At 43.9% G+C, this 144179-nt stretch overlaps 1 protein-coding gene across 5 annotated transcripts; it reads right to left on the bottom strand.

Annotated features, from left to right (window-relative positions):
• Positions 1–51610: 51610 nt before the first annotated feature.
• On the bottom strand, positions 51611–124422 carry KLHL3 (kelch like family member 3). 5 transcript variants are annotated; one of them, XM_038414876.2, is made up of 15 exons: positions 124170–124422; positions 113496–113615; positions 110433–110539; positions 102546–102667; positions 90152–90314; positions 85198–85307; positions 78777–78893; positions 77065–77214; positions 71087–71204; positions 70153–70350; positions 68007–68108; positions 64080–64208; positions 58935–59075; positions 58590–58733; positions 51611–58275 (listed from the first exon to the last, which is right to left on the bottom strand). In XM_038414876.2, exons 1-15 carry the CDS (start codon positions 124181–124183, stop codon positions 58247–58249), a joined length of 1764 nt encoding a protein of 587 aa, XP_038270804.1. In that variant the 5' UTR covers positions 124184–124422; the 3' UTR covers positions 51611–58246. The 5 variants fall into 5 exon arrangements, with proteins under 5 accessions (XP_038270804.1, XP_043346474.1, XP_038270805.1 ...); XM_043490539.1 differs by lacking the exon at positions 124170–124422 and adding an exon at positions 118622–119156; XM_038414877.2 differs by lacking the exon at positions 113496–113615 and having other exon boundaries at positions 124170–124349.
• Between the last annotated feature and the right edge of the window lie 19757 nt (positions 124423–144179).

Here is a 144179-nt window from a genome sequence, read left to right as displayed (position 1 = left end):
AAGCTTGAAAAAGATGTGGGGGTCTTAGAGGATAATCAGCTGAACAGGAGCTCAGGGATGCTGTGGCCAAAAGGGCTAATGAGATCTATGGATTCATAAACAGGGAAAACTCCAGTAAGAGTAAAGAGATTATTTTACCTCTGTATTTGGCACTGGTGTTACTGCTGATGAAATATTGTGTCCAGTTCCAGTGTCCATAATTCAAGAAGGATGTCGATAAATTGGAGAAGGTTAGAGAAGAGTGATTAAAGGATTAGAAAAACATGCCTTAAAGTCATAGGCTGAAGGAGCTCCCGGGAGCTCACAGATCATGGTGGATTCTCGATCACTGACAAAAGTTGGGTGTTTGTCTAAAAGAAATGCTCTAGCAATTATTTTGGGGAAGTTCTGTGGCCTGTGTTATACAAGAGGTTAGACAAGATGATCACAATGATTTCTTCTGGCCTTGGAATCTATGAATACATGCAATTTGTGAAGGGTGAACAGGTCCTTCATCAATTCACTGAGAGCACTGAACAGTTACGGAGTGCAGTGATGACCAAAAAACATCTTTTCTGGATATTTTACATTAGAACTCAACATGAAATACTAGGAAAGTAGTAAATTATAACCCTGTTAACCAAAAATAGGATAGCCTGGATCTCGGTCCCTGGGAGAGGGGTGGATGCAGGAAGAATCTCTGGAAGACACAAAAAAAAGAACAAGAAAGTTATTAAATTTTACCAGAACTGACAAGAAAGTTGAAAATAGATATTTTAGCTTTTGGTATTATTTGTCAAGAGACAAATGTATCAAATTGTCTTTTGTTCTAGCTAATAAATGTTCTTTTCATAAGCAGAAAATATAAAAACAAATTTTATGCACGCATAAATGTACACGCATATTTGTGCACATCCAAACTGAGGTACCCAAACTCCCCAATCATATATATGTCAGAGTCTACAAACAAACACACATACACACACCTACCTACCTCAAGTGATGCATGTGTAGGAGGTTATTTGTGCACATAAGCTGGAGCTGTGTGTAAACCTCACACCTCCTGGGTGTGGTGCTCTGTCCCTCTTTAGTGGCACCGAGACCATTTAGACATTAATGAGTCTGCTACAACCTTAGCTAAGAGCCACGGGGCTTTTAGCTCATGCAGTACAGGCTCATACATTTAGCTCCAGAGGTCCCAGGTTCAATTCTGCTCACCAGCGACCAGGATCTGTCAGCGTTATATGTGCACTTACACAAAAACTGGCCAGTAGTAGGAGTATTTTGTTGTAGTGTAGTAAATACTGCAAGCTTTGTCCTGCTCCCATATAAGTCAATCAGACTTTTGCCATTGATTTCAATAGGGGTCAGGGTGTACATTTTTAATACAGATGGCCTCACTTGCAGTATCTCATTAAGGCCCCGATACTACAAAATACTGCATGCATTGAACTCCACTCAGGCAGATATTTGTATTCTTAAATATGATGAATGACGTTGGCACTAACATCGCCTTATAAGTACCAATATCCGCTTATGTCTGTGTCTCTACACAGGAATGTCTATGATTAGCGTGTTCAGGAGATCACAGGTCCCAGAAAGTTGAGCACAATTAAAACCCCTGATAATGTGAGGCACCAACCATCTTAATTAGACTTCCCACCGAGAGTGGACAGTTTAAATAAAACAGGATAACCATGCCCAGCATTTAAAGACCTTAAAATATGACAACACTGCAGTTGGCTACTGTGACTCCTGCTATCAGCAAATGCTTGCATGATCCTTATATACATAGTGAAGATAGGATCCATGGTACTGTACAGGCAGCTGGTGGGTTCATAGCCCCAGTTGCCTTTGGACAGCAAGCACACTTGTGTGCATGTGAATGTCCGCATGTGCACACACAGGCACAATCATGTTTCTTTGTGTGTCCCATCTTACTCTTCAAAACTTAATTCAAATAATTTCAGTGCCTCTTTTTTGTTGCATCTTGTCTTACTAATTGGCACTTAAACCACTTGGAATAAAGCAAGCCATTAATATTACTGACCCATTTGTCTCTTTATTTACCTATCCTTCTTGGGAGCATGCAATTAAGGCAAAATTAATTGTTCAAAAAAGGGAACATGCTGTAACTTGAATCTGTAGTTCCCCTTTGAAAATGTTCCACTAGGTTTATTATGGTCTGTGTGTTCTCTTTACATTTTCCATTAATGAAAACGATTTCTTGATTATAGTGGTGGAACTGGTAGCAGTGAGCTACATTTACATCAAGATGTGTCTGTGTTCATTTTAAAAAAGGCACAGTTCATTAGAAATGGACCCAGCTGAATAAACCAGTGGGCAAGGTATGTAGGCTTTTTTATTTTACTTTATGTTAACGCTGGTGAAATGGAACAAGTGCACCTCAGGGATACATTTCCATAACCAGACAAGCAGACAGGTGAAGAAATTTGATTTGCTATAAAAAGCTCATAACTGCTGAACAATCTTAAAGTCTCAGTAGAAAGAGTTGTCTACACTGCAGAGTGTATTCCCCTTTCAAAGATTTCACATTATACATCGCAGTTTCTTTCTCCAGCATTTCATATCTTACAGATGACAGGCCTGCTTTAAAACACAGCTGCTGGCAGGAGGCCAGGGCAGCCCATATTTCACTTAAAGGCTCTCTGGTGCACAAAAGAGGATGCTTGGGAGTAACATGAATCATTGATTCAATCTTATTGATTGGTACATAGGAAGAATAGGCCACCTTACTTCTATAAAGTATATTTAATCACTAGAGATGCTGTAGTTTAACTGTCAAACACACACGCACCTGAAGTGCCTGTAGGTAGAAGGAAGCAGCCCTTTTATACCAACTCCTGATACATGTATGGGCTGCCTACACTGCAGCCACAACACATTCAAGAGATCCAGTGATGACCCGCTAGTGCTTTGCCCCAGTTACCACACAGTTTTAGTAAGCAATATAGATGAGACTTGACTACATCCCTGAACCAGGTAACAGCCTTTACCACATCCAGGTACATCCATGTTTTAGCCTGGTTATGGAACATAGCTAAGGCCCTGTCTGCGCTACATATTGCATCCATTCTACCACTGGGCCAGACAACAAAGACATTTCTTAAACTAGTTAATATCAACGGAGAGGAAAGAAATTACGCTTAGTAAATTAGAATGTATATAATTTATCTTTCTAGCTGGATTATTTGATGAGTTAGGCTGAAGGAGAAGATCAATATTTTGAAATTTGGGTACATAGAGTCAGGAACCTGACTACATATTTAGAACCCTAAACATGTGGCATGATTTTGACTTCAATGAATTTTGGGTGCTTGACACCTCTGAAAACAGGCCAATCTACCCATTCTGTGTTGTGTGGAAGCAGACATTAGCTTTCACTGCAATTGCACCAAAAGTTATCCCAAGTTAGTGAGACCTTTATGCTCAGATACAAGTATCACAGTTCAGGGCAATGCACCTGTATAACCCCTTGTGGTCCACTAAGGGCACCCACTATAGGCTCCAAGCTCTTTGGCTGTCACCTCTCTCTCCCTCCTGACCACAGGTACTATGGTTACCAAGTTCATACCTATGTCAGATTCAGAACCAGCACAACCATAACTAGTTCACTCTTTCCTGTATACAGCTTGGGCCTTTGATTTTGGTGTCATTTAATAGGGAATCAGCAGACCAGGGCCCATTCCTCAGGCTGGGGGGTTGCATACCTTCAGGTAGGGAATTTGCATTCAAGTGTCCCTAGAATTCCCAAGGGAGCCCGCTTAATACTTTCTGTTCTGGGAGTCCATTCTTCTCTGGCACATCATTTAATATCGTCCTTTGAACCACCAGTCTCACATCTGTCACATCTGCCCAGATAGGGTTGCCAGGCATCTGGTTTTAGACCGGAATGCCTGATTGAAAAGGTACCCTGGGGCAGCTCCAGTCAGCACCGCTGACTGGGCTGTTAAAAGTCTGGTCAATGGTACAGAGGAGTTAAGGCAGGCTCCTTACCCACCCTGGCTCTGCATGGCTCCTGGAAGCGGCCGGCATGTCCAGCTCCTAGGTGCAGGGGTGGCCAGGGAGGCTCGAGTGCCGGCTTTGCAGCTCCCATTGGCTGGGAAACACAGCCAATGGGAGCTGCGGGGACGGCACCTGCAGATGGGGGCAGTGCATGGAGCCGCCTGGCCCCGCCTCCACCTAGGAGTTGGAGAGGGGACATGCCTGATGCTTTTGGGAGCTGCCCAAGGCAAGCGCTCCCCAGACCCCACATGCCTCACCCCCTCCTACACCACAATCCCCTACCCCAGCCCTGAGCCCCCTCCCACACCAAAACTCCCTCCCAGAACCCACACCCCCTCCCATGCCCCAACCCCCTGCCTAGAGCCCCCTCCTGCACCCCAAACCCCTCATCCCCAGCCCCACCCCAGATCCTGCACTCCCAGCCAGAGCCCTCACTCCACTCCATCTCCACCCTCAGCCCCAGCCCTGAGTCCACTCCCATACCCTGAACCCCTCATTTCTAGCTCCATCCCGGAGCCTGCACCCTGAATCAGAGCCTTCACCCCCTCCTGCACTCCAACCCCTTGCCCCAGTCCGGTGAAAATGAGCTAGAGTGGGGGAGAGTGAGCAACAGAGGGAGGGAGGATGGAGTAAGCAGGGGTGGGGCCTCAGGGAAGGGGCAGGGTAGGGGGCAAGGCAAGAGTGTTTGGTTTTCTACAGGCCAAAAGTTGGCAACCCTTGCCCAGAGAGGTTACATACTATTCAGGCCTATGATAAGCAAAAAACCATACATTCAATACAATGCACCCCAAAGATACTTAAACTTAATAAGGTCTCCCAAGGATATGCAGGAAATTGCTATATCTGTCACAGTGAGCACCCAGTGGAGAAGTACTTTGAGAATTTCCAGTTTAGTAACTGTAGAATATCCCACATCACTGGCAAATGCCTCTCTCTTCTCCAACATAGGTTTTCTCCTGCACTGGGGATGCAAGACATTGTTCCACCTTAGCCATACAAAGAGAAATTCATATCAACTATTTTAGTCATATTTTCTTGGGATTGAGCTTTCATATTTATTTCCCTTTGCTGGACCCTCTGGAAGCATAGAGGAGAAGAAAAGTGAGGGTCAGATTTTGATTCTTCAGTTAAATTGAGTTGCAGTGCAGATATTTTGATAAGAATAAAGTAATGGCTCAATATCATTGAAAACAAAAGACACCCACTAAGAAGAAACAGTGACAATGATAAGTTGTGCAAAATCCACACCAGAAACAATATAATCTGACAGGCCTCTTCCAAAAACACTTCAGAAGCAGCTTTATCACTTACTGAATGTAACTGGTTAAAGTCTACACACTTCGTGTTTGCTAAACAAGCAGCTCAGTGTTCTGCTCCCGTCAGGGCTCAACTTCTCAAATAGGAAGTGACAAGGCACAAGTAAGAGTTATGACATGGGAACATACAGAATGCTCCGTCACTACTAATTAGGGATTGTTCAGATACAGAGAACTGCCTACTTCCCTTAGGTCAAGGAGGGTCAGCATTGTTCTCTTGGTAACTTCAGTGAAAAACATGTTTTGCCACTTTAAAATCTGACATTACTAATCATTGGAATCCATAAATCTGAGCTTTCCAGGCCTGTGGGACTGCTCCAAGCTTAATTAGGTTTTGGTTCACAAAATGAATCAGCATCTGTTGCCTGTTCTGTGCACACTACAAATCCAAAGGGACCACCCTAGCCTCACTAAATGTTCTGCTTTTACAAAAAACAAAAACTTTATCAAGCCTAGAGTGGTCCTGTTGGCTCAGAGGCCTCTGAGACTTGAGCTGCGTTGTGGGGACTAGCAGCAGATAGAGATGCAGGAGGAAAGGCAGCTCACTGTGCTGAGGTAAGGGATAACTTCAGTGACCTGGCAGGAGGCCGAATAGCATTGGAGAGGTCATGCAGCCACCTAGAATGCTTTTGGATCAAATTTTCAAATTCAGTTTAGTGGATTAAGATCCCATGTCCCATTTTCAAAAGAGATTTATTTTCAGATTTTTAAAGGTTAAAATCATTTTTAAAATATCAAGAAGTTAGAATCTTGTATTGCATGATCATAATTTGAAGTTAAGAAACTAAACTGAGAAGTAGCTGCACTTTAGGGATCTCTTGTCAGAGAGAAGTTAGGCACCGAAATCAGTGGGAGCTAGGAGCCTAAATATCTTTGAGGATCCAAGTTTTAGTCTTGGACTTAGGTTCCTCAGTGCCTAACTTGCTTTTGAAAATGGGACTTAGGGGATTTGGAAAATATTGCCCTTCGTCTATTAGTTTTATTTCATTTAACCAGTCTCAGGTTAATTTTAACCCAGAATAAGGGGGAAATCCCAATAATAATAATCACTGAAAAAATCGCTGAACATTAAAAAAATAACATTAAAGTCGAGACATAAAAATATTTCCAAGCATCTATCCGCTCCTTGTTTTAATGGCGTTCCAAAGGCAAAAGTAGTAAGCTGTACAAAGAACCTTCATGACTAGTATCAAAAAGTCTCCCTATTAGATCATGAAGTTTCTCCTCTTCATCATCAATTAACAGCCAAAAATTTAACAGCAATTTCACATAATCAGTATTGCCTTCTGCAAAATCAGTTGCTAGTGCAGTATTAATAGAGTAGGAGGTCTTTGTCCTTGCAGTGTGGCCCCAACATGTGTGCAGTTTTACGTCCAATGAACCTGAGTTAGTTTCTAGCATGATCCGAGTCCAAAACAGGCACTCTGATCTCTGGAATAAAACCAGCTAATTTTATTCCGCCCAGGAAAGGTGCTTCAAGATATGATCAGTCTCGTGGCAAATACTGTGATAAAACTGCCTGTGTTAATCTTACATCTATCATCTTGTCCATGTTATGCTTCTCTAGTATAGCACTTCACATCACAGAACCTCTATCAACCTCTAAAATGCAATTACTTCTCTGGTTGGTTGCTTTACTGCAAATTATGATCACACAATTCAAAATTCTAATTTCAAGAGCTATCTTCCTTTTCGAGATGGGACAAATCGTAATCTACTATCTAACCCCCTTTGAATTTCAGCAGTTTTGCTTCAGAGCCCAATTTGCTTCCTCTGGCTAGTTTCAGTTTAGATCCAAAAACTGTGTGGTGCCTATTTCTAGCTTATTTAGGTGACGGGGGGGCAGCTTATAATATTTTGCACCACGGAATCAGGACAACCCCTGGCTTTGATTCACCATTAAATATGGATCCAAATACTGGCTCCTCATCCCACGTATCTTTGTTCCTTTTATGGAGCACTGCAGTGCTCTGTGCACATGTTTTAGTTCAACAGCAACACTATCAACCTTGTTGTCCAGGCACACTTCTCAGATGCTGTGCAGTCACATGTTCCTCCATAGGCCTTCTGTTAAGATCCTATTCATTGCCATAGGCCTGACTGATCAACCCTGTCTGTAAAACACTTTCATCGCTCAAAGCAGATCCACTACAAAGTACTAAGTTCAGTCAGTTTTAATTTAAACAAAAAAGCTGGAGAGAGAGAGAGAGAGAGAGAAATATTTTTAGCAAAATTACTAGAGTCAAAAAACTGAATACTAAAAGAGGTTACCATCAAAATCTATCCTGATTCACACCATGTGCAACCCTGACGATCTTTTCAGAAGTTAATTCACAGAGAATGTTTCTGGATACATGGTGTTGTCACGTGGTAATATAGGTTCTGCACACAGGGCAAAATTATGCTCTGATTTACCCTCGGATGTGTATAAACTGTATTGGCAAATGAAGTACTGTACATCTGGAAAGATGTTCCAGGTAAGCACATTCTGGTTGCTTCTGAACCTGACTAGGCAGGAGAGTTGTGTAGCTCTGTTCTGGAACTGGGTATAGAGCATAGATGTTTGGGCTCAATCCCTACCCTTCATTAATTCCACCTGTAAAAAATAAAACATGAAAGACGTAAGAATGGACATATTGGGTCATCTAGACCAACATCCTGTCTTCCAACAGCTGCCAGTGCCAGATGCTTCAAAGGGAATGAACAGAACAGGGGAATCATTAAGTGATCCATCCTCTGTCTTCCAGTCCCAGCATCTAGCAGTGAGAGGTTTAGGGACACCCAGAGCATGGGATTGCATCCCTGACCATCTTGGCTAACAGCCATTGATAGACCTATCCTCTATGAAAAAATCTAATTCTTTTAACCCATGCATCCGACGACGTGGGTATTCACCCACAGAAGCTTATTCTTCAATACATCTGTTAGTCTATAAGGTGCCACAGGACTCTTTGCCTCTTTTAACTCAGTTATACTTTTGGCCTTCACAACATCCCCTGGCAATGAGTTCCACAGATTGATGGCGTGAAGAAGTATATTTGTTTTAAACCGGATGCCTTTTGATTTCATTGGGTGACCCCTAGTTCTTGTATTATGTGAAGGGATAAATAACGCTTCCTGATTCACTTTCTCCACCCCAGTCACAATTTTATAGACTTCTGTCATATTCCCCCTTCATCATCTCTTTTGCAAGCTGAACAGCCCCAGTCTTTTCAATCTCTCCTCCAAGGGAAGCTTTGAGCTTTTCCATCCCCTTAATCATTTTTTTTGCACCTTTTCCATTTCTCATATCTCTTTGTTGAGATGGGGCGATGAGAACTGCATGTGGTCTTCAAGGTGTGGGTGTACTATGGATTTATAAAGTGGCACTATGATATTTACTGTCTTATTAGCTATCCCTTTCCTAATGGTTCCTAAGGTTGTTAGCTTTTTTGACTACCACTGCACAATACGGGGACTTTTTTAGAGAACTACCCACAATGACTCCCAGATCTCTTTCTTGAGTGGTAACAGCTAATTTAGACCCCATCATTTTGTATGTATAATTGGGATTGTGTTTTTCAGTGTGCCTTACTTTGCATTTATCTACATTGAATTTCTTCTGCCATTTTGTTTCCCTTTTCTGTATCTTTTTCCATTTCAGAACAGATTTTTCTAGATCAAATTTTCTATATCCAAGAGAAACAGTTGGATATGGGAAAAAAGTTGAGATATAAATTGGCACAATCGTCACTGTTGGGGAGAGCAGGCCGTTACTTCCTTTCAATTCCAGCACTACTGTCCAAGATTTCAGCCGAGTTTCAATTGCTCACGTTTTATGTTGCGCATTTGAAAGAGATGACAGTACACAGTACTGTGTTTTGATATTTCAGCAGTTTAAGCATGAATGTCCTTGGCTACTCAGAAAGCAGCAATTGTATTCAAAATGGGAAAGTGCAATCTTGATTAAAAGCAATAAGAAAGAATGGTGGCTAGCTATAGTGGCACACTTAATTGGAAGATGCTTTTGGTTTTTGAAAAGAAGAATGTTGCCATTAAAAGAAAAAAAAACCCTTTGTACTAAAACAAAATTATGCTGACGCACACAGCATTCACTTCCAAAGTTCCAGGATAGCGCTTCTGCAAAAAATAAAGTAAAAACTGCCGAATTCTGTGTTTAAAATAGATACAACACTGCCATGAATGCAAAGCAGTTGGAAGTATTGCTATCCTATGGTAGGCTCTGGTGTCCTGCAGGTATTCTGTCAAAGGCTTTGATGTCTAAAAATCTTGGGTTTGCAATTATATCAACTTCTTTTTGATTTTCACTATCTCCTTTCTTAAAAGGTAGAAGGAACAAATATGTACAATAGAAAGATTAAGGCTTGAAAAGAAAAAGGGCTTGAACTTGAAAGAGTAAAAGTGGTTAAGTGCACACAGAAGGTGTCAACTCTCAGGGCCTGAGAGGCTTGGAGAGATTACATAATGATTCGCTGTGTACAAATGATGAGAAAAGTTTAAGTGGAGAATGAAAGGTTAAGACAAATAATAGGACTGTTTTCGGTACATTTAAAACAAAGGGGTGGTCATAAGAGTTGTCGAGTCTCTCTGAGATTGAAGGAGAAACTCACAGACAGAAGAGGTATTGGTTAAACTGTGACAGAGATGGCAATTTCCTGCAATATCTGTGGGAGCTCTTACAGTAAGAAGTTTGCCTATCATTGCGGGCCAGGGATTGTATGCAATTCCATGGGGGGAGAGTAATCACAGCCCTCCAGGAACTAAAAACAGTAGAGAGTGATTAGGAAAATTCATTCAGGTTGTAACACCTTCAGAGATGTTCCACATCCTGGAGAGTTCCTGGGGAGGCTCACCTATACTATTTCAAATTTGATTCTCCAGAGGCCAACAGAGAACAAAAGGTCTTTGGGATAAATAGTTTAAACTCAGTCTGTAGGCAGGTATACCCTGTCACCTCTTGGGGGAGGAAGGGGGCGTTATGGCCCCCTGGCTGACTCCAAATAACCTCTGGCAGTGTGATCTAATGGCCAGAGTCTAGGGTTACCATACATCCGTATTTTCCTGGACACGTCTGGCTTTTTGGTTCTTAAATCGCCATCTCAGAGGAATTTTTAAATATCTAAAAACATCTGGGATTTTGCCATTATTATTTTTCCCCAAAGAAGAGTTGATCATTCAAGAAAAAGAGTGAATGTCAATCACTCCAGAGAGTGCCCACTCCCCCCCCCACTTGTGCCATGAAACGGCTCTTTCGTGCAGCTGCGGGAGAGGAGGGGGAATGCGGTGCACTCAGGGGAGGAGGTGGGGCCAGGGTGGGGACTTTGGGGAAGGGGTTGGAATGGGGTCAGGGAAGGGGTGGAGAAAAGGTGGAGTTGGGGCAGGACTGGGGGGAGCGCGAGCAAATACCCGCGCTGTGGAGTGTCCTCTTTTTGAATGTTCAAATATGGTAAGCCTATCAGAGTCAATAGGACTACCCTTCAATGAGGGGCAATATGGCTCAGTGGCCAGAGTCAGTAGGGCTGCCCTTAGCTTCAGGCAGTATGGCCTAGTGATCAGAATCAATTAGGTTGCCCTTACACATGGGGCAGTGTGGCCTAGCGGCCAGATTCAATAGGGTGGCTCTTATAAGCTGGGTGGTATGGTCTAGTGGCCAGAGTCAGTGGGGTTGCCCCTATGTGTAGGGCAGTATGGCTTAACAGCCCAAGAAGGGTGGGCTCCCACCCAGGGCTGAGCTGGGCCCTATCAGTGGTGAGCATATCCGCCACTGGGTCAGTGGGGATCCTTCCAAAACACACTGAGATCTATGTCTGGTTCCCCTGGGCTACTTCCTACCCTTTCTTCCCACTCTGTAGTCCGCAGGTCCTCTGGGTCTCCAGGGTAGTTGACAGGTGAAGATCCTGATGACTCCTCCTCCTCACTGGCTTCCACAGCCAGCTGGGTATTTGCTTGGGTCTTGGCATGGCTGGCCTCTGTGGTCTGGGGCTCCAACCACTGTAGTGGAGAAGCACGGGGACTATGCCCCCCCCGCATGAGTCCCACAGGGGCCAGAGTGTGGCATGGAGAAGACAGGACCATGGCCCCAGGTACCTCTACACTGGCCTGCGGAGAGGAACAGGTACGCTTTTCAGAACAGGCTGCACCAATCCAAATTATGGTCCACTCTGCACAGTGCTCCTGCAATGCAGGCTGCTCAAGAACTGTGCTGAGTCTGGCAAAATTCCTCCTCAATCTTCATTCTCGGTCCATGCAGCTTCACACCACTCCTTCCTCAGGCAAAGGCCTGTAAAGCACAGCTCCACAGAGAGCTAGTGACAGAACCAAGGTGTCCTATCTCCCTGCCCCCCATTTTAACCATTAAACCTTCTGTCGAGATCCAGCCCTGAGTAACTCTACTGCTTGCATGCTCCAGATGTACACCGGTGCATCTAAGGACAGAATTTAGGTCAGTGCTCCCTTGTCATTCATATTGCTAGATGTTACCTGTGACAGCTGCAGTTTGGGCTGGAGGATAATGACTTGGAGAAAGTCACAAAGATCTCTATTAGGGCTGGTTTTATTCACGTTTTGTGTCAGTGGTCTGGAAAAAGAACAATATAGCAAGGTGATAAAGAACGGATAATGACACAAACTGCAGGGGCAAATCATTGTCAACTTAAAAGGCAATGGCAATAGAATTTCAGAATGACTTGGACAGGGCAGGAGTGGGCCGACAAATGATTTATGCAGCTCACTGGGAAGAAATGAAAGGTAATGAATTAGTGCTAGGATGGCTGTCATGGGACAGTTTAGCAAAAGTCTGGGGGTGAAAGGGGCAGAAGTCATGAGAGGCAGTTTTCAAAAATAAAGTCACGGTCATAGCTTTGTAGACAAATAAAATTAGGGTTTACTCCACTCTTCGTGCAATCCAGTGACCACAGGGTGAAATTCACCCCAGCACAGAATCCACACGAAGTCCTATGCACCATTTAAGCCTTTAATGTGGGTTCAGATACCACCATGCTGGTAAGCATTGTATAAATACACAGATTAGATGAAAGTATAGACCCTTTGACCCTCTGAACTGGAGAGATTCTCACCCATAGTGAAGAGTTGTGAATGTAGTAGTTTCTGTACTACAGCAGACCATTAGACCATCTAGTCTGATACTTCAGAGGAAGATAACGCCCTCCTGTAATTCACCTGCTCAGTTAGCAATGCAAACAGGTTTAGAAGTTTATCAGGGTCTGCCGGACAAAAGTCACTGAGAAGGCAGGATATGAATGTTACAAAGAGTGGGTATGTTTTGGAGAAGCCAGACTGAGCCCTGATCCAGCTCTTCACATTTAAGAACAAAAAGTCTTTCCTTCCTGCCCCCCCCCAGCTCTCTAACAGTATTAACTGCTGCAGTGGCTCATTAAGTCAAACAAAGTGGGTTTTTTTTTAAAGGGGCTAGATAATTTCATGAATAATACCAGATCCAATCCTGGAAGCCCTCAGTCCCTGAAACTCCCATTGACTTCAGTGGGAGTTCTTTGTGTGAAGAGCATGCAAGATCAAGCGCCACAGTTATGGTTATAACCACTTATAAAGCACTTTATGCTCTGGGGCATAAATTGATAGCTGCAAGGGGGGCTGGAAAGATCTTGTACTTTATTGGATAATTGGCTGGAGGGTCAGGATTGCTTTCCTCTGGGGCATTATGCATTTGCTATCGCTGAAGTCCAGATATTGTGCTTGATGGGGCTGGGGGAAGTTTCACCGTCCCATGCTCCCAACCGTTTATACTATGCACACAATGCCATTGTTTTTTTTTAAATCATGGATTCGATGACTTCCATGAAAACAGTAGGAGGAGGCCATTAGCAGTGAGGTTAGGGACAACTGGCATATAAAACAATAGTCCTTCGGTGGCCACACATTAAAAAACACAGAACAAAAGAGGAATGTGTGAGTAATGCTTGATAAGGCTCTACATTCCTTGGCATGGTGAATAATCCTGTGGTGCTAGGAGTTAAATTCTCCGAGTGAGACATTTTTGATAACTGGCAACCGTCATCAAACTCACTTGTGCTTAGGAGTCCCGAGAAGCAAATCAAAACACAAAACCTGAAGACATCAATTGTTAACAGAAGCCAACATTTTAGTCCTACATATGGAAACAGACATTTTGGAATATTGTACAAAGCTTTAGCCACCTAATAAAATATCATAAAAATAGAGTAATTGTGATGGGGTGGCTGCCCACCACTGGCAGAAAAGAGGTTAAAAGCAGCTTAGGGAGGCTGAGCAGAAGGCAGCGAATCAGCGAAGGGAGCAGCCAATCAAGGCCAAGCAGGCCTTATATAAAAAGGGAACTGCAGGGCAGAGAAAAGCAGTTCTCTGCTGGGAGCCCAGGGAAGGAGGACTGTCTCTGGATGGCTAAGAGAACTGCCAGCACCCTGGACAGAGCAGTGCTGCGAGCAGGAACCAGGGGAGGGAGAGAGAGCTCCTGGCTGGCTACTGGGTTTGCAGAGGTCCTGAGGCAAGGGCAAGGAGGATGCTGGAGCCATGAGGAAGTGGCCAGACAATTTTCTGTAGTAACCACAAAGGGAAGTGGCTGAACAGAGGACTACAGGTCTCCCAGAAGGCTGGGCACAGGGTGTAGGTGTAGCACAGCTGCGGTCCTTGGAGAGATGTGGGTCCTAGAGCAGAAGTGACAGCAAAGAGGCGCCAGAGTGGTGAGCACATTCCATTACTGTATTATACAGGATTTCAAGAATCTTCTTTATCCAGAAAGTTACAGGAGACATGTCTGTCTGCAGCCTCTGGGAAGAGGAGACGAAGAGGCATATAGCATTCTGAAATTACTAGAAGATGCTACAAAAGAAACTGAATTTATGTCAGATCTAAGCAAGATAGGTACGTTACTTAGATTAATGAGTCACTAAAGGAATTGGAGTGGTTTTTATTTTAAAGGAATTCGAGACAATATCAGGCCAAAAGGGAGTTTTACCTGATTAAGAAAAAAACATGTAAGGACTACAAGATTTTAGTCATTGGGGATAAAATACCCAGGACTTCAATAAAACCGATTAGAATAAAGATCTGTAGAAACAAATTAGAGAAGAATTAGAAGTATATGATATGCAAGCGTTAGCTCACAGGAAAAGCAGTGGACCCATATAGACTCTTTCCTAGCCCTCTTGCATCCTAAATCTGTCTTTATCCCAAATAGACAAACAACTGACCGTTAACATACAGGCAAAATTGTGTTCATTCAACTAATATTGCAATCAGCAGCCATCCTCTACTAATATTTGGTAAGTGGTAATTTTATGCAATAAAAATAAACTCATCGAAAATATAATTTTATAAGAGAAATGTGTGGCTAATACCCATTTTGTACTCATTTGTTATTATTTTAAAAACAGTTTTTGTTTCACATTGATTCTCCTTTCCAACCGGGGGTTTTATTGGAATCCTTCCAATTGGTGCTGCTACTGCATACTGATGCCATCTTGTGGTGGAAAAGTTGAGGCACAGAACAAGTCAGTCTTTATAAAGGTTTCAGAGTAGCAGCCGTGTTAGTCTGTATTCGCAAAAAGAAAAGGAGTACTTGTGGCACCTTAGAGACTAACAAATTTATAAAAATTTATAAAAAGTCTTTATAAAGAAATTCATCCTTTGAGTGTGGCTTGACTAACCCTGAGTCAAGAAAGTCGGGCAGATCATACTCCAAATCTGTGTCTTTATTTCAACCTCTCCGCAGCCTTCAGAGTTGTCTTCCCACCAAATATGTAGTAGTTCTTCATGACCTTTGGACTTAGTAGAAGTGCAATCTTTTGAAGACTCAAAGCGTGTGAAGACTTAACAGCTGATGAACCAAATGCACCCAAATTATTTCCTTGAATGCCTCAGCAAGAATTCCAGAGACAGCTGGACTTCAATTACAAAGTCATCCTCTCCATTTTCAACACCATCTTCCCTGCTACAAACCTCGACTTTCCTCCCTCCCTGAGTCTCACCCCTACACACTAATTGCTTATCAGCATCCTTCAATGTCTTACTCCAGCCCTCTCCCACTCACTCGTTACTTTTGCTCTTTGCCCAGGATCTCAACTTCTTCAAGGGGAAACATGGCTTCTCTCCTCCCTTCTCTCTTTCCTCTTTTATACCAGTCACTGACCCCAAGATCTCACCTGCTTCCAGCCACTCCACCACTTCACAGCTGCTGAACTCATTCACTTCCTTCATGTTCAGCCTCTCCCCGCCCCTTTGGCTGCTTCCTCACTGCATATGAATAGGTGCTAGTATCCCCATCCTCAAAAAATTGACTCAGTCTCTCCAGCTAGTGTCCCATCCCCCTCCTTCTCTTCAACTCTATGCCCACTGAACAGTCTTAGCTACAGCTGCAGTCTCTGCTTCTACTCAATCCTGGATTCATGCCAGTCTAGCTTCTGCTCTTGCTACACTGGTGAAACCACTCTCACCAAACGCTTTAGTGACTTCTTCCTGGCCAAAATTCAGGCCTGTGCTTCATCCTCCATGACCTCTCTATGGCCTTTGGTACTGCTGATTTCCTTCTCAACATCTTGTCCTCCCTAGACATCTGTACCATTGTCTTTCCTGATTCTCCTCCTGCCTTTCTGATCTCTCCTTTGACATTTTCTCCTCATGCCCTCTTCCCCTTCCTGTTGAAATCCCACAGGGATCTTTTCTTTGCCCCCCTCTTCCTCTTCCTCCCATAACCACATGCTCAATTAATCTAATTACCTCTATCCTGATGACTCATGGATCTGCTTCTCCACACCTCACGTGTCTTCTTCATTTTAGCCCCCCGTTTCTGACTGTCTTGTTCACTCTGAGTAGCTTGCCATCAGTATGGCAGAGGAGATGGATGCATGTAGTTTTGGGACACCTGAAAGACTGGACCCTTACTATGTATGGCAATAGATATGGAACATTTCATCACAAAAGGCTGGACTTTGGCTTTTATGCTACTGTCATGAGTAGGAGTCATGCTGGAGCTATGTCATCGGATCCATGATGCACCAGCCCCACGCTGTTGGCCATCATGGGCTTAGGAACCCTGTCCCGATCCCCTTTTTGTCATCTTGTTCCTCATGGGGAATTGAAGTGGGGAATTGAAGCAAGCAGTCCCCCACATGAGCGGCACGGGCAGTGGAAAATTGTCTCAGAGAATGCCCTGCCCGGAGACGTAACAGAGTATCAATACAGACAAAAATATCACCCCCAAAGGTAAAGACAGAGAGCTAGATTATGGTAGCACTTCATAGATTGAGATGGTTGGTACATATAGTCCACTGTGTATGGTGCTTTTTCACTCCTATAGTCCTTCCCATCAGAAGATCTCAAACACTTTCCAAACATAACTACCCTCCCAAACCCTGCATATCCCTGTTTATAGAGCTCAGGAAACCAAAAGCACTACCAACATCAACTGCTAACAACCAAACCCAGAAATGACACTAGAAGAATGAGGACAGAAACCCAGATGCAGCTGGGAAGTTGCTTCACCAACTTTACATTTATGCTTAAAGGGACCTTCCAGGAAACCATGTGTGAACATAAGAGTGTTATGTTTATAGTGATGCTCTGGCTCCTCAAAAGTCTTGGAATTATCTCTGGTGTAGCCTGAAATTTATATTTAGTCCCTCATAACAGGCCAAGTTAGCTATTTATCTACCTTCTAATAACAGCAACATAGTGCCAGGCACACAAGAGAGAGAGAAACCCCTGTGAACACATAAGAAAGCAATTCCATCGATTGATCTGACAGATGAAGGAACTTGAGTTTCAAGTCTTGCCTATTAATGAAGTGCACCCAAGAGCAGGGAGAGTGTGCATAGAACAAAATGATATTGCTGATTCACTGTCAGCAGAAACCTCCCTAGCTTGACTAAAATCTGCACATAGCTAATAACCATCAGCAGCATGGCATCTCCTATTTGGGCTCCTACTCAGCTCTTGCGACTATTGCCTCATTCACAGGGGAGATGAGTGGCAAAAACTCCTCTACTGTGGCACACCCCTGAACTGCTTGCTGCTGCAGCTTGCGGAAGTGCCAGACTTCGAGGAGAACAAACCCTAGGAACAGGATCTCCCTGCTTTATAAAAGAAAGAAAGAAAGAAAGACAACCCCATCGGATAATATTTTATTCACTGAAATTTAAATTGTCAGTATTTTATTAAAAGCTTTGGGATGTGTTTTATAGCACGTAAGGGTAAGAGTATCATTGTGCAAATCTCAGTCTTATAGTTGTAGCCTCACTCGAAATACTTCATAAGTCTCCAGGCATAGCACTCATCTCACTCACTTACACCTTCATTATCATATGACTCATTAATCTTACAGTCTTCCTTGTTAAGACAGTGCTTGGCTAGCGGCAATATTTATTGCTAGTATTGGCTAGCGGCATCAGAACGTTAGCAATCTCTTGTATGCTCTGTTTAAGAATTCGGGTCATAATGTTCCACCAAAAGTATCTAGAAGTCAAAATATAATTTTAACTCTTTTTAAAACCATTGATACATGATGGTAATTTTATGTGTTTCATTAAAATGTAATTCCTGTGTACTCCGAGCATTATGAATTGGAGTCTTCATTAGTAAATCATTCAAAGACAAGAACCAGGGTTATAAAAAAAAAGGATATATTCTGAATTCATAATAAATATTAAGAAGAATCTCCAATAATATCACTCACCTGAGAACTTGCACCTGACACAGTCACATTTAGGCAGACTCAAAATAATGGCAACTGTTAGACAATCTGAATATGTGTCTTGGAATCTAGGTGAACAGTTATTTGGCATTTGTTATCCCACACCTTATTCATATTCTCTGAGTGCAATGACCTAAAGCTTGATTAGATGATGGCACACAAATCATTGTACAGGTATAGTCTTTGCTTCAAGATGAAGGGAATGCCAGCAAAGTCATAAAATTCATGTTATCTTGGCTGCTGATCCTGCAGCAACACTAGGCTCATTCCAACGACCCTAGAACCCTCTTACACAGAAATCATTTCTTCCACATTCATTCTGAACCTAACTGGAACTGCAAATTGCACATTGTAGTACCCTGAAGCCACTTTTCTGCTCCCCCAATGCTGGAGCCACTGAGGAATAAAACAGCTTCCAGCCTAACTTTGAGCAGCCTAACTACTGCTCTAAATTACACTGGCTACAGTGATTCTGTAAGGAACTGCTCGGATGTCCGCAGTTTAAAGCCACCTTTGTAAAATCCTCAACTAAGCTGCACTGTACACTCCTTGGCTGCAGTGAAGGGTCTGAGCCAATATATTTTATTGGTGTCTTGAAGAGGTACAAGCCCACTGTTGGTGCTTAGCAAAAAAAATGGTTACCTACCTTTCGTAACTGTTGTTCTTTGAGATGTGTTGCTCATGTCCATTCCATTCTAGGTGCGTGTATGCCCACATGTGCTGTCTTTGCCTAAGTGGTATCCATAGAGATGGCTGTGGTGCCCTCTGGAGTGCCGCGCTCATGCCACAGTATATCAGGCGCCACCGTCACTACACCCTCTCACTACCTTCTTGCCGACAACTTCGACAGAGGGGAAGGAGGGCGGGTAATGGGATGGACATGAGCAACACATCTCGAAGAACAACAGTTATGAAAGGTAGGTAACTGTTTTTTCTTCGAGTGCTTGCTTACGTCAATTCTATTGTAGGTGACTCAAGCAGAATCTTTGGAGGTGGGCTCAGATTTACAGTTTGCAGATTGGAGCACTGCTCTGTCGAAGCTAGTGTCACCTCGAGCTTGCTGGGTCTGCACAAAGTGTGACGGATGACCAGGTTGCAGCCCGACAAATTTCTTGAATCGGTACCCGAGTGTGGAAGGCTGCCGAGGAAGCCTGCACCCTAGTTGAGTGAGCTGTCACGACAGCTGGCGGGGGCACCTTTGCCAGCTCGTAGCAGTCGCAGATGCAGGCCATGATCCAGGCCACGCGTCTCTGGGCGGACACTGCACAACCTTTCAACCTGTTTCCATGTTTCTGGAAATATGGAAACATGGAAATAAGCATCCTTCAAGTCGAGAGCAGTGTACAGGATCCAGGGAAGGAATAACAGAAGCCAGGGAAACCATGCAGAACCTCAACTTCTTGAGAGACTTCTTGAGGTGACACAGGTCTAAGATGTGTCTTAGGCCCACTTTGGCCTTCGGGATTAGAAAATAACAGGAGTAGAATGTCCATGCATGTCCCAAGGAACCTCCTCCTCCACTGCCCCTAGGCACAGGAGCTCTTTGACCTCCTGAACAATGAGTGGCTCATGAGAGGTGTCCCCGAAGAGGGATTGGGAAGAGGGGGGAAAGGAGGAGCAGCCATGAACTGTAGGTTATAGCCCCGGGATACTATATCCAGGACCCAGCGGTCCAAGGTTACCCTTCACCAGGCTGAGCAGAAAAAGTGAAGGCGATCCAGGAAGGGGTGGGAGGACCTGGGGAACTGATTGGGCCTTGCTCCTGGGCGCACCGTCAAAACGCATGCTTCTGGCCCCTGTGGTGTTTAGAGGGCCCAGGCTGTGTAGGTAAGTGGGAATAAGAGGAGTGATGCCAGCTGAAGCTACTGTCCCTTCTTCTTGGCATCCCCGCCAAGGTTCTGTAAGGTCTTGGCGGCGGGGGTGGCCGGAAGGGCTTCTGAGCAGGCTGCGGTGTATGTGTGCCCAATGAACGAAGAGTGGCCTTTGTATCCTTGACCCCATGCAGCGTGGCCTCCATCTGCTCAGAGAAGAGACCAACCCCATCGAATGGGAGGTCTTGGATTGAAGTCTGCATCTCCTGCGAGAGGCCCGCCATTTGTAGCCACGAGCTACGCCTCATGACCAGCACTGACATGACTAACAGAGCCGCAGAGTCCACCGCATCCCAGCCCATTTGTAGGGAGCACCTGACCGCCACGGTGCCTTCCTCAACCAGAGTGCTGAACTCCTGGGCTAACCCCTGTAGGAAGGACTCCTGGAAATTGTGGAGGGAATCCCACAAATTAAAGTTGTACCTGCCCAGGAGGGCCTGGTGGTTTGCCACCCGGAATTGTAGACTGGCGGTCGAATACATTTTTCTGGCCTCTTTATTCTTGGGAGTAGAAGAGGAATGGAGCTGTTTGTCCTTTTCGTTGGCTGCAGAGACAACCAATGAGCCTGGGAGTGAGTGTGTGTATAAATACTCAAACCCTTTAGCCGGGACAAAGTATTTTTTCCTCTGCCCTCTTGGAAGTGGGAGGGACAGACACAGGAGTATGCCAGAGGACCTTGTCAATCTTTAAGACCCCTTTGTGGACTGGCAAGGCGAGGTGAGCCAGAGTGGAAGCGGAAAGGACGTTGAACAAAGAGTCAGTCCGCTCGGCCATCTCCTCCACCTCTAAGCCCAGATTATCCACCACTCTCCAGAGTAGAACCTGATACTCCTTGAAGTCATCAGGTGGGCTAGCTCTTGAAGGGCCTGCCACTGCCTCATCTGGGGACAACGAGGATGACTGGGTTACTGGAAGAGGATCTGTGACTTCTCCTCCTCCGGGGAGGGAGGTTTCGGGATGAGTAATGCTTCCTCAACCCTGGCCTCTGAGCGATCAGCATGCACCGAGGCCAGTGACATTGGTATCATTGGTGCTGCTAGTGCATCCAGTGCCATATGGGTCGCTGGTGCCATCTGCTGTTGCTCCGAGGCGGCCGCTGAAGATCTCTGGGAAGGGGGCATAGCCATGACCAGCACTCCCCACGAGCCCCAGTAAGGCCACTGGACTGGCCACTGTCCTTGGTGCCACTGCTGCGATGTCGTAGCCGATGCGGTGTTGGGACCCCAATCACGCTGGTGGGATCTGGGCAAGGAGCTAAAGCGGGCCTCCAGGGATTTGCGACACATGGGTGGGGAGTGCGGTTTCATCACATAGGATCGACAGTGCTCCGCTACCCACCCACCCACCCCAGAGGCCGCAGCAGCTGGCTTGCACTCCTGGGGAGTCTTTGCCACTTCCTGTTGCCCCTGCTGCACCAGCAGAGGTCTCTGCTCCCTTTGCACCGGGGAGGCCTGGACACGTGTCAATGGGGGCTTTGGTCCCAAACCGCTCCCTTGACTTGGTGACTGACCTTTCAAGGGGCTCAGAGTTTCAGCTGGAGAGGTGTGCACTCGTGGCTCCAGGGTGGCCGGGCAGGCCGAACCAGGTCCCTTGCCCAAAGGCCCTTGGGCCTTTTTGCTGATGCTGGGGAGCTGTGTGTACGCGCCTCCTTCTTAGGGACTGGGGAAATCGATTGGTGCTGGGTGGAGCACTACGCACCGATGCTGAGGTACTCGCTGACTCCTGGTGGGAGGGCTCGGACACCGGGCGAAGGGCTGACTCCACAAGAAGGGCTCGGAGTCTAATATCCCACTTCTTTCCGAGTTCATAGCCAAAAGTTCTTACAGATACGGCACTTCTCCTTGACGCGCGATTTGCCTAAGCACTTGAGACAGCTGCCATGGGAACCACTAACAGGCACCGGCCTGTTACAGTCAGTGCAAGGTTTGAACCCAGGGGACCGAGGCATGCCCTGCCTGGGGCAAAGTCCCGCTGGGGCCTTTATTAACTAACTACAGTTATCTAACTAGAAAAAACAATTAAAACTATTTCCAAAGCCTTAAAGATGAAGAGCTCTTAATGAGGCAGGAGCAACCACTAATCACTTGTGAAGCAAAGGAGAGAGGCACTCTGACTAACCACCATGGGCAGTAAGAAGGAACTGAGAGGGTGTAGGGATGGTGGCGCCTGATATACCATGCCATGAGCACGGCACTCCAGAGGGCGCCACGGCCGTCCCTACAGTTACCGCTAAGGTAAAAGTCTCCGATGACCGTGCACATGGGCGCGCGTGCACTTACAACAGAATCGACATGAGCAAGGACTCAAAAAAGAATAATACTTAGTAACAAGAATTTGTTAATTATGATTAGCAACAAGCCTAGTGGGACATGATCTACAGACTTCTTCTGTATAATTACTTTTACAACTTGCTGTCTTATCAGGCCAGATTCTAATATTCTTGGGGGGCAGTACTTTACTCCTCGAGGAGTCCCGCTGCTGTTCAACATGAACAAGGTGGGCAGAATCTGGCCATAAGACCACACAGCTGGGTCAGTTTCTCAGAAAGCTGGAACTCAGTCACCTTTTCCTCATCACAGATGCTTTTACTGAATTCCTGCATGGCAAACCATGCACAGCTGACACAGACGTTCAAAAATAATGAAAGCGGGGGCAGAGCTAGTTTCTATATATTTTTTTAATTTATAGAAAGAAATCTACAGAGTTTTAACCTTGGTCTATGTATACTGTAAGCTTTTTTAAAAATGCCCAAAGACAGTGGGAATAGGCAGACCTACGCAACGCAATAAGAAATAGCAAATTAATTCAATCAGTGGTTCTCAGCCTTTTCCATAGCACAACTTCCTTTTCCATGCTGTGAGGGACCACCCAGGGGCCACATTCCCATTTAGCAATATGGGGATATCAAGATGGGAGTGACTCCCTGACACCTGTTTGAAAACCCACTGGGGTTCTTGACCGTCAGGCTCCAAATCCCAGAATGAAATTACCCAACTAGTGGTGTTCACATCACACTACCCATCTGCTAAGCCAGGGCAGTTAATGATCCTACCAGCAGACTGAATTCGGTGATGAATCCTGGTCATGTGCCACCTCAGACACGTTGCACGTATGCTAAGATTACATTGTGCCAATGTAGATGGGATAATGGGACTAGATGGACCCTGGGTCTGATCTGGTTCAGTGATTCCTAAGGTATAGGCCACCTACAGTTGAAATTAGAGACAGTATTCTCCTCAGTTCCTTCCCTGTGCTATTATTTATGTGCATATATTGTTCCTGTCCTTTGCTTTCTGCCTTTGGAACCCAATCCAAATCCCCACTGAAATTAATAGAAAGACTTCAGCAAATTTTAATGGCAGCTGAACTGTGGGGCCCCTAAATAGCTGCAATGATCCATACAAGACTGAATTTTGGTGAACATTTGTGGCTGAAATGTTCCCTCTCTAGTAGGATTTGTAGAACAGTTCATAAAGGCTTTGGGATCCCATCATAATGAAAGGTGCTACATAAATGCAATATATTATTAAATAATATCTGCACCTGTGTGGTATATATAATCTCACCTTAGCAGAATAATACTTTAGAAAACTGTATTCTAGCTGGAGGGGTAGCAACCATTATAGCTAAGGTTGCATAATGGTTTCCATTTTAAACCCCCTGCTTTCAATCACGCAGAACTTTCTGCCACTTGCACATTTTGGCTGATATTTTTAGGCCTGTTCTCTGACTGAAGGTAGATTTTGAATGAAGGGAGTCCAGCTATTATGAATACAAGAAGAGTGATGGGGGAGGGAAATTTTCTTACTATAACAAAAAAATCCTTAAGGCCTAACCAGCTGAGAACAGAAAGCAGACATTGGGCATAGAAACAGCCCCATTTGAGAAAAAGCATCTCTGAGTTTTCCTATAAAGTTGGATTTAGACTTGACTGACTTAGTGACCCTTTAAAAATGGCATGTTGTTCATGCTGTGTCTTTTTTTTTTTTCTTTTTGCTAAGTCCATCAAGTGCACATCTAAGGATGGTTGCACCACTCAAAGCAATGACCACTAATCTGTATAGCAAAACCATACTGAAGAGTCTCACAGACTGGGGCAAGGGGGTCTGTCGGTGCCCGTGGCTCAATCCCTGCCAGTCTTTTAAAGCGGGAATGGTGATACAACTAGGCTCCACTGTAAAGGAGGATTTTGTAAGACTCAGTAGGTAAGAATGTTACTTAATTGATTACAGAAAATAGGTGGGGGTGAGGGGGTTAAGCAGTGAATACCAAAAATTAATATTTGTTTTACATCACCAAGTTATTTTTAGGTAATAGATGCTACACTGAAGCTTGCTGATGAAGCAAATTTTAGTCAAGATGCGGAGACTGGTGTCACTTCACCTTGAGGTGAGATACTGCACTAAAGGCTTGGCGTGAAAAAAGCTGAAATATTCCCGCTGCCACACTATGAATATGACAAGCAAAGGAGAGAAATTAAATAAAGGCATGCAGATACCACTTGGCCTATTTAATGGGGACCCTGGAGCTCTGTGTTCCTAATGCCTGTATAGCTTATGTTCTGCACATCTTTTATGTACTTTCAAGCCCCAGACAGCTTCTTGCAACAGGATAAATTTATCCTAAATTAGACTGGCAGACAGGATTATTTTTAAAGGTCATATGCTACTATTTCTGCCTGAGTGTTCTGGTCATGACTGACAATTGCTTTTAAGTGGCAGCTGACAGGCATTGAACTGAAGAGGAGCAGGATATTAGTGATGCGTGAACTGCCCCAATGGTTGAGGGAGGAACTGCTGAGTGAGCCTGTGTCCATATGGGGATATCTCCATAAGCACAGGTTTCAGAGTAGCAGCCGTGTTAGTCTGTATTCGCAAAAAGAAAAGGAGTACTTGTGGCACCTTAGAGACTAACAAATTTATTAGAGCATAAGCTTTCGTGAGCTACAGCTCACTTCATCGGATGCATTTGGTGGAAAAAACAGAGGAGAGATTTATATACACACACACAGAGAACATGAAACAATGGGTTTATCATACACACTGTAAGGAGAGTGATCACTTAAGATAAGCCATCACCAACAGCAGGGGGGGAAAGGAGGAAAACCTTCCATGGTGACAAGCAGGTAGGCTAATTCCAGCAGTTAACAAGAATATCAGAGGAACAGTGGGGGGTGGGGTGGGGGGGAGAAATACCATGGGGAAATAGTTTTACTTTGTGTAATGACTCATCCATTCCCAGTCTCTATTCAAGCCTAAGTTAATTGTATCCAGTTTGCAAATTAATTCCAATTCAGCAGTCTCTCGTTGGAGTCTGTTTTTGAAGCTTTTTTGTTGAAGGATAGCCACTCTTAGGTCTGTGATCGAGTGACCAGAGAGATTGAAGTGTTCTCCAACTGGTTTTTGAATGTTATAATTCTTGACGTCTGATTTGTGTCCATTCATTCTTTTACGTAGAGACTGTCCAGTTTGGCCAATGTACATGGCAGAGGGGCATTGCTGGCACATGATGGCATATATCACATTGGTAGATGCGCAGGTGAATGACCCTCTGATAGTGTGGCTGATGTGATTAGGCCCTATGATGGTATCCCCTGAATAGATATGTGGACAGAGTTAGCAACGGGCTTTGTTGCAAGGATAGGTTCCTGGGTTAGTGGTTCTGTTGTGTGGTGTGTGGTTGCTGGTGAGTATTTGCTTCAGATTGGGGGGCTGTCTGTAAGCAAGGACTGGTCTATCTCCCAAGATCTGAGAGAGCGATGGCTCGTCCTTCAGGATAGGTTGTAGATCCTTGATGATGCGTTGGAGAGGTTTTAGTTGGGGGCTGAAGGTGATGGCTAGTGGCGTTCTGTTATTTTCTTTGTTGGGCCTGTCCTGTAGTAGGTGACTTCTGGGTACTCTTCTGGCTCTGTCAATCTGTTTCTTCACTTCAGCAGGTGGGTATTGTAGTTGTAGGAATGCATGATAGAGATCTTGTAGGTGTTTGTCTCTGTCTGAGGGGTTGGAGCAAATGTGGTTATATCGTAACGCTTGGCTGTAGACAATGGATCGAGTGGTATGATCTGGATGAAAGCTAGAGGCATGTAGGTAGGAATAGCGGTCAGTAGGTTTCCGATATAGGGTGGTGTTTATGTGACCATCGCTTATTAGCACCGGGGTGTCCAGGAAGTGGATCTCTTGTGTGGACTGGTCCAGGCTGAGGTTGATGGTGGGATGGAAATTGTTGAAATCATGGTGGAATTCCTCAAGAGCTTCTTTTCCATGGGTCCAGATGATGAAGATGTCATCAATGTAGCGCAAGTAGAGTAGGGGCATTAGGGGACGAGAACTGAGGAAGCGTTGTTCTAAGTCAGCCATAAAAATGTTGGCATACTGTGGGGCCATGCGGGTACCCATCGCAGTTCCGCTGATTTGAAGGTATACATTGTCACCAAATGTGAAATAGTTATGGGTCAGGACAAAGTCACAAAGTTCTGCCACCAGGTTAGCCGTGACAGTATCGGGGATACTGTTCCTGACGGCTTGTAGTCCATCTTTGTGTGGAATGTTGGTGTAGAGGGCTTCTACATCCATAGTGGCTAGGATGGTGTTTTTAGGAAGATCACCAATGGACTGTAGTTTCCTCCATAAGCAGCGAGAGACAACTTCATGCTCCCATCTTATAGCCAGACAGATGCATTCCGCCCATCATTAACAATTTATTTGCTGCCCTATCATTATTCGTTATTTTAAAATGCCACAGGTGCACATAGACAATGCTCATATAAACAGACAAGATCCTGACTCAAAGACCTTACAGTCTAAAGACTTGATCCCAAAGCCATTGAACTCAATTGGAGTCTCTCCATTGATTTTAATGAGCTTTGGATCAAGCTTTAAACCCTGATTTCGGATATTATTATTATTCTCATTGACATCAATGGGAGCTCTGCACAAGTATCCGAGGTCAGAATTTGTCCCTAACTTGGGGTACTAAAGTCCATGGGAGTTTTGTCGTTGATTTCAATGGGCGTAAGAACAGGCTCAAAGTGAACAATAGTGTGAAAATAAATATATTGAACTCTTTCTTTAGTGATCACTTAGGGGCCAGCAAGAACATGTCAGCTGATTAGAGACGGGCTCACTAAAGGCTAAGGGGCTGATCCTCAGCTGTTAAATTGTCATAATGCCATTGAAATCATAATTGGACTGGAAACTTTGGAAATTCTTTAAAGTGGTCACATAATAAAAGGCATTACTTAGCAGGAGTGGTCATTCGTGCAGACATGATTGTATATTACAATGGCTTATGCTTTATAAAAGAAGGTATCATGTTGAAAGTTTAACGGTAGTGAGATCACTAAAGAGTACAACACAAGGTGGGATTTTACCCAAATAGTCTCATGAACCTGCCCATCGATGGATGAGGAAATGTGTGGGATCGTGAAAAATGACTTTTTTGAATGACTCATGTTCACGACAATAAAACTGAGATTTACCAGGAAGTTGCATAGATCAAGAATATTTTTGTCAAAATATCTGTCTGCTTAAAAGTGTACAAGCAGCATGTTTCTGAACATAAAATGCATCCATTAAGGGTACTGACAAAATAGGCAAAAATGAAGACTGTCTAAAGTGGTAATGAAATACCTTTATGAATCTAAGCAACCAATCAGACAAGAATCATATTGAGGATTAGCTCCAAACAGCTGGAAACACAATAAAACCATTATTTTATTTTTGGACTTAGATTGAATAGAAGGAAAACTTTTTAGTCTCTTTTTCTTTGAGGTTCTGCCTTAACTTTTAATTTTAAAAAATGCAGAAATTGATCATTTATGAAATTGAAGAATTAAATATATCTTAAAGTAAAATATTTGAATTATCAGACCCCAAGAGTACCAAAAATACACAACATTTAAAGGGCCAGTGCCAAAAAGCTTAGGGCCCTGATTTTTCCTTGTTATTTATATATTTATTTTAGGCTAGTTTCTGCTGGTCTCTCTCACGTTGGAATGAATGGGTCAACTCAAGGAGAAAGGTACTACACAACAAAGGAAAGAGTGGCAGAATCTGGTCCTGATTTATTTATGTGACAGAGTTAAATGAACCAGAGGTCTTAAAAATCTAAGAATGATCAGCTCCCGAAAAGCTACATTAAGATGTGTTTCATTTTGTACATCTTCTGAAAAGCTGTTTAAAAAACATGAGATGTGGTGTCAAGCTTGTGTGTAAGTTTGAATCTCATCTCCATAAGCTAACAGTAGCATTTCTATTTCTTCTAAAGATTAAAAAGATGGGGACTGTTCAGCTTGGAAAAGAGGCAACTGAGGGGAGACACGATACAGGTCTATAAAATCATGAATGGTGAGAGAACATGAATAAGGAAGTGTTACTTACCCCTTCACATAACACATGAACCAGGGGTTGCCCAATGAAATTAATAGGCAGCAGGTTTAAAACAAACACAAGGACATACTTCTTCACACAACGCAGAGTCAACTTGTGGAATTCGTTGCCAGGAGATGATATGAAGGCCAAAAGTATAAACTGGGATCAAAAAGAATTAGATTTATTCATGGAGGATAGGTCCACCAATGGCTATTAGCCAAGATGGTCAGGGATACAACCCCATGCTCTGGGTGTCCCTAAAGCTCTGACTTCTAGAAGCTGGAACTAGACAATAGTTGATCACTTGTTAAAGTGCCCCCATTCACTCCTTCTGAAGCATCTGGCACCAGCCACTGTCAGAAGACAGGATACTGGACTAGATTGACCATTACCTATGAACATAAGAATGACCATACTGGGTCAGAGCAATTACCCCCTTCCTGGGATATGCCTGATTTTATATTACACGGGTAGAATATCTGGGTACTAACAACGTTTTGAGCCTTCTTTCAATATGCATGCATTTCCAAAAGATGAAGCAAAGCTGGAGGTAGAATGAGACAAATAAGTAGTTTAGCATGAACTTCATCTATGTTTTTTTCTCTTTGATGAAACTAGAAATTAATTGGGACAGGATTACAGAATATGCAGTATCAAACCATCATGTCCATTGTCCTTCCGCATTTCTAATGGTTAACTACATTGAATCACTGAGATCTACCACCATCCGCTAATGCCACAAAATAATTTTAAACTGTGTTTCTATTAGATTCAAAGCTGCTGAACCATTTTTCCACATTCTAGAATCCCATCCACTTACCTAATCCGCCTATAACACCATCCCCATTCTCTCTCTCTAAATCATGCTAAAACCCCCGTTTCAGTTTCTTGTAAAATCAACATTTCCAAAGCACTGTGTGTATTACCAGCAATATGTAGCTTAACCAGTGCCAATGGGCAAACTTCAATTTTTATTATAATAAAAGGAAACCTTAGGAGATCATTGTAGCAGGAGACCACCCAAAAACTCAGATAACGCAGGGCACAATGAATGAACAAACAAACAAAAGTAGAATCATTGGGATTCAGTGGGATTATTTTAAAAAACTAAGACCCCACACCTGTGGTCTATGAGGTTATCATTATCACTCTAGTACAAATCTGAGTTTCACCAATTACTTTATACCGGGCTCCCTCTCTCAGCTATTCTGTTGCCTTTTTTAAAAAAATTGTTTCACACAAAGAAAAATTCTGTCTAGATTAAGACATCATGGCTTTATAAGTGAGGAGTATATTATATTCATCTGTTGCTCATAAATTCATTCATGGTTGTTGACTGTATATTTTTTGTGCGATAACACCAGGTCAATTACATGTTTTGTTTCTAACTAACTATGTTAATTTCCCCATAGTGGTAATAGGATGGTGCAGACCTGCACTGCCTCCAAGGAAGCTCCAGGTTTCACAGTGAGTGCTCTATCCAAGGTTCTTCCAGTCCCTTGTTCTTCCTGCATCAGGCATCCCTTGATGCAATTCTGCCAGTGGGAGGATGATGTCATTTATGCTAAATAATGCTCAGTACTTGCTGCAGGTCCTCCAGAGACTTGAGCCTGCAAGGGTCAATGGGACCTGTGGGCACTCAGCACCTTGAAGGATTGGGGCCTAATAATTTGTGGACTTCATCTTTTCTTAATTATTGGGGATTTTTTCAACCTTTATACATCTATTCATAAGATCAAAACAATTTAAAAAGTGGGTATGAACTCCTAAGCTACACTATTTGATGTTCATCCTCAAAGTTGGGCAAAGAATATTACGCAGTCTAGAGTACTTGAGAAGCTAAATGGTACTGCTGAGTCATAATCTTGCTCCCAGCAACAGAGACTGTTTCTAGGAAATAAGGTTTGGAATAAAATGGCATGAAATAATGACTGCATTTGTTCTTACTCAGTAGATCCAGGCAGGTTCTCAAGAGATCCAATTTCCAGTATCCTGGGAGAGACCCACCATCAGAACATAGGAAACCCAGATGTAAATGCCTTTAATGCAGAGCAAAGAGGAACGGGTACTAAAATCAACTGTTGTCTGCTGCTTAATCATCAGTCTTTTGAGTGCCCCGCCCCAGGCACTTACTGGGTCCCGTCATTTGTCAAGTCTATAATAATGCACTAACAGTTGAGTGAAAAGCATACAGGGCACCCGGAGGCCACAGGAGCGCTGCCGCCTTGGAGGTACAGGGGCACTGTAGGGGTCATACAAACATTCAAACTGAAACACCATTTTGTTATATGTGGCTGAAGACAACTTATTCCAGTATTCAGGGTTGTAGGAGCTCTGCTGTCACCGAATTTTCAATTCCTCACCATCTGTACCTGAAGAACAATACTCTGGGCAAGATTCAGCGCTGCGTGCTGGATGGGATGCAGGAGGCCATGTTGTGGCTAGAATCTGAAAGACAGAAATCAGCCAGAATTTCTCCTGGGGATTCTCTGGGTTTTCATTCTGGAGAGAGAGAGAGCGTGAGCAAGCAAGTGAGCTAACCCTCTTGGGAGGCTAAAACAGTACCTCCTCCAATCATTCACCCCACCAAACCTTTTTTGGGGACAAAAATGGAGCAATGACTATACTCTCAAGGGGATACTGTCCAGCCCCCATGGCAGGGAATATCTTGCACCTTCCCAGCCTCCTTGCATGATCATACAGGGTATGTCTAAACACACGGTTGAGTAGAATTCAAGTGAGCAGACCCTGGGTTTGTTAACCTAAGGCTTGAGCATCTACACTCATGACTAACCCCAGATTAGGATTGTTGAACTCTGGGCCACAACCTGGGGCTCCAGTGTCTACACTGCATTATGCGGGCACAAGTCCAACCACCCATATCCCAAGCTACCTAGTTCCCTCCCAAAATGAAGCCGCTCTAGCCCTTTGTTTATGGTGCAGTGCAGGGAAACTTGACTGTCCACCAAACTTGCCTGTCCAGAGAACAAAAAATTGGCCCATAGGATTGTGGAACACTTTTGGTGGACTCCCAGAGCACGAGTCTAATGGGGCTGTGTCTATGCTGCAAAGCAATAGGGCTTGAATCCTGGGTCCCAGCTTGACTCAGGCTCAGACCATCCTCACACTCGAGATACCGGCACCGTAGGCCTGAGCCCTGGGTTAGTGCAATCTGTGTGTAGACGGAAGGAGGGGGGGCTAGGTGTGAGCCCGAGTTCAAACCCTGGGTTTACACTGTAGTGTAGACATATCCACAGAGACCAACCACAAGCTGACATTGTATTTAAGTATCGTATTGTATTGACATTGTATTTAAGCCACTGAGTCCCTCATAATCTATTTCTCATTGCTCTCATTGAGTGAGTCAGACACGGAGGCACTAATTACAGAGTGCTTAACAATTACAAATAGGCCAAAGCCACAGAATGGGATCTGGATGTGAACTTTCTTAAAGGTTGGTGTGTTTGGATCCCAGGATTTAGTTTGGCCCATGATACATGTAGGAATCCGCTGCAAAGTGCTGTCCTGAATCTAAATTTCTCCAGAGTTTGGAGGTGTTTGAATCCAAGATTCTGGTTCAGGCCCATCTTTGTTTACAATATTCAGGCAAGTTAGTAAACAACAAATCAAGCTATCCTAGAAATAAGCAATGCAAAAATCTTGAGATGTGTTTCAAAACAACCCGAGTCGCTGCCTAAGGAACACATGGTAAAGGGGTTCACTGAATAGGGGCTAAGTGCATGGAGGCACAGGGTGGTATTTAGACCAACTGCTTTTAAGAATTTGCTGCTGCTCTTTGGCTGCAGAGTGCCAAAGGAACTAACATCCAACCTCTCATGGCCTCCGTTCTCTGTAAGTGCTTCAGTTTTGACTTTGAACAGCTTGTTTGAGCACTGTATGCATTTTACAGTTTCTTTCTGGTCACTCACAATGGCTTACTTTGATCTCTGAGCTTGTGGGTACGTTGGGTCTAATCAAGAAGTCAGACATATGGTCAGACATATCCCTTCCACACTGAGCCCCGTATTAGGCGTTGAGGTTGAATTTAGCAGCGTTAAATCAATTTAACCCTGCACCCGTCCACATGATGAAGCCCCTTTTTTTTTTTTTTTTTTTTGACTTAAAGGGCTCTTAAAATAGATTTCTTTACTCCACCCCCGACGAGGAGATTAGCGCTGAAATCGGTTTTGCTGGGTCCAATTTGGGGTACTGTGGATGCAATTAGATGGTATTGGCCTCCGGGAGCTATCCCAGAGTGCTCCATTGTGACCGCTCTGGACAGCACTCTCAACTCAGATGCACTGACCAGGTAGACAGGAAAAGGCCCACGAACTTTTGAATTTCAATTTTTTGTTTGGCCAGTGTGGCAAGCTGCAGATGACCATGCAGAGCTCATCAGCAGAGGTGACCATGATGGAGTCCCAGAATTTCAAAAGAGCTCCAGCATGGACCGAACGGGAGATACGGGATCTGATCGCTGTATGGGGAGATTTCAGAGTAGCAGCCGTGTTAGTCTGTATTTGCAAAAAGAAAAGGAGTACTTGTGGCACCTTAGAGACTAACAAATTTATTAGAGCATAAGCTTTCGTGAGCTGTAGCTCATAAGCTCACGAAAGCTTATGCTCTAATAAATTTGTTAGTCTCTAAGGTGCCACAAGTACTCCTTTTCTTTTTGTATGGGGAGAGGAATCCATGCTATCAGAACTCCGTTTCAGTTTTCGAAATGCCAAAACATTTGTGAAAATTTCCCAGGGCATGAAGGACAAAGGCCATAACAGGGACCCGAAGCAGTGCCGCGTGAAACTTAAGGAGCTGAGGCAAGCCTACCAGAAAACCAGAGAGGCGAACGGCTGCTCCGGGTAAGAGCCCCAAACTTGCCGCTTCTATGATGAGCTGCATGCCATTTTAGGGGGTTCAGCCACCTCTACCCCAGCTGTGTTGTTTGACTCCTTCAATGGAGATGGAGGCAACATGGAAGCAGGTTTTGGGGACGAGGAAGACGACGACGATGAGGTTGTAGATAGCTCACAGCAAACAAGCGGAGAAACCAGTTTTCCCGACAGCCAGGAACTGTTTCTCACCCTGGATCTGGAGCCAGTACCCCCCAAACCCACCCAAGGCTGCCTCCCAGACACGCCAGGCGGAGATGGGACCTCTGGTGAGTGTACCTTTTAAAATACTATACAAGGTTTAAAAGCCAGCGTGTTTAATGATTAATTTGCCCTGGCATTCGTGGCTCTCCTGGATATACTCCCAAAGCCTTTGCAAAAGGTTTCTCATGAGGGCAGCCTTATTCCATCCACCATGGTAGGACACTTTATCACTCCAGGCCAGTAACACGTACTCGGTAATCATTGTAGAACAAAGCATTGCAGTGTATGTTTGCTGGTGTTCAAACATCATCCATTCTTTATCTCTCTGTGTTATCCTCAGGAGAGTGATATCATTCATGGTCACCTGGTTGAAATAGGGTGCTTTTCTTAAGGGGACATTCAGAGGTTGCCGTTCCTGCTGGGCTGTTTGCCTATGGCTGAACAGAAATGTTCCCCACTGTTAGCCACGTGGTGGGGGGAGGCAAAATGCGACCTTGTAACGAAAGCACATGTGCTATGTATGTAATGTTAACAGCAAGGTTTAAAGTGAAAGAGTGTACTCATTGTTCTATAAAATGTGTCTTTTTAAATACCACTGTCCCTTTTTTTTTCCCTTCACCAGCTGCATGTGTTTCAAGGATCACAGGATCTTCTCCTTCCCAGAGGCTAGCGAAGATTAGAAGACGAAAAAAACGCACTCACAATGAAATGTTCTCCAACCTCATGCTGTCCTCCCACACTGACAAGAGCACAGACGAATGTGTGGAGGCAGACAATGTCAGAGTGCAGGAAGCACAAAATGACCAGGAGGAAAAGTGGCGGGCTGAAGCTGAAAGGTGGAGGCAGCGTGATGAGAGGAGGCAGGATTCAATGCTGAGGCTGCTGGAGGATCAAACTAATATGCTCCAGCGTATGGTTGAGCTACAGGAGAGGCAGCAGGAGCACAGACCACCGCTACAGCCCCTATGTAACCAATCTCCCTCCTCCCCAAGTTCCATAGCCTCCTCACCCAGACGCCCAAGAACGTGGTGGGGGGGCCTCCGGCCACCCAGCCACTCCACCCCAGAGGATTGTCCAAATAACAGAAGGCTGGCATTCAATAAGTTTTAAAGTTTTCAACTTTTAAAGTGCTGTGTGGCCTTGTCCTTCCCTCCTCCACCACCCCTCCTGGGCTACCTTGGTAATTATCCTCCTATTTGTGTGATGAATTAATAAAGAATGCATGAATGTGAAGCAACAATGACTTTATTGCCTCTGCAAGCGGTGATCGAAGGGAGGTGGGGAGGGTGGTTAGCTTACAGGGAAGTAGAGTGAACCAAGGGGCGGGGGGTTTCATCAAGGAGAAAAACAGAACTTTCACACCGTAGCCTGGCCAGTCATGAAACTGGTTTTCAAAGTTTCTCTGATGCGCACTGCACCCTCCTGTGCTCTTCTAACCGCCCTGGTGTCTGGCTGTGCGTAACCAGCAGCCAGATGATTTGCCTCAACCTCCCTCCCCGCCATAAACATCTCCCCCTTACTCTCACAGATATTGTGGAGTGCACAGCAAACAGTAATAACAGTGGGAATATTGGTTTCGCTGAGGTCTAACCGAGTCAGTAAACTGCGCCAGCGTGCTTTTAAACGTCCAAATGCACATTCTAGCACCGTTCTGCACTTGCTCAGCCTGTAGTTGAACAGCTCCTGACTACTCTCCAGGCTACCTATGTATGGCTTCATGAGCCATGGCATTAAGGGGTAGGCTGGGTCCCCAAGGAAAACTGTAGGCATTTCAACATCCCCAACGGTTATTTTCTGGTCTGGGACAAAAGTCCCTTCCTGCAGCTTTTGAAACAGACCAGAGTTCCTGAAGATGTGAGCGTCATGTACCTTTCCCGGACATCCCACGTTGATGTTGGTGAAAAGTCCCTTGTGATCCACCAGTGCTTGCAGCACTAATTGAAAAGTACCCCTTGCGGTTTATGTACTTGCTGGCTTGGTGTTCCAGTGCCAAGATAGGGATATGGGTTCCGTCTATGCAGCAAAGCCATCTACTATGACCTGCACATTTCCCAGGGTCACTACCCTGGATATCAGCAGATCTTTGATTGCGTTGGCTACTTGCATCACAGCAGCCCCCACAGTAGATTTGCCCACTCCAAATTGATTCCTGACTGACCAGTAGCTGTCTGGCGTTGCAAGCTTCCACAGGGCTATTGCCACTCGCTTCTCAACTGTGAGAGCTGCTCTCATCTTGGTATTCTTGTGCCTCAGGGCAGGGGAAAGCAAGTCACAAAGTTCCATGAAAGAGCCCTTATGCATGCAAAAGTTTCACAGCCACTGAGATTCATCCCAGACCTGCAAGACTATGCGGTGCTTAGCACGGACCAGTCTGTGCTTGTTTCCTGGGCCCAGAATCGGCGTTCCACTGCATGAGCCTGCCCCATTAGCACCACGATGCCCACATTGCCAGGGCCCATGCTTTGAGAGAAGTCTGTGTCCACGTCCTCATCACTCTCATCACTGTGCTGACGTTGCCTACTCGTCCGGTTCTGGTGCTGCATATTACTGCTGGATAATGCATGTGGTGTTTAATGTGCTCCTAATTGCCAAAGTGATCTGAGCGGGCTCAATGCTTGCCGTGGTATGGCGTCTGCACAGAAAAAAGGTGTGGAATGATTGTCTGCTGTTGCCCTGACGGAGGAAGGGGTGACTGACGACATGGCTTACAGGGTTGGCTTACAGGGAATTAAAATCAACAAAGGGGGTGGCTTTGCGAGAAACTGAATGGCTGCCTCAAGGATAGAACTCAAAACCTCAAGGATAGAACTCAAAACTGGGTTTAGCAGGCCGTTGATTTCACAGAGGGAGGGCGGGAGGAGAAAATGAATACAAAACAATCTGGTCTATTTCTTGTTTTGAGCCACTACATCTATCTTTATACATCTTGCTGGCAGCAGACTGTGCAGTACGACCACTAGCCATCGTCACCTCCTGGGTGCTCGGCAGAAGACGGTGCAGTATGACTGCTGGCCATCATCTTCTGCTGGTTGCAGATTAAAAGACAGTGCACTGCCGGTAGGACTCAATTGCCATGAGACGAAACAAGGGAAATGACCTGGCTGAGTCACTCCCATATTTGCCCAGGCACCCGGTTAAAAGGACTACGTCGACGATAGCTACCAGTCATACTGCACTGTCTGCTGCCAAAAGGCAATAAACTGCCGCTGTGTAACAATGCAGTACCACATTTGCCAGCACCCAGGAGACATACGGTAACGGTTAGCTGAGCGGACTCCATGTTTGCTGTGGTATGGCGTCTGCATAGGTAACTCAAGAAAAAAGGCGTAAAATGATTGTCTGCCCTTGCTTTTATGGAGGGAGAGAGGGAACGGGGGCCTGACGATATGTACCCAGAACCACCCGCGACAATGTTTTAGCCCCATCAGGCACTGGGATTTCTACCCAGAATTCAAATGGGCGGTGGAGACTGCGGGAACTGTGGGATAGTTACCCACAGTGCAAAGCTCCGGAAGTCGACGGTTGCCTCGGTACTGTGGACACAGTTCGCTGACTACATGCACTTAGACCATTTGTGTGGGGACACACACACTGGACTGTATAAAAATGCTTTCTACAAAACCGACTTCTATAAATTCGACCTAATTTCGTAGTGTAGACATACCCTCAGTCTCCTAGATCTAATTACCTCTGTTCTAACCATGTCTGAGTGAGTCCAACTTGCACACCGAGCAGCTGGAAGATGGTGCGGGAAAGCCTGAGCTGAAGTACCTACCTCCCTACTTTATATGCAAAAGATAGTGCTAATGCACATATTTATTATTTCCCTTTGCCACAAAGAGAAAAGCCAAGTCACAATTCATGTGTTTTCAAAGACTAGGGTAATATTTTGATGCAGACACATTATATTGTGGATGAATTCCACCAACCAGCTTTCATTTACTTGGCTGTGCTGACCTCCAGAGTCAGGCATTCTGCATGGCACATCCTAAAGGAGAATCCATCATCTTATACCACTGACAGGTTTCAAAGTAGTAGCCGTGTTAGTCTGTATTCGCAAAAAGAAAAGGAGGACTTGTGGCACCGTAGAGACTAACAAATTTATTTGAGCATAAGCTTTCATGAGCTACAGCTCACTTCATCGGATGCATTCAGTCATCCTGAATGCATCCGAGGAAGTGAGTTGTAGCTCATGAAAGCTTATGCTCAAATAAATTTGTTAGTCTCTAAGGTGCCACAAGTATTCCTTTTCTTCTTAGTACCACTGCTACTCATTCAAGAGAGATTTTCACTGGAGTGGTTGTTAAGGCAGTGTTGAAGTGACTGCATTCTGACGGAGCGACACGGAGAACACATTTATCCACGTTTGACTCAAACTGCTACATAGACAAGCAATTGCAGAATTAATTAGATAAGAAACACTACCTGGGCATTACAAAGAAAAGCATGTGCAGCAACACATGGGAAATTGGATTATAAACCCTAATCATATGCCCGACAGAGCGTCATCTGAATTGATACACAACAAAAGCTGCAGGGCCAAAGATATCCATACTCCACATGGAGATGGAACGTGTGAAAACTGCATTCCCAAGTCTAAAAGAACAGCAGAACCATGGCTAGTCATGCAAACTGTGTGGGAGTGACAACCCTACACACCTGTCTGTGCAGCAGGAAGGGAGTCGCTACTATTGTTTTTATCTTAGTTTTGCACACAAAGGGTTTTCTGTTCTCATGTTTCTGGATTAAGGTGTAGTTCGGCATACTGCCGAGAGCATTATGAAAGATATACCATAAAACACACAGACGTGCAATGCTACTAAATTAATATTACTTGGATGTGGGGGGGAGGGGGGCTCTGGGGGCGTGTACACACCCACGCACACACCCTTCAGTGGTGTTAGAAAATACATAGAGCTGGATGTTGACATTAGGCACAACCATGAGCAAGGGGGTGGTGTGTAGGCCTGGATTAACCCAGTGCACTTGCACAGGGCCTCCATCTCAGAGTAGCCCTGCTCGTCTGCACTGCAATGGGACAAACCTGTGTGGAGCTGTCCTCCCCATGTGCTAGCTTACACCACTCACTCACTCGGTCATTGCTATGTGAGTGCGGGGCAGGCGAAGGGAGAAAGTGCAGCCATGGGGTGGCTGGGATCGGGAGGAGCTACCCAAGCCTGGGACAAGAGCACAGTGCTGAGCAAAGGGGTCGCCAGGATGGTCCCAGGGATGGTGGGTGAGGAAAGGGGGGCAAGTTATTGGTGGGTTCAGGGGTGAGGAGTGTTGGATGCTGTGGGGTGAGGGGATGGGGTGTGGGGGGGATGTTGTGGGGTGGAGTGAGTTGCAGAGAGCTGTTGGGGTGAGTGACGAACAGTGCTGTGGCCTGGAGGACTGTGTTGAACAGGGTGGACATCAAGGCTGCTCGGAGGTAGGGAAGTCTGTCAGGATAAGTGGTGGGGGGTGGAGAGTTGTTGGGGTATATGGGGGAGAGAGGAGTACTTGGGGGGTCCATGTGGGGTGGGAGAACTTTGCTGAGCAGCCCCCGTTCATGCAGTGCAAGCCTGGCAGCAGCTGGAGCATAGGCAGAGCGCGGTCACAGTGGACACCCCTCTGTCGTGACAGAGTGGGCAGCAGGACCAAATCTAAGCAAAAGAGGTGGGGCAATTCCCATAGTGCACCTGGCCCCAAAATTCTTTAATCTGGCTGTCATGGTACATAAACAGCACCAACCCAGGAGTCAGTGTGGTTCAGAGACACATTCCCTTCCCTCCTTAATCTGGGGATGGCGCTAAACTGCTGACCTCTATCAAAAACCAACGACAAACAAATTGTACTGGCTGACAATTGGGGGGAGGGGGGGAGAAGGTGGCTTGAGACAATTCTTTGCCCCTTCATTATCTCTCCCATCCACTCTCTACTTACCTGCTCCTGGAAGGCGAGGGGATAGATAACAGCCCCTACTTATTCCAACACAGTCAGTTACAAGGTCCACCTGGCCTGCAGAGAGGTGTAGCAGGCAGCCAGAGAGTGATTCCCCCATCATCCCCTCGGGTTTGTCGCTCCCACATGAAATGATACTAGTTCATCACTTCGGTATTGCTAATCCATGGGGACCAAAAACCTGTGTTATTTTCTCCACAACACTCACTCTCTTTTTCAATAGTCAAAATAAAATCCAATTCCCCAGGCGTCCTGTCACTTTTTATCTCATCATGATATTCTAGCGCATTTCAACAGTTTTCACTTTTCCATTTCTCTCTCTCTTTCTCTCTCTCCACTCAGCTAAATGCAGTACAAATCAGTGGGGGCGCGTTTCATATTTACTTCCCCCTACGCCATTTTAAGCAAACTTAGGAAAAATCTAATTATGAGTCTTCATTCCAGGAGGACAATTTAAATATGGATCCCGAACCCAACACATCATAAAAATAGCAACCTCCAGACTTTCCTACCCACATGCCCTGTAATGTTAGTTTGTATTGAAGGATTTTTAGTTTGGGTAAAACTAAAACAACTGAAAATGCCCATTAGCATGCATGTACACATATGCACAGGTACACTTTATCTTAGGGCACACAGGATGGCACAGAGGATTGCCACTGGGATATCCATTCTTTCGCACCCAGGTGGCCTGTTGGAATCCTCTCCCCTCTTTCACACTCCTGATCTCTTTCCTCCACACCTCCCTTACCTTGTGCCATGCCACATTGCCTCTTCCCCTTGCTCCCAATTCTTCTGTGGCATTGTGCTCTCCCCAGTCTTCTCTCTCTCTCTGCCACACCTCTATTCTCCTGCCAGCTTCCCTGCTTCTCTTATAGGCTCTCCTCCTCTGCTCACAGGAGGGCACCTCTGCCTCCCTTGATGTCTCTCTCTCATTCCTCCATCTCATGTGTGCTCTCACCGCTGGGGGGGCATCCCCACCTTGCACTGTTCTCTCAGTCCTCCTCCATTCCATCCCCGGGAGACTCCCCTTGCTCCATAATCTGATGGGAGGCTGCATTAGCTGCCATTGCCAGCTAAGGGAACATGTGCCCATGCTGATCATACCCTTCCCTGTTTGGTGGTACTCTTATGGCTCGGGCCTGTGGTGCTTTTGTCCATCACCCCTGCAGCTGGCCCTGGATATTCTGATATCCCTGCCTCTAGGGAATTTCCTGGTTGATGCTTTTTAAAGATAGCGCCGATAGCTTATCTTATATGCATATCCTCTCTCATAACAGGTGTTACTGTAGTTCATAAACCGGTGTGACACCTACTCAAGACAGGAGCAGCAGATGCCTGTTTGATGTTCCGACAACTGCTGCTATTCATCTCTTTATGGTGCTCTTAGGATGACAAATGAGAACGTGCTGTAGAAGCTGTGGACCACCCCCTCTTGAACACACTCCATGCTACACATAAGGTGTCACTCATTATCCTTGGTGCACCAAGTGGTTTTCCTTCAACAGTCAGTACGATCAGAGCTAAGCACATGGGGCCACTTTCATCCCGTGTCGGACCATTCGAGCCTGGAGCATGTTTCCAGTAAGTTTTGTGCATGGCTGCATCATCCAGCACAGAACGATTGCCAGGGTGATGTTCTAATTTCTATGGTCTACTTGTCATGCTAGGAATTGGATATGAATGAGATAGATGAAGTCCAGTGGTAGTCACCTTTCTCAGAACACCAAGCAGGGGTCACTTCTTTCCACTTCCTTCTGGCAGCATTCATATGTGAATGGTTTATGAATCACAGCCACCACAGACATGAAGCATTAAATAAACTTCCTGTATTATTATTATTAATCATTATTCTTCTTCTTACTGCACCTTAAATCAACCATTAGATGCGAGTTAATGAAGGGGCTCCCAGACAGCAGGAGGGAGGAGGAGGAGAGTATAGCTATAGAATCACATACTCATTTGGTTTAGGTAATTAGATGGTTAGAGACACAAATACCCAGAGATCACAACTCAACTGTGCGTGAAAAATACATGCACAGTTGTTGCAGGTTCCAATTATGACCACAAGAGGGAAGCTGCCGCCTTGAAAACTTACCTCCAAAAATGTCTCGATGCTTCCAGAATATGGATCTATTCTGATTTTTCTTATTTTATTGCAGTTTAAACATGGCCTGTGTTAAATCTATTCTTCTAAAAAGTAATTCATGAGGAGTTAATGGGAGATTCCAAGATAAGACAGTAAAGCTGTGACAGACAGTGCATTTCTGGGCAATTAGAGTGTCTCGCCCAGTTATACTGAAATGAAGAGTTGCACAATATTCACAGACTGCATGACTTAGAACGGTCAGCGCTCCAGCACTTGAAACATTTACTCATGGGAAAAGGCAGGTGCTCTCAGAGCCCAGAACACAGGAAGGGGGGCCCCTTATTCATCACTGTGAAAAGGAAGGTGCTTTATGTGTTGCTTAGGGAGAAAGGGATGGGGAAATATGCTAGGGTGACAGCTGGGGGGGAAGCGACAAGCAGGTTCACCTAAAACCTGCTTCCTGCTGCCAAACATTGCCCTGCATCCCTTCCAAAGCCCCCAGATACTAATCACTTCCCCCCACAGCCCTGCCTCAGGATGCTCCCAACCCCTCAGCCTAACCTGCAGGACCCTCCCACGCCCTCCCCTGTACCCCTCAGCCTAACCTGCAGGACCCTCCCACACCCTCCTCGACAAGTCCCATCTAACCTTCATGCCCTACCACAACTAAAGGCCTCCCACCCACTTCTGTATTTCCCCTATTACACTGTTGAGAAAAGAGTCTTGATTTTTCTGTCCCTACCATCAGGCTAGTACCCTCTCGTCCTTCAAAACCCACTGCTGTTGTGACACCCCCAGATAACCAGCCGTCATTTCAAGAGGTAGACTGAGGGCAGACTACTGAGGTACCTCCTTACTTATTTACTGAGGTCAGTACAAACATTTATTTTTATATATTTTAGGGACTGTGTCTCTAGCAACATATGAATCACCGCAATAGTTCAGGTTCCTGGTCCATCTAGTCCACTAGCCTGTCTCCATCCATGGCCAGCAAGAGATGATTTAAACAACAATGCACAAAAGCCCTCAGTGGAAACCAATGGAATAATCTGCCCTCTGGGAAGGCCTCTTCCTAACCACCATTAATTAGAGACTGGTGTTAAAGCATCAAGTTTTAAAACCCTTTCAAAACTTTTTTCCTGGCATTTACGGTTATAACTCTGGATAGTCTTGTTATCCATACACATGCGCACTCAGAATTTTTCAAGATTTTTCACCTCAACCACATCCTGTGGCAAGGAGTTCCACAGTTCAGTCATGCAGTTTCCCTATCTGTAAAATGGGGATAATGACACTAACCTCCTTTGTGAAGTGCTTTGAGATCTACAGCTAAAAAGTGCTATGTAAGAAATAGGTATTAATTTTTATCATATTGTGTGTGTGGGAAAACCCATAATTTACTTTATTTATAAGATTGTTTCCCACTCCCCTACCCTTTATATATTGCTTGTCTTCCTATAGTATAAAGCTCGTAGGGATAAGGACCATGTCTATCTATAGACGTGTATAGTGCCTAGCACAATGGTTTGAGCCTTCTGGGTGCCAGTTCAGTATAAATAGTAGCAATAATGAGAATGCAGCAGGTTAGTGTGGGATGCAGCTTCATAAAGGGTTTATCAGTCCCTATGAGATACCGTGAAATTCTGAGGTGTAAAGTTGCCCCAGAAAGGTGCCGACATGACAGGCATAGGAGGCTGTCTCTGGCACTGGAAATTTTCTTAATGTTCAGAATAAGGGAACTAATTGTAGAGGAAGACAAAAGAACACACATCCCTACCCACGGTGGTTTACTGGGTAATTGCAGGCCTCTAATGGTTTCTATTGATTCTATTTGAGTGCTCAGGGTGTAATGCACTGTACAGTCCCATCACTGAATGCACACGTGTTTGCACTGCCCAGTGCCTGTAAAGGGACAATATATTACCTAGTTGCTGCACATCGGGACAAAGCTGCCTAGCAGCAGCCCAAAGAGCCAGGCCAGGCATTAAGAAGAGGAATCCCAGGTGCAATGGCTAAACACAGCTCCCAGAGGTGTGGGGAAGGGAATGCGTTTTGGAGCACCTTCTCCAGTTCGACCCTGCCCACCCATGTTTCACCCTCGCTCATATGCAGGCTGCTATCACCAGAGATCTCTCACACACAGCAGGCTCTGCATAATGCACAACATCTACACACCCCCTGTCCCCAATACCTCTGTTTTACCAAGCTTCGCTGCCAGGGGGACCCCCTTAAGTATAAAAACAAACACTGGAAGCTACCTGACTAGAACTATATAGCCTGAAATAATCAGCCCCAAGAGGATGATAGAACTAATCCATTGAACATCACTAACCATGATCTCCCACCTTTAACCACCCCGAACACACCCTCCACACCAACCCCCAACTGAAAGCCAAAGACAAAAGATGAGATTTCCCCATCGTAGGCAGCCGTGGTAACTGCCACAGTGGTTCTCATGCCAGAAGACTATCCCCTCTCAAACCACTCCCAGTGATATCAGCCATATCTACTTGGAAACACAAGGCACCAGTCCTGTATCTGGGCCAAGGGGGGTGCATTTTAGATTTAGTTGCAGTGACTTGAAAGAAACACCTTGTATTGCTAGAAAAGGCTTTTTCTTTTTTCCACCCTCTCTGGCTCTTTTTGTTCTTCGAGCCTGATGGAGACCCTCCTCTCTAGTCTCATCTTGAACACAAGATCTTTTTGATATTAAAAGCTGTTTTCACCATCTCTTATGAAAGGTCCATTTTAGGTTTTACATCATTCATTCTTCTACTCCTTTGCCATGGTAAAATCAGAGCCGGGCTGATTTTTTTTTGGGAAAGCTTGTAGAAAGTTTGGGATTTTTTTTGCCCACCCTTTCAAACTTAAAGAATCCTTAGTTTTATTACTATTATTGGGCATATTCAGTGGCAACTTAGGGCAGTGGTTCTCAAACTTTTGTACTGGTGACCCTTTCCACATAGCAAGCCTCTGATTGCAACCCCCATAATAAATGAAAAACACTTTTTTATATATTTAACACCATTATAAATGCTGGAGGCAAAGCAGGGTTTGGTGTGGAGGCTGACAACTCACGACCCCCCAGGTTATAACTGCGTAACCCCCTAAGGGGCCCAACCCCTGTTTGAGAACCCCTGAACTAGGGTTTCCAACCATGGGTCAGGACCTGAATGTGCTAGACACAGATTGCTTAGATTGTGATCTCTTCTTTGTTCTAAGAAACAGTTAATCAATATCAGATTTATTAATTATTATAGACAGTCCCTGCCCTAAAGAGATTACAAACTAAATAATCTTTGTCCACCCTTATCATGCAATAAAGAGACTTAAAATAATTCTTTAAACTCCAAACCAAACTGACTTGTTTTACATAAAGATATATGTTCAGGAGGAGCTATAGGTCCCTCCAGGCACCCTGCTGCAGAAATGAACTTCAACTGTCTCTTCGCATTAGCTTATAGTTTGCACTACCTTATAAGGCTACCTTCACAACAAAATGGCTAGAAATATTCTTATAAAAACATAATAAAAGCTGAGATTCTCCTTTTCAGTTCTAGTTTCCCAAACCAAGGTGGGAGATGAGTCACACATTTTGCCTTTGCAGCCCAAGTATAATACTGAACAGCATTAGTTACATACGCTGGAATTTTCCAAGACATCGAATGAAGCAATCACACCATCAAAGCAGGTGTGGTATCATGTGTCTCTACTGGAACTAAAATGAAGCCAAAATAAAGAACCCCATGCCAATGAAAAGGTCATCTTCAAAATATATACAGGAAACATTTCAAACACATTGCAAATATTTTCAAAAGGAAGCAGCTACCAATTCTCAAACAAAATGTGTGTGCAGGGCACTGGATTGCCAAGCTGCTCCCAAACCAGCAGGAATCTCTCCATTCTTGGGGATCTTTATGCAGCTGTAAGAACTTCCTGAATACTTTCCTGCCTATGAAAAGAAAAATGTAGCTAGCACTTTCCTGTCCTATCAATAATGTACTTTTTTTTTTACCATTACCACGTCACAGAATTTCTTCTGTGCACATTCTAACAAAAAGATACCATTCCTACTTAATTGGCTATTTGCCCCCTCATTTAAAAAAAAAAAAAAAAAAAAAAAAAACCACCCAGAAATTTGGGAAGAGCCATGTAAATGTCTCAAGAAGTTGTTTTTCAGCATGTTTCCTCATTCAGTGCACAAGATAGACAGGGCTCACGTAATGAGCAGCTATTCAATATTGTGTTTTATTCTCATTTTTCAGTAAGTGGCTCCAGGCCTTATTAAAGCTAATGTTAAAAAAAATACAGGGTTAAGAAAAGTGTCTGTACATCTGGGTATAGTGCTTAGATTATCCACAAATACAAAGTTTGTTTTTAAAAGTCGTAAGATACATATAGTGCATAATCAGCAATAACCCAAATTAAGGTGAATAAATTTAACAATACAGTTTATATATTAGCATCCAAGTATTCCGGTACATCATTCATGAGAAGTTATACAGACGGTTGTGGAAAGCAAATATAGCAATGAGTGTACACTATTCAACCCCTCTTCTGAAGACGAAATCATTCATTTTCTCATGGGATTTCCATGGGGCATCACTATAGCATCTTAGTATTTTACAAACAGTACTGAATGAATTTTCACAACACTTCTGTGGAATATGTGGGGGGAGGTATGAGCCCCATTTTATAGATGGGAAAACGAGGCAGAGAGATTAAATTCCAAACAGTCCGCAAATTTTAGGTGCGCAGTTTGAGATGCCTAGGACCTAATTTTTCAGAGTGGTGAGGATTATGTCACATTTTATACTATCACAGCACTGCTCCCACTGACTTCATTTGCAACTGTGACTTCTGAAAATCAGACCCAGGATTTCAAGTTGGGCACCCAGAAAATGAGGAACATGCAGCTAGTGATCCAGTGAGCAGCGTGGTTAACTAACTCGCTCAGCATCACACAGGAAGTCTGTGGCACAGGCCAGGATAGAATCCAGTTCTCCACGACAGTATTCCACTGCCTTAACCAGGAGACAATCTTCTCTCTTCCTACAATCCCTGTTCTCCTTCACTACATCTTCCAACTTCTGCAGCAAAGGAGACAGGGGCACCTTAGTTATGGCATTTTCTAACTTCTACGTGCTGAAGTTTACAACTTTAGCATTCTTTCAGTGTCACTTTTTTAAAGTAATATACAGCTTGACGGAGATTTTCAAAGTTAGCTACGGGTCTGGCAATGGGAGTCTGCTCATTGACTTCATATGACTCAACCCCAATAGCACACAGGACTCTGCTGGAACTTGAGGCTTTCCACTCTCCCCTTTAACGTGCAGTTTCTTTTCCTTTACTACCTCTGCACATGCATCCTTTACTCTCCCTTTATGCTACAACTGTAGAGTTTCAGGAGATCTGGGCACATTCCCTGGTGAGAATGGGGAGATGTTCCATAGCCACACAGAAACAGGAGTTTTTACAAATAAACTGAACTTATTCTCTGCAGCTGAGCTCCTCCTGCCCAGACTGGGGAGTGAGCCTACATGGTTCTTTGGAACAGTCAGTGAGCAATCAAAGCTTGCGTCATGACACGTAATGAGAGCCTGTCTCTGCCAACAGGCCACAGTGCCTCGCTACCTGTGCCATGACATTCTTGGCGCCTGCGCATCATTGTGTGAAAACACCACAGAACGGCAAAGAATTACACGCATTGATCACTAGAGCCCACCATACACCCAACTAGCAGCAAAATATTTCAAGCTACTAAAGCAAGTCACAGGCAGAGCTGGATGATCTGAAGAGCCCCCAGACCTCCAAGTGACTAACAGGTCTGAGCACCTCCTCCAGCTCAAGTGCAAGGAACCCAGTTATTCTTTACTCAAAATTCATTTCTTTGTAAAAGACGACATCCAACACAACACACAGAGAAGGAGAGGCCAGTGGTTTCTGCAGGTGAGTCTGAGTCTGAGGTGAAGCCTAGCCCCTACTGTTGCTATGATGCTGACTGCCGCCAACACAGCCTGGAGTGGCAGCTTCTTTCCCTCCTTGGCCCCATCTCATGGATCTCCTTACTGTACAGCCTGGGCAGCCTTGTCTACACTAAACTCTCCTGGAAAATTTTCCAGCAGTGGTAGCAATTGAGAGAGGTCTGGTGTAGAAGCAGCACTACGATTTTACCATCAAATCATCTGAAAAGGGTGCTAAGAACTCCAGAGTCTTAGCTAAGCTAGAGGGCTCCCGTTTTTGCGACTGTCACTGGACCTGCACCCAGTGGCAGTGCAACAGTGGGAGACAGCTCACCGTGGCCACGTTATCATCTGTGCACTGGGATAAGGAGCACTTGTGAAATCTCCTGGATTTCACAGGGATTCACACGTGAAGATCAACTTTACAACCACAATCATTTTTGTTCCTGGATTATGTGTCTACATTGGCTTTTGAAATCACCATTAAAAACAAAAGACAGGGAAAAAATATAAAAATGGAGCTTGGTGCAAAACCTAAGAAAAAGGATAGACGACTGAGTACTGCAAAAGCACGGCAATAGGAGAAAAAACATGGTTACAACTCCAAAACCTTTGAATAGCAGTGACTTGAATAAAGGAATCAGAGTAAGATACATCCTTTATCCAATAGGGCACAGGGAAATGCAGAATGGACAGGGCATTGCCTATGCTAAATACTGAACAATTCTTGTCAGCTTACTATTAAAAAGAAGTCCAGGGGATGGGAAGTAGAACACTAAGGAGGCAAGGAACTCTGACTCAGCTCTGTATTTCCAAGGACCTGATTAGGTCACAAAGGAAAAACCAAAAATGCCCCCCAGCTCAAGCATGATTCACACTGGGAGAGAAGCAAAAAACACAGCAAAGCCATAGAGGAGTTTCTTCTGATCTCAGCTGGAGGAAGTGCTCAGAGCAGCCACTTATCTGGGAAGCTGAACATTGCCCGGCTCTCCCAGCTCTGCCTGTAAATGGCTTTCCTGTCTGGAATATTTTGCCCATTGTTTAGGAGTGTGGCGGCCTCTGGTGGTGTAAGTATAAATCAAAAACCTCACACAAATCCATCCATGCTGACAATCGACATGCAGGTTGCAGCAGTATCATGCAACAGCCATTAAGTCTCAGGTGCTTTACCTATGAAGAATCATGGGCTCATCCCTCAGATCCCAGCTGCCGTGTGAGGTTCAATTCACCCTATTGCTGGAACCTCCTACTGGGTGATCTTCTAAGTTTACTCCAATTTCAGATGGGAATGGAATGCTCCCAGCAGGGGTATGTGCCATAGTCTGTAGCATTATTAGAGAGGACTGGGTACAGGAAACAAGCCCCAGCTGTGTCCCTCACAGTTCTTCACCACCCCTTGTGTCTAACAGCTCCCACTCACCTTGGAACAGGGTCTCCAGAGTTACGTGCATCACTGAAGCCTGTGCTTAAATTCCTAGGATCCGTCCCTCACTATTCAAAGGAAGGAAGAAAGAAAGGGGTATTAAACTGATGAAGAAAGAGATCTTAAACACACCTCCACCAGAGGAATTTGATTTAAGCAGGGACACGCCCCATGGATTTCAAAACTAAGTGAAAATCTGTTCTAGGTTTGTACAACACCTAGCACAAGAGGGTCCTGGTCCGTAACTGGGGCTCCTCAGTGCTATTGAAATAGCAGTCATTAATGAATAACTGCCTGCTCTCAACTGCTTGTCTAGGGTGTTTGTTCTATGCATGGGCACTGCCTCCAGCTTTAAAGTGCTCAGTGTCTTCTCTCTACTCACCCTCCCATTCCCACAGGAAAAAGGACATTTGTTCTGGCAGGAAAAGAAACAGGACCTACTACAACTTTTGTACTCCCAAGCCCTCCTGACTAGTCGCATCATATTTCAAATACTGGAAGCACCAAGAATTTGGTACCAGGGGTCAAACCCTAATTTAGAGTCTAATCAGTCTTTTGTCAGGCAAAACTCCCTGAAACTAGTCCTCAGTAAAGTCTGGAAGGAGCTCAGCATTGGGTCCTTGGTTAGGGACAAGTGACAAAATGCTTTTCCTGACCACTGTAACTTTACCATATTCACAATCCCCACCACCACCTCCCCCCCCATAATCCTACCTTCACTCCTATCCTCTGGCACAGAGCAATGTTGCATTGACATCCTCCAGAAAAGCATTTGTAGCTTGACCGGTGTGATTCTGGACAGACTGGTACATCTCGTTAAACAGCAGTGTACATCAATGGCTTCCAGCAGAGAGTTACTCAGCCAAATCTACATTAGACTAAGAGTTAATTAGAGAACATCAATGAAGTGCCTATTTCCAGCACTGCAGCCCCACAAGAAGCATTAAGATAACGGACAGCACATATGCGCCCATGCGATCTATGTACCAAGGTCTCTATGGCACACCACAGTATCCAAGGACCTGTTTCAATTATGTTGAATCACAACACTCAGTTCCTTACCAGAAAACCATGGTGGAGTTTGTGGATGTCCTTGAGTACACTTCTGTCCTGCATTAACATACGCATCCAATATTTACAGGTATCTTAGTTCTAGCAAAGTATATCCAAAACAGTTGCTAATAAGAGAATGCCTAGGAACAGTCAGGGAGAAATTAAAGACATAACGGATTATATTAAATGCAAATTCTCTCATGGAAAACTGCTATAAAGCACCAAGCGGTGGGTTTTTTTTTTTTGTCTAATCTGGTGTAAAACACGTAGTTCAAAATAAATGATTATGTGTTTGATTCAATCACTAGTTTTTGCAAGGACCTGCTCCAGGGGTTGATGGTCAGTATTAGCTCATGGTCTGAACCCACTCTAACAGGAGCTAGGTGTGATGTAGAGGTACAGTAAGAGAGAGAGATAGCAAACCGAGCTTGAGCACTTCATGCTGCACAAAATCCTCCGGCCAGCCTAGGTGCCCCAATAATAGGTTTCAAAGGGAAAACCCAGCCATTCCTCCTCAGTGGAAAGGTCAGTCACCATGATCTGGTGCCCTGAAGGAGGAGGAAAGGAAACTGGTGATGGGAGGAGGCATCATCCACAAAGAACCCATGAAAATTGCATTTAAAAAAAATAAGAACAGATTCAACACAACCCTGCCTATGTACTTCAAAACCATGACCTAGAGAAACCAACCCCTGTAATGTTCACTGTGATCACAAGACAGGCACATGACCCTAGCGTTGTGCTGCAAGTATAGTAAGAACATTTTTCTCTTATTAGGAAAAAGATGGGAGGGCAAGAGGGGGCGATAGAGGCAGGACAACAACTGTTGGTGCCTCTAGGATGATTCTCCAACTCTACCTGAAAATAATACAGACTGGCCCTGAACAGGCTGGTTAAGATCTCTCAGTGCAGTGGTAGGAACTTCCTGCAAGGCCAAACCCTGGCACCAGCACACACAGCGCGAGAGGGCGACCAGTACAGTCAGCAGCCTACGAAGGAGGGGGTCCTTCCCTAGGTTGGACCACCTGCAGCATTGCCAGCTCTCCTGAGTGGTTGTGGCCTACACCTACAGCTCTGCACATGTATCGCAAGGAGCATGTCCCTCACCCTGTTGTAAGCGGACATAACCATGGAGGGTCTGAGAGCCACCTTTACTCCTACCACCTTAAGACACAGAGGCTTCAGATCTGTTGCAGTGACCACTGATCGAGCAGCAGTGCTGCAAGTAGCAGGTAGATCACTCAGAACTTGTTACGTTTTCAAATTTTTCCTCATTCTCAGTGGAGGATGCTTCCACATGTACCATGTAAAACATAATAGAAAGAACGTTTGTAAAATGATTTTTTTTTTAAAATTCTGTGAACTGCAGAGGGAATTCTATGGGAGTCTTCATTCCATTTCCAGGACTCTTGTCACTCACCACAGCAATTTAGTTTCTTTATATGAAACGGTGGCCCCGATCCTGTAATGGGGCTCTAGGTGTAGCAAGAGTACATTTGTGTAGGTCGAGTTGCGAGATCAGCGCCTGTATACGCTGCATTATATATATATATACATATACATATACACATATATATATATATACATATACACATATATATACACATATACATATACACATATATATATACACATATACATATACACATATACATATACACATATACATATATATATATATATATATATATATATATATATATATATATATATACACATACACACACACACACACACCATCCCTCAATACAACTGTGCCTCAATGTCAAATCAAATTGACCAGGAGAAATTTCATTAGTCAATTTTTATTCAAACTAAAGCAAGTGTATTGGAAACTATAATGTATTTTCCTGTTAAAGTTATAAGTGTTTCTATGAAAATCATTCCTCGAGTTGTTTGCCAAACTGGACAAGACATACGTCAAGTGAATCACTTCACAAGAGATTTGGTCCTTAACACGGCGGGAGGGATAGCTCAGTGATTTGAGCATTGGCCTGCTAAACCCAGGGTTGTGAGCGCTGGGTTGGACTAGGTGACCTCCTGAGGTCCCTTCCAACCCTGATAGTCTATGATTCTATGCAAATAAATGACAGGTTTAAGGAGTCAACCAATTGACTGTGTCGTAGCATCAGCCATTATCCTGACAGACTGTTTTACAAAAACAAAACACTGCATCCAGGTAAACTCTTTCACACGCTTCCATTATTTTGAAATTATTTTACACCTAAAACATACAAATTAAACCTTAACATTTCCTTTTTGCCACTGTAGAGGGACATAAAATAATTTATAATTTCATAACCAAAGATAAGAACAGAAAAGATTAATGAATTCATTTAGCTTACTTCCACACTATAATACATAATATATTCCCAAGCACTATAGTTTGGAGCAACAGATTATTCTAACACGGATATGATTTATGTGCCCATCCCATTTTGTTAAAATCAATGGTGTAACTGCCCTGACATTAGATATGAATCCCCTCCAAAGTTTAAAATCACAAAATGGGGAGCGTGCTGTTGAGCCATTGCTACTGTTTTATCAGAAGGCATCAAAATTGCTGAATGGTTTACCTCGGTCTTAAAATAGAGAACAGTAGTCAGCTTTCATTGCATTGCCAAGCAATGTTGCCAAGTGTCTTTATGGTAATTACAGAGCTTTACAAATCCAGATAGAAAAAGGATCTAGATAAAATAAACAAACAGAAAATTGGCTTTGATCACCCCAAATTACCTATTGGTCCCAAATGGAAAATGTGGAGCTGATTCAAAACTCACTTTAAAAAACAACCAAAGACTTGAGGCAACCAATTATGTTGGAAGTGATTTTGTATTTGCAAACAAGTTTTAGAAGTACAGTCCTGCGCAAACATCTTGACAGGCATTTGTCTGCAGGAGAAGCTGTCTGTCTGTCTGTATACAACCTAGATTCAAAGACAGCTTCCTCACACACTGGGGCCCTAACAAGCCATCCTTAGGGAATCCAAGCGTTCGTTTAAACTACAGGCATTACAGTGGCACAGCTACAAGCTTTCCGTCATTGTAGTAAATCCACCCCCTTGAGAGGCAGTAGCTAAGTTGACAGAAGAATTCTTCCGTTGACTTGGCGGTGTACACATCAGGGCTTAGGATGGTTTAACTACATTTCTCAGGGATATGAATTTTTCACACCCCTGAGCAACACAGCTAGGTCAACCTAAGTTTTAGGTGTAGATCAGGCCTAAGGCCCTGATCCTGCAAAGGGATCAATGCTCAGCTTGGAAAGGAATAAAAAGGGCCTGGCAAAACCTCCTGCAGTTATCTGATTTGCTTTCATAATTAGATTTGTGCTCAAACACATCTCCCTACATTACAGCCCAACCAACTGCAGCATTCTGTTCATAGGGGAGAGACTGAAAATGAAACTGACTAGAGTCGGCCTGGTTTCCTTGGCTGAGCTGAGTGAACAGCAAAGATTAAATCGACAGCAGAAAAGGAGAAAGTTGAATTAGACGTTTAAATTTTTTTTTTAAATCTAATAATCTACTATGTTATTCTTAGCAATTGAGGTAATGAAATCATTTTAAATTCATAATGTTGAACCCAGCAGTATCCTTTTAATGTGTTAGAATTAACACAAGAGCAAAGAGAATTTATCCCACCTTAGTTACAACGCTGTAATTTCTTATGCAGAAAATGTTCAAATTCACACCCACACCATGGCTGGCGAGAACTGCATTAGAGTATAAGAATTCAATACAGAATGGAACATAAAGTCATCGACAATAAAAAGTAATCCAAAAATTCTTAAAAATTATCTTATAAAAATATTTACATTAAAATTTGTTAGCTCTAAAGCTACATTTTTTCAGTCCTAAAAAAAGGCAATATTTGAAACGATCTGGCTCAGGTGCTCAGAATTAATACAAACAGACCACACATCCAGTAAGACAACTTCAAAAGCATTTTTAGGGGATATTACAAGTGGCTTGTCATGTGTGTTACAGATGTTAATATTGCATAGCTGAAAAACGAGGTCACTTGACTTGCATAATGCTGCAACGTTAGAGAAGGAAGGAAAGAAACAATTTCCTATTGATAAGAAATAGCTTTGGAGACAAACACAATTAGTGATCCCTGACCAACTATCAGGGTCCTAGCCATGCCCAGTATGCACATGGGGCTATTGGTTTTCCTTAGGCCACATGTATGTGTAAATGCCATTCTAGAATAGCAATAAGACACCAAAACCCACTGTCCCAAACGATGAGTGCATCTCTTCAGTAGTTAAAGAGGCTCAACCATTCATCTTGTGTATTACAACCTCATGTGACATGTTCTAGAGCTACTCAAAACCACACTGCCATGGACTATGGAGTTAATTTAAGAATTACTTCCTCTTCTGTAGTATTGGACAGACTACCCAAAGCTGAGGTGTAATGGCTGGTGAGTAGCTATTTAGGGATGAATGCTGGTGGTTCGGTCACATATGACAGGGTCTCATTTGTCGGGGTGAGGATGCCTCCGAGGGTCTGAGCCAAAGTCTTCTGAAGTCCATGGGGGAGACTCCCATCAACTTCAATGGACCTTTACATCAGACTCCTGGCAAGCAAGTTATGGAGCCAACACACAACGGTAAAGCATCAGCTGGCAGAACCTTTTTTTTTAACCAATTTCATTGATTTTGTTCAGATATATGGATTGTAGGGCATGGAGTGAGGGGTGGAGGAGGGTTTATGGGATGCTCTGCTTTCTTGACTTATTTCAAGAACCCCCACACAACCCGACCCACAACACCCCAGCTCCCTGCATATGATCTCTGCATACGATATCAATATCGTATACAGTGTAGTTGTAGCCGTCGGGAAGATGTGCTAACTACTGATGCTAAACAATCTGTTCCACCTTGCATATAGCTCTGACACTCCGAGTACCTTTCCCAGACCTGAAGAGCTCGGTGAGGCTCAACAGCGTGTCTCTCTCACCAACAGAAGTTGGTCCAATAAATGATATTACCTCATCCACCTTGTCTCTCTATTCTCAGTATAGTCATTCCAGTGGACAGTTCACTCTTAGCTTTACAACACAGAATGAGTGGATGCTACTTCACATTCCACAGAGAGGATCAAATGCACCACTCATATGCCTATGCAGTGCTCCCACTGAAGTCAATGGCGCTGAGCCACAGGCATCCAGCTTAAAGGGACAATGTCAACTCGCAGTTTTAAAGTCTACTTAGGCTCGTCTACATGGAGACTTAGTGCACAAGACAGGGTGTAAATCTACAGTGCACTAGCTGCTCCCAGGCACTATAAGTTCCTTAGTGCACTTTGATGACACAGCCAGTTAGCACATGGCAAGCTAGTGCTGTGTACTACCCCAGTTTGCCATGCACTAAATCTCCATGTAGACAAGCCCTGCATTTTAAAATATTCCACTTCCTGATCAATCTCCCTTTAAAATCAGCACATCATGACTTATTTTTATACTCTTTAAAAACAATTGTAAAGGGTTTTTCTACTCCCCGTTGATATTTCTAAGAGCAAGGGAGACAATGAAAGCTTTTTGAGCAAGGAGATATTGAAGGCTTGTCTACATGGGAAAGCTGACTGGCAGAATTATAGCGGTATAAATATTCCGACATAGCTGTAGTGGTATAACTCCCAAAGTGAATACTGTAATGCAAGTAACTTCTTCAGTATAGCTTAAACTGCCTCCAAAGCAACATAAGCTATACTGACATGTTTCAGAGTAGCAGCTGTGTTAATCTGTATCCGCAAAAAGAACAGGAGTACTTGTGGCACCTTAGAGACTAACAAATTTATTAGAGCGTAAGTGCTTTTGTCAGTCCACTTCATGGGATGCATAGAATGGAACATATAGTAAGAAGATACATATATACATACAGATAAGTTGGAAAGTCACCATACAAACTGTGAGAGGTTAATTAGTTAAAATGAGCTATTATCAGCAAGAGGAAAAAAAAACTTTTGTAGTGATAATCAAGGTGGTCCATTTAGACAGTTGACAAGAAGCTGTCAGTCGGTTACAGACAGCCCCCCAACCTGAAGCAAATACCCTCCAGCAACCACACACTACACAATAAAAACACTAACCCAGGAACCTATCCTTCCAACAAAGCCCGATGCCAACTCTGTCCACGTATTTATTCAAGTGACACCATCATAGGACCTAATCACATTAGCCACGCCATCAGGGGCGCGTTCACCTACACATCTACCAATGTGATGTATGCCATCATGTGCCAGAAATGTCGCTCTGCCATGTACATTGGCCAAACCGGACAGTCTCTACGCAAAAGAATAAATGGACAAAAAACTGACATCAAGAATCATAACATTCAAAAAAAGATAGGAGAACACTTCAACTGCTCTGGCCACTCAGTAAAATATTTAACGGTGGCAATTTTGCAACAGAAAAGCTTCAAAAACAGACTCCAAGGAGAAACTGCTGAGCTTGAATTAATATGCAAACTAGATACCATTAATCTGGGTTTGAATAGAGACTGGGAGTGGCTGGGTCATTACACATATTGAATCTATTTCCTTAAGTATCCTCACACCTTCTTGTCAACTGTTTAATGGGCCATCTTGATTATCACTACAAAAGTTTTTTCTCCTGCTGATAATAGCTCATCTTAACTAATTAGCCTCTCACAGTTTGTATGGCAACTTCCAACTTATCTGTATGTAGATATATATCTTCTTACTATATGTTCCATTCTATGCATCCCATGAAGTGGGCTGTAGTCCACGAAAGCTTATGCTCTAATAAATATGTTAGTCTCTAAGGTGCCACAAGTACTCCTGTTCTTTTTTCTATAAGATGTACTGGAAAAAGTCACTTTTATTCTGGAATACAGTGAGCGGGTGGGTAAGGTTCTGTGGTCTGCAATGTGCAGGAGATCAGACCAGATGATCTTGATGGTCCCTTCTGACCAAGTCTCTGAGTCTACTTTGGAAGTTATACTGCTATAGCTATGCCAGAATAATACCATTGCTGTAATTCTGCAGGTCTCTTTCCCCGTATAGGAAAGCTCTGACTGGCCCTATAAGGGAAAACAGTGAAACTGACTCTACCAAAAGTCCTGTAAAATGCACAAAGTTACATGAGATGGAGGGATGGGGAGAGGAACTCAGAGGAAACCTTTTATTCGCCCCCTCTGCCCCCCCAAAATCTTTCGGGACCCTTCCGTGTAACTTTTAACTACAGCAGATACCCAGAAGTGTGTCATGACTCCCAGCAGCAGGGTATGCTGGGAGTCACACATTCAATTTGCAAGCTGATTCCATCCTTTTAAAGGGAAAACAAACTAGCACGAGTTTGGTACAAGTGAGATTACTAAAAGTCACAACAGAGCCCAGCTTTCACTCTTTAAAATCCCTTTTTGGAAGGATCTTATAAAGGCTCCTGCTAACTGCTTGGTATGGATGGAAGAAATTATTTAACATAGAAAACACTTTAAAAAGGAGAACAATGACACTGAAGAATAAGATTTCCCTCTTCTGGAAGCGTTAAGACACTGTAGGCATTTTATCTTGGTCTTTAATCACTTCTTGGGTGGTGGAAGATTATTTGGCTGGATACAGACAAGATGTGTTAATGACTCAGTAAGACACATCCTTATGTTTAAATGCTCTGTTCCAAAATGGCCTTGAAATGCAGGACAGAGTTATGACTTTCTTCCTTGATTTTTAGTTTGAACAGTACATGTTTTATGGGAGCAATAAGCCCCTCCAGAGCAGCATGTTTCTGTGGGATTAACAACCTTTGGATGGTGGGGTATTCACCTTTCTCTGGGCAAGCCACTGCCCAGCACATCCTATCCTGTATTTAAAAGCAGCTATGTGACTAGCAAAACAATCATACAATGTACATCTCCAAATCACATCATAAGTGTGCTAGGGATACATACAGTTGTCCAGTGACATATATACGTTACTGAGACAGTGTCAAACACAAGCCAGCACCCTGGTCCAGTATATTTCTGATGACCGGTGGTTAGAAGATTCCACTGTCAGTAGTAAGTTCCAGGAGTAGTGAGTAAATAGCTTAACTCAAGATGTGTACAAAGTATCAGTAGTGAAGACATTCAGTATATTTGTTTTTACTCATATGCCCTACAGTAGCGTTTTGTTTCACACTCGAAATTCAGTCTCTCCGGTATCAGTTTAAGCACAATGTTTATCCCAGGAAACCGCCTGTTCAGAGAGAATTGATTGCACCAAGGACAACAAGCAACACCTTGGGATTGGCACGCTGCTGCACTATCCACAGAAGGGGAAGTTCTTAATGCAGCACTTGCCACACTAGGAGTTCAACAGCAATAAGATGCATTAAATCAGGTGCCAGGCATCTCCTCAAGAACATCCATTGAGATTCACTTCACTGAGGCTCCTTGCATTAGCTGGAGTAGGTGTCACAATGGTTTATGAATCACAGCCACACCTGTTGAGAGAATGGACAAACAGACCTCACATAAGCTTTGGAGCAACTGCTGGGTTGTGCTGTAACACACACATGCTGCAAAGACCAAGACCACCAGCCAGGGCGTGCAAAGAAAGTTGGTGTCCCCAATTCTGTGAAGAGAGCCTCTCCAATGGAAGCCCTGAGGGGCATCAAAAGAAAAGACCAAGTGGCCAGGAGGCACAGTCCTCATGTTAAGAGACAGACACTCCTTGACATGGTAGGGGCAGCGGGGCACATATGTGGGAGCTGGCACATCCCGAGTTCTGTTTCCACCTCTTCCCCCGACTATTTACCCGCATAACTTCTTCCAGTGCTCATATTGGTTGGCAGTAACGTCCATTTATCAGTGATGGGATTATAATACTCTACAGAGGCCAAATTGCAAGAACCATCATCTCCTCCAACCACATAGAGTAGCCCATTCACAGCACACACACCTACAAATAAAATGGACACACTGTTAAACTCTAAATACTATATCCTACTACACCCCACACCCTCCATCTTTTCTTCATTACAGGAGCCTGTGCATCCAAAGCCTTGCATTTTAACCGTGTTCACACAGTACCATTAAATATACTCACATGACCGAAGAAACAAATGAAAATACAGACAGAACACAAACAAACAGTGGTTACCTGCATTTCTTCTACACATGTTCATGTCTGCAACTTGTTTCCAGGTATTTGTTCCTGGATCATAAACCTCCACACTCTTCCTCACCAAGGGACCATCGTGCCCTCCAGTAGCATATAGCTGTCCACTAAGAACACCAACGCCTGCCAAGCAGAGAACAGAATTAGCCAGACCCGGACGGGACAATGAAACTGACTCTACCTTTCACAGCCTTAGCACCGCAAACTTAATAGGCCTGTCTAGTGTGCTAGGTTAGTCATGTCCATAATGTGGACCAACCCTTGAGAAAGAGAGCAAGAGGGTGTCTGTCTCCTGGACATCTCCCTTCCCATTCGTGACTGCGGAACAGCACAATAGCAGCTACAACAGTTCTGTATAGGAGCAGTGATGGTGGGCAGGTATTTACTGCCTATTTAGCTCTGTCCCTCATGTGCCTCTGCCTTTTTCAAATACAGGCAAATGCCTTTTTAATCACATGGTCTATTTTTTGCTCTTCATGTCTTCCCCTCTCTCCCAGCTGTTCTGTTCCCCCAGCTGCTCTGTCTGCTGGTCTCCTCCACCTCCTTTGCACAGACTTTCCTGTACTTGGTTCTCTTCTCCCTCTTCCTCCGCTCATGATGCCCCAGCTACTGAGACCTCTTCTCTCCCTCTTCCTCCTGTGCGTACTGCCTGGATGCTTCATTCTTTTCTCCCCGAACCTGAGCCAGCGTGTTGTGTAGGCCCCCCCTCCCCAAATATTCTTGCTTAGGGCCCCCAATGGGCTAGCACTGCCTCTGCCCTGGCTGGTGATTTGGTGGCTCCAGTCCTTGATAGCGGCTCATGGCTCTTTTCTTTTTACCTTAACATAGCAGCAGCTGCCTTGAATAGAGACAACTAAGATGGCTCCTTTTTGTCTGCCACTGTGCTCACAGGCCCTCAGGCCTTGACCCTGTAAGGGAAATGGGTGAACCAGCCTCATGTGATCAGCCAGCAATATGCACTGTACTGGTGGCCACAGTCTGAGGCTGGGAGCCACTGTTTTAGGTGCCTTTGACAATCCATATAAATTAGCACACCCAGCAACTTACTCTCAGGGGCAGGATCAAGACCAGTCAAAATGAACCATCCAGAATGTTAACAAAACAAAGATGGATCTGAAATGCACTATCCACAGGCTCCAGCCCTCATCTCTGCCCACACTCCATGCCCTAGAGGTCAAGATATTCAGGTTGTTTGGGGCAAGGGAAGGAGTTCTAATGTCAAACGCCCCTCAGAGAGCTCCCTGCTAGCAAACCCCTCTCTTTCAAGCCAAGCAGGCCCCTGCTCAAGTGCCTCTAGTGAGCAGGTTTTAGAGTAGCAGCTGTGTTAGTCTGCATTCACAAAAAGAACAGGAGTACTTGTGGCACCTTAGAGGCTAACAAATTTATTTGAGCATAAGCTTTCGTGAGCTAAATGCATCCGATGAAGTGAGCTGTAGCTCACGAAAGCTTATGCTCAAATAAATTTGTTAGCCTCTAAGGTGCCACAAGTACTCCTGTTCTTTTTGTGAATGCAGACTAACACGGCTGCTACTCTGAAACCTGTCATTATGCAAGGCACTGAATTTAGCTGTACGGAGTGGAAATCTATCACAGATGTTCTTGTCAACTGCTGGAAATGGCCCACCTTGATCACCACCACAGGTTTTCTTCCTCCCCCACCCCCCACCCGCTGGTAACAGCTCATTTTAAGTGATCATTCTCCTTACAGTGTGTATGATAAAACCCATTGTTTCATGTTCTCTGTGTGTGTATATAAATCTCCCCACTGTATTTTCCACTGAATGCATCTGATGAAGTGAGCTGTAGCTCACGAAAGCTTATGCTCAAATAAATTTGTTAGTCTCTAAGATGCCACAGGTACTCCTGTTCTTCTAGTTAGTAGCAACTGTAGTACTGTGACATGGGGAGAGGAGCAGCTTTAGGCAAGCAGGTCCCATGGTATTACAGACCAAAACATCACCGTCTTAATCCACTGAACACCAATCAGTAGCAAGTTCAGATCCTAGAGCACGGCTGTAACGTGCCCCTCCGCCAGTGGCAGTTTCCAACGCAACTTAGCTGCAGCCCCACCTTTAAACCAGCATTTCCCAAGCTGTTCCGCACGATGTGAATAGGTGTTCTGTGAAAGAATCTAGAATTTAATTTTGACTCTTGCACTTGATTTTTGTACTACTTTATACGCGCTTCCAGTTAGAAATTGTTAGTTCAAATTATTTTGAATTTGTATTTTTGCTTTGTTTTATAAAATAAAATATATTTGAGCAAAAATAAAGCAATTTTTTATTTGAAAACCGAACAACTACAAAATAATATTACAAGTGTTCCGTAATAGGCTAAAAAGTGTTCCATGGCCAAAAAAGTTTGGGAAACGCTGCCTTAAACAATGGGCCTGCTGGTTTTTCTTGTGTTTCACCCCAACAACTTGCTCAGTTAGGTGCCTGATCCATATCCCATAGATGTCAATGGGATTACACTGGCCATTACATTGGATTTAGGATGTGCTGCAGTAACCGATGGAAAAAAGCTAACAGCAGGAGAGAAATTAACCAGACTGTGAACATCAGTAACAAAAGGCAGATATGCTGTGCTGTCCCTGACTTACCAACATAATTTCTATCCTATTTGGCCTCAGTTTTAGCCAAGTGGGCCTCAGTCACATTTACGCCCCAATCCCTACTACACACCTGGGATGGTCTGGACCACCTCCAGTTGAGTCAAAAGAAAGCAACACAGATGAATGTCAGCAGCCAAACAAAACTGCCCCAGCCCGTGGCAACTCTCTATTACATACTGTATTTAACTTTTGCGCACCGGAGAAACAAGCCCATCAGCAATATTAGGCCAAATTCCAGGTTCAGTGGAGTAACTCTGGATTTGGTCCAGCGTGTGTGCGCTAATACTGTGATTATAGGGAAACAGTGGGAAATGGGCAGAAAACTTGTGTTACACTTGGGAATATCACACTGGAATTGCAACACTATCTGAATCATTTTTTAAATAGTAAGTGCGGCCAAATGTTAAAAAGATGGTTAGATTATTAGATTAGAAGAGGAAAAATAAAAAAGTTAAAAATGTCCCATCCAGCCTAAAACAGCCTCTCCACCTGCAATGCCTGTAGGATTCCATCTGCATCAATGCAGGGTATCTCAGATCCAAAGAGAGGACATCCTTTCCAGGAACAAATGGGATTCTTTTCTGTTGACCTAGTACACAGAAAGAGGCCTGCTGATGCGCTGCCAGAATACATGTATTTTTTAATCTGTACAGGGCCTGCAGCTAGCAATCAAAATTAAACTGCAACTATCCAGTATACAGATTTCAGAGTAGCAGCCGTGTTAGTCTGTATCCGCAAAAAGAAAAGAAGGACTTGTGGCACCTTAGAGACTAACGAATTTATTTAAGCATAAGCTTTCGAGAGCTACATAAAGCTTATTCTCAAATAAATCTGTTAGTCTCTAAAGTGCCACAAGTACTCCTTTTCTTTTATCCAGTATACAGGAGCACTTGTTTCCCAAAGAACACTAGATGGCAGCATTGAGCCAATGATGCTGGAGGCAGTGACCACCGTTTTATTTATTGCAATAGCGTTATACTGATAGTCACTTTTTATTGCTCTAAATAGTGAATTCCATTACTGGCATTTTCCCCTGAGAAAAGGAAAATTCACTGCCTGTTTTGGTAACTGCCGTAATTTGCTGTACCTCGTATCCAGTTGAGGAAAAGAAAATGAACAGCAGCATTTGCAGGCAATTGAGAGCATGTTCAGAATATTAGTGACATTCCTTCCTCTGTGTTTCGCATTAGAAGTGTAAAGGAGGACTCCCAGCACAGTCAGTTTAATAAGGAAACTTCACCAAAAGCAGAGATTCATTATAATCAGAATTGCTATACGCAAGGAACACCAATTGCACATTGCCATGGACTAACTGTGTGGGATATTCATTCTATTTACCTGTAAGACAGGGTGACGCAGGTTCAATGACCCTGCATAGAGATGTAAAGCTCTTTTGCTGACTCATCCTGATGTCAGATCAGGCGGGCCCCAAACTAGGAGCGTTAAAGGGTTGGCATGTCAGAGACAGAGGTAATTAGAGGCAGGGGCAGAGAGAGATCCTGCAGAGAAGAGTGCTACAACCAGTCAAGGAGAAAATTCTTACTGAGGCTTATGAGCTGTTATTATTTCAGCTAGTCATAAAGGCAAGTCCCTAGGAATTTGGGCCCTAGTCAGTGTGTGTTTCTGGTTGTAGGAGCAGGGTGGGAACTTCACCTTCTTAAGCACAGTTTCACTATGTTCACATTCAGCAAAAGTGAGTTTCCACTGCACGTGTTATACCATAATTATAAAACTTCTGTACCATCTTTCATCCACGGATACAAATTACTTACACACGATGGCTCAGCATTATCATCCCCATTCCAACAGACTAGGAAAATGCACTGATAAGTTTTGTGAGTAAGCCTATAGCCACAAGACGATTCAGCAGCAGTCAAGAATGGAACACAAATTCCACGTTCCCTGTCTTATTCTACAATCCTCTGACCTGTCCACTCACTAAAAACTGGGTCGAGGTGGAGCACTCGTTAAGATGGAATAAATTGCTTTAACTTGGTTTTTAGGTCACTTGCTGAAGGTGAATTTTGATCTATGAAACACCTACTATATATACAGTGACCTATGGAAATCAAGAGGAAGCCCACAGGACAAGAAATGAAGTGGTGGAAGGTGCAAGTGATGGTGTGTCAGAGCTTGGCTTTCTGGTCCCATGGTGAGTTTGCAGGGCTGGCCATTAGAAAAGCTGTCTTTTTACCATACGGACAAGGCAAGTTTGATATGGAAACTACTCAGAGACAATAGACATGATGCCATTTTTCAGAGTCACTGTCCAAAACAGAGATTAATTTTAATTTTGGGGGAGATTAACACAGTCAAGGGAGCAGTTGGAAGCTTCCGTGTGATCACGACCCACACAAAAAAAGCTTCACTCCTCAGAACTAGCAGCCCAACAACGCAACTTCTTCACTTCCTCACCCTGCAGTGACAGGGGATAAAAGCCGGACATGTGAATTAAATGCTTCTGAGAAGCGGGAAACAGATTTATTTATTTAAAGGTGACTCAGAATCGATACCTGCACCGCTGCGCCGAGTGCTCATATCAGCGACATAGGTCCATTCATTTGTAGCTGGATTATACTGTTCTACGGTACTAAGGCACTGACGTGATGCTCCATCGTAACCCCCAACAGCATACAGCTTACCTGCAACAAACACGGCACGGACTAATCAGAGAGAAATGGGTGCATTTAATATCCGATTATAATAATAGGGTACATTATTATCCATCATTTGTAGACTACCATAGTGCCGAAAGATCCAATTGAGATTGGGGTGCCATTGGAAAAGTCTGTATCTCTTTTTGGGTCGAGGGAGGGGGCACTGTGCTACACAAGTTAGAGCATATTTACAACTGATGTGCCCATTTTTAAGTGGTGAACACTAACACTGTCTCCACAGGAAAATGCAGGAGGCTGGGATCCCGGAAGGCCAGAGTTCTAATCCAGCTCTGCACCAGATTCAGAGGTAGTGTGAAAACACAATCAGACCCTCAGACCCACTCACACCCAGTTTATGAGGTGTAAGGGACTCAACTGCTGCAGCTGATACACCCAGGAGAAGGTGTCCATTTAAAGCAGGCTTTCACATGCTTTAACCTGACACCTCCTTATATCCTCCCATTCAGTTGCTAGATTTTCTGTCTGTTACGTGCATTATGCTGACGTATACTCCCTTATATTCACTTAGCCAAATGCAGAGGTGAGCGTAAAAACAATATACTGCAAGCTATACATTGGTAAGTGGGCATGAATCTAACTGACTCAGAGGGAGACTAAGTTAGCGTAACATGCACTGTAAAGGGGGCAGAACTATGTGGAAGCGTCACCCATTTAGGACACTATCTCAACTATGAATTTGGCCAATTATGTTGCCTTGGGAACAACATTCCAATTTCTCTGCTTTAGTAAAATGGAGCTAATATTTATCTCACAGTGGTCTTACATAGGAGTTCAATTACATTTACCTCAGTAGCACCTTCTGGTTTGAAAACACAGTGCAATATTTAAGATGCCATGAAAGCGATAAATATGGAATAACCTACTCCACCACAACAGGCATTTGCATTGGCTATAGTTAAACACTAAATCCCTATTTTGAAGAATCCTGGCCAGTCGAAAATGAGCTGATGTAACTGCAGCTCAAGGTTGTCTGCTCCCGTGGACTGAGTGTATAGCATCATCTCGTTCATGTTGTGCTGATGCATGCCAGGAGCCATGCGTACGATTGGTATCCCCAACAAACGAATAGGGGAAAAAAAAAAATGACGGGCATCTAGAGAGGCTGTATCCCGGAGCAGCATTGTCAACAAAAGAATACTTAAATTCTACCCTCGGTCTTTGCCCCAAACCCTCCTGAGTGAACGGGATTACAGTACTTACGTTCTGTGAGAGTACAACATGGCCTTAAATGGGTCGCTCACCCCTTTGCTCTGTGACCCTCCTGCTGTCTGTTTTTACAATCAGTCTGGTCTTTTCCATCATCTTCTTTCCCTGACAGCTTTACAACTCCAACAGATGCAGGCTATTTTCCTTCACACAGTGTTACCACACACAGCGGGGCCCCGACCATGAACCCTTACACACACAGCTCCAGTGACTATGTGACCCTGCACATGAGTAACTGCTGACTCATGCCAGGGAGAGGTTCACAAGAACCAGAACCAGCACCAGTCTTTTGTTCCTTCTATCCTGTTTCATACTAAGGGACACTGGAAACCTGTGTCCTTCCAGAGGGTGACTCTGGTAGTGACTGTTAGTGGGGATTATTACCTCTTTCTCAATGCTGTTCCTGCTGCTGGGTAGTATCATCTGTGGGAAATGGCTGGAGTCTGGGAACTTTTAAGAGTTTGTCACAGGTGCCGAGAGCTCGCGAGGGCATGTCCTGTTGTATAGTGTACTATACATTTTAATAAATAGATACTGTCTAATTTCACTTAAAACACCCATAAACTTTGCCAACTTTCTCCAATTTGCCATGTAAAGCATTTAATTCTCCTCTTTGTTTTAATCTCAACTGTACAGGGTATTGAGCTCACCCCATTACAGAGGGCCCCTGAAAAGACCTTTGTACCAATTAAGTCTCAAATTAAGCACATCTGAAGTGTAGCGGGGGCCCATGCACCAGTCTGAACCTCGCTTAATTCGAACGCTAATAAGCCTGCCTTTACTCAGGTCCTGGGCGACACACTGCCTTTCTTCCTACTGGTGAAGATTGGCTGAAGTCAAAATCAGTCCCATCACACTTCACTGGCAAGATCAGTTTCTTACACTTCCAAACATGCACGGGTAATTGCACTCCCCTGTTACTGTCTCTTTAGACATTTCATACACTTATTTGTGTAATCACATCAACTCCGCTGGTGTTTTAGGTTAACAAATCAAAGCAGGAAACATCTTGGTGCCAACTATGCTCTACCAAGGTAACATTTGTTGGTTTGCATCAACTACTAGATATTGTCAATAACTGTAGGCACCAGGTCAATTTTCATCATATTCAGTCTCTGTTGCTAGAAGTCTGGGGGTACTGTTTAACTCTGGACAGTGGCTTAAGCCCTATATCAAATTTGTTGTTCGCTCCTGCTGATTTAAAACCTGTTCAGCTCCAAGACACTTGGCTATTTTTGCTCCAGCGGGTCTACACATGCATTTGTTTTGCCTTATTTAAAAGAAAAATTACCATCGCATTACTTAAATTTCTGTTAAGCACTCGAATCGAGTATGACCCACTTTGGCTTTTCATAGGTATCAGTGTTTACTAAGCACATCATAAGCATATGAAGATGCCAATAATTAAGGAAATTATTATTAAACTCCACAAGCAGTTAGGCAGATTTTAGCCGCTCTATCACTACTTAAAGAGAAACGGATTTCAGTTCCTCTCCTCCTCCTATTTTTTAAAAAAAAATTTCCAATCCATTCCCATTTACTGGCCAAACCAGTCCATTTGCAATCCCAAGAACTCAAGTTTGTAACATACTGGGGCTAACTCCACCAACCAATCGCTACATACTGTACTAATGGGAGACAGCTACAACCCGCTGCAATTAGGGCTACATAATAAAAACACTGCCACAAAGTTCCACAAAATGGAAAGAAATTCATATTCTAAAGTGATTGTTCCCTTGGATTCTAAGCAAGGTAAAATGAAATCAACCCACTTGACACCAGACCTCAGGACTTTCATACTTACATGTTCATGCTGATGGCTGTTTCAACAATTGCAACTGCCCCTTATCCTTCCCTGCCCCATCCCTGTGTTGGCATGGTACTGAAATTTGTTACTGTAAATTCCCCATTTAAGCACAATGCAGAATGGGCAACCCAACACGCGAGTCCGATGCAAATAACTGCAAAATCTTATGATTTTGTTGGTAGTGTGCCACCCAGCTACGGTGCCAGGATTTTAACTGTGCTTCAGCCTTCATTTTGGAGGGCAGATTTTCAAATGTCTTCCTCTGGAGGTTGCTGTTGTCTATCACGATGCTTGCTGATGACCACAACAGAAACACCCTCACAGTGCCTTGTTTCACTGACCAGAGAGGTCTCAGAATGTTATTCTCCCACCAAAAAAATGAGAATGCCCCACGCAAAGCAGGAGAGGTGGCCAGCTGCTGTTGGGCCCAGCATCAGTATCAAGATCCTGCGCCATGTAGCGTATATGGCAAAACATACAATTTTCCCGCACAACAAAGAGACTATTCAAAGCTGCAGTAATTTAGTCACATTAAAAAAAAAAATCTTTACTAATCAACAAATATCTAAAATGCAGCTTTTAGAAACTGGCCTGGCTTGTTCTTGTGCTCATCTGCCAGCAGGTTACCTCAGGGAATGTTTGGAGAACAGCTCCTGCCCCTTCGCTGCAGGAACTCAGACTTTAACCACTTGTGTTTTTGTTTTAAATACTAATATTCAAGGGACTGAAATGGCTGCTATTATTCTTACCCTCCACAACTCCAACTCCAACACTGCTTCTTCTTGTGTTCATGGGAGCCACAAAAAACCACTCATTGGTTTTATAGCTATAGGCCTCTACTGATGCCAGACCTAGTTAAAAAGAGGATACATAGGTTTTCTAATTAAAAAGATTAGCATTGTACTGTTCTCCCCCTTGGAGACGCATCTCCACTGTGACCTGGACTAAAGTTTCCCAAGGTTCTCAATTTCCTCCCCACCTCCATGGCAGTTGTGTGGCCATTTTCCCGGTAGGCAAGGAAAAGCAGGTTGGTACTGGCCCATCAATGCTGCTCCTTCTGCAGCCAGGAAGATTGCTATTGAGCCTTACCAGATGACTCCCTGTCCTGAGGCTGCTGCCACTTCTAATGTGCTGGGAATAAGAGACTGGATCTGGGGCCTAGATCCCGACCTCTTCAGCTGGAATAGTCCAACAGTGAATGTCCTTTCAAGTGGCATTAAAATCAGACCAATGTGAAGATTTTAAAACCGCCCCTTTAAGCCCTCATCACAAGCTTGTTAAGGTAACTGGGAGCTTGTCTACATTGCAAAGTTATACCAGCATAAGGTAAGGTGTGAACCGAAACCACTATGCTTACATTGGGATAACAGCCAGGTGGGCATTCTTATTCCAATACAAGAGTGCTTTGTTCTGGTTTGGCTTTTGTTACTTCAGGCAAGGGTTTAAAAAGCCTCTCTTATCCCAGAATAAGTGTCCACACAAGGAGTTCCACCAATATAATTATATTACAGTAACTATGCCAGTATAACTGGTAAAACTCGCCTGTGCAGGCAAGCCCTTCGGGAAGGGTAGAGTTAGTTTTGCATAAACACCCAAAATCTGGATGCTTATCTTAACTTTCTGAAGCACAATGGGTCTCAGAAATACAGCTGGAAATACAGTAAAAACAGTCTCCTGCAGTAACTTTAGCACTTTCCCTTCCAGTCCTGGGCAGAACCTGGAAGCACTGAAGTGTGCAAAATAGAAGGACAAGCAAGGGTGTGGGAGAAGTGACAAGCAAGTATTTCACCTTGACACAAGTTCAGTGAAGGCTTTTGTTTAATCCAAACCCATTTCACCCATCTCCATTTAAAACAGTATGAAACGATGGTCAATCTGGGATTTGAACTAGAGCTGGCCAAATACTTCAGAACATTTTTGTATTAATGTTCATTCCAATTCTTAAATAAGGCTGCTCTGACTGCATTTTGTGATCACTTTCCATGTATGTGTTAAGTGAACAGTTTACTGGAAAGAACATTTGCCTAAAAAGGAAATTTTTAGTGAATACTAGAGAATAGTTACAGAAAGATAATTGTGAGTATTTACACCGGAAAACTGATTCTAAGAGAGAAGTTTTAATCTAACCCGCTCAGGAAAGAAAACAAGACCGTATGACCTCTGGCAAAACCTAACTAACCAACACAGTTGAAGATTTCAAATGCAGTTATTTTATATTCACAGCTCACCAGCAAACTACAGCTCAAGAAATGTTTGCAGAGATCACGGCGGGCAGAATTTCAGAACAATTATTGCATTTAAGAAAGAGGCAGAGTTTTTAGAAACGAACTATTTGCTCAGCTCTAGTTTGAGCCATTCAAGCACAACTGCAAAGTGAACATAACTATTATTTCACGGCAAAAAAAACCCCAATAATAATACTGACACTTTCCAACAGTGAGATGCCTCTGAAACAAGCACTTTAAAATATCCCCATAGTTCCCAATCCCATCTTCGCTAACCTGATCTACCAGCAAATCAAGATTTTTGCTGCTCCTGGGGATTGTCACTTAAAGTGAATGTTAGCGAATCACTTGCCTTGTAATAGCAACATCCCTACAAAAACCAAAGATGTTTGCTATGAAAACATTTCCTTTTAAAGCGTCAGATTCTTGTTGAATAAATTCTTACTTTCTAGAGGGAAAAAAAATAAGCACAAGACATCAAAACACAAAGCTAAAAAAGTAGGTGTGGAGAACTGGTCGGAACTAACTGCTGTTTTCTACCGTGAGGTAATTTGCCGTTCAAGGACTGCACTTCAGCAGAGCTGTGCACTCCCTGTGAGGGACCTGGAGAACACAGAACTAGTACAATATCCATCTCATTTGGCTGCCTGGCTTTTGTGCAGTAACATACCAGTGCTTCCATCAAATCCGCCCACAGCGTACAGGAGTTCATTCAGCACAGCCGCCCCCAAAGTGCTCCGTCGTTCCTGCATGCTGGCAATTGACGTCCACTGATCCTTCACACCGTCATACACGTCTACAGTTCGCACTCTCAGAGAGCCATTAAACCCTCCGACAGCATAAACGTTGCCTGCCATAAACACCACACCTGTTGGAAGGGGAGAGAGACTTAAGCCTCCGAGCTAGGTTTAGAGATCAGACCGCACCTACAGGTAGCTTGGAAAAGAGATGCCATCAGATGGCTTTGTTGGTATTTGTAACAGAGAAGGGATGAATAGGACATTTGCAAATGTTTAGCATTTGCCTGCTCTGTACAACCATCAGATCTGAATAAGAGCACGTACAGATTGTAGGGAAAACAACACACATAACACAGAATATTAAACCAGGCCTCACTCAAGCTGGTCTCAAGCTTGCCAATTCCAAGGTGGGTATGAGACCAAGATAATTTCAAGGTGTCTCAGAGAGGGGGAGAAAAGTATGGATCCGGAGAGCACCTCTGGATGCTGGATGGTAGGGTCAGTCAGATCTCCAAGGAGGAACAAGTTTCAACTCCACATACCTCACCTCTGATAGGAAAAATCCCTTCTCTTTTAAACTGCAAGTCCAGTGAACGATCTCTGTCCCCAGCTCTTTGCTGGAAAGCCAACAGGGAAAGTTGGCTCCCACTGTGAAGCCAATCCAGAGGAGATGGAAGGAATAGCATAGAGGAAGTAGTGGGGAGCGAGGTGCCTTTGTGCCCATTTGGGGGAGTGAAGCTTTCTCCTGGATCTTGGTGGGAGGCAGAGCTGTTGTCGGCTGGAAACAGAGGGGCTAAATACACTTCTGTCCCCTAAGGAATTTAGTGGGAAAGTGATGGAGGCCACTGGACACGTTCCATTTACCTGCTCTGCATCTCCGGGAGGGAAGCTCAGCTATCTGCTCCCACCGATCCTCCTCAAAATCGTAACACTCCACGCTCCGGATGGCTTTGGGCGCTTGCCCACCAACCACAATCATTATCTGGGAAGGAAAAACAAGAGAAGGGAAATCCTTAGGTCAAGGACTGTTTACACAGCAGGCTGCATCCTGCAAAATAAAAACCGCTACCAGAACCTAGTCAAAGTGAGCTATATTGACAGCTGGGGGGCTGTCTATGTGGGGAGGAGGGTGATTTTTCAAAGGCATAAAAGGGTTGGGTCCTTTGAGAATCTGCCCCTAGAGGACCTATACGCCCAGGAGTACAGCTTATTACATACTGTTTTACATACAAACAAAGCAGGCTTTTGTGCTTATGATGACCTCAATATACGCTAAAAGATTCCCCCTCACCCAAGCTGATCTGCAAGCCGTTTTTTTGGCTTGCATCAGGGTGCTCCATCCCACCAATTATCATTCCCCAAGCAACCCAGGTGGGTCAGCAGAACTTCAACGGCCCCAAAGACTGCCCAAAGTTCTTTGAATTCTCCCTCTCTGGCAGATGAGATATGTCCCCCTTAAGAAATCTTGCTCTATGGCCAATCTCTATAGGGTTGATGTGCCCTTTTCCTCACTCTAATGCAATCCCTATGTTTTCAAATCACAACTGATGGCTCTTGCTCAGCAGAGGACACAACGCACCACCATGGTTCTCATGGGACAGCTGGTGAGAAAGTGCTTTCTTTTGGTTGGACTGGATCTTTGGGATCCATGCCCATATGATAGGTTAAATACCACAGTTAGTAGTATTGCTAAACTATCACTGAAATCAGCCTCTGTACCAGATGACTGGAAGGTAGCTAATGTAATGCTAATTTTCAAAAAGGGCTCCCTGAGGAGATCCTGGCAATTACAGGCCAGTGAGCCTAGTGTCAGTGCTGGACAAATTGGCAGAATTATAGTAAAGAAGAGAATGATCAGATACACAGAAAAACACAATTTGTGGGGGAAGAGTCAACATGGCTTGTGTAGAAGGAAGTCATGCATCACCAATTTGTCTGTACTCTCAGAGAGTCAACAAACATGGGAATAAGGGTGATCAAGTCAATATAGTGGACTTGGATTTTCAGAAAGCCTTGACAAAGTCCCTCACCAAAGGCTCTTATGGAAACTAGGTAGCCATGGGATAAAAGGGAAGGCCTTCTCCTGGATCAGTAGCTGGTTGAAAGATAAGAAACAAAGGGTACGAACAAAAAAATGGACAGTTTTCACAATGGACAGAGGTGATCAGCAGGGTCCCCTAAGGATCTATATGGAGACCTGTGCTGTTCAACATATTTATTAATGATCTGGAAAGGAGGTGAACAGAGAACTGGCAAAGTTTACAGACAACTATTCAAGATAATTAAGTTCAAAGCAGACTGAGGAGTTAGAGAGATTTCACAAAACTGGGTGACTGGGCAACAAAATGGTAGATGAAATTCAGCGCTGATAAGGGCAAAGTAATGCATGTTGGAAAACATAATCCCAAATATCCATATATAATGATGAGTTCTAAACTAGCTGTTATGAAAGAAAGATGTTAGAGTCACCATGGACAGTTCTGCTCAATGCACAGCAGCAGTCAAAAAGGTTAACAGTTCCTAATATACTGTCAGGAAAGGTATAACAAAAAAAATAAAGGACGAAATATCTTCCTGCAACTGTATAAATCCACGGTGCATCCACACCTTGAATATTAAGTCCAATTCTGGTCGTTCCACCTCAAAAAGGATATAGTGGAACTGGAAAACATTCAGAGAAGGGCAACAAAGATGACCAATGGTATTGAACAGCTTCCATAAGAGGACAGACTAAAGATTAGGCCTGTTCATTTTAGAAAAGAGACAACTAGGGGGATATCATAAAGGTCTATAAAATCATGAACAGAGTGGGGGGGGAAATGAATAGAGACATGCGATTTACCTTTTCACACAATACACTAACCAGGGGTCACCCAATTAAATGAATAGGCAGCAGGTTTAATACAAACAAGAGGAAGAACTTTTTCCACACAACAAACCTGTGAAACTCATTGGCATGGGACGTTGTGAAGGCCAAAAGTATAACTGGATTCAAAAAAAGAACTAAATTCACAGAGGATAGATCCATCAATGGTTATTAGCCAAGATAGTCAGCGACTCAACCCCATGCTTGGGGCAACCCTAAACCTTTGCCTACCACAAGCTGGGAATGGAAGATGGCTGGATCACACCATAACTACTCAGTTCTGTACATTCCCTCTGAAGCTCTGATATGGCCTATTGTCAAAGACAGGATACTAGGCAAGATGGACCATGATCTGACCCAGTATGGAAGTTCTTATGCAATAGGGATTTCCCCATGGACTCTCCCTCAAAACCTTTCCCACTGCAGCAGAAGAGTTCTAAAGAGACCCAGAGATTCAAGAAAATCCCCCATTCCTACCCTGCCAAGGAAAGGGAATGGAAATCACTGGCCTTTAAGGGAGAAAATACATATTTGAAGGCTAATCGGACATACTCCTGGCTGGACATCCTGCCTCCCAGGACTGTCTTATGGGAATTTTCTCAAATGACCTCTGAAGATTTTTTTTCTAAGTTTATCCCCCGTTTTGTAACTTAATTCAGCAGCCCATCACCCCATTTATTTATTTATTGCCCATGTGCCTTGTCACATTTACCTGTGTATTGCATAAACCAACGTAGAATTTCTCATCCCACCACAGACCCGCACAATGCACTAATACTTTAAGTGGAGAAGACCTCAGTGTCGTTTCAGTGGTCAGACCACCATTTATTTGCTGTTTTCATAGTTATGCTGACAAAAATTGATGCTGATAAATAAGTGAAGCACTCCAGGTGGACCACCACCCATGATGGAAACTACTCCCCCAGAAAGCACCATGTCTGTGTAAGGGATTAGAGTGTTACAGGGATTCTCAGACTTCATTGCACCGCGTTCCCCTTCTGACACCAAAAATTACTACACGACCCAGGAGGGGGGACCGAAGCCTGAGCCCGCCCGAGCACCATGGCCCAGGATCAGGGGCCAAAGCCCAAGCCCCACCATCCTGTGCCGGAGGCGGGGAACTGAAGCCCCAGGGCTTCAGCCCCAGCAGGGGGCCTGTAACCTAAACCCTGCCACCCAGGGCTGAAGCCCTCAGGATTCGGCCCCAGGCAGTGGGGCTCAGGCTTCAGCTTCGGCCCTGGGCCCCAGCAAGTCTAAGCCAGCCCTGGCGACCTCACTAAAATGGGGTTGTGACCCACTTTGGGGTCCCAACCCACAGTTTGAGAACTACTGGAGTAGTAGGTCTGGCTGTGGATTGCACAGAGGGGTCTTTGTCAGCTTCCTAAGGTCTCGGGTGCAACATGTGCACTGAAACAAATCAGTGCATTTTAAGTCTAAGTTGCTTAGATCTTAGTAAACTTTATCTTGATCAACAGGAAAAAAAAATAAAATCCCAACATATTTTCTGAAGCCCCCAATCTACACATTTCTTGCCCGTGACTGTTGCGTTTGGGAACGCAGGAACATTCCCGATGAGAGCTCAGCAGTTGATGGTTGCCCATAGCAACCAAGCTACAGTGGAACCCAGGCAGATTTTTGAAACGGTCGCTGGCTCCTTCATTGAGAAAGCAGCTTGATTTGTGCATTGCTCTGAATACATTACTTCAGATTCTCTACAGCTATCGAGAGTGAGATTTACTCCTCTTATCACAACACAGCATGCCAGCAGGAATGAGCATTACACAAGACAACCGTATTTTTAGAAGGCTGAGGAGTTGGCACCAAGATAATTAGCCTCGGAACAGATAAACAGCGTGACGGGGGGAAAAATAAAACCCTGATCTCTTGTTTCTGAGAAAAAACAATGTAGCCCAGTATGTAAAGATCCTGAGTTCAAGTCCCAGATGGTTGGGGTGGAATGGGATGGTTAGATAACAGTCTAGAGTATTTACACGGCATAAAAAACAGGGAAAGAGACCTCTGTATAACTGTTTAATGTAGAAGCAATAGCATGAAATTGAGGTGACAAGGTAAAAAGTTATCAGGAAACATTTCCTAACAAGGGTGACTTACTAATTGTGGACTAGCCTCCCAAGGAAAAGGGAGGAAAGACACAGACCTTAAGACATTTTAAACGAGGCGCTGACAAGCAGTGGAGATTATACAGCAGAAAACAATCCCACACTGGTAGGAGCAATAGACAAGACCATATAGCTTCTCAATGAGGAAGGTCCAGAGGGACCACAACCTCCCTCCCTTTCTTTACAGCTAGATGGAAGGCAGAGGTGGGGGGCCCGGCTAGTAGGTTTTTCTTTTGAACTTTGGGGTCATGGTATAGAAAGTGTTGAGAACCTCTGAACTTGTTGACCTCAAATCTTTTCCACCTCTCGTTTCTGCAGTTCCATGACTCCAGCGCACGGTCCATAAAGGACAAAGACACATTCCCCATGACAACCCAAAAGGTAGATTCTGTAGATTAATTCCTATCAAGAACCACAATATGTAGGCAAATACGATGCACGCACTACAGAACTGCAAATTAACAGTATCCAGCAAATCAGTATTTGAATACCGCCTCCTGAGATAAAACTGGTACACAGTCTCACAAAATCTAGCTTCCCATTGTTTATATCCGAAGGAATAGGCACGTGATTTGACGTCTTACAGCCTGAAATTCTCATTAATAACTTCAGTGACAGTTTTCTGTGCAAGCCGCCTGTATGCTTTGGGGATGGGGTAGCGTTTTTCTCCTCCATCTTTTTCTTACTAATGAACATGGATGCAGAGCAGTGCACAGCTCCCATATCAATATTGGGAATCTCGGAGTTATTTTTTCTTGTGCCACATCTATTTTTAGTCGCTGTTCAGAATCTGCCATGAGCCAGTTTTCAGATAAGGTTAGTTGGGGTGTTTTTTTGCTATATCAGGCTCTGCCTCCAACATGCAGATGAACTAATGAGAGCTAAAAGCACCATAGCCCTCTCCAATCGCACAATATCCAAGCTGCTTCACTCAGCAGAAATCTCAGCCAACCCTCTGAGCACTGTAAATCCCTGCCTACCCCACGGACCCGCAGTTCTAAACTATAGTCCCGAGGCCACCAGTAGCCCCCACAACACTGCTGGTGGTCCAGAATGAAATATTTTGAGAACCAAACAGTGGGAAATTCTAACATCGGAACTGCCACATTGGATCAGACCAGTCTACTCCAGTATCATGTCCCTGATACTAAGGAGAGTACCGCAGGAGGGTGCAATAAACCCCTGTAGTAGACTACTATGGAATTACTTGCCCATAAAGGAAGTATCTTCATAACCCTCATCAGTTAGCGACTGGCTCATGCTCCAATGCAGGTGGTTTTATAGCTCTTCTAAAAACAGCTAGCCTATCTAATGGAAATGCTGCTACTGCTGTCATTACACATGCGAGTATCTAACCCTATTTTTAAATGGTCAATTCAACTAGTTTCCCTCCTACTGAAATTGAGCTCGCTGGTCTGCACTTCTCAGGATAAATGCTAGTGCTATTTCTGAAGACAGACTGAATATTTGCTACCCTCCAGGCTTCTAGGATAGTAGCCAATTTTAAGGAAACTGAGGCAGATTCTTGTCCCTGTTCTGCTCAGGCAACATAAAAAGGATCGGAGATTAGCCACACATCCTCTGGTGGGCATTCCCCTGGCATGGGGGAATTTCCAGTATGTGTGCTATTGTCAGGCTGGCTTCAGCAGGCTTTGGGTCAGGCCCTATCGGAGCCACTGAAACGCAACAGAATTAGGAATCAATCAAATGAAATCTAGTAAGAGAACAAGCTCTAGCCATTCAAAGGTGAAAGATGCCTCTAATGATGCAATATCAAAACCAATTAAAAAAAAAAAAAAAAAAGACCTACATTTTCCCTTCTAAGTTTCTCTATTTTGCAAGAGAATTTAGCTTACCTTTGGCAGGCTAACTGGAGTCCTTGGTTTTGTTCTAGGATTCTTTATCAATTGCCTTTGATCCAGAGGAAGCAAGTGATATTTCATGGCCTCAATAAGGAAGTCTTTACACGTGTTGTTATTCTTGATTAAAGCTTCTTCTTCAACTGTCTGGAAATGCCAATAAAGATTATTTGAATGGATGTATTTCACTAGGGAGTTTTCAGAGAAAATATAGGGAAAAGATTGGAATATTTTTTGTAAAAGTACCGCAGTGAGAAAGATAGAATAGCTGCAACATTAGTGAGCAGCATTCTGAGTCTTCAGTAAGGACCTGCTAAGGCACAAAATATTTACTTCCAAGTTTGATCTCTTTCTTACCAGATCTTTAAAGATCTATTTATGCAGGTCTATCTGTTCTGAAGTCATAACTGCATCCAAACAATGAAGGTTCCTTTCATCCCCATATTGGAAACTAAATCCTTTCTGCACGGATTTTCCTGAAGGGACAGGAATCACTTTGCAATCCAGTTCAAACACGAGGATTGGCATTTTACACCAATAGCGCAGCTTCTGGCTGGGGAAGGTGGAGTCCCGCACCCTGACCATCACTCACATCGCGCCCAAACAGTTGAGCTGTAAACAGAGGGAGGCTTGGGGGATAGTGGGGGTGGGGAGACTTTAGCTGGTTTTATGTCAAAGCCTAACACATAGCAACTACAACTTGTATTACTATTTCCCCTTCTCCCAACACCTGTATCCTGTTCTGACACCAGCTCTCCCTCTCTGCCAAGCAGTAGCAGACTTCTGGGACCTTGCAGGTCAGCTTCTCAGTAAAGGAGAAATCAGTGGTGGAGAGTCTGGCTCTATTCTAAGTTTAACTTATTTATACAGATACACCAGTCCTGGTACAGAGATGGTCCAACAGCATGCAGGCTGATCTTTTCTTTCAGGAAATTCAGCCCAGCACCAGTGCTTAATAGCTCTGATCGAAGTAGCATGCTAAAAATAGAGAATAGCCATGGTGACAAGAGGTGGGAAGTGCTAGCTGCCTATGTACGTGCCTATGGTGTCAGACAGGTACATACTTGAGGCAGCTAGCCCCTCCCACCCCTCATGCCACCACGGCTAAACTATTTTTAGCATGTTAGTTCCATCAGAGCTACCATGGCTATGTCTCCTCGAGCTGGGAATCACATCCCCAGCTTGAAGTGCAGATATAAACCCAAGAAAAAATATTTTGAAGTGCAAACATAATAGCACCCAGGAGACACTTAATAGAACAGCATTTTTGGATTCTGTATGGTCTTGAAGTATATATATTCCCAAAAGCCTCCATCTGGATTATGCAGGAATCCCATGTGCATGGCTCAGCTTCAGAATCAGGCCCTTAATTTAACCAGCTATAAAAACAGGTAAGTGGATGCCTTTTTTAAAAAAAAATATATATTTCCACATTTGTGGCAGTTTTAGGGTGCACATCACTGCCTTTTGCACTGCCAAGTAGAATACAGAACACATTCAGGGAGAAAAAGGTTTTTCAGTCCTTGAGTTATCTTTAGATCCCACTCAGTTTGAAGGCACACTGTAAAGTATTGACTCTGGTCTTCGTCCCACAGACTAAGATAAATGCCAAACCACCCACAACAGAAGCACTCGAACAATCAAGTACATAGGCTAAGGATCTACACTCAGTTTTAACGTGAGGATTTTTTTTAAAAAAATGTACTAACCTGTACAAGATAATCTCTGGGCAAAAGGGGCAGACGAACATGCTCCATCAGTTTAGCCATGTGTTCTAAGCGAGCCTCTTTCTCATAATTTATCCAAGATATAACAGCTTCAAAGACCTATGCAAGAGAGTACAATTAACTACAGAAAAGAGAACGTGCCTTCTCAGTAATCATCAAAGCCAGAGGCTTAGTGATCTAAGCATCAGGTTTGCAGTATCTAAAGAAAGAAATAAAAGATGCACCAGGGATAAGAGCTCTAGCAGGTAATAATGCAGAAAGACAGATAAAAATGCACAATGCTGCATATATGCAGAGCACAAACACCATTTCCCCAAGCTTTGGTCACGTGTGTCAAGAGAACAGGGCTGCACACTTTGATAAATCCTCTGTTTCATCATTAGACGATCTATGACATTCTCAAAGCGAAGCAGGTCACCCAGACCAGCACGCACCTCTGTTACTTTAGGTATTAGAATGAAGACAAAATGTAATTAGTCTTTCGGCATTCATGCCAGGCATTATTCGTAAAAACAACACACAAGGATTTATTATTTGTAATACGCGAAAGATCAGGTAGATCAGTTTCACATATGTTTTGGGATCACATGCTAATTCGGTGCTTAAGGTCAGATTTAAATCCCTTCATCGCCTCCTTCCAAAACTTGAAAACAACTATGGAAAATGCTCATAACAGGGCAGTGAAATCCCTAATAGTTTGACACTTGTTCCAGCTCTTAAATTTCACCCTCCTCTGATAGCTGAAACAAGGCAGCACAGCTAAATATATCCAACCACCACAAAAAAAAAAAAAAAACAAACCCGTGCTTCCAGGAGGGAAAGAAGGGGCTGTAGGAAATTTGGTGAAGAAGCCTGGTCTGAGCACAATTCCGGCTTCATTTCCAGATCAAACAGGTTCAGATCTGCAGCCAAACTTTTGGCCCAGAACGAACTGTAAATAGACAGACACTTTGTATAGCAGTAGCTGCAGTGGAGAGTACGCCTAGAACAAAAACAAACGAACACCACAGAATCCTGGAAGAATATGCGTGCTGTGATGTATTAAAAATATAAAAATAAAAACTCAACTGATGGGTAGAGAGTGGTGTTTGGTAAAGTATCTAAGAGCATTTCATGCTGCCCATATTGTTCAACATTTGATTAACAAAGACCAGTTAGTAAAGGCCCATCCACAAAGGAGTTGAAACCACAACAGTTACAATCCTAGTGTAGACAGGGACTAAAAACCTATCAAGAAACGTAAAAGTCATTCCAGAGAAAACCTGCAGAGTAGGGAAAGGGAGCAGGGCAGTTGGAGATATCATGTAATACAACCCTTGCAACAGGATGACTGACTGACAATTCCCATGTTCCCACTGAGCCAGAATTGTGAAATTTGTCACTTATTCACTGTGGGCCTCTACGTACATGTGAAATATCCCAGTGCTGACTTTTGCCCTTCCCATCAATGGTTACCAAAATATCCTCGCTCTCTGTAAGAGATTTCAAGTGCATCCCTTACACCTAGCATCTTGGAGTATGGCATATTCACTCAAAGTTATGAGTACATGACTTCCAGTTTTGACCTTTCCAGGCAGTCACCAAATGATTAGTCCCACAATTTACAAGTATCTTAGTTTCTTCTGGGAGGCAGCCACATTAAGTCCAAGGCCTCCAGTTTGGAGAAATTAAAGTCATGTGATGGCACCAATTCTACTGGTTATAATTTAGTCAAAAATAGTTGATGGCTATCTCGAGACATCCAAAATAAGATTAAAGAACACTGCTGGTGTTGTGTGGAGGAAGTTTATACTGATGCTACCCGTGCTGTACCTCCTCTGTGGATAAACGGGAAAATTCAAACTCACAAGGTGTACCTCTGGTACCTTCCAACAGTACCCAATTCAATTTTTAACAGAGGAAAAATCTTAGTCCAAAACCCCAACTTCTTTTATTTAAAAAATTGTGTCAGTTTCCACTGTTCTGCAGAATTAAAATTGTTACCAGGTTCCGATCAGTGTTTGTATTTCAGTGCACAACTCTACTCACCATCCAGAGCATTTCACAGCTGGCCCAACAGAATCTGAATGGCCATAACCCTTCCATTGATTGCAACGCCCCTGTGACTGAGAGAGAGCTTTCCAGCTACACACCACAGAGAACCTGGATGTGAGAAAGCCAATCTCTTCCATTCAGTTCAGTGAGAGCCACCTACCCAAACCAAGGTGCTGCTCTCGAGTTCAGGAGAAGGGGAGCTCTGACTTGCTGAGTAATGAACGAAGTGTAGAAAGAGACTGGGACTGCCTGAAAAGCTTTTATACAAGGTTGGAATATCACCTCTGTGCACACTACCCAAGAGAAGACAGAGTGAACCTTCATGTTTTCCCATACAAAAATCTCTGATGACCCCCGATTCCGAGAAGTTCTGCACCAGCTTCCGTAGCGTGGCATGGGATGCAGGTCCACAGAGGATTGGGCTCACAGCCCTGTGTTATATTATATTAGGTTTAAGTGATGGATCAATAAGCAAATTTTAGCCCAAGACATAGGCGATTTGGGTTCAATCCCCTGTTCTGTCACAGACTCCCTCTGGGTCTGGCTACACAGAACTTTGGAGTGAGTGAGCAGGCTTCCCAGCTCAGGTCTAGGGATGGGGGCAGGCTTCAGGATCCAAGCATTAGCATGAGCCACAACATCAAAGCCCTGTCCATACAGCTATTTTTAGAGCACTGGCGCGAGCCCTGCTAACCCGAGTCTGTCAGCCCAGGCTGGGAGACCCGCTCCCGCTTGCTCCAAAATGCTGTGTAGACATACCCTGTGTGACCTTAGTCTCTGCCTCAGTCCTCCCCACTCTGTAAACTGGGGATCAGAGCACTTCCCTATCTCACATGGGTGTTGTGAGGATCAATACATTAAACATTGGTAGGCACGCAGTAATGGGGAGCTGGGTTACCACTTCTGCAGGTTACTGCTAAGTCCCAGTTTCATGCACTCCTAGTTTTTATATGTCTGAACAAACTTGATTTTGTAAAAAAAAGGTCCCTCTTTCTATGTCTGATGTCTGCAGTTAAAGAAGCAATGAAGTAAGGAGGGAGAGATGCAGCCAGGTACAGTAGAGGTACTAAGAGGACAATCCTTCAGGCTGACCACATGTACACAAACAAGACAGATTAGTTGGTGACAGGAATATTCAAAAAGCAATGCCTCCCAATGCCCTGTTACAGTTTGGTCCTACAGGTATTTGACTATATCACGTCCATCTATTCTGGAAGATGGAATTTACTGGTTCATTAGTTCCATTATAGACAGAAGACACATCAAGAATAGGCATTTCAACTTATTTCTTTACCCATGAAGAGTTTAACCTACTTTAAAATGAGCACTTCTCAAAATCTGGTTATGACAATTTAGCCCTATGCCATTTTAAACATTTGTCTACTTACTCCATCAAATTAATTTTTAAAATAATCAGCTACACCAGGGGTTCTCAAACTGGGAGTCAGGACCCCTCAGAGGGTTGCGAGGTTATTACATAGGGGGTCCACTCCAAACCCCACTTTGCCTCCAGCATTTCTAATGGTATTATATATATTAAAAAGTGTTTTTAATTTATAAGGGGGGAATCGCACTCAGAGGCTTGCTATGTGAAAGGGGTCACCAGTACAAAAGTTTGAGAAACACTGTGCCACACAATGAGAACATCGGAAGAGATGAATATGCAAGGTCAGAGAAATTTTACTGCCTATAATACCAACATTTACATGAGCTATTGGATTATTCTATCAATATGACCTGAATTTTTGGAATTTTCTTTGGATGCCAGAACGTTTCCTGCTTGTCTACATTAATCCCATTCTTTTCGCATCTCTAGCCTGTTATTAATTTCTGTTGTTCTGAATGTGCAGCTTCAGCTTACATTTTCTTTTACAGTCTTGCACGCTTAACTTCAAAACCTACCAACAAAATTATGTTTTCAACTGTATGAAGTCCAGAAGAGAAGAGTGAAAGCTTGGCTTTCCATATTGTGGGAACATGGACAGTAAAGGCTATTTATTAACATAACAGATGTGTCAACACAGCAGTGCAAAGAGCTAGTAAAACCCTGTGCAAGCTGCTCTACACAAGCAGAGCAAATTTGTGGCAAAATCATACGTACAGAATGAGAGTTTGCTTTTCCCTTGTAGTTTCCTGATGACAAATTCATTATGCATCTATAGCTCAGATTTTGCATGTGAGTGAGCTAGGATGACCAGGTGTCTGGTTTTCAACCGGAACACCGGGTCGAAAAGGGACTCTGGTGGCTCCAGTCCCATTAAAGGTCCGGTCGGCAGTGCTGTGGTACTAAGGCAGGTCCCTACCTGTCCTGGCACTGCGCTGTACCCTGGAAGTGGCCAATGGGAGCTGGGGGCACAGTGTCTGCAGCAGGCGAGAGCAGCATGCAGAGCCTCCTGCCCCCATCCCCCCCCACTAGTGTCAGATCTGCTGGCTGCTTCTGGGGCATGCACAACACAGTGTCAGGACAGGCAGGGAGCCTGCCTTAGCCCCGCTGACCAGGAGCCGCCCGAGGTAAGCCCGCGCCCCAACCCCTGCCCCAGCCCTGAGACCCCCCCCAAACCCAAAGCCCTCATCCTAGCCCTCACCCCCCCAGCCAAGAGCCCTCACCCCCCCAGCATCCTAACCCAGCCCATAGCCCCCTCCTACACCCTGAACCCCTCATCCATGGCCCCACCCCAGAGCCCTCACCCCTTGTGCCTCAACCCGCAGCCCCCTCCCACACTCCAAATCCCTCAGCCCCATCTCCCAGCCTGAAGCCCAAACCCCTCATCCCTGGCCCCACCCCAGAGCCCGCACCCCTTCACGCACCCCAAGCCCTTGCCCCAGCCCAGTGAAAGTGGGTGAGGGTAGGGGAAAGTGAGCCACCAAGGAAGGGGGAATGTAGTGAGTGGGGGCAGGGCCTCGGGGAAGAGTCGGAGCTAGGATGTTCGGTTTTGTGCCATTAAAAAGTTGGCAACCTTAGAGTGAGCTGGTCATGTCAGTGTAATAAACTACAATATCATGTTCCGGTGACAATCAATCAATCTATCTATCATTTTAGGTGCTTATCTGGCCCCTATATTCCTAAAATCTGAGCACCTCACAATCTGTGTGATGTCTTCATCCCCACAACCCCCCTGTGAGGCAGGGCAGTGCTATTCTCCCCATTGTAATTATACATATGTGGAACTGAGGCACACAGGCTACGTGACTTGCTCAAAGTGACACAGGAAAACTTGAGGTGGAGGGAGTAATTGAATCCACCTCTCCCAAATCCCAGGCTAGTTCCCTAACCACTGGGCCATCTTTCCCTCCAGCTATTTCATCTGCATTGACCAATAAGTAGGGCCCTACCAAATTCACAGCCATGAAAAACACGTCCCAGACCGTGAAATCTGGTCTTTTATGTGCCTTTACCTCATACTATACAGATTTCACGGGGAGACCAGCATTTCTCAAATTGGGGATCCTGATCCAAAAGGAAGATGCTGGGGGTTGGCAAGGTTATTTTAGGGGTTTGCAGTATTGCTGCCCTTATTTCTGCGCTGCCTTCAAAGCTGGGCGGCAGAGAGCAGTGGCTGGTGGCCGGGCGCCCAGCTCTGAAGGCAGCACCCCGCCAGCAACAGTGCAGAAGTAAGGGTAGCAGTACTGCAAATCCCCCTACAATAACCTTGTGGACCCCCCCGCACCACCACCACACAACTCCTTTTTGGGTCAGGACCCCTACAATTACAACACCGTGAAATTTCAGATTTAAATAGCTGAAATCATGAAATTTAAGATTTTTTAAAATCCTATGACCATGAAATTGACCAAAATGGACAGTGAATTTGGTAGGGCCTTACCAATAGGGTACGGTGCCTGACATGCCAAACTTCCAAATGGCACCAGCCACCATTATTTTTCTTTTAAAACAAAACAAAACCCTGCCAGAAAAAAGCATTTCCTCATTTCCTCCTAATAGTGGACCTCTCCTCCCTGAATTACCCAGTTCTGAATTACAGAACATGCAACCTCCCATCCAGGACTAGTGAAAGGCCTAAGGGCGGATATCTCATGATGCTTTGGAAGAGGAGCTTTACATCTGAGAGAGAGAGACAGAGAGAGATTCCTGTTTTCCAAAGAGAAATGCAATTTCCTTCTTACCCTGGAAGGAGTTGGATAAAACACTTTTTATAGTCAAGACTTTATGTAGAGAAAATTGTGATAGAACATGTTGATGGAGTTCTAGAATTTTTATTAGTTATAAATTTTCTCTCCTTTTGAGACATGGTGCACTATTGGAAAAAGGGCTTGTGGACAGCATAACATGAGACCAGTTACCAATAAAATGGCTAAAAACTCAAAACATTCCCGAACAGATTCTCTATTACTACATAACTTACTGTACCTTTTCTTCTGAAGACACAGTGAGCTTGTCACTTGAAATTAAACTGCAAACCTGGTCCAGACTAAGGCTAAGAAATTCTTCCCCTAGCATCACCTCGGGAAAGTGCTGCTCTGTTCAAAAAATCAAAGGTTGGAAAGGAAAATTATAATGAAATCCATGCTTTCAATCAACAGAAGGACTACAGTATTCAGAGAATTGTTACTATTACAGCAATAGCCCAAGACAAATACGATTACACTGGAATCAAAATGCTGAATAGACTAGAAAATATTCTCAGAGCAGGTTAAAGCAACCTGATGTTATTTGAAATGCTGCCCCAGAGACTCATTCACTAATTGCAATAAATCATAAAATGGCACAAATAAAACTCTGTAATGTTGCTAAGTATTTTTCTTCAATGGCAAGTATAATTACCAATGGCAATTCAGAAAGAAGAGCTCATTTCCCGACCAACAGATAACCTGCAACCATGCCACCTCTGGATGTGACCCTTGTCTGCTCTCGCAAGCTAAGCAGCATTAGATTTGTTCTGTACTTGGATGAGACACCCCCAAAAGAAAACCACACGGTGAGGCAGGAAGTGGTGCTGGCGAGTCAGTAGGTGAGACTGAGTCAATAAGGCCAGCACTGTTCTAAGGAATGCTGTGTTGCTGGCTTTCAGAGATGATGAACGGAGGCTCTGAACGTTGCCAGTTATTAAACCAAAAAACCCTGACTCCGATTTGAATCATTTCAACAAGACTGGGACTGTCAGCATTGGTGTGTATAACCCAGCAGCTGTCTGACAGCTACATGGGAAGTGAAGAATTGCACAGTATCCTGCTGAAATGTCAGGCAGCTTGGGGTGATTAAATAGAACATGGAGAGTCATCAGCCTCCCGTCTCCACTCTTAGGCCTTCCATAACCTCCAACCCATCAACATCCCAGGCATCTCAACAGCTGTCAGCCACACTCCACCCTGACCCCTCTCTTGTGCCACCCACCCCCCCCCCCCGTTTCACTAATCCCTACCCCCCCTCCCTCGGCTGACACCTAATACTTGCATCTTCCTCTCCTGTTCCAACAAGCCAAATGCCCAGGGTCAAAATCACTCCTAACAGTAACTCCAGTCTGTCAGCTGGTCTCTACCTCCACCACCTCTGACCACTGACCTCCCCTGTCCCTGCCCTCACCCCCATTGCTCGCTTCCGCCTACAAAACCTTTTACTGTCCTCAGGCTCCGTCATCACTAAGTATAAACCTAGTCTTCCCCATCCTCAAAATTCTGACTATGGACCCCACCAACTACCTATCCATCTACCTACCCCACCCTTTCCTCTAAACTCATAGGATCCACCCTGGCCTAAGTCCCTTTCCACCATCCCCAACCCCCTCCATTCTGACTTTGAGGGACACTGTATAAAAATTACTAAAATATTTGTGTGTCACAAATAATCAGACAGGAAGCAATCTCCCTGGCAGCAACACAGTTCTGAAAGAGCTCTTCAGATCTGACAATGCTTTCCATTACATATTGAAGCTTAACGAAGGGCACAGGTCCAGAGAATGAAAGAATTAGACATTTGTTGTCTAAAAAGGCTGAGATCTGTTTACAGACACTTTTATTGCTGGACAAATATCCGTACTACTGCAAGCTGGCTCTCTTTTATACAGCCCAATCCATTATTATAAATGTTTCGCAGGAGAGTTGGTGCTTTATGTTATTATGTAAATCAATAGGATCTGTATATATCCCATCATGCATGTGGTATTTTAAAGGACAGAATTAAGACAGCCGCTGCCCCTAGGCACTTACAGTCTCACCTATCGCTTGTACAGCCCCATTTATCTTTTAGCTGAAATATGACAACATGAATCTTTAAGCTTGGGGATTCTCTTTGGAGCAGCAACTTTCAAGGCCTAATCCTTTCAGCACTGAGAAATCCAGCCATGAGCACCGAGGTGAGCTCACTGGGGCGAGGGCCACATCTTGCGTTCTGTTCTGTACTGCACTCACGGTGCCGTGTGGGTTAAATGACAACAAACAGGTGGCAATGCCTTCCCTTACATTTCCTCCCTTTCCGCTCGCTCCGCCCTTGCTGTCTTCTAGGAAACGGCCATCACAGAGGACTATTACTCCAGCTAACGTGGCAAATTCTCTGGCTGAACTCAGATATTAACAGGCCCGATTCTCACTGACACTTTACAGAACACTCTGACTGCATAAGGGCGGATGTACATTACAATCAGCACCCGCTTTAGAGTACCGTCACATGAATGGCTTTAGTGTAAATGAGAATTGGACCCTGATATGTTGTGCCTATGCCAGCGGACAGTACAAGACTCCATCCAGCACAATGCATGTGTTCCGGATAATGCAATCTACGTTTCAGCCAAGACAGTACAGGGATTGGACAGTAGACAAAGAATATTTCATTCCTTGCTATTTGTTACAAGCATTTAAAATATGTTCTGATTTTACACATTTAACAGCATCTGCCCTCTCATATAAAGAAAACTACTTCACCTGCCTAAATTACCCATTGTTTAAAATTAAGCTTTTTAAACGAGGCATTTTCGAGTAACTGAGCTCATGAAATCCTTGGAGTCTCCCTCAGATTTCTGGCTTGGCTTAATGCTGTTACATAAACTCCTCAAAGAATTTTAATGGCATTTTTATTAATGGAGTTTCATCAACGCTATATATGCTATTGTATTAACAGGGACTCAGGAAGGCCAATAAAGCAACAAAAGCAACTGCCAAACAACCAAATAAATACATACAGAATGCACTGCTTGTTAGGTTAAAGATTAACCAGGGTCCTGGAAGCAAGGATAATGAGGTATTACAAGCAAACCCTTACACAATGAACCATCCCTTTCAGAGTATGTTTTTCTCCAGGGAATAATGCAACAAGGGAGGCTAAAAGGTTTTGAGGGAGAACGCCGGAGAATTTGGTGGCCACCCGATTTTTTTGTTGCGAAAGAGCCTACTCACCATATGATTAAAACCCATAAACGCCAGGCAAAACGTCGCAGAGGAGAGGAAGCGTGAACGCAGAGCCTGATCGGGGAAGGACTTGGAGACTAGCCCTGCTTTGCCTACACAAAGCACAGCACAGCAGGCAAAAGCTCAAAAGCAAATCTGCTGGAGAAAGGAGGGCGTGGAGGAATTAAGAGCATGGAGAAGTCTCGCTCGGGTCCACTTGGGTTTCTGCCTTTGGTTCCTGTATCTATTAGCTGGTGCCCATCTCCTGGACGATGCAGGCAGAAAAGCAAGCAGAAAGTATAAAGAGACGCCATTGAGGAATCGGTATTATGCAATAGGTTATTATCCAATTAAGTCAGCCATTAAATTGAAGAGGCATTTCCTCGACGGGTGTCAGTTGTCATAGTTCCTTCGAAGTCAATGGTACAATGACAATGTACACCAGCTCGGGATTTGTCCCTAAACCTGTTTGCCTAGACAGGTGCTCCTAGAATGCACATCAAAGTAGTGCAGGTTTGTTGTGGTTGGATACCAGCTGCCAAACAAGAGGAATTCAGACAGCTCCATCAACATGGCTGACACGGCTGAATAACTAGCCAAAGGGCCTTGATAGCGCAACGCAGCTAGTATTCCTCATCCAAAGGCCACCAAAAGAGCGTCTGGTGTGTACTGGGACCATATAAGTTGAATTTAGCTGAGGTGGAGCAGAAGGACAGTCTGTTTGGGACAGACAAAGCCTGGCACACTCTGAACAATACGTCTGTAGCAGTTGGCATGGTTGCAAATAGTGGCAACCTCTCTGTCCAAGCTCTACTACAAGTCTTGGAGATTAATGCTCTCAGGCGTTACCCAGAGCATGGACATTAACTTCTGGTACCGCTTGGTATATCGGAACTCGCCGAAGTCAGGGAGGCTTTGAGAGTGACTGTGTGCCCTATGGTGCAGCTGCAAACTAGAATAGCAGCTTTGTACTAGACTGACTTTAAGTAGAAAATGTTCTCAGTGACTGAGCAGCTTGCATTAAGGTTTGGCTTTTAGCTGTCCAGATACTTAGCCTTCTCTTGGCTCATTTAGATTAAAAAGAGTTCTTGGTACATAACATGATGCCCAATACGACTAGACAAATTTGAGCTCATGCGGTCTGTAAGAGAACTGTTGCAAGTAGTATCAAGAAATAAATAAAGTAAATTCACAAGTACCCATTGTGATCAATGAATGGTTACTACTTAAGGTTGTTTCCAAGTATAAAACAAAAACAAAACAACCTCTCCTTGTGCCCCCGGCAAATTCTCATCTTAAGCATAAAATGGTATCTGCAGAATATAGATCAAATGTATTAAGAGAGACTGAACTAAGGATTGTGTTCTCTTTATTATACTGCAGTGTATGAGGTGCGGTACAGAGAGATAGAAAGACAAGATACTGGACATCTAAGATGATTAGACATGCTTTTCAGTTAGCTTATGGATAAATATTTGAGAAAACTATGAGAGCAACTTCCCCCTCGTCGGTCATAGTAACATAAATCCCCAAAGGGTCAGTCAGAGGAGCCCCACTACAACATGCTTTGAAAGGCTGCGCTCACAGAAGAGGAGCAGGAGAGAAACAAACTTGATAAGAAACAGACAAGATATTCAGCCTCTGTTCTAGAGAGTGTTTTTTCCAGAAGAACCACCAAACTATATTTCTATTACAGATTTAGGAACACATAAAGGAAATAATTCACCCGATACCCGCCTGCATTTTCCATAACAAATTAAACTAAAATCCTTCATTTCACCTCCAAAGCTTCCATTATTCTGAAGGGCCTCCGTCTTTTGCAGGATCACCACACATCAGAGCCCTGCAAAGTCCAATAAAGAAGCCCACTGCATGTTCTTTGGAAACATTAAAAGTACGAGTTGCTAATGGCTCCAGCCCCAAGTATCCTTTATACTTGGGCCCAAACTCTAAGTGCCTGGGATGAGCCAGGATGTTTTGCTCACCTGCATATGCATTTGCCTGCTGCAGAAGTTCAGTGCAGGTATGCACATCTGCAAAGGCTCGAATTCCAAGGCAATTTGTGGGGTGCAGCTGGGACTGGAGAAAATCACAGCAGTTTTGTCTAACATCCATTAATTGCAATAAGCTGGCAGCTGGCAACAAAACCTGAGAGGGAGTGGGGAAGGGGAAGGGGAGGGGGAGAGGGAGAGGGAGAGAGAGAGAAACCAGAGTTAGCACCAGAGGCACCGGTTTGATTCCTGGCATAAATTCACCAGATATTACTCCCCTTCAAAACAAGTATGGGTTTCTTGGCTTTTTAGGGACGGAGGGTGTCAGCGGCGGCACAAGAGGTGCTAAAGATTTAGGAGCATCTATGGACAGAGGGTTCCCTCCGCCATGTGGTATCCGGCAAAAGCAGCAACATCTTGGGGCACCCAACAGTGAAGCTCCCTTCCTCACTTCTTCCCCACTGAAGAAGTTGCACAGGCAGGCAGAGGAGAGCGACAGCACAATGGACCTACTACAGCCAATCCATCTAAAATCCTCAATTGGTTAACAGTAGGTCCATCGTGAAGCCTTCGTTCTGGAGAGCATTATATTACTTGCAGGCTTGGGATGGATCTCACACCCCACTCACAAACATTCCATTATACTTAGGACCCCAACCACCTGGAAACTGTTTCCAACCAAAAAAAAAAAAATCCTTTTATTTGCAGGTGGGTGCTCTGTACCAGCAAGGAGCTATTAATGTGCTCCACAGCCAGTTTTCAGTTTAAAAGGTTTTTAGGTACAGAACTATTCTCTTGGGGGGCAGCCCTAATACTCAAACAATGGCCATATCTTTGCACCCACAAAACTGCAGATGCCACTTATAGGATTTAGATGCTGAAATACTCGACTGCACCCACAAATGAGGTACTTAAGTGTCCAGGCACTGGAAATCGCACCCACCCAGAACTGTGAGTGCAAAAATGGAGGCCGGGATAAACCCAGGACGAGAACTCAGCCTACGGCATTTAGCACTGTTCATCTGTGAGAGAAAATGCCTTCAGAGTTCCTGGACAGGAAGTCAGAGATGAAGTTAGGGTGGACACTGCAGCCATCACATCAGCTCGTTACGTTTCTTTTCTCGTCTTTTGCCAATGCACTGCGATCAGTTTTTTGAGTCCATGTTTTCATAACTCTGGCTAGTGCCGAGAACTCGTTCTTAATGGGAAAGCCAGCCACACATTGATGGGGTTTCAAAACATGTCACCAACTTCTAAATTATTTCTGATCGGGGAAACAGATGCCTGTTAAAAAAAGCTTACCTTACTGCAGCTCACTGTTGGTAAGAAGCAAAAATGTTTTTTTCCCAAGCCTCCCCCTCCCCCATACATCTCAGCAGAATAGCACTAAACCAGCAACCTGCCCTTAGGTACATTCTAAGCCACTGATCCATTCCAAGAAAAAAAATCGAATCCAATTGGATTACATGTTAATATTACCAAGCAGTAACTTTCACAGACAGCTACAACCCCAACAGGCAACAATAAAACAAAGAAATCAATTAACCCATAGGGCTGTTTCATCCAAACACTTCGATCCCAGGAACAGATTAGTCTGTCTGGTTGATTCAATTAAAAAGGAGAGAGCAGTGTTATCTTAACATCTAGCTATGAACAACTTTCTACTTTCTCATTATTCTACTAAAACTGCCTCCTTAGTTCAATGTGGGGGTGTGCACGCAGCTTACATAACCATCCCAAGGAACGAGATCCCCCCAGGTTCACTACAAGCTGAGGTTACTCCGTCTGTAGCAATACATCACAGCTTCCGAATGTGCTGTCCTTAGCAAGCTGAGTGAGAGGATTTCCTTGTGTGTTTTGGGATAAAATCTGCATGAAAGAGGCCATCCATAATAAAGCTGTACTGTTCTGGGTTACAAATGCACAACAAAGCCACACAAACTTCCCGGAACCCCTCCTATTATAGCACTGGGCATGTAAGGGGTAAACGGTACTTCACTCTGAGTAGTGGAACAATTCCCCAGGACATAAGCATTTGGCCTGCTGCATGGAAAAGAGGCATCATTACCTAATGCTTAAAGAGAGAGAGAGAAAAATATAGTGAATCAACAGATAATTGGGTTGTTGCACTCTCTTTTCTCAGCTGCATGCTTCTCTACCAGTCTTGTTTTTACCAGAGAACATGAAAACCCAGCTAAGGATATCCGTTAGCACTGTGTATGTTTCCTGTAGAAATAACAGGAGGAAATGCCCTGCCTAATCACATACCCTGGCTAAATCTCAATTCCACTATAACCCATGCAAGTTTTTGCCATCTATTTCAACTGCATCAGAATTTGGCTCTTAATGCTTGAATTCAAGTTGCTGCATGCAATTTAGACAGCAAATGCTAATCATCTGGCTTCTCAGCTACATCAGCTTCCTGGCTAAAAACCTGAGTCTTCCTTTGAAAGTTGCATCAAAACCTGTGCTACATTTACTACCGAAATTCTCTATTGGGATGATTTATATCTGGAATCTGATACATGGTTATAAGCTGCAATATCCAGATCTCAGCAGCTGCTGTAGCTGGTTCTCAGATTCTTGTTTTGCTGAACATTATTTGCATGGGATTGTATTTTTTTAAATGTTTGGCTGAGGTCACAACTGGTTTGGGAACAGTTTCTGAATGTCAGAAGGTATGAACACATTTATATTGATTGCTGCAGTTGAAAGGAAGTATGGCCCAGTGATTAGGGCACTAGCATTGGCTGCGGGAGACCTGGGTTCCATTCCATGTTCTGCCACAGACCTCCTGTGTGATCTTAGGAAAGTCAATTAGGCACAAAGACTGAGTTTATCCTCAGTCATACGGGGATAGTAGCACTATCCTGTCACACAAGGGTATTGAGAGCCTAAATACATTAAATATTGGGAGTAACTCAGATGCAACAGTAATGAGGGCCAGATAAATATGATAGAAGCAAACAACTAGGTAGACCTAGACAGCCCATTCAGGATACGTTGAGGGGGCAGGCCTGAGTCAAATATGTAGATCTGGCATTGTAACCCTCCCCTGACAAACCACACATCCTCATTAACAAAAGGTACTCTGCACATCAGCAGAGGACTGAAGGCTGCTTCCCGAACAGACATCCTGAAGTGCTGCAGTTTCCCTGAAGCCTCTTCCTGGAAATTTTTCTACATAGTTTGACAGGTTTCAGAGTAGCAGCCGTGTTAGTCTGTATTCGCAAAAAGAAAAGGAGTACTTGTAGCACCTTAGAGACTAACAAATTTATTAGAGCATAAGCTTTCGTGAGCTACAGCTCACTTCATTGGATGCATTTGGTGGAAAAAACAGAGGAGAGATTTATATACACACACACAGAGAACATGAAACAATGGGTTTATCATACACACTGTAAGGAGAGTGATCACTTAAGATAAGCCATCACCAGCAGCGGGGGGAGGGGGGGAAGGAGGAAAACCTTTCATGGTGACAAGCAAGGTAGGCTAATTCCAGCAGTTAAAAAGAATATCAGAGGAACTGTGGGGGGTGGGGTGGGAGGGAGAAATACCATGGGGAAATAGTTTTACTTTGTGTAATGACTCATCCATTCCCAGTCTCTATTCAAGCCTAAGTTAATTGTATCCAGTTTGCAAATTAATTCCAATTCAGCAGTCTCTCCCTGGAGTCTGTTTTTGAAGCTTTTTTGTTGAAGGATAGCCACTCTTAGGTCTGTAATCGAGTGACCAGAGAGATTGAAGTGTTCTCCAACTGGTTTTTGAATGTTATAATTCTTGACGTCTGATTTGTGTCCATTCATTCTTTTACGTAGAGACTGTCCAGTTTGGCCAATGTACATGGCAGAGGGGCATTGCTGGCACATGATGGCATATATCACATTGGTAGATGCGCAGGTGAACGAGCCTCTGATAGTGTGGCTGATGTGATTAGGCCCTATGATGGTATCCCCTGAATAGATATGTGGACAGAGTTGGCAACGGACTTTGTTGCAAGGATAGGTTCCTGGGTTAGTGGTTCTGTTGTGTGGTGTGTGGTTGCTGGGGAGTATTTGCTTCAGATTGGGGAGCTGTCTGTAAGCAAGGACTGGCCTGTCTCCCAAAATCTGTGAGAGTGATGGGTCGTCCTTCAGGATAGGTTGTAGATCCTTGATGATGCGTTGGAGAGGTTTTAGTTGGGGGCTGAAGGTGATGGCTAGTAGCGTTCTGTTATTTTCTTTGTTGGGCCTGTCCTGTAATAGGTGACTTCTGGGTAATCACATCAGCCACACTATCAGAGGCTCGTTCACCTGCGCATCTACCAATGTGATATATGCCATCATGTGCCAGCAATGCCCCTCTGCCATGTACATTGGCCAAACTGGACAGTCTCTACGTAAAAGAATGAATGGACACAAATCAGACGTCAAGAATTATAACATTCAAAAACCAGTTGGAGAACACTTCAATCTCTCTGGTCACTCGATTACAGACCTAAGAGTGGCTATCCTTCAACAAAAAAGCTTCAAAAACAGACTCCAAAGAGAGACTGCTGAATTGGAATTAATTTGCAAACTGGATACAATTAATTTAGGCTTGAATAGAGACTGGGAATGGATGAGTCATTACACAAAGTAAAACTATTTCCCCATGGTATTTCTCCCCCCCACCCCACCCCCCACAGTTCCTCTGATATTCTTGTTAACTGCTGGAATTAGCCTACCTTGCTTGTCACCATGAAAGGTTTTCCTCCTTTCCCCCCCCCGCTGCTGGTGATGGCTTATCTTAAGTGAAAAGAAAAGGAGTACCCGTGGCACCTTAGAGACTAACAAATTTATTAGAGCATAAGCTTTCATGAGCTACAGCTCACTTCATCGGATGCATCCGATGAAGTGAGCTGTAGCTCACGAAAGCTTATGCTCTAATAAATTTGTTAGTCTCTAAGGTGCCACGGGTACTCCTTTTCTTTTTGCGAATACAGACTAACACGGCTGCTACTCTGAAACCTATCTTAAGTGATCACTCTCCTTACAGCGTGTATGATAAACCCATTGTTTCATGTTCTCTGTGTGTGTGTGTATATCAATCTCCCCTCTGTTTTTTCCACCAAATGCATCCAATGAAGTGAGCTGTAGCTCACGAAAGCTTATGCTCTAATAAATTTGTTAGTCTCTAAGGTGCCACAAGTACTCCTTTTCTTTTTACATAGTTTGAGACACAGAAGCACATGGATCCTCATGGAAGGCAGATGAAAACATTGTGCTGTTAGATAAGCAGCTGCGAACGGCACATGGGACAGAGGAAGCTACATTCAGCTTCCTTTGATTTCTCTGGTTTGTCTAAGAGAGAATTTCCCTTATTGCCCTGCTCTCCAAATGATGTCCAACCAGCACTAGCAGCTGGGAATGAAGACCAGCTCCCGCATTTAAATGCTTTCCCCAGGTGAAATGCAGCAGCACTGCAGGTGAAATGCTTCCATACGGGTGAGCCTGCCACGAACCGGACAGACACACGGTAACATCTCCGTGTGGAGAAACAAGCAGAGGAACAGCCAGAGAAAAGGAGAGAGAGAAAAAACAAGTGGACATGAAATAAAAGGTGCAGAGGCATCAACTCCACTCCCCAAAAATATTCCTTCCCAAACTTTATAGTGTAGAATGGCTAAATGTGTCTGTTGGCAAACGGCTGACGGAGCGTGCAACAAACCGCATCAGACTGTGACTGCAAAACCCACACTATAGTTTTTAAGGTGCTATGAGTTTCCGTTCCTTGCCCATCTCCCATCCGACGATACTGGCCTCTAATCCTTCCTAAGGGATTGGGGGGAACCCCAGTTTGGGTCCCGTTAAAACTGAACAGCCACAGCAGAAGGATATTAAGGAGGTTTCTTTGGTACTCCATTAGAGACAGATCTAAATCAACAATATCTCCTGTAGCAAGGAGAACACAGATTTTAATCAGACTTCCTTAACACACTGGGCTTGTCCACACTACTGTGCGGAGTCGATCTAAGATACGCAACTTCAGCTACGTGAATAGCTGAAGTTGACAGCTGGCGCTCTCCCGTCGAGTCTGCTTGTACTTCTCGTTCTGGTGGAGTACCGGAGTTGAAGGGAGAGTGTTCAGCGGTCAATTTATCATATCTATACGAGATGTGATAAATCGACCCCTGCTGGATCCATCGCTGCCCGCAGATCCAGCGGGTAGTGTAGACAAGCCCTATGCTGAAGAACTCTCTCTGCCTCATCCACAGCTTTCCTGTAAGCCAAAGTTGTTTTTTAACAACTGTTTCCAGTGTTGCCAGAGATGTGTTGGGTAAAAGGGTGCAACCCCTGAAGGCTCCAAAATGCTGCAGAGTTTACGGGAGGTTTTTAATTACATTTTACAGACCACATTTATTTGTAATTGTTTTTAAAAATCAGGAGAGTCCCCAGCTATTTCCCCTCATGCCTTGGATTCTCGGACATTTTTCATTCTATACACACACACACACACACACACACACACACACACACTCACAGCATCCTGCACCTAACTGGATTTAATTGTGAAATCAGCTTAATGAGCTCATTCCCAGTGAACTAGTTTATCCTAATGATACTTATTGACAATTACTTGCTCAATTAGGATGGTAATTTCTTGGATGCATGCAGGTAATTAAGCAGCTCTGTTAAGGATCTCTGCCCAGTGACTTGCTGTAGGGGGTCTCTCAGGGGTCCTGCATTAACATTCCATCACCAAATGGAATGGAAGATTTTTGGAGTAATATCCCTGCATCCGACGGAGTCACCTCTTCTCTGGCACTGCCACAGCATCCCTGCCAAAGAAGATTTACCTATCCTTGGAGCTCACAAAGACACGAAGAGCAACATTTATTTGAGCGGGGAGGTGAAGTCCAGATTGCTCCAGAAATGAGGTATTTTCAGAAGAGTTTCAATGGGGAGGATAATCCCAGCCCCTTTGAGATTCCATGCCCACCCAAGGTTACACAAGCTGGTCACTGTGCAACAAATACAGGACAGGCATTTCCAGAGCACACACCCGATATAATGCTGCACTGCCTCCCTCCCTGGTTCTGCGGTTTTGTTTAAACAGGAACCCAATCAAGTCCCTTTTACTGTCCCTCGCTCTTCTCTCTGCAACATACACACCCTAAGGCCAACGCACTTAGCACGGGCTGAGGGGCACAATTTTTGTGGGAGCCCCATGCTAATGGCACCTCACTGGTCCAGCCCTCGTGAGGCTGACAGAGCTATGTCTCCTTCTAAATATCTGCACTACAATAGGTGTTGGAACCAGGGGTGCTGGCTTGAAGTAGCAACAACCACCCAAATACACAGTTTCCACCTTCAGCACTTCCACTACAAAAATTGTTCCATCACCACAGTGAACTAGTGCTGGCTTAGCAAAGCAGAACTGCTCTAATGCCCCTTCCTGGGCCCATTTATGTTCAAATAAACTCTCATCAAGCTCACAGCACCAGAAGCTTCTTCAGAAACCTGGCAGCACTTTAATTCTCTACCTTGACTTCATCTCCACTAGGGGGAAGTGGCTTTGAGCCTTTGTCAGCAGCTGCCCTTTGTTCCCTGTAACTCTTTACTGAGCCAGCAGCTTAGACGCAAGCAATGAAAAGCCACTGGAGACACATTAATTTCAGCTGCAACTTGAAGTCTTCTCTTATCTGGGAAATCCACATAATTGGCATGACAACAGCCTGCCAGAACAGCCAGATTTTCAGGGTTCTACCAAGCCATGTAACTAGAATACACTGGGCCGCAGGCTCTGCTCAGAGGCACACAGGCAGCTTCCAATGAAGCCAAAAGGGGATATATGAAAGCATCCACGGACAGAACTGGACCCACAATAATCACATGTTCCTGCAAATTCCTTGGGGCCAGCTTACACGCACACACCCCATAAAGGGAGGGAAGAACAAAAACTCAAACCATGTTACAGCAAGAAGCAGGCAGGAAGGAAACCCCAGGTGAGGATTTCCTCAGATTGTTGCATGGCGGGGCGAGGGGGGGGGATTTTCCCCCAATCCGTTCTCTGTAATGAGCATTCCACGCCAGACCATGTGTTCTGAGAGGATGTACCAGAGACAAAAGGTCACCCAACGCAGAGGCCCAGGGCCTGTCCACCATCTCAGGGCCACCAGCTCCATGGAGACCTGCTCTGAGGGAGTCTGCTGCTCGGGACTGCCCCGAAATACCTTCCTGAAGGTGGGATTCCAAGGCACAAAGGGAGTCTAGCTCCTCCCAGGGTAACTCACACCCAAGTATTCCCTGTGGAGCCGGGGAAAGAGAAAGATGCATGACTCCCTGGCCTTCCCTTCTTCCCCACTGGGGTCCAGAGATAGACTGCATCCCCTGTGGGGATCTGGATCCCTGTGACAAGGAGAACTTCATGAACCTTTTCACTAATTACCATGCAGAAGACAAAAAACCCTGAACTAATGCTAGGGTCACTTGGCCCTTTTGAAGTGAGTCTTCCCTACTATGGTAATCCCATGCAATTAAATGATGCATAGTTACAAAAAGATGTGCCCTGGAAAATGGAGCTTAAACCCATGAATACTGCCTATTACACTTCAGAAGATCTACTGCAGCTCTGCACAACATTTAGCATCATCTGGACAACAAATGTCTCCACTTCCTGTACTTTAAGCCTGTAAAGTGGTTGTTAAAATCTATTGCAGCCTATTTCATCAAGTGCTGCACATTGCTCAAACTCTGGGAATATGCTGGAATATTCACTCCCTCGACACCACCTTCAGTGACATATTTTCTAGTCTCGATTGCTCTCATTTCCCTTTTCCTCACTGACAGGATCCTAGGTTTTCATTTATTTACCTGACTCAGTAGCACAGTTGCACTTGCTCAGTGTGTGTGTCATTCTGCGGTTTGTCTCTTGTAACCTCTGTAATGAAAACATTTGGCACCACTTTGTGCCAACTGTACCAAGAAATTGTTTCTTCCACCAGTTGAGGAAATCTGAAAATCATGGTCAAACTGCACAAAATCCCTTTAGAAATCCACAGCTGGCCAACTAGAAAGACAAAACTTGGGACTTGAGAATACGGGTATTCCCAGGGTACCCAGTGAGTGAAAAAGAAATTAAAGCCTGCAGTATTTCAGACACACTAGAGAGCATGGGAGTGAACTCAGCAAGCCTAAGAGACACAAGTCAAGGTAACTCTACATTTTAAAAAGACTCGCTTTGAGTAGCATGGCTGCAGGCAAGAAACATTGGGACAGTGATGTAGAGCTTGGAGAGGTGGGGGGGGAGAAATCAGTATAAAAAAATTCCTCACTCTTTTTTAATAGATATACCTGAGACATTGTCTTACTCTTCATCATTCATGCTGTCTGAACTTCTTTGGCTAGCTATACAAAGAGAAAGAGACAAAGAATGATCTACTCTAGAGACATCACAGGCTCTATGGGAGGAATAGAACTGTTCATTATGTTCTGTAGAATGGTTAAAAAAAAGGAGATCAGGAAAAAGGAGATCATTCTCTGTGCATTGCTATCAGTGTTGAAGAGTAATTTCTATTCTATTGGTTTCAACATAAAACTAAGTTAAATTCTATAAGACATTTCCATAACAATATCAACTTGGATATTGAAACAGACTAGTCAGTTTCATCTTTGTTTATGATCGGTTTCACTTTATTTACGTTAATGCAGTTTCCTGTATTAACATAATTCTGGACTTTCAAAAGGGAGCAGGGTGATATTTAAATAAGTCACATGGGGGTGAAGCTGTTTGGGGTTCGTTTTATTTCGATCATGCAAACATGTCTATTCCTATTGGACTTTTCTAGGCCTCTGCCCACTTGGGTTTGAACTAGTTTGACTGCATACATCTTTGAAAGAGGATAGATAGGGCTCTTACTTCAACTATTTGTTCCACCACAGAGCTTTAAAGCAAAGGCAGAGATTGGGTTCTATTAGTAAGACACTAGCCTCTGTTCGTTCCCGTGAGCCAGCATTTGGCTAGAGGAGCCATACAATCTGAACCTCTTGATGTTTATCTTAAGACAGACAGACCAGTCTTGGCAATGTGTAAACTATATCCCTTCGCATGAGATGCAAGCTCCTAGAGATTCAGGAGAGAGAACATTTCCCAATACAGATTATTTTGGAGCCATCCAAGGCTCTTTTATGTTGTATCTAAGCACCTCACAATCTTTAACATATTGATCCTTGTAACCCCTTGTAACACCCCTGTGAAGTAGCGAAGTGCTATTTTCCCCATTTTACAGATGGGGAACTGAGGCAAGAGACCAAGTGATTTGCCCACGGTCAGGCAGGAAGTCAGTGGCAAAATAAGCACTCAAACCCTTGTTTCCCTAAGGGATTGGACAAAGCTAGTGGGCATCTCACTTGCATCAAGAACATTATCACCTGAAGACAGCTTCGTAAAGGTCTTCTTGCTGCTCCCTCTAGTCTTGCATTTTTGAATAAAGATCTCGTGCTCATTTTTCACTCCATCCTGTGGAGATGAACTGCGTATGCCTTGTCCAATTTCAAAATCATTCAGAAAAGGAAGATGGTTGAAACTAAGGCTATGTCTACACTGCAGCTTATGCCAGCATAATTTATATCGCTCAGGGGTGTGAATAAACCACCCCTCTGAGACACAGAAGTTACACTAACGTAAGTGCCAGTGTGCATGGTGCTTCTCCCACTGACAAAATTACGGGCACTCATGGGGGCTGGATGAGTTAAGCAGACAGAAGAGCTCTCTCCCATCAGCTTAGAGAGGCTACATCAGAGAGCTTATAACGGCTGTAAACTCTCTAGTGTAGCCGTGCCTTATGTCTACCATTTTTAAACAAGTAGCAACAACAATTGAAACCAAACCTGCCAGAGATCCCAAAACCCCTCCTCAATGACCCACCTCCTACTAGCTGCTCTTTTGCTATAAATACAAATGTAGGCATTGGACACCTTCACTATCTTCCACACAGACACAGAAGAAAAGTATGACAGGTTTCAGAGTAGCAGCCGTGTTAGTCTGTATTCGCAAAAAGAAAAGGAGGACTTGTGGCACCTTAGAGACTAACAAATTTATTTGAGCATAAGCTTTCGTAATGCATCCGATGAAGTGAGCTGTAGCTCATGAAAGCTTATGCTCTAATAAATTTGTTAGTGTCTAAGGTGCCACAAGTACTCCTTTTCTTTTAGAAGAAAAGTAAAAATACCCACTCCTAAGCATCATGTGTTACCTACAGACTATACTAGTCTACTGCACCCGGTCAATGACTCTTCCGCCTGCTGCCAAATAGTTTTGCTTTCCTTGTATCCAGTAACTTCCTCTCTACTCTTGATGGTCCCCTGCCTATTTCCCACTCCACACAACCACCTCTATCCATCTGTGACTCTCTTCTCTTTACAAATAGCTTCCCAAAACAGGACTTTATAACCAAAATTGAATCATATTTGTAATTCTTATTTTGTATTGGAGGAAATATAAATAAATATAAATAATATACATATAAAATAACTGTCTCCTCCACCCATCTCAGCTAACTAGTGTTCTTTATTATCTGTATAGCATCAATAGGGTACTAAGTGCTTTACAGACTGGTATAAAAGAGCCCAAACCTGCTCCCCTACCAGATTAAACACTGGCATTACTCCTTTTGAGATACACCTGACTTATACCAGTGTGAGAGTAGAATCAGACCCAATGTCGTTCCCCCAAAGAGCTTCAAGTCTAGACAGAATACAAAGGAAGGAAGAAGGAACTAGAAGTGGCTATGCGAGCTCTAATTTTAGCTGTAAATTTGCATTCTACTCAAAGCTTCACACAACCCAAATGACTACCCATAAGAACTAAAAACTAATCACCACAGGAGTTTTCTATTGGGACCTGAAGAACCATCATCCCGCTTATGCTTGTTTTAGCGTATCTTGACCTTCACCAGACTGACCAGACAAGTTAGCACAGCTTCTTGGAAGGCAAATGACTAGTCTTATTATATACAGTGGTGGTGTAGCCATGTCGGTTCCAGGATATTAAAGAGATAAGGTGGGTGAGGTAATATCTTTTACTGGACCCACTTCTGTTGGTCAGAGACAAAAGCATGTAAACTCATAAGCTTGTCTCTCTCACCAACAGAAGTGGGTCCAGTAAAAGATATTACCTCATCCACCTTATCTCTCTTGTCTTAAAACAGGAACATGAAATGAAGACTAAATGTAACATGACTTATGTGTGGAAAAAAGCAGTAAAGTGCCTCAAAACAATACAGAAAAGAAAGGTAGCATGCGTCACACTCTACCCTTCATTTTGTGTAGCCTGCAGGCATCAGTTACGCTGATGGTTCCTCAGTCTGCGATTTAAGCCATGAAGGTTTTTCCCCTTCAGTTTCCAGGAGTTATTGAGCCCAACTTACCTGCACGTTCTCTTCCGTGACCTCTATTTCAGCTGTGTAGATGTAATCAATCAGCTTACTCAGTGTTTGCCCATCGATGTCTTTTATTTCAATCTTCTTTGCTTTACTTTCAGTCATATCTCCTGAAATTCAGTTCAAATTGGCATTCAATATTTGTTTGCTTTTCTCCTCCCCTCCACCTCAATGCCCTATATGCCCAGTGGAAACACTTCCTCCACCCCCAGTTAAAACACACATTGAAAGCCCTGAACCCAGTCGCTATCCCTGCAGGTCCAGGATGACTGGCAGTGCAGTGCCAGCTTCTAAACATCAGAGAGCGATATCAGGAGGCAACAAGAGAGACTTCCCTTCACTCAGGGTGTGTGTGCACAGTTTCACAGCCCAAGAACTACAATGGGGGAGAGGTACCCCAAGAATAGCATGCCCTGAACAGGGTGGTCTTCTAGCAGCCTCTTCTCCTGAGGCTTCCAGCATAGTTCTGCAGACTGAAGAGATTGGCCTGGTTCAAATACATTTCCCCATGAGCTGGGTGCTTGGATGAAGAGAACCTCCTGAGATTCACCCAAGCTCAAATGTATATGAGAAAATAATAGGACACAATTAATTACTCTCATACATGGATAACCACCGAAGATGACAAAGAAGTTGTTCTTTGATAGGCTACAAGAACTAATTATGGGTGAATCTCTAGAGAGCCTCTTCGCACAAACTAGGAAACTATGAAAATCTCTGCAGAAATCACCACTCCTTTGCTAGCATTTTTTTTTTTTTTGGCCAATGGGGCAGTCCTATCCAGAGGGATAGGCCAAAGGAAATCTAAGGTTAACTTTTTTTTTTAAATATAAAAAGTGGCAAACAAGAGACTCCATTGGAGGTAAACCAAACCTGTGTCTGCTCAACAGCCTACACATGCATATCCCCGTGTAGCTGACTTTGTGCTTGATTAGAAATGGAGGTGGGAAGGAGGTATATTTCAGTAACAAAAGAAAACTGTGGGTGTTGCAAGAAAGGATTCCTGAGGCCACCTTTAATGATCAGTTGCAGAAAGTGACACTACACCCCCAGGTTTTCTCAAAATGCTGATGATAAACCAGGGAAGAAAAACAAATTCCAGCAGCAGAAGTAAAACAATAGAAGAAAACAATTAAGTTAGACAAAGGAGAAATTGAACAAATGTCAAACCTTGTACTGGGATACGAATAATCACAACACTGAGAAATTCGGTCACTCAGTGCTGCTGTGGGATTAAGAGGAGCAGTTCTACACTCATCCTCTGTGGAAAAACAGTTACAGGCTGCATGTATGTAAAGGAAATGTTCAAGTCATGTTTGCCATGACATGACAGAGCTCCACATGCTAAGAGCACAGTACGCGGCCTGGGGTGAGACAGACACACTAAGGCAACCAAGTTTCAACAAAATCCTGACACTGGGAACTACACCTAGCTCTGGCCTTCTTCAAACAAGTGACATGAACTATACTGTGTGTGAGTAACATGAGCAGGACCTGGTCCCTAAGTAAAACCAATAAAGTCTTGCGTTGAACTGAATGAATTAAAAAACGCAATAATAAAGATCACGTAAAGGAACCTGAGACATCTTTACAAGCAAAAGACCCACATCTGTGAAGTCAAATCAAATCCCTGGTGATATTTAAAGCAAGTGGGATTTTAAAAAGAGAGAGAGAGAGAAGAATTCTCACCACCTGAAGGAAGGGTCCTGAACAAAGGATATTACAGAATGGTCCATAAAAGTCTCCTGGGTGCTATGGTAACACCCTGTACCTGTGCTTCGGAGCAAGCAAAAGACTCAGCACAGACACTGATTTGTTTATTGAAAAAAAGAGGGTAGAGGACAGAGTCAGAAGAACTTATGCAGAGATCACTACAAGAATAGCTCAGAGAGACGGATCTGAGATCATCATCTCCCTTTGTGGCACTCATAGGACAAAAATACAAAAATACGTACTCTGTGGGCTCACACACCCACCAACAAGCTGCTAACACGGCAGTTTGCGTTCTGCTAGATTTCTAGATCATTATGCTCAGCTCCATAGCCCGGGCAAGCAGAGCTGCAGCGATACAATCTACCCCTCCACACTCCAGCAGGTCACTCCAACCTATTCCACTGGTCAGAAGGCACCACTTTTCACATGCCTGTTATTCTTCCCAGCCAGGAAACATCTGGACACTATGAGCTGAAAGGGAATGGGGGGTGGGGGAGGGAAGTTAGCAGGATAATAGGAGTGGGTGATAAATGCTTCCATCCAAGCCGAAGCACGCATATTCAGTACAAATATAGCATCTCCTAAGGCATCTCTGGAGGTGTCGGAATGACTGGATGAATTAATTCAACTCATCCCATACACCCTTTAAAAAAAAAAAACCTAAAGTCTTTGACAAACCAGAATCAAGCCTTGCTTGCTTCAGATCTTAATTTAAAGCACTGTTATTAATTATTTGTATTAGCACTATATCGACAGATAACAACTAATAGCAGGGCCCCACTGTGCTAGGCACTGTGCACATTAGTCAAGCCCTGTGCCAAAGAATCGAAATAGACAAGACAGACAAAGGTAGGAAAACAGAGAAAGGAAGCGACTTGCCCATGGGTCACGCAACAGGTCAGTGTCAAAGCCAGGAGAGCTGGGTTGTGTTCCTGACTCCCAGTCCTGTGCTCTACCCACTGGATCATGCTGCCTTTTGCTGCTGAGTAGACTTTGCAACCATTGCTCCCACATCTGCAAGCACTTCTTATGTATACCTTGCATACCCCCTCAATACACATTACTGTCTGTCCTATATACTGCAATGCCATTGCTCTTTCTAGCCTGTATTAACTCAGTGGGCTAGTCAGTTCTTCTCTCCCATCTTTGATATTGCCTTGTTCACGGAGCACGGCAGGCCACCCTGCGCTGTATTTCTTGTGCTCCACATGGACACTGTCTGGTTCATAGCTCTAGCTCTTTTTTGTGGGGGGGGTTTTTTAAACCAAGGATCTGTTCAAACTGCCTGTGAGGAGAATACACGTGTGGTAGAAAATATAACGGCAGCCCTTTCACACACAAAAAGAAGAGAGCGGATTCTGAAATGATGACGAAGATCTGAAGAGAAGATCTGGGTTGCTGCTGACTGCTTCTGTGCTTCCAAAACCCCAAAACACACAATCTGTTCTGCAGTAACAGCCTCAAACATTCCAATCACATCACTGCAGCTTTTGCAGTCATTATTGGAGTGGATCTGATTTTGTTTTATTTCAAAATGTTGTACATTATAATGACCATCCTTGCAGAACAAAACCAAACCATCAAACCTCCATGCGAAGTGCTTTTAAAAAATAATGAAGGGAAAGCAATCAGTTTAGGAACACTGCTCCAATTCAGCTCTGGAGTTCGCAGGAGTAAGTCTCATGACCTTCAGTGGGCGATGTGCCTGCTTATTCCAGAGCTTCAAAGTCTTGGTTTTAAACAAATACATAACTAGAAGAGATCAGCTGGCTAAAGGCACTGGCGTACGGAGTCCTTCATCTCAAGGTCATTGGTTCAAATCCAGTAGAAATCTACACTGATTGAGAGTTGCTGACCAGCAGTGGGATGATCGCACATAGGGAATGAATTGTTGGTCTCCGTTTGGTTCCTGCTTGTCTATCCACAGTCTTCTTTTCTACCAGCTAATCCAATGAGCACCTTCCTCATGGGCATGGCCATAGGGATTTTTCCCCTGGAGTGAAATCTCTCTGCCCCAGAAGAGGTCCCTTCCAGGCCAAGCAGGACATATACTACTAAAGGCTTTCCCAAATAGCTTGCTACTGCTGCTGCTCATGCTGTGCGTGTCCTGTGGATAAATACAAGAGCTCTGTTTCCCCCCTACCGTCCAGTTTCATCTCTGAGCAGTAACGGAAAAAAAATGAAGAATATTCAGCTTATTTTTGTAAAGGATCACTCTCCACAAAGTGAAACAATGCTGAGGTACAGAGAAGTGCTTCTGACCTTGCAATAGGGAGACCCAGAATTTAAATATGGGAACAGCCAGCCCTAAACTGAGAGAGGAGAGGAGATAGTGACCTAGCGCTCAACTTGTTTTACAACCAGAGCAGCAGCAAATAGTAATCGTTAGAACTATAGCCAAAGGTAGTTTACAAGAAAAGTCACACGATTGTGGTTAGATGGTTACTATTTAACTTTCAGATGTGAGCATTACTGGGCCCCACAGAATTCCAGTACTGGAACAGCAACAAAGTCTACCTGCCCTTATTAATGCCAGTTAATCATGGTGGCTGGTTTCAGGCAGACATGACCTCTAAGGATCAGAGGCTTCTCCAGGGCTGTGCATTTGTTGGCTGGTGTAATAACTACCACAAACAGTAACAAATACTCTCACAGAGCAGCCTTTCCTGCTTTGCTCCTTACACATAGCAGCATTATTATTACTGCTAACATCCAATCCCAAAATACTGTCTCAGCTCTCTAGATTCTTAATAGCTAGATTTCTCAGCCTTACGAAGAAAAAACTTCCCGGCAAACGTAAGGTACCTACCAACGCACTCCTGCTTATACAGACATATATCCCACAACATCAACCATCAATTTATTTTTTTAAGTGAATGCACCTTCTACTTCCCATATGCCAAAAGCCACCGATACATGCAATCCCGGCAGAACACCAAGCGCAGCACATGAACTCACGTTTGCATCCCCCCTTTTCCCATTCAGTTAGGACCCATATTCTTTCTGGCACAAACACTGTCTGGCTCTGCCATAGCTTTTAAGTCATGACAAAGAAAACACATTTTGCAGATGATGGTTAGCAAGGAGTTGAACTCTTCCAATAAAGCTGACAGAAACAGGGTCAACCTAAGCTCCTTTTAAGGAGGGAGCATCCATGTAGAGACACAAAACAGTAGCTCCCAGCTCTCTTTTGACCATCCTCCAATGCTTTGGTGATCACAAATCAAGGAGTATCACAGAACGTTCCTCAAACTGGGTTTCTCACATCATGCATTGGGCTGAAGTTAAGCTATTACAAGAAGAAAAGGAGTACTTGTGGCACCTTAGAGACTAACAAATTTATTAGATTATTAGATTAATGCTCTAATAAATTTGTTAGTCTCTAAGGTGCCACAAGTACTCCTTTTCTTTTTGCGAATACAGACTAACACGGCTGCTACTCTGAAACCTGCTATTACAAGAGTCATTCAGGAGACCTTAAAATCCAATCTGTTTTATTACTGAAAATTTGGGTTTGTTGGCTCTTTCTCAGGAAGGTGAGGGAGGGAACAGTGTGGCCTCCTGGCAGCTGCTCCTTTAAGAAGAGGAGAAAAGAGCAGATGGCCAAGGTGGAGAGGGTAGTCAAAGATCTCCTATGTACTCAGAACAGCAACAGGAGGAGGGTCAGCAGCTGCAGAGCAAAGAGATACAGTTGGGTGGAGTGGCAGCGCTGACTGCAATTTGAAGAGGGGCAGAATTGTTTGGGGTATAACTGATTTGTTGGAGGCACAGATATGATTTGTCAGGTGGGAGCAAAGATTTGCCAATAGAAATTCAATATGCATGGCCAAAGGGCTTGGGAGCAGAGAGGGTATGGCAGTGCAGGTGTCTTTCAGCTGAGCTACCAGGCTGAGTCTTCAGTTGAGTTAGGTGTTGTGAAAATATTCCATCCCTGTCCTCAGAGACTTGTTCCACTCTTCTTGACCTTTTTGTCTTAACACAAGACCTAATCTTGCCAACGCTGAAGTGTGTGTATAGTTTTGCTTACACAGAATCATAGAACTAGAAGGGACCTTGAGAGGTCTAGTCCAGTCCCCTGAACTCATGGCAGGACTAAGTATTATCTCGACCAGAGGTGGGCAAACTACGGCCCGGGGGCCACATCCAGCCCAGCCCCTGAGCTCCTGGCCCCTCCCCCGCAGCCTTGGCTCTGGGTGGCGGGGCTGTGAGCTCCTGAGGCAGCGTAGCTGCCGAGCCCGTCCTGACGCGGTGCTCTGTGCTGCACGATGGCGGCGTGGCCCGGTTCCAGCCAGGCGGCGGGGCTGTAACGCCTCCAGGCAGCGCGGTAAGGGGGCACGGAGCGGGGGGGTTGGATAGAGAGCAGGGGAGTGGATAGGGGTCGGGCGGGAACAGGGGGTTGAATGGGGGCAGGGCAATCAGGAAGGAGGGGGGTTTGGATGGGGCAGGGGTTCCATGGGCAATCGGGACAGGGAGAAGGGGTGGTTGGATGGGGCAGGGATCCCGGGGGGGCAGTCAGGAATGAGAGGAGGGGTTGGATGGGGTGGTGGAGGGCAGTTAGGGGCAGGAGTCCGGGGGCAGTCAGAGGACAGGGAGCCGGGGGGTGCGGATGGGGCAGTCATCCCGGGGATGGGGGGGGTCCGGCCACAACCTCCTCCCCTAACCGGCTCTCCATACAATTTCCGAAACCCGATGCGGCCCTCAGGCCAGGAAGTTTGCCTGCCCCTGATCTAGACCATCCCTGACAGGTGTTTGTCCAATATGCTCTTAAAAATCGCCAATGATGGACATTCCACAACCTCCTTAGGCAATTTATTCCAGAGCTTAACCACCCTGACAGTTAGGAAGTTTTTCCTAATGTTCAACCTACACCTCCCTCGTTGCAATTTCAGCCCATTGCTTCTTGTCCTATCCCCAGAGGTTAACAAGAACAATTTTTCACCCTCCTCCTTGTAACAACCTTTTGCGTACTTGAAAACTGTTCTCATGTCCCCTCTCAGTCTCCTCTTCTCCAAACTAAACAAACCCAATTTTTCAATCTTCCCTCACAGGTCATGTTTTCTAGAGCTTTATCATTTTTGTTGCTCTTCGCTGGACTTCCTCCAATTTGTCCACCTCCTTCCTGAAATGTGGCACCCAGAACTGGACACAATGCTCCAACTGAGGCCTAATCAGCGTGGAGTAGAGGAGAAGAATTACTTTTCATGTTTTGATTACAACACTCCTGCTAATACATCCCAGAATGATGTTCCCTTTTTTTTTTTTTTTTTGGCAACAGCATTACACTGTTGACTCATATTTAGTTTGTCATCCACTATGACCCCCAGATCCCTTTCCGCAGTAGTCCTTCCTAGGCAGTCATTTCCCATTGTGTGTGTTCGCAACTGATTGTTCCTTCCTAAGTGGAGTACTTTGCATTTGTCCTTATTGAATTTCATCCTAGTTACTTCAGACCATTTCTCCAGTTTGTCCAGATCATTTTGAATTATAATCCTATAATCACGGACCGGGTTTCCAAAGCCTTGGTCTGAGTGCTGTCACTGGAGTCAACAAGACTGCTACGATTTGCTTCAGTGGGAGCAGAATTAAACCAATGCTGAACACTTCGGAACATGTCCATCCCTTGTGTTCAAATGTTTGTAGGACAAGGCCTTTGGACTGTAAGCTCTGAGACAGGAACTTTTGTGGGGGGACGTGTGTGCAATGTAACATACAAATTTACAGCACTGTATAAATGCTTGATATAAATAAATAAAAAAACATACTTTAACATCCCAAATTCTGGTCTAGAAAAATCAAACATCTCACTTCAAATGCTATCTGCCAACCCACATACAATTCCTTCTGTCCCCCACACAGCACAGATCTCCCATGGGAGGGACACATACGGTGGCATCCAACTTTTACCAAGTGCTGCCAGTGTCCTCAAACCTGCACAAGACAAGGTCCCCTGTCCAAAGGGGATTTAGCCAAGAGATATTCAAGTACATTCATTGGTATAAGCAGCTACGGACTTTACTACATTTCTTCTCTTCCACGAAAAGACCTTCGTACAACCCCGAGCCCATACCATCTGCAGCAGGTCTATCGTGAAGACATAATGGTGTGTGTCTTGGACTCTGCAGGGCACACACCACAGAACTTTGTTTGGAGGCAGAAAAGTACCTGTAAACATTGCACAAAAATAGGGGCTGCAGGCTGCTAGGACAACGCGATGGGCTTCCATCTCAACGGCTTCAGCAACAATCACCACATCGCAGAGGAGACGCTTGCTGGAAAACACCAGAGAAGACAACATAGTTTCAGAACATCTGGCCATGCAAAGGGCCCTCTGTAAATACCTTTGGAAAAATGAGCAGAGTTCCTACATCACAAACAAGTGACCTGAATCATCCAGCAAGAACTGACAACTGCTGGACTCTCAGTGGAAGGTTGAAACACAAGGAGACAACCAGCCCCTATCGACTTTTCTTTATGGAGCATATCCTGCTCCCACCCAAAGCAGCAGAGATCCCTGCCAGCAACAGAACTGGACACATTCTGCTCCAAAAAAGGAAGGATTCGGGAGGCTGGCCATAGAGTCCTGAACCCCGAAGTTCAGATTGCCTCCATCTCCCACCATAGAGCAGCCTGGGAAAGGGACAAAGGAGCCTCTTAGCAGCTCTGCCACTACATTGATCTGCCACCCACTTTTCCCCCATAGAGCAGTAGGGGATGCTGCAGCTTTAATCTCTCCACAGCCTTGGGAGGGAGGTGGGATAAAAGGGGAGAGAGTTCCTTTCTTTCCCACATGACAACAGGCCTGGTAGAGAGAGAAGGTTTGATGCTACAGCACATGAACAAACAAAGCATATTCCTCAGGGCTGAATGGCACACAAAGGGTTTCTCGCGTCAGTCTCACAAGCACCACCACAAAGTGCACTCATTCACTGGAGTCTGCTATTCACCTTGATGACCTAGTTTAACACACGAGTCAGCATGGAATCAGCCCCAGTTCTGCCATTCACTCACAGCTTGGCTTTGGGTAAGCTTTTCATGAATCTGTGCGCATTTTTATCTCCCTCTCAGATCTCTCTTTTGAGGATTTGTTAATTGATGTTTGTATATCGTAAACGTTCAGTATTATAAAATACCGAGTCCCTACTTAAGCATCTAGACGCAGAATAAAGGTGCTCATTGACTGTCTCACATTAGGAAAAAAGATCAGGGTCTACAAATCCAGATGTCACTTTCTCTTCTATACAGCTTATTGCGCTTTTGCTTTAGAAAACCCCATATCAAACAAAAAACACATTTAGCCTTCTAATAGACTAGGTACATCCCCTGCATTTTGCGATACTTAATAAAATGACTCCCAAAACGCTGAAGATCACAGATGGAAACATGCAGGAAAGACAACACCTAGAAATAGATAAGAGACTGTGTGTTCCATATTTATACCAGCTCTGATGGAATGGTAGTGGTAAAGGGAGCTTTTATGGGAGCAAAACACAGTGCAGGCTTTGGAGATCACTCACTTCAATCTATCAGGAAGAAATCCAGTCTAGTCCCTCTCTAGGATCCTATCATCTAAAAAGTGTATTTCATGCAAATGAGTTTTCCATTTACATTTAGAAGATGAATGTGCCAAGCAACTAACTCGTAGTCAATAGGTTAGAGGTCTTACTACCCCCCAGAGAGTTTAAATCTAGACTTTCTGTAAGGGATTACTAAAAAATAGGAATTAAATCACTGTTATTCAAGGTAACCATTTCCACAGGCTGTCTGACAGTATTACTGAGTGACAGTTCAAAGCAGCGCACCATACAAACATCAGGATTGCAGACTGCAGAATAGCAGCAGGAGCGAAGAGAAAGCAGTGCCAAGGAGCATGCAAAGATGCAGCCTGAAAAGCATGTGCTTAAGGGCAGATCTAACCTTCTACAGTCAGCCGAGTAACATACAGGATCTAACAAAACACGGAAACCAAGAAAGCAGCTCTGCTCGGGCCTCCAGTGCACTTCAGTTAAAGGTATACAATACTGGAGTTTCAACATAACCGCGGTCACCTGGTGCTCAGCTGCACAAGCACCTGCATTCAGGTCTCCTCATCCCTGTGCCAGCAGAGGGCTAGAGGGAGACTGAAAAGGAAACGCATTCGGCTTCACAGAATTGTGAGATGGGAAGGATACTTCGCATTTCTCTGTGTTATGCCCCCCTACTTGGGCCAGCACGGTGGCATCTGCTGCAGGGGGAGAGGATTCCAGTCCATCTCTTTATAGGAGAATGCATATTTTAAAAGGTCAACCTATTCAACCCGGGGCAGAGAGAGAGAGAGAGTGTGTGTGTGTGTGTGTGTGCGCGTTACAAACACATTTTTCACATTAAATAAATAAAACAGAATAACTGTTTCCACAAACCAAAGACACTGTTTGGTAGGCCAAGGACTCAAATAAGTCACACATATATGAAAAAGTCAAACGCTCACTGAATTTCAATCTGCTTCAAGGGAAGATGGCAGACTCCAAGAAACAAGCCGAATGTCATCCTCTGCCACTGAATGGCTGACACACCCACAGGTATCTTTTAAATGACTAATTTTTTTTAAATTTTTTTAAATTTTTTTAAAAGGCCATTTAAAGTAACAATTCTCCTCTCCCCCACATATACACACTTGATCAAAAATGCACTGGAGTTCTTCTTTGAGCAGTGTGAAGTTTTCAAATTGGCTTGTGGGTGGTGTGGTTTTTTTTGTTTTTTTTATACACTTTGCAGTACAAAGCTGAGATTGAGTGACCGTGAGTCAAAGAGAATGAGAATCCCACTTTAGCAATCCTTGCTCTGTAATTACGTGTAGGTGTGCTCATATCTGTAATATTCTATTATTGGTCTTCAAGCTGTTTGCTCGGTTGAGAATAGAGTGTAGGTGCACTTGTGTGGATTTGCTGTACGTGGTGGGAAACTTTAAACCAATTATTGTTTGTAAACGGCAGATATGGCTCTGAAAATGACAAAGCTGGCTTCTTTTTGACAAAGAGGTAGACAGGTGTGGGTGAGAAGAGCAGCGTTCCTACGTCTACACTTTAGCTGCCTCTTCCTACTGCTTTGCTAACACCCTGTTGCGTGACCTCCTTTTGTGATGAAGCGAATACAGAATATTATTTTTTTAAAGTGCCCCAGATGACTCTCTGTTCTGATCAGCATGTGTCCGATAAACCAAAGATGATGCATTTTACGTGGAAAAAGTACCTCCGTAATTCATTCATGACCTTGAATGCCTTTCCCATGTGAGAAGGATTGACTGTTACCGTGCGCTGGTCCTTCTCCTTATCTTCAGCTTCATCAGGTGACTGGGAACTCTGTTTGATGCTGAAAATGAGGATAAGAGGGAAGGGAAAGTTTATGCTTTTTCAGTGTTGTTAAATCCAGCATAACTGAATTTAAAGATAGCAATAATTTATGTTAATATAGCAAGCTCTGTTCTGAAGGATCCCCAATGCTTTACAGCTTACGGCCCAGCTCCTGCAAACACTTGCGCATGCAAGTAGTACAAACAGGACAACTTTCATGTGTAGAGTCACAGACACTCATCCTTGTCTCTAGGATCAATGTCCGTATAAGGAAAGTTTTGCTGAAATGCAGCTACCGCTGGTTGGTTAGATGGTCACAGCCAACCAGACAAGAGTGGGGAGGGGAAGAAATGTGAGCCAAGCACATGAGGACAAATTCAAGTCTAAGGATACATTTAAACTTCAAGCTGGGGGTGTGATGCCCTGCTTCAGGAGACACACTAGCTCTGATCAAGCTAGTGCACTAAAAATAGTGTGGTCGCAGCAGTGCAAGGGGCAGGAAAGGCCAGCTGCCGCGAGTACATGCCTATAGTCTCTGACGAAAACATACTTGGGGTGGCTAGCCCCTTCCACTGCTCACGCCCGCATGACTATGCTGTATTTTTAGCATGCTACCTCAATTAGAGCAAGTGCAGGTATGCTGAGTTGGGAATCACATGCCCAGCTCAAAGTGTGAACATACCCTGAGGGTGTGCTTTCACAGTCCAGTTAATCTGAGTGATCACTCATGTGTTAAACCTAACACAACACATGTCCACAAAAATCTCTAACCCGAGTTAAGTGCTGCTTTAAGGTCGAGCTAGCTGGCCAATCGGAGAGTGGGGAGCGTGGCTTGAAGTGCAAGTGATTCTGGTGCTCGAGCTGGTAATTCAGTGGGGATGCAACAGCTAATCCAAATCATTGTGTAACTCTAATGTTGCTTTGCAGCGTGGTTGCTCTCACTGGAGCTGGGCTAGCTCACCTGCAGTAAGGAGACTTGCCACCTGCCCAGGTTTTTCCAGGATCATCACTTTTTGAGGCAGCTGTCCCAGGAAATCTGCGAGTCTTCTCAGGACATTAAAACTCCCAGGTTGTGGGGTGTTTTGTTTTGTTTTGTTTTTTAACCACAGCTGTGTAATAATACACCACTCTGAGCCTGCTCAGAGACCGGGGCCGCATCTGCGCCACAGAAAGATGGCACAGCGCACCAATGAGGGTGAGCTCCAGGGACAGACTCGCGTGGCTGAGGGGGAGGTGGTGGCCACAGCAGAACGGCTGCAGTGTTGGACTGCCCCTGGGACGGCCTGCCTCTGCTGACCAGCAAATGGAGCTTGGGAGCCCAGCTTGTGGGGAAGTGAGGGGCTTGTCTTGGGGACCCACATGTTCCTCCCCCAGTGCTGGGAGGCAGGGGCAAACCCTGCAAGCTGTCCTATGCTCTGGCATAATGGTGGGGCAGTTGGATCTCCGGCATTAAGTAACAGGTATGTCCTGGGTTTTGTATTTCATAGGTGGCAGCGCACAGTAACACAAGTGTACTAACTCCAGCTAACTACTACAGTGAAGACAAGCCCTGACAGGCTCTGATTCAGCAAAGCACTTGACCTTAAAGTTAAGCAGGTGCTTAATTGCCTTGCTGCATAGGTATAGACTTAAGCACAAGGGGGCCAGTGTCCACACAGAGAGCAGGACTGTGGTTTTTCCATCTCATCTGAAAGAAACATGCTCACAGTAGATTGCATGGAACGCACTCTACAGCGATAAGTCAGAAAATTGGAATTGAAATTATTTGTCCACTGTATTAGTTTAGAGGTCATGCCTCATTCTGTGTTAAGTTTAGAAAACAGGGTGTAGTGCAGGTGAGGCGTACAGGAGGGATTATTAAACTAGAACCTCCTTTCAGGACGGCAAGCAATACAAGCAGAAGCAATTTTGCCCAATGTGATCTGTCTAACAAGGATCACCCTAATCTGGAAGTTTAAGGCACATCAGTGTCCTCATTACCTTGTTCAGAGAATCGCCTCTCTGTGCAAGATTGACATTAGGTCAACACCAGCCTCTATGATTCAGACGTGTAAAATTACTCTGAGCTCAATGTTTCAATTTTATTTAAAAGAAACAGAATGAGAGACTGCTACTCTATTTAAATCCATAATCCTTTCTCCAGGGTTTTCAAAAGCCAAACCTTCCCCTCCAGTACATGAACCCAATCATGAAGAACCCAAAAGTGCAAGTGATTTAACTGATTTTCAATTCTAAAGCTGGGATAAATGTAGGAAGAAAATGAAGCCCATTGGAGGTCCATAGCAAAACTCCCATTGACATTACCACAGCCTGGATTTAACCCAGAACAGTACAAGCGGATTATTAACATTAACACTTAATATTTTAAGGTGATTTTAGTAATATTGTTAAATGCTTACAACACTTCTGTAATGTGGACAGTTTCTATTTACGATAGTGACACTGTCCATTAAAAAACAATTGTCTGATTTTTTTTTTTAAAAAGCCTATTGTTACAAGTAATCTCCGATCTTATTACTGAATGATTATAGGAAAAAATAGTTTTCTATGTTTCTAGTTTGCTTACTTTATGCATTTGACAGCACTCGGCATAAAATCAATTCCACAGTTTCCCCTGTGTAAATCAGTGCCAGCTAATTTCACCTTGTGTTTGTCCGGACTTACACACAGCCACATGAAAGAAAGTGCCTATATTTAAAAAAAACAAAAACAAAAAAACACAAAACTGGGACTGGTCATTCTAGAGCAGCCAAAGTACTTGAAACTTCTCTGAAACATCGAATTGTCAGAAGAAAGCTTTGATTGTCAATCTTGTATCCATATTACCCGCAAAATTACCCTCTGAATGACAGGTTAGAGGTGGGAAATATGTTTCCCCTCCTCCTCCAGTTTGTTGACTTTGTCCATTTGACAGCACTAGACTAGATATAGGTCACTGACTATACACCCTACCCCAGGCCCTGAAAAAGGACATTTACCAGCAGCAGAGCTGAGAGTGAAACTGAAAACAAACTAGCTGCAAGCACATGTATAGATGCACACAGGGAACACAGTGGGACTCAGAGCAGTAGGGTGGCTTAGGGGCATTGCTTGTGAGTGTGCACAAAAACCCTTCTTATAGTATTGCCAAGTCCAAGCATTAAAAATTCCTGAGACTGGTTTAAAAATCATGAGATTTCAAAACTACTACATTCAGGTCCTTTTTATTTGCCTTCTGGTACTGGAGCCTTTAAATTGCACATTTTCAAGCTTTTCTCCGCCCCCCATGAGAGCTAGCAGCTGGAGGGAATGAGGGGGCGAGGTTATTAAACATGAAAGCTGATATTCTCATATAATTAACTGACTCCAGGAGTTGGGGCTATAAGAAAGCCATCCAATATCCTGAGGCTCACCATAAAATTGTGAGAGTTAGCTGAATAACCTTAGTGTTGCCAACATGTTTAATAATTTTTGAAATCAAGACATCCCATTTAAAGGGTTCTCTCTCTCTCAAAGGTGTATTTTTTTTTAAACGAGTCAGTTTTTAAGAAGATTCAAGTTGACAAGAACCTTTAACATATCTGTGAAAATGACAAGATTTCCAGTTGGGCTTGTTCTTTAACATAGTGAGAAGGCTTAACTATAGAATGAAGATTTATGATGAATATTTAAGGATGATGTGTGAACTAAAGTGGATGTGGTTATGTGCAACAACTCAAAAAGTATGCAAGACCGGCAGCAGAGGATTCCCCTGGTTTAGGCAAATCCCCAAGAGGCGTAAAGCCAATGTAGCCAACTCTATGCCACCTGCATCCTAGCTACCCTTAGCCAACAGAGCAGTCCCTAGAAGTTTTTAGCCTGCTCTAAATTCCAGTAGGTACCACATCGTTTCCCATCTCAGGGGAAGGAGAGATTGACCACAACCCCTCTTCAATTTGAGGGGCTGCTACCTGCAATTCTACATATTCTCCCAGCCTCTCTGCAGCTCCATCCCTCATCCAGCCTCCAATTTTTGAAGACTCCTCTTCTGTGAGCAGCCTCAGTTCCTACCTCCAGTGCCACTCAGAATTTTCCCAAGCAGAAGCAGCCCTGACCTCAGAGTTTCCCCAAACAGCAGCAGTGAAATTAATTAGAGTTCTATTTAAGATGCTGCTCTGGCCCAAGCAGCAACAGGTACCCTAGCAAGGTCTATCTGCAGGCTCAGGTGAGATCATGGTTCACACATCATATTTCAACTACAAAAAAAAACCCAACGTTGATTTCTGCAGAAATCAGCCTGAGCCCTTTCCTCTCCTCTCCATTCATTAGGTAAAATTCCCCAATTACCAATGGGATTTTCAAGCCACCCTCTATTAAATGGTTTCAGAGTAGCAGCCGTGTTAGTCTGTATTCGCAAAAAGAAAAGGAGTACTTGTGGCACCTTAGAGACTAACAAATTTATTAGAGCATAAGCTTTCGTGAGCTACAGCTCAATGCATCCGATGAAGTGAGCTGTAGCTCACGAAAGCTTATGCTCTAATAAATTTGTTAGTCTCTAAGGTGCCACAAGTACTCCTTTTCTTTTTCCTCTATTAAATGTGGTCCATTATAACAGTAAACTCTGATCCTCTACCCTACCCATAAATACCCAAATAACATGGCCCTTTTCCCTATCAATAGCTTCTTACTTGTCTACCAGCAGCAACAACAAAGAGGCCAAATCCTGCATTTCTCTCACACCCAAATCTCCCACAGAATCCAATGGAGGAGGCCAGGGGTGTATGCAAAATCAAGGCCATCAACTCTTCTGGACAGAATTTGATCATCCTCTGCCTCCACTAGCTAGGGCAAGGCAGAGGCAATACATTCCTGCAGCATGCATATTTACCGGCAGAGTAGGGGATGGGGTGGAATAAAGCTTTTACTGGCATAGCTTTCGAACAGCTGCTCTAGCCACAAGCTAGTAATGCAGCTCATCTGGCATAAGCCCCAATAAAACCTTATCACGCTTCTAACCAATCACAAGAAAGGTATTAAAGATACATTTTACAAATCTCAGAACTTTACCACTGCTGTGTGTGTGCATCTGACTATAGAACTCGGCTGCCTTAGTTACCAGCAGTAACTACATCAGGTGGAAGAAGGAAGGAAAATCAAAATATTGCAAATACACAAACTTCCTGAGAGCTAAACTATCCCCTTAGCAGACACATGGGCTGAAAAACTCAAAGGGTGAAATCCTGCTCCCGTCAAAGTTGATAAGAGTTTTGCAATGGACTTCACTCCGTGAGTTTGGACTTGCAAAGTTTTCAGCTGATCCATCCTTAGAGGGGGGAAGGGCATGTTTCCACATGCACATTCCACAGAATAGTCAAGAGGTTCAGCCTACTGAACCACTCAGCTTCCCGAGGTTCATGCAGACAGTAGGGGATATGGCCCTGGTTTCTATGCAGGAGCAGCTGCTGTACTGCTTCCTGCTCCTCCACGCAGCATCTGCATCAGAGCAGCTCCAGCAGGGACCAAAACGCCACCGTATTCCTATTAGATCCTGCGGCTGGCAAAACCACCCCACCCCCAGAAGGGGATTTTATGACGCAGAGGTAAAGAGCAGTCAGTCAATAAGAACTATACCAGGAATCCCCATACATCTCCTGGAGAGGGAAGAAAGAAGGATGCCACAGAAGGAAGTTGGGAACCCGCATTGCCTCTGATCTGCCATCTCTCTAACCACAGAAGGATTTCCATGGCATCAGGGAAGGCACCATGCAAGCTTCTTCTTCAGCCGAAACTGATGAATAGTGTTTCTGCTACTGCTGCAAAGGATTCCGTGAAGAGCTGCGCTCCTTCAAAATGGCTGCCGTGCCCTATTGTTCTCAATGAGACTGAAGCTAAAAGTGCCTACTTTCAAACAGGAGTGGAGCCAAGCTGCCCTCAGGGAAGATGGTGGCCAGCAGGACTACAGACACTTATGGACTAACCATAATTTTATGGTTGTGGCACAATGTTACTACAGAGGGCAGAGTTAAGGTTGTTTGGGACCTTAACTGTGCATTTCCATTCCTTGACATGTCAGCTTTCTTAAAATTTAACCTGAATTCTGAATTTCCTGGATTTGTAGTGCCTATTAATGGGATAATTACAGCATCCTTGTAATGATTTTTACCCTTAAGTTGCTAACAGGCACTCAGCCTTTACTCCAGTCTAATGTAGTTTGATCTGGGAACTAAATAGATATTAAATTGCAGTCCCCTGACTTATAAAGCTAAGAAAGAATCTGTTTATCAAGATAGAACTGCTATCCATATTGACAGAGCGGTCTTCCTTTTTTTTTTAATTATGATAAATGGATATCATAGCCAAAAAATAAATGTTTTGATCTTTAATTTTAACTGAAGGAAACAAAGCAAGTATAAAACAAAAAGAGGAACAATATTTTACATCTAGAATGAGTGGCAAGAAATACATGGAAGCAAATGTATTTATTATTATACCCAATATTTCCACCCAAGAGACAAGTTAACACCCATTCTACTAGATGTCAATGTTACAATACATATAGAATGTATGTAAGATGTCAATGTTACAGTACATATAGAAGAGATTGATAATAGCTAGCTATGAAAGAGAGAGAGAGAGAGCACGCACGCTAGCTAATCTTTATTTTTTTTTAAGGCCACATGAAAATAAAATAATTTTAAAGACTATGGGCTAGGACTGTCAAAGGAGCTTAGAGAAATTAGCTTGCCAAATATCCCCAATACTCAATAGGAGTTTGCCACCTAACTCCCTTTGGCATCTTTGAAAATGCCAGCCTTGATGGGGGGAGGCGGATTTTGCAGAGGATTTGAAAATAATGAAACAGAACTGGATAGTTCTGCTCCTCTCCCACATTTAAAAAAAAAATCAATATAAGGAAAGGATTTTTTGTTTTTGAGGTAAGTAATATTTCCCCTATTTTGTTAAGGCATTTTTAGCATTGCCTATTACTACAAAATGGATACACAAAATTTGGTAACATATGCAATTGGAGTATATTGCAGATATGCACACTAGAACCCCAAAAGAACATTATTTTGAGGAACGTGGACTTGATAAAAATCACAAAGATAAAGAGTTCCACAACATAGGATAACAACTTTTACCCTAATTAAGATAATTATTCAAATTCAACACCAATATCACAGTTGCTTTGCGATGCAAATATTAAACTTCTCGGAAAAATACTATGAAGACATCACCATCTTTATGCAAAATCATCCAAAGCCATTATTTTAAATTACAATATTGGAAAATTTAGGTTTTCAATAATTATTCTGTATCATTCATATTATTTTTTTGGTTGAACAATAAAATGTGTCTAATTTCATCAGAGGTATAGAACACACATTTTGATCATCCAGCTGTGTAGTTTTGCCAGACAAAGAATGGCCATACCAGCATTGACAAAAAGAGAACTGTGATTTCAAAGTAAGCAATTTAGATTGCCACACATGACTGGCTTACACAAAATCTCCCGTTCTGCAAACATTTAGGCACATGAGTAACTTTACACATGTAAGTAGCCCCACTGAACAGCTCACATGTGTAAAAGTTTCTCAAAAATACAAGCGTTGGCAGGTTTAGGACCTACATATGGCATGACCTGATAATAAAGTACTTTTTTTAAAAAAAAATTTAACTGAGTGGGAAAGAAAGAAATTAAAATCCAAATAAGAAAGTTAAAATAGGTCAAACTTGAGGCCTATACTATCTTTTTCCAAGTTTATAAAATGTTCCCATCAAAATTCTAAGCACATGTACAAATATTAAAACAAAGCCACCACAAAAACACACACAGAAATAAAGTACTTGACAGAGTCCTTTTTGAAGAGCTATTCATTCCACTTTTCAGTGTGTAGGATGTAGCTTTTGTGGAGTTCAACGGGACGTGCACTTCTAGAATGTGAGAACCTGACATCTCTCAACTGCCTCTTCAGAGGGGCCATAAATCCAAGGTCCTCACAGCCTGGATTCATTGAAGAGCCTTCCATCCCTACCCTGAGAGGAATGGTGTGTAAGCCACAGTTTGGATAATTATATTCAAACCAACTAAGTCCCCCAGAAGTTTCAGTGGGATTCTTCAGTTTCAAAGACTGAGGGGATATGGAGATTGTTCTTAGGGAGTGAAAAAGCATCTCAACCAGTCTAAAACAAAACTGAGCCAAACTGGTTATTATAGGGACATTTATGTTTGTACAGTGCCCAGAATGATCAGGGCCAAGTCCGTATTTGGGCTTTTGGGCACTACCAGAATAGAATTGATTAACAAGGATGATAATGAATTGCCACTCTCCACTGGATGAGCACATGGCCTCAGCTTCCTCTCCTGTCAAGGCTCAGACAACAGATTCACTTTAAAAACTGCAAGAATTTGACACAAGTTACATGGGCAAGTATCTAAAATACCTCTGAGATTTAAATATACTAATGATTAACCTCTACAGCTGGCCATTTAAACAAACACTAGATCTATTCTAGAATATATTTAACTGCAAGAGAGATCACAGGCTGAAAGTTTTGTTTTGAACATTAAATATACAAACAACTATTGAGAGACTCTTAATAGAATCCTGCCCCTTGCTACTTTGGCTGCAATGAGAATGTTGTTCAAGGACTGCAGCCAGATTTCATTTTAGGTACAGTATGTTGGAGAAACAACACATCCCACATCCCAAAAGGCAGTAGTTCCATCAATATTATTTAGTGAAAACTTTCCCCATACACAAAGGTCACCAGCACAACTTGGAAAGGGAGCACTCCGCTGATTTTTAGGTTCTAGAAGTTTAAGTTTCTGGCTTCAAAAAGTCACAGGGTCATTCAAAGAAGAACACCTACAATAATTGTATATACCCCTCTTCTCTAGGGCATTCCCATGCAACAATCACAAGATGCCACCTCTCATTATTTGCACTATGTTCAGTGGCTATTAAAAGCTTAGCTTTTTCTTAGAAAACTACAGCAACCAAGGTACGACAGACAAAAACAAGACTACACAGGAAACAGTTAATGGCCCATCTACCCTATGATATATAGATCCATCCTGCTGTCTCCCTCTACCTGTCATAAAACACAGCTTGCTGGTTTTGGCTTACAAAGGATGTGTAAATATACACACGGTATGATTTGCAAAATTCATAAACTTTTGTTTGTTAACTACAAAAAGCACTAAATGGGTGCCACTGGGTACAAGTCAAGATTTACAGAACTGAAATCAACTAGCTGAAATTAAAGAGTGAAGCGAACACTAAATCAGAGTTTAAAATTTTACTGGTAGGCTGCACTACATCAACCCACGTTAAATTTCCAGCTCAACTCCGCATGTTCTTTAAATGCCTGCGTCAATCAGACAAAATGCATTCCAACATCTCATTAAAAAAAAAAAAATCTTTTTTATGGCAAGTTTTGCATGGAAATAAATTCCCTTCACTTCTGAGCACAGTTTTTAATCAGGTGACGTAACCTTCACCTATGACATTGCAATGTCTAGTAATTAGAAGATAAAACAACATATTTTGTGCAGGGGATTGGGGGAAAAAAAAGGCCTTGCAGGAACAGGAGCCTGACATGCTTCAGAACTAAGGTGAATTATCACAGGAACATTGAGAATCAGCCCTTTACTTAATCACCACTTCTTGCATGCCAATGAGTGCCACTGGCTAAGTGATCTGGTTCTTACAAGTCACACATCTCACATTCTTGCTGATAAGCTTATGCAACTATAAAGTAAGCTTAATTTCAAATTTCAGAGTAGCAGCCGTGTTAGTCTGTATTCGCAAAAAAGAAAAGGAGGACTTGCGGCACCTTAGAGACCAACAAATTTATTAGAGCATAAGCTTTCGTGAGCTACAGCTCACTTCATCGGATGCATTTGGTGGAAAAAACTGCATCCGATGAAGTGAGCTGTAGCTCACGAAAGCTTATGCTCTAATAAATTTGTTAGTCTCTAAGGTGCCACAAGTCCTCCTTTTCTTTTTTTAAGCAGAGATCCTTGTATTGCACAGGTCCAAGGTCCCCCAGTTCAGACGCTTACAACAGGGGGATTTTAAATCTTGAAAGCACATACACGCTCCACTCAGAGATCAGAGTAGCAGCTGTATTCGCAAAAAGAAAAGGAGGACTTGCGGCACCTTAGAGACGGACACGTTTATTAGAGCATAAGCTTTCGTGAGCTACAGCTCACTTCATCGGATGCATCTTTAGAGTTGCATAAGCTTATGCTCTAATAAATGTGTTCGTCTCCAAGGTGCCACAAGTCCTCCTGTTCTTTTCACTCAGAGATCGTTACCCTGGGACACTTCGTGGGAGGAAGCGCTGGGGGGGCGGGGGGGGGGGAGGAAGCAAACAAAAAGTGCCCAGCGGGGTGGGGGGGATGTGAGTGAGGAGTGTCTCAGAGCGACCCAATGCAAAATCCTGCCTCGCCGGGGAGAGAGCCGGGACCCTTCATTCCGCCCCCATGAAGCAGGGAGTGTGGCACTTGCCAGACAAGCGCATGGCTACAGGGCGTCCCCTGCACGGCGTGCCCCGCCAGCCCCAATGCAAACCCAAAGGCGGCTGCCCTGCCCACACACACACATACCTTTCATCCTCCATTGTGCGCAGCCGGACGGGAGCCTGCACTCTGCATGCACCCCAGTCCCCCTCGCAGTCCTGCGGCCGCTTGCCGGGAGCGGGCTGGAGGGCGTAATCCGTGCCTGCGATTCGGCACGGCTGCAATCGGAGCTGGCCCCCGCCTGCCGCCCCCTTCCGAGCGGCTTCCTCTCACTCGCTCCCAAAGCGGCCGCGGCTCCGGCAGCCGCCGCCGCACGCCTTACCCAGAGCTCCCTGCAGCCGCCGCCGCCCCCAGCTTGCTGCTGGGTCTCCCGGCAACTGCAACAGCAACGGCGGGAGCGGCCTTGCGCTTCCCAGCGGCTGCCGCTGCACGTTGCCTCCTCCGGTCGCCTTAGCGCCAGCCTGGGATTTTGGGTCAAAGGGGAAGAGGGAAAGGTTCTGGCGCGCCCCATCCCCATCCCCATCCCCTCCGGCTGCAGGGAGCCTAGTCCCCCCCCCCCCCCCCGCACACACTCCTCCACTGCCACAAGGCACTCGTTAAAAGGAAAGGAGGGCTTGTGGCACCTGAGAGACGAACACATTTATTGGAGCGTCAGCTTTCCCGAGCTACAGCTCGCTTCACCGGGTGCATGAAATCTGTGAATAAAATGCACCCGCTGAAGCGAGCTGTAGCTCGGGAAAGCTGACGCTCCAATAAATGTGTTCGTCTCTCAGGTGCCACAAGTCCTCCTTTCCTTTTTGCGAATACAGACTAACACGGCTGCGACTCTGAAAGGTACTAGTGAAAAGGAAAGGAGGACCTGTGGCACCTGAGAGACGAACAAATTTATTAGAGCGTAAGCTTTTGTGAGCTACAGCTCACTTCATCAAATGCATCCGATGAAGTGAGCTGTAGCTCACAAAAGCTGACGCTCCAATAAATGTGTTCGTCTCTCAGGTGCCACAAGTCCTCCTTTCCTTTTTGCGAATACAGACTAACACGGCTGCGACTCTGAAAGGTACTAGTGAAAAGGAAAGGAGGACCTGTGGCACCTTAGAGACGAACAAATTTATTAGAGCGTAAGCTTTTGTGAGCTACAGCTCACTTCATCAAATGCATCCGATGAAGTGAGCTGTAGCTCACAAAAGCTGACGCTCCAATAAATGTGTTCGTCTCTCAGGTGCCACAAGTCCTCCTTTCCTTTTTGCGAATACAGACTAACACGGCTGCGACTCTGAAAGGTACTAGTGAAAAGGAAAGGAGGACCTGTGGCACCTTAGAGACGAACAAATTTATTAGAGCGTAAGCTTTTGTGAGCTACAGCTCACTTCATCAAATGCATCCGATGAAGTGAGCTGTAGCTCACAAAAGCTGACGCTCCAATAAATGTGTTCCTCTCTCAGGTGCCACAAGTCCTCCTTTCCTTTTTGCGAATACAGACTAACACGGCTGCGACTCTGAAAGGTACTAGTGAAAAGGAAAGGAGGACTTGTGGCACCTTAGAGACGAACAAATTTATTAGAGCGTAAGCTTTTGTGAGCTACAGCTCACTTCATCAAATGCATCCGATGAAGTGAGCTGTAGCTCACAAAAGCTGACGCTCCAATAAATGTGTTCCTCTCTCAGGTGCCACAAGTCCTCCTTTCCTTTTTGCGAATACAGACTAACACGGCTGCGACTCTGAAAGGTACTAGTGAAAAGGAAAGGAGGACTTGTGGCACCTTAGAGACGAACAAATTTATTAGAGCGTAAGCTTTTGTGAGCTACAGCTCACTTCATCAAATGCATCCGATGAAGTGAGCTGTAGCTCACAAAAGCTGACGCTCCAATAAATGTGTTCCTCTCTCAGGTGCCACAAGTCCTCCTTTCCTTTTTGCGAATACAGACTAACACAGCTGCGACTCTGAAAGGTACTAGTGAAAAGGAAAGGAGGACCTGTGGCACCTTAGAGACGAACAAATTTATTAGAGCGTAAGCTTTTGTGAGCTACAGCTCACTTCATCAAATGCATCCGATGAAGTGAGCTGTAGCTCACAAAAGCTGACGCTCCAATAAATGTGTTCCTCTCTCAGGTGCCACAAGTCCTCCTTTCCTTTTTGCGAATACAGACTAACACGGCTGCGACTCTGAAAGGTACTAGTGAAAAGGAAAGGAGGACTTGTGGCACCTTAGAGACGAACAAATTTATTAGAGCGTAAGCTTTTGTGAGCTACAGCTCACTTCATCAAATGCATCCGATGAAGTGAGCTGTAGCTCACAAAAGCTTACGCTCCAATAAATGTGTTCGTCTCTAAGGTGCCACAAGCCCTCCTTTTCTTTTTGCAAATACAGACTAACACGGCTGCGACTCTGAAAGGTACTAGTTATTACCCTCACCTCTAAGACCTTGGCGTGGCTCGTCCTACCATAGGCACCACGGATAATGGTCCCCAACACACACACTTCCCGCTCAAATCCGCTGCTGTCCCTTTTAAAGGCTGTAATTCACACAGTAGAAATAATCGCAAACGTAAAAGATAACGAATCAACAGATCATGGACCAGATCTGATTGTAATGGCTATTAAACTATTCAAATTAATTGCTTTTGAGCAAATCCATGTAGGACATCCCACAGTGCTTGAGGGGAGACTGTTATTCACAGATTTCATGCATCCGATGAAGTGAGCTGTAGCTCACGAAAGCTTATGCTCTAATAAATTTGTTCGTCTCTAAGGTGCCACAAGTACTCCTTTTCTTTTTGGGCCAGAAGGGATCATTGTGATCATCTAGTCTGATCTCCTGTACTGCCCAGGCCACAGAACTAGCCCAAAATAATTCCTAGAGCAGATCTTTTAGAAAAACATCCAATTTTGATTTAAAAATCGCCATTGATGGAGAATGCACCAAGACCCTTGGTAAATTGTTCCCATGGTTAATTACTCTCACTGAATTTAGATCAGTGACATCTTCTGAAGCAGATCTAGCTATATATGCTCTCTCTTCTATCATTCCCATCTCCTCAGTATCTGAACACCTAGTCTCCGGGGGGAGGAGACTGGTCAGGGGCATGACTAGTTATGGGCCCTATAACTACAGGGATCCCAGATATATAGGATGACCAGAGAGCAAGTGTGAAAAATTGGGACTGGGGGTGGGGGTTAATAGACACCTATATAAGACAAAGCCCCAAATATTGGGACTGTCCCTATAAAAATCGAGACATCTGGTCACCCTACAGGTATACAAGCACGAGGCAGCAGACATGGCTGCATTGTACCAGTGCTGTGCCCTGCCCCCAAGTTACAGGTTTCCCTCACTCTGCAACCCCCACATGGTGCCCCCATTCACACTCACTTATAGAGAGCAGGGGCTTAGCCTCTAGCTTCTATTTTAATAAAAATACTTAGAAAAGGTCCAAAACACGGCAATAAAATGACTAAACTACAGTGATTTGGACCACTATTGTCAAATATTGTCACATTTGACTAAGGACATTTCCTTTCTCAAATGCTTTTCCCAATGGTTTGCCCTATTGTTTCCTTTTTAAAAGAGCTCTGCCCTCTAGGTCCATCTTTGCCAAACACCCACCTACATGCCATGTAAGGTAAAATTAGGATGCATACACCAAAAATAACCTACAACCCAACTGGACACTGATCTTATGGTCCTAAAGAGCACAGGAAACACTATCAGTGGTTTTTATAAGCTTATTACAGTATATTTGGCTATAATGCAGAATACTCTATGATTTCTTAACAAGAGAGGCCAATGGGGTATTTAGCCCTCCCCTAAAGACACACAGTATGCATAATATACCAAGCCAACTCTAACCCACTCTATGGTAGAGAAGATGCTTCTTCTGGACTCCAGGTGCAAGTCAGTTCATGCCCTGAAGCATGAGATTCAGTAACACTTGCTATGTTTACCCCCAGCTAATGTAATTGCAGATGCTATTCCTCATTTTAATCATTAATTGTATTAAGTTTTTTTCCTCCATCATACTCTCTGGCAGTTAGTTCCAGAAACTAATGTATAATTAGCACAGAGAAGTATTTACTTTCTTCATTGCTTTTTCATTTTATCGAATGTTCTTTCGATATGGAAAGAGATAGTAGGTGCCCAGAAGGCCATCGCTGTGCCATATAAAACTATCTCCTTTCTAAATGAAAGAACCCTAGTCTTTAAAATTTCTCATCATACAGTTGCATTATCCTTGCCCTTTTTGTTCCCCATCTTGATTCCATGTCTTTTAAAATGTATGGGTAATAGCAAATTAATAATTTACACTTCTACAGAGCCTTTTAACAGAAGCTCTTTGCAAATATTAAATATCTAAACAAGGTTCCAGAATCCCCATTTTACAGCCGATAAAACTTAGGACACGTTGGTTAAGTGACTTGGCTAAAGTCACACAAGGATGCAGTGTTCAGAATAGAATCAAGGTCTCCCACCATCCAGTCCTACAGTTTAAACAAGTTCAGCTGTCTTCCCGTAGACAGAGAAAACGGCATAAAGCAGAGTTTCACACAGGATTCAGAAGAACACCGAGGATGTTTTCCACATATTCCCTTTGAAAATACCCTTTAACTCAATGAAAAGATCCTCACCAAGATCCTAGTGTACATTCCAAGTGCCCATTCAATCACATACTCATGGCATATGGTATACAAGGTAGTGAAAGCATAAGAGTTCAAGGCATACGGCAAACACTAAAAGTAAATAATTTATTTTAAAATTGAGGGTCCAGGCCTGCTCCCATGGAAGTCAATGGCAAATGGCAAAACTCCCAACTGATTTTTAGAAAAGCAAGAGCAGGCCCTGCCATTGGTGCCCAATGCCTAACCCCTGAGCAGCGTACTTTTATTAAACAAACAGGTATCCTAACAAAACACCAGCCTTTCAGCCAAAGACCAACAACAGAACACCCCACCTCAACCAGCCTAATACCTATGACTGAACTAAACCAACAACCCTTTAAATGCTCTCTTACACAGGTGTATTTAATACTGAACCTTGAATTCCCTCAAATGGGAATGGCTTCTCACAGCTATGGAGTGTTAAATCCCAGACAGAGACTACAGCTAATCAGTGGATAGCAACTCCTGGGATGGGACAGAGGCAAGTTCCAGTAATCAGTGATTGTCTTTACAGCAGCCTTGCAAAATAGTCATAACCATTTACCCAAGGCACAAAATTGCTTGCTTACCATTTACCACAAGGACTGATGGTCATGAAAAAGTGGATATTTTACTCTGCCAAAAAAGTTACTCAGGGTGAGTGGAATTTTTCAGGGCTGATTTACAGTGCTCCTAGTAAAACTGGAACTGGGTGTGTAAAACTGGTACCTTCCTACTTGGCATGTGTGGTTGTGTTTCAAAATCTGCATCTTGACAAATACTCTTGTCTATTTTTTTTCTTTAATTAGAAAAAAAACCCACACATTTGGAGTCCATAATCTCAATCTGTTATAAAAAAAAAAGCACATTAATAAAGCTGATATTGAGATGAACTGAGATCATAAACTCTTCAGGGCAGGGACCATCATCTGAATGCAACTGCTGAAATGGGATGCCATGCTTCCGTTTTTAGATGCCCAACTTGAGACATCTTGGATCTGGTTTTCCGAGGCCTTCTCACACAGTAGCCCCCATTAACTTCAAGCAGAAGTATGAGTACTGAGAACTTCTGAAAATATGGCCTAAGTATCTCAGTTTGGACACCCAGCACTTCCATCATCAAAAACCAAGGCCATTTTTGGAGAAAAAAAATTGTCCCATGTCTTCATTCATTTTGTGAGGTGCTTAGCACATCTTTGGCACCTGAAAAAATTATTCTTCAAACTTGACAGAATTCAGAGAATGCAGCCAATCTTTGCTGAGAGGAACAGAAGTAAAATGAGGACCAAAACATCTAACATATGAATATGATGACATCATAAGGACCTAAATCATCAGAACACTCAAGAGAAAGGTCTGGGAAGGGCTCAAGGTAAGGATTTTTTCAGATCAGGCAATTAACAGTTTGGGCAGGAAAAGCACAGGAGGTAGAAACATTGATCACTTTTGCTTTAAGCTTTTGCCTTCACCAAAACCTTTTTCAGTGTGCCAGTATTCTTTCTACACACGCAACTAACATGTAAAGATCAAGCACTCTGACCCAGACTGAGATGCAAAATCTTTTTATGGAATGTTTATTTTTTTTCATCTCTGTGACTGGTGCCCTCTAGTGGTGGATGTATATTTTTACACTAAACCGGTTTTCCACCAAGTTCACAAAGCCACACTTGTTTCACACACCCAAATTTTTTTAGTCTGTGGTATGCACGAACATTCCTTTATTTTTAATTTAAAATGATCCAGGATTTATGCTGATAATTCCCCCTTACATTTAGGATTTAAAGATAACAAGTGGCCAAGATTACAACCTAGCTATGAATTTTGGAGACACAAGGTGTGTGAGCCAATAGCTTGTATTGGACCGTCTTCTGGTTGGTAAGAGACAAACTTTGGAGCTATACAGAGCTCTTCTTCAGGTTAGGAAATGTAATCGGTGTGACACAGCTAAATACAAGGTGGAACATATTGTTATGCATCAGGAGTTAACACATGTCCCAGTAGACCATTCAAGCAAACAGAATCACAGGACAAGTTGACAACACACACACATACCACCAATATATGTAAACACCTAAGCAAAGGTAAAAGATTTCTCTATCTGGCAGACAGAGATGGGGGCCCATAGACAGGGAGTTAGGCACATTTTAACTTAAGAAAAATCAATTTTTTCTATTTTATTTTCCAATTAGGGAAGGGTGTGTGGTGTAGTGGCTAGAGCAGAGTCCTGGGATTCAGAACTCTGGGGTACTAGTTCCGGTCATGTCACCGGCTCTTCACCAAGTCACTTAGGTGCAGTTTTTTCAATGGCACTTAGGTGCCTAGCTCCCATTGTCTCTCAGTTGGAGTTAAGTACCATCTGAGTTTTTGAAAAGCTACCCTTAATTCTTCCATTTCCACCCTCTGTAAAATGAGAAAACGACTTATGCAATTCATAAGCATGTTGTGAGGCTTAATATTTGAGAAGTGTAACTTAGAGATACTGACATAAATGGTTCTATACAGGGGGAAATTACCACGCCCATTCCAAGCCAAATCTACTAGCCCTGTATGTCCTTTACCTCTCATTTCTTTTTCATTAAAAATATATTTTACCTTCAATTTTTGTTCTTTGCAGCAGTCCAGTAAACATGGTCACACTGCTTTGTCTAATATTCTCATAAGCATATTGTTTGTTTAATCAGTAAAGAGACTCGGACAGCCTGTCTACTGATACCTAAATAATGGATTGTCCCTCATGAACCAGCTTGATATCTCTTTTTTGACAGATAATCATTGTTCAGTCTAAAGACTCAGCTACAAATGTCTGAAGGCGACACTGCTAACTTAAGCACAATTCTGTCTGCATTTTTTAACCCACTATTGTGTACTAACAATACCAAATTGTGTATTACAAGTTTCACTGAAAGATAAGGGAAAATGGACAGTTACCTGTATTTCTACTCCTTTGAGTATATCATCTCACAGGATTCCAACTCTTGGGTCCCAAACCTGTAGCATGACACAGGTAGGAACACCCCCAGCTGTTACATTTTTGGTCCCCTGCAGCACTGACAGTTAAGAGGAGCCTCCCCAAATTTCCATTCCAAACAACAATTTCTCAGCACCCTCTCACACCATCTCAGTCAGCTCTCCAATGCACAGGAAACATGAGCTCCCCCAAAGCCACCAATTATATACACCCACAGTGTAATATTTCCAAAATTCACCAGGGTCATCTCAGAGCTGAATACAGCAGGCCTTTAAAGTAACACACCACCTAAAACCGCAACCTCAGCCACTGAGGTGAGGTGGGTGGCTAAGTGAAAATCCTGGGCAATATCTTCAAAGAAGAAAGAGGCATTCCAAACAAAGTTTTTATACTCTCTACCTCAATGCTGAGAATGAGCCGATTTTCCACGCCAAAGCCAAAGCTCAGCAGAAGGATTGTGACATAAATCTCACCCACATCCATCACACCCTATTAGGGCATGACAGCCCTCAAATATCTGACACAAAAAACGGCAGACATGCCTAAAAAGGTAGAACAACTAGCTAAGGACTATCATACACTCTAGACTCCTTCCACCTGGGATTGAGACGAAGAAAGACTTTGAACAAGATATGTTGGCATGAGAATATTGTAGAGGCTATACACCTACACCTATATACCTCGTCACCTACAGTGGGAATCTTAACAGAATTCACAGCACCACCTTATCCATGTAATCCAATATAAGGGGAATTAGCCATTATACCACACAGTTCATTCATTCTGCAGACTAGGTACTTAGTAAACTGACTCTCAAGAAGACATGAGCTCACAAACCTAGCATGACTCAAAAGGGTTTCCTTCAATTAAGGGTCTGTCTACACAGCCCTACACAATGAGTTAGTGCACAGCAAGCTGGGGCGTGACCATTCAGCACACTAGTCTGCCACATAGACCAGCCCTTAGTCAGACTACGTCAATATTCCTTAAAACAGGGTGGTGGAGGCAATAGGACTGAATGTGTCAAACCCTGAAACCGTACATCACTTGAAGAGATGAGGACTGGCCTAAAATAGTCTAGTCTTGTTGCCCAACAACGTTGGATGCTAATAAACCAGAAACGTGTAAGGTAGCCACACAGAGATGATTGAGACACTAGGATAGGAAATTTCACATTCCTCTAGAACTCTACCCAACCAGAAAGCAGTCCGGGAAGGTAGAGGTCTTACAAGTCACCATTGCTGACTAGAGTCCCAGTTAGAATAGCTTCCCAGCTACTCAGAAAGGCACACTAGCCTCCAAACAGCATTGACTTCCTGAGATCTGGTGAGAGCACCACAGTAATCTCAGCCACTGGCACAGAACATTCATAAACAATCTGGCTGCGTTCCTTTTAGGAACAACATCTGAGGGACCACCAGTAGCATCAACGCATTAAGAGAACCGAGCTTTGGCACTTAGCGTTCTGAGGCAAGGGTACCTACTTGACAAAGTGCCCATTTCTAAAATGCAATTTGATAATAGGTGTCCTATGCTAGTCGTGTGTAGTGATCAGAGGACCACCAAAGTGGAGACATCAATGCAACGGTGAGTCATAGCTGCCTCTTTGCACAATACACAATGGGCAGGGTGTCAGCACCCAGCAATTCTAGGTTCAACATCTCATGCCATTAACACGCCTGATGTAACAAGGGGACATGATAAAGGGTCTAACTCCCTCTACTGCCAATGCACTGGGGATGAGAGACACTTTGCTAAAGCGAACACACACTAGACCCCACAATCTGCATGGCATCAAGGTTGGTGATTCTCTATGTGCAGGCTAATGCACTCACTAACATCCGAGAAACAGAGGGCTGACTACCCATGACACTGCTGCGGTACACAAATGTACTGAAGACCAACACACCAGGGATGAAACATCTCCTCTTCCTGGCGCTGGTGCAAGGAATCTCCTCCTGTGATGCAGTTATAGATTCATAGACTGCAAGGCTAAAAGGGATCATTGTGATCTAGTCTGATCTCCTGCATAACACAGGCCATAGGACCTCCCAGAACTAATTCCTGTTTGAACTAGACCACTCTTTTCTTTTTTTTTTTTTTTTTTTTAGGAAAACACATTAGTAAGATTGACATGTTCATCCGCTTCCCTTCCATTACACTCTAGCGCTGATACACCGAGGGTGGAGAGCTACACCAGTGAGGAAGCATGGACATGATGGGATGTTCCTTCTTCCCTGGAAATGATACCCTAAGTATGAGGCACCTTTTCCTTAGCACCAAAGTGCTAAGAGTGGAGATCTAATGCACATGGGCACCCCTTCTTCCATGGCACAAAGGGCAAGAAATCAATACAACAGTTCACCTTCCCTTCAGAGAGTCGCTGACTCTGGTGTAGGGTGGTCTAGGCTTCCCTATCTTGGCTCCAGGGTGCCTCATTTGAGGCACCAAAGACTTATCCCTTTTGAGGTGCTGCTGATTTGCAAGGGAAGAGTCAATTTACTAGGACAACCCTCTTCATAAGTGCTGATGCTCTTATGCGGGAAGGTATTGACATACTCACATGCCTCCCCTTCATAGCACTGATGCACCAAGGCAGAGACGTGTGCTGTAGGGCACTGCTGAGCCTAGTGAGAAGTACCAATTAAATGTATTGAAACAATAGCACTTACGCAAGGACAAGGTGCTGACCCCACCCTCCATGATCGTCACTCAAATGCTTGTATAGACGCTGACCTTAATACCCTCTCCTGGCACTCAGACAGACAAGGTATGTAGCCCCCAATTCACAGTGATACTTAGGCACCTAAGGAGCAGTTACCTTGTGCAATAACTGAAGTTCTCCTCCCCACAGGTGCTCGATGTCAGGTGTGCTCACATCCCTTGTGCCTTTAAATTGGAGATTTTTGGTAGAAGTGCCAAATTTGGCCAGCATGGGTATTACATGTCATTAGGCCCCACTCCTAGGCTATACAGGGCTGGGCAGGTGAACCGCCCTCAGTTCTTTCTCTAACGCAAAGTCCCCACAGGAAACTCTGAAGCAGAGGGGAAGGAGGGTGGATAGTGGAACACGCACAGACACACATCTCAAAGAACTCCAGTTACTGCCCAAGGTGAGTAACAGGTGGAACACTTCTCTGGACACCTCACAGGCTCAATCTTTACACGTACCTCTGCAAGTGGAATCTCATGAAATCTTTCCTTCTGTTCAATAATACCTTTTGTATCTCCTGAAGACAAGTCGACTCTAGTCCCAGGAGTCATCGAGGAGCCATGCTTTGAGATGACTTACCTTCAGGTTGGGATGAAGAGTGCGGCTGGCATCCTGGGAAAGATGATGAGGAATGGAGGGGAGGTTGATCTCCTGACAGACAGACAGATGAATTAGGTAAGGATACCATATCTGTATGGGCCACATTGGGACTATCAATATAATTCTGGCTTTGTCGCACTTGATCTTGTTGATTACCTTAGAATCAGGGGCATTGAGGTGAAATGCATATAGAAAGTCTCATCCATGGAACATGGAAGGCATCTCCCAAAGAGAGAGGACCCTGGGGTAACAGTATCTAGCAGGGGAAGGTCCTCCTCCCCCCAGGGGAAAGGGATCAAGAGAAAGCCCCCCTACATAAGTAAATAAAATAACTTGAGAAACAATAAAAAGAAGGGCAACTAAGCTAAGAGACTTCAAAAGTAAGGCGCACTAGCATTTCGTCTCAGGGCCAGGCTGCTGAGAAGGAACGGAGGGTGGTTCTCCCACGCAGCCCTAAATAGCCTCAGAGCAGGGCACGAGGAAGCATAGTGCCTGTTCAGCCTTTGCATGCTCCCTATTACCAAAAATCTCCAATTAAAGGCGCCAGGGGTGTTAGCGCACCAGAAGTGGAGCGCCCACTGGGACATGACTCAAACGAGTCATCCAAGTTTTAGGCTCCACCACAATCCACAAAACTCCCGCTGAACTCCATCGGTGCCTAAACTCACCAGGCCCCTAAGTTTTTGCCTCTGGGCATGCACCCTGCTGCTTCACTCTAAGCATCCAGACACCTATCTTCCACCTAAGCCCCAGAGCGATCTAGAAACCAGGGGAAGACTGGTGTTCATCTTCCTAAGCCATGTGAGGGACCCAATCTAGTTAGCAAGCTTTGAGGGGACCTTCAGGATCAGGTCCCATTCAAAATTTCACCAGAGGTGCTGGTGCCCACCTTATACCTTTTAGCCCAGTGTTAGAGCACTCCACTGGCATGTGGGAGACCCAGGTTCAGTTCCCCCTCTGCTAGAGAAAAGGATTTCTCCAGCAGCAGAGAGAACTGGACCTGGACCTCTCACAATCCAGATGAATGCTCTAACCCCGGGGTTCTCAATCAAGAGTATGTGTACTCCTGGGGGTATGCAGAGGTCTTCCAGCAGGTACATCAACTCATCTAGATATTTGCCTAGTTTTACAACAGGCTACATAAAAAGCACTAGTGAAATCAGTACAAACTAAAATTTCATAGACAATGACCTGTTTATATTGCTCTACACACTGAAAAGTATAGTATGTATATTCCAGTTGATTTATTTTATAATTATATGGTAAAAAGCAAGCAATTTTTCAGTAATACTGTGATATGACACTTTTGTATTTTTATGTCTGATTTTGTAAGCAAGTAATATTTAAGTGAAGTGAAACTTGGGGGTATGCAAGACAAATCAGACTCCTGAAAGGGGTACAGTAATCTGGAAAGTTGAGAGACACTTCTCTAATCGGGGGCTAAAAGTTATAAAGTGGGCACAACCATCACCAAGGCTACCTCTTCCAGCCACTGGGTGGCAGGGACCTAACACTTATTCCCAGAATGAACTCCTTGGGTACCTAAGCCACCTGACGCCAAGCCAGTGGTGGGCAATAATTTTCGCAGGGGGGGGTCACTCCATGAATTTAGGTAAGTTGTCACAGGCCACACATTTCTACTACATTAATGGAGGAGGTGCGGGGTCTGGGAGGGAGTTTGGGTGCAGGACAGAGCTCCAGGCTGGTGCAGAGTGTTGAGGTGCAGGAAAGGGTGAGGGGTGTGGGCTCTGGGAGGGAGTTTGGTGCAGGAGGGGGCTCCGAGCTGGGGCAGGGGATTGGGGTGCAGGAGGAGCTGCAAGGTCTAGGATGAGTTTGGGTGCAGGAGGGCGTTCTGACCTGGGGCAGGGATGTGGGAGCGGGTGCAGGCTCTGTCCAGGAGGCGCTTACCACAAGCAGCTCCCAGCCAGCAGTGCCGCAGGGCTCAGGCAGGCTGCTTGCCTGCCGTGGCCCTATGCTGCTCCCGGAAGCAGCTGTGGCCGGCTGCTGCTGGCACGTCTCTGCGTGCCCCTTGGGGAGAGGGGGAAGAGCAGGTCTCTGTGTGCTGCCTATGCCCACAAGCACTGCCCTCGCAGCTCCCATTGGCCGGTTTCCAGCCAATGGGAGCTGAGGATGACTGTGCTGGGGGCAGAGGCAGCGCACAGAGCCCCCTCACCCTCACCCTCCTCCCTCCCCCCCGCCCGCCAGGGGCATGCAGAGACATGCCAGCAGCAGACAGCTGCTTCCAGGAGCAGCATGGGGCCACAGCAGGCAGGCAGCTTGCCTGAGCGCACAGCCCAGAGATCGCAAGGGGGCAGCCAAAAAGCCTGGCGGGCCAGACAGAAATGTTAGATAGGCCGGATCTGGCCTGCGGGCTGTATTTTGCCCACCCCTGCTCCAAGCAATGGGTTCCCATTCATGGTTTGCCAGCTGAGCTGAGTGCCTCCCTAAAGGCCACACTTAAGTCCTGTCCAGTTCACAGAAATAGGCACCTTAGAAACACCCATCATTAGCATTTCCCATTGGCTAGCCTACCCGCTCTAATGGATCATATTCTTAGGTGCCTCTCCCTACCATTCACAGTATAAGGAGCTTAGGTGCCTAACCCAGGCTTTGGGGACCACAATATTGTCTCCATGATTTTACAGGTGCCTAAATTAGGTGCTACGACACTGAACATCCCAACACGTAGGTCCCTTTATGGATCCAGGCCATAGCCTGTAGTCTTTTGCTAACTTGAGCTAGGGAAATGTGCCTTACAACTCCAGAACTGCAGAGCCATTAAGCTTCAAGAATCTAGTGACAAATAGCCCCTGGATCAAGGAGTCTTCCCTCCAAAAACACCCCACTGGATGCCTCATCAGTTAAGTGGTGAGTCAGCATCCTGAAACAGATGAAAACCGGAGGGGGGGGAAGGGAGAGAGAACCAGATGTAGTTAGAATGACTGAAGGAGAAACGAATAAAAGATACAGCAGAAGAGCTATATGAAGTAAAGGCAGCATCAAAAGAGGAGCAGCAGATTAAGTTTTGTGCTCAGCTTCTGCAAGCAGCTTCCTTGCTATCTGTGGTCAGAAAGGGCCAGAGTTAGACCAAGGAAGCTGCCACATGGGGAGCTGGAATAGAACGGAGAAGAGGTGGCTCATCTTGGCAGCCATAGTCACAGAGGACCAAAAATCAAACAGCTAGGGGAGTATGAACTGGTCTCACAATGAAAGTTGGAGACCCAAGTAAAGAGAAAGTGCCAGTTTTCACTTTGTTTACCATGCATATTTGTAAAGCCCTACCAAATTGATGGTCCATTTTGGGCACAGGATTTCAAGAGTCATAAATTTAATTATTTCAGATATTTAAATGGCAAGAGTCCTGACCCAACTCTGAAGACAGCAGCGCAGAAGGATGTCATGGTACAGTATTGCCACCCTTCCTGCTGCTGGTGGGATGCTGCCTTCAGAACTGGGCACCTGGCCAGTGGTTGCCACTCTCTGGCCTCCCAGCTCTGAAGGCAGTGCAGGAGTAAAGGTGGCAATACTGCAACCCCACAACAACTTTGAGACACCCCCTCCCCAATTGCTCCTCTTTTGGGTTGGGACCCCCAATTTGAGAAATGCTGGTCTCCTCAGTGAATCTATATAGTATAAAGTACACAAAAGACCAGATTTCGCAGGGGAGACCAGATTTCATAGTCCCTGGTGTGTTTTTCACAGCTGTGAAATTGGTAGGGACCTACATATTTGACTGTGCTGTGTATAGGTTTGCTACTTTCCCCTGGTTCCATGGGTCTTTCCTATAGCGACAGGAAAAGAAAAATCTTTTAAAAAAAAAACAAAACAGGGAAATACTATTGTAAAACTGGAAGGTATACCTGAATTTTTTTAAATCAATTTTTCAGTGGACTAGATTTTGAGTTGATACCGTTTAATGATGTGGCTTAAAAACCATTTCATTTCCATTTTTGAAATAGTGTTCTAACTGATATTACACATCATACTTTAAGAGTTCAGACTTTAATCTCTAGTGAGAACAGGGCATCTTGGACATGCATGAGAATATTTTGCCTTTTTTCCTTTTAAATTAACAATTAAACTGCTAAAGCTTTTTATGGCCAGCACCTCTGTTTATTAGCGGAATTCCTATAATGTTCATTAGCCATCCATACATTCAATGGTCACAACTAACTATGCATCTTATTTTTGCAGATCATTTTCACAATTGCTACATATAGTCAGAATTCAAGAGGTAACAGCTGGAAGCTTCAAAACAGATGGTATTAGTCAAAACCAGGCTTGATATCTAGGTTTTCAAAAGCTAAGGAGCTTTGTGCTAGGTTATTTGGATGGCTGACAATCAGAGGATATATATCTAGTGTTCTAAGCTTGATGTATCCCTGTGGCAGGCAGCAGTAGCGGATTTAATAATTTTATTAAGATGTTGAAGTAAAAAGAAAATGGTACAGAGTTCAAGCATAGAAGTTTCTGTTTATCACAGAATAAGGTACAGATTATCAAGGAGTACGAAATTCGGTTTAGGAATAGGTGGCGTAAGGAATAATCTGCAGTCTCCCCGATTGGGGGTAAAAGGTTAACGGGTCAAAGTACAGACATTGAGATATGGGGGTATGTTGTTCATATAATGGCTATGTTCAGGTGTAGAGTATAATGAGTGGAGATGATGAGATAGATTTACCCTGATTTGGTGGGATTTAATGTCCAGTGAGTTTATGGTTCCAGTTCATATGGTCTAATGGAAAAAGTCTCAGTCCCTTTCCCATAGTTGATGCAAGATCCTGTCTATACCACACTTAGCACAAAATTCCAACTCATGCTACCACCAGGTCAACTGCACCAGGGTAGCACTAATGCAAAACATCAAGTGCTGCCAGATCTTTTGTCCAGTATAGTTTTTAAACTGTGACATCTGAACTATTGGTAGTACCTATGAGAATCCTGCCATGTCCCATCACCCCACCCAAATTCCCTTTCTGTAGGTACAGTCTAAAGGTCTGTGATATTTAGTCTTGGTACTTAAGCAATACTCAGGCAGTTATTAAATCTTCAAGGGGAAAAGGAATCGGGAATAGCTGTCACTTTAACCAAAACTACAGCTATTATTCAATCTCTTGCAGTATTTGCTCCTGCAGTACCCCCACTGTACTCCGCTCTCCCTCCATGAGATGGTTTGGACATTTTGAGGGAGGCAGAGATGAAAAGAGGGATTAAATGGCTGTTAGGATTTGAACTGATCTGTCCATTGTACTGAGTGAGTGTAGCTTTCCTCCCCTTTTTATCAATTAAGGAAATTCCACAAAGAATTCTTGGGAGCAGAGAAGGTTGAAAATTAGGAGTAGAATTGTCAAAGGAACCTCAGAGATGGGTACCCAATTCATAGAGTCTTTTCATAATTCCCTTGGCTTCTTTAAAAATGCCAGCCTAGAACACACAAGTGCCAGAAAATTCTCAGCAAAGAACACACTTCGCCCCAGCCTCTCATTTCCTCACATAACAAATACACACCCATGCCAAAAAGGGGGTAGGATGCAATTAGTAGTAGCCTTTACACAACACTATTGTAATCAATATATGCATAGCTATTACAGGTAAGCGCATTTTTCTGAGTGTTTTAAGGAGTAATTACTAAATGCTGTAAAAATATTAAAAAAAACTCACAAATGGTCATTAGGTGGGCTTTTAACTCCATTGTTTATCATATTGCATTTTAAAGCAAGCATGAAGATGTAAAGGTGCTTTTATTCATTTTAAACACAAAATGTACAAGTAGGCACCTTTTCTTAAGATAACTATTTAAAAAAAAGAGTTATACATCAGTTAATAGAAGGAACCATGAAGTAAGATCAGTTAACCCATGTCATTTTGTAAACTCTAGTTGTAGTTAGGGAAAGAAACTTCAGTTTTTGGGTGCAAATTTTCAGCCAAAGAGAGTATGTTGAGCCAGGGATCTTATTTTTTAATATAAAAACACAAAATGTCACTTAATTCATTTAACTTTCACTAAGATTAATTTTTCATATTTAAGAAAATCTTCATCCCTTAAGGTTCCAGAGCAAATTATACCACATGAAATCTATTCAGATTAAGTGATAAACGTCTGTCAAAAACATCAGAGAATGGACACTGCCTTGAGAAAACTCTAATGGGTACCAGCTCACCTATAAATGAAGCAAATGTGTTTGACCAGATTGCCATAGTGAACACCCGTTTCTCCCCACCATGCACGTAACAGAGCACCATAATTTCATAAGGTGTCTTTTGAAGTGTATTTTTTTTTAAAAAATACAGAAAAGTTTAAAGCAAACAATTGCAGCTTGGAAAACCTATTGTTATGTATTTAGGAACAAGATCTCCTTGAGTTTCTAGACTTCAGTACACCCAATATCAGGCCCTTGTGCAGCAACAGAAATGCAATTATAGTGCGACAATGATACCACCAGATAGTTGCAAAGACAGGGATGATCAATCAGTGCACTTATCTAAGGCTACAGTAAAGAAATGTGCTATTCTAAAACCTATTATAAAAACACCTTGCAGCCACGCACAGTGGTGCTCCAAATCAGGGGTGGGGGATGAAGGTAAATACCATTTGGAATGGACTGTTTCAGGAGGTTAAATATCATTTCAGCCTCATTTTAGTGCTAGTGTAGGCACAGACTAATTGAAACGGTTCAACTAGTCATCTTACTATTGTTCCAGAGTGCGTATTTGTTTCACTTCCCAGCATACACTGTTTCTGGAAGCAGAGTTGGATAGTGTGAGGTACTTACCTAGAGCACTGCAACTGAAATCATTTAGGACAATATTAGATGAACATAGAACAAACCTAAAATGTTACACGATGGCTACTGCGTGTGCACTGAAACCTTTGTTCAATGCCCTAGCACACACATGAGACCTGGCCAATTACATATACTAAATGGGTAGGGGAAGGGGAAGGAAGACATTTCATTTTTAAAATATGTACTTTGTCTCTGCATCGTATCTGTAACAGATCAGTGACCTACAGAATCTTTAAAGTAATTAGAGTGAGGTGCGTCAATGTCAGTTAACATTTGAAAAATCAGTCATCTGAACTGCCTGTCACCTTACATGCAAGAGAAAAAGAGTTTTCATTACAGTAACGGGTAGGAATTATATATTAAATATGCAGGTATTCAGTGGGTTTTTTAAATGCACAAGTTATCACTATTAAAAACGGTTCTACACCAGGCTTTAAATAAGTAATAAATCACTCAAATTTTTAAGCTAATGGGTCAAGTGCTGTTAGAGAATAAGTGTGTTGATACTCTTCACCATCAAAAATCCCTGTGTTAAAGTTAAAGCAACCCATTTTACAAAAAAATCCCTTAGATTATAAAGCTGAAGACAGTTAAAGTAAATTATGCCTTTTACTTTTTGTACTTTATTCAGTTTGGAAAGCAGACTACCTGGTTTCACTTTCTCACGTACAAACAATGTTGTCTATTCGTATCCAACAAAAATGCTTAAACCACAAAATTTCAAAGTTTTTAATGTCATTTAACACTTAATCTAATATTAAACTATATTAAACTACAGTAAACTAAGGCCATTTTACTTCAGAATGAGGGTATCACACCTTTTGTTAATTCAGCTTACCTTTCATTTAACTTCCCTGGGCAGACATGCCCATAAGAGAAACAAAGACTAAGTAGAGAGAAAAAGTGTCATCAAATGCACCAAATAAACAAAGTAAAAATATGTCTCCCCCAATTAATCCTTAGGAGTTACTTGTATCAATAACAGGTGAAATATTTTCACAGATGAGAGAGATTTAAACTGGGGTCCTTTTAATACGCAATGTGTTTTGACCAGTTTTTATATCCAATAGGGTACTCTCAGAAAGCTATACTACAAAAAAATCCTGTTCACCCGAGTCTCTAAGACAGGTTCCTTCACAATGAAGTGTTTCTGTTCTCTAGAGAAGCAGTCACAATAGAGCAACTATCAACTATTTGAAACATTCTCCACACAACAAATCGTATCAGAAACTGTGAAACATTAATATGAAGTTGTAATTATTTATAATCCTTCAGGACATAAGCAGTAAACAAGTCAAGCATCTCCCTCATAGGTGCTATTTCTGGGGTTCACCTTTCCTAGAATCATGTAGTGGTAAATGCCAGAGGAAGGATATTACTGCATAACCAAATAGTAATTTCCAATATAGCATGTTTTTGGTATGAACGAGTTGCCACACGAAGTATGTAGGTATACTGTAAAATTACAGAACTGTATATGGCACTTGCCTAGCTGACTCAAAGGACCAGTTTAGACTCCAAAAACAGTTTTAATTGGGTCTTCCAAAACAAGGTTCTTTCCATCATTAAAACAAAGCAACTTTGCAAGGGGTAGGACTGAACCTGATTTAACTGTCTCCCCAAACCAAACTGGAATTCAATGCTTAGTTGTTTGAACTGCACTAGGGACAATTGTGCTTATGTGGGTGGCCCATCCCCCCCAACCTCAGCATGTTTCTAGAGTGTAGAAGAGGTAAAAGCAGCCTTTAAAATTTAAAGATCTCAGATAAAAGCAAACCAGCAAAGGTCTTCATTGACAAGGACAGTTGGTAAAGCCAATTAAATGCAATATGGTATTTTGCAAAAGCTTGTTAAACATAACTTGCACTTGACTTCTGCACTTTGCCTAAACTACTTAGCTGGTTCAGGACAGATATGAATTTCTGGATGCAAATATGCATTATAATTGCAAGCCAGATTTCTTAACACCCACTTACAAAGCAAAAAGGTCTGAAAGAAATTTTCAGAGTTTAAGAGGTCTAAATTATAGTTACTGATCACAAGGCCTAGAAAGGCCTCCATTTTGAGAGGTCAATTCCACTCCAGAACCTTAGGGCTTGGTCTACAAGAGAAAGTTGTACCAGTTGGGTTTTTGTTTTTTTAAAAAGTCACACCTAAGTTAATCTACTTAAACTGAAGACTGAGGGACACTGATTTTATTTGAAATCAGATTTATCATTCAGCTATGCTAAATCAAAACAAGCCCAATTTCAACTGAAATCCATGTCCATGAAGTCTTTTAAATTGTTTTTTTAAAGAGATTTGAAAATTACACTTTATACTAGTGCAGTTTTCATGGGTTTTTAGAGCGTGATACCACTTCCACTCAAGACAATGGTAGTTTTGCCAGACTTCAA

This window comes from Dermochelys coriacea, chromosome 8, assembly GCF_009764565.3.
Source record: "Dermochelys coriacea isolate rDerCor1 chromosome 8, rDerCor1.pri.v4, whole genome shotgun sequence".
In the NCBI taxonomy this organism is placed as follows: domain Eukaryota; kingdom Metazoa; phylum Chordata; order Testudines; family Dermochelyidae; genus Dermochelys; species Dermochelys coriacea.
The sequence above is the reverse complement of the archived record's forward strand: the minus strand, read 5'-3'. Positions and strand labels throughout refer to the sequence as shown.

Coding starts and splice junctions, on each gene's coding strand:
- KLHL3 (XM_038414876.2), bottom strand. Junction 59,076..64,079: donor CACTCGGCGCAGCGGTGCAG/GTATCGATTCTG, acceptor TCTGCTTGGCAG/GCGTTGGTGTTCTTAGTGGA. Junction 58,276..58,589: donor CACTGGAAGAAGTTATGCGG/GTAAATAGTCGG, acceptor TTCTCTCAACAG/GTGTGGCTGTGATTCATAAA.